Genomic DNA, 119,259 nt, shown 5'->3' on the forward strand with positions numbered 1-119,259 from the left:
TAGCAGCCTAAGTTTCCACCAATAAACAATAATTAATAATTACCAGTAACATAAAGAAAATAATATCAATTATTTAATATTCATGCAATGGATATAAAGAATTCATTAAAATAAATCAAAATCTATGAAGTAATGTATATACTGGTTGGCTGGTTTTTATCAGGATGAAATAGAGTTATCATACCAAATTGACAAAATTTTGAAAATAACTTATGGATCCTTATTCATCAATTTGAAGACCTGTGACTGGGAAATAATTCCTTCTGTCAACATGAATAAAGAGCAGAATTTTCGGTGGGCAGGGTAGAGTATATTCAAATGGCTTAGGGTGTTAAAAAAGATAGACATATTTTTGTTCTGATAATATTACTTCTAAGCCAGTACATCTGCATGTGTTTAATATTGCAAGGAATGAATTAAAACATAAAATTTCCTTCTCTGCTGAAATATTCTAGTCAGCATAAAAAAACACAATTTTTTTAAATATCCCAACTTCCACTATTTCACAATTCCTCCATATGCTCTGAGGGAGCAGGGTATTCAAATAAGGTAACAGAAGTGAAATGAAAACTAACAAATATTTTTTAGATAATTCTAGATCATTTTAAAGTAGTTTTAGGTAAATTTCCAAGTAATTCTGAGATATCTTTGGTTTCGAATAGGCTCTCTTGGATGGTTTGATTACTTTTATGTATAAATTAAACTGTCACACCTCTTCCAGGTTGTCCTCTCTTAAAGACAGCAGAGATGGTGTGTTTCTTTTTTCCCCACCTGTTCTTCCTTCTCTGAAAAAGAAAATCCTATTACAGGGCCCAGGAACTTGGGCAGCTGTATTATCATGATATAATCATCATTCCTTTTAATCATCATTCCTTTCAAATCCTTGGATATTTCAGATGTCTCAGGTCCATTAAGAGAGTGTCTATATCCACTGAATTACAGTAAAAGTGTGAGTTGATGTTTGGACAATAGGATGAAGATTTGGGGTGAATGGGCATATCTCAGCTTAGGAACAGAGAAATCTTAGTAAGACTCCTCCCACCATAACACATCTTATTTCCATTTTCTTCCCTTCATTTGTGCTCATAATACAATTAACTGACTACACAGACATGCCAAAGACGGTCAGTCAGGTGCCCTGCCTCCTAACAGTCCAAGACAACACGAGGCAAGAGGGGAGATGGTTATCTGTCAAAAATGCATTTCAAACTCAATTCTGGTTTATAATTGTCTATTTTAACTTTAAAAAACCATGCTCAACATTGCAAATAATTAGGCAAAAGATGTATATCTTAATAGAAACTAGGCAAGTGTATTTAAGTAGTCCATATAAAGTATAAGTTTTTGCCCACAAAATCCTCAAGGCCACATACTAAAACAGTTGCTGAATTTGGCCAGAATGTTTTACTACTGGAGGTGATTAAAAAAAAAAGGTATATTATTTTGGGTTAACAAATTTTTTACTAATAAGGGAGTGGTGATGGAGTTATATAATACATAGGGTGGTCAGCTGCAATCAGTCACTTAGGATAATATATTTTCCAGCAAATTCTCCCATCTCCACTATCAATTTGTCCTCCGGAATGCACTCCCAAGCTATTTTCTCAGAGATTTGTTACTTACCTTACTCTTATACCATTCCAGCTCCCGAGATGGTTAAGGTTGACACCCACCCCTAAAATAAAACATGAGGACAAGAATCAATATCTACTGTTTTAATGAAACCTCAAGATATCCAATCCAATTCCTTAAAAGGTGTTACTCCAACTTGGAGGATCTCTTTCTCTTGAGTTAAAAAAAACAAACCCACAAAACTTGCCATTATTTAAGTTTTTCAAAGTATTCTTTTTAAAAATATATATTTTATTGATTTTTTACAGAGAAGCAGGGTGAGAGATAGAGTGTTAGAAACATCGATGAGAGAGAAACATCGATCAGCTGTCTCCTGCAACTTCCCCTACTGGGGATGTGCCCGCAACCAAGGTACATGCCCTTGACTGGAATTGAACCTGGGACCCTTCAGTCCGCAGGCTGATGCTCTATCCACTGAGCCAAACCGGGTAGGGCCAAAGTATTCTTTAAGTCTAAATTTAGCGTGTGTTCCTGATATGTAAAATAAAAGCACCATCCCAAACCTAAAACCATTGAGTGAGTAACTATCTAAGATGACTCAATATTGATGACTGCTGACTGATCAGGGTGGTTGAAGGCTGGGTGGCTGTGACAATTTCTTAAAAGAAGACAACAGTGAATTCTGCTGTATTGATTGACCCTTCCTTTTAGGAATGATTTTTCTATGACACATGATGCTTTCTGATAGTATTTTACTCACAGTAAAACTTCTTTCAAACTTGGAGTCAATCCTTTCAAACCCTGCCACTACTTTTTCAACTAAGTTTATGTAATATTCTAAATCCTGTGTTATCATTTCAATATCTTTTTAGCATCTTCACCAGAATTAGTTCCATCTCAAGAAACCACTTTCTCCAACTCCTCATTCATTAAAGTTTTATCATGAGATTACAGCAATTCAGGCACATCTTCAGACTTTGCTTCCAATTCTAGTTCTCTTGCTATTTCCACCACATCTGCAGTTACTTCTTTCTTAAAGCCCTGAACCCCTCAAAGTCATCCATGAGAGTTGGAATCAACTTCTTCCAAAAGTCCAGAGAAGTGATTTTGCCTCATGTCAAACAGCTTTTCTGATCACCTCAACAATTTTAACCCCAATATGCATTCTGCTTCCCAAGATAAGATATATATCTGCTTTTTTTCCTGAGCTCTAAGGAATACATTCTATTGTGTAGGTCTCAAAAAAATCAGTATCAGAGATCTTGAAACTCTGCTCATTTTTCTATGACACGAAATCATCCTGGACAGTGGATACTGAGAAACTCAACTCTTCCCTCTGCTTCTGTAGGTGATCTGGGCAAGAAGCCAGTAGGATTAAATTCAGAAGAGGTTGAGTACAAGATGTTGTTTTAAAAAATATATTGATGCAACTAAATATTACTCAAGAGTATTAAAACAGCTAACCTTGGGTTTGGTCCATGATTCATTAAAAGCCACTTTTTTTCCCATAAGAACAACATCATTTACTAGATATAGTTAAATAGAACTAACCATGATGAATACATATGGGATTCTGAACCTAGTCTTCATTCCTCTAGCTGCACTGAGAATAGTTCCAGGAAATTTCTGGATTGTCTATTATGTCGTGCCTGTTAACTTATCCCATCTCGTTTGTGAGGAAATGTTTTTCTTGTTTTAGATCCTTTACTAATAGATTTTTTACTTCTTTAAATTGTGCATTTAATTATGTTTTTCTTTCTTCTACCCCATCATGCATAATACCTCCTTTCCTGTCTCCCTGCTCCCCTACCTAAGTAAACAATGTTAAAAACTATTATATATCCTTCTATACAAATTAAGCAGGATTGTTTCCTTGACAGTTGTTAGAATCTTTTTTACATTTGAGTCTATGTCACAGACAAATCAAACATTGGAAGATGAACACATTTGGGGGGAAAAAATAATCCTACCTGTGCTTCTCTGGCGTATGATATACCGAATTCCCCACCTCAGTGGGACACACTTTGTAGAGCCAATGAATGACATATCCTGACACTTGCAGTTTAGTATTACAAATCAGGTCACATTGAGCTGAGAGAAAGGACCCCTAAATCTGTTACTCATTTATTTTCTGTAGAAAGCAAACATGTATCTAGTTCTGTATGATGGTCAATATATTTTGACAAAGTGGTAAGTTAAGGTTTTGAACATTTCATACTGATCTTATAGTAGACACAGATTGTTTATGTACTTGGATTTTAGAAAGCAGAGAAATCAGAAGCCTTCGATAAAATCACTCTTTTTGGCCCGGACCACTGTGGTTCAGTTGGTAGGAGCATCGTCCTGTGCACCGAAAGGTTGCCTGGGCACATGGTCAGGGCACATGCCTAGGTTTTAGGTTTGATCTCCAGTGGGGGCATGCACAGAGTCAGTTGATCGGTGTTACTCTCATACAGCAATGTCTCTCTCTCGCTCGCTCTCACTCTCTCTAAAATCAGTAAAACATATCTTTAGATGAGGATTAAAAAAATTTAAAAATCACTCTTTCCCATGGATCTGACCAGTATTATAAGCAATTCCAAATGCCTTACTTGTAACAATGCCCCACCAAAAATTAAAAAATGCAAACGAGTGAGAGGAATGTTATGTTAGAATTAGCTGTTCCAAATTGTGTAGGAAGTAAATCATTTCAAAACTCTGATGCTTTAACTATTACTTGTAACAAATGGCTTGCCTTCAACAATAACACACCACTGTATTTCAATACCTGAGAGAATTGTTTTCTAGAAAATGGCCTTGAAACTTGAACTGAATAGGTTATTGAGTCCTTTTCAGTTCTTGTGAGTTTAAGTCCACCCCAGAGACAATTCTTTGCAGAAAGTTTGATAATTTTGTTTTTACAGTAAGTAATAATCACTAAAAGATAAATTTAATTTTTTCAGCAGCTTCGCTGAGATATGATTACATACCAAAAAGTTCTCATGTTTAATTGTACAATTAATTCAGTGCATTCTCGCATATTTATAGAATTGTGCAACCATCACTGAAATCCAAATTCAAAACATTTTCATCATTTCAATATCTACAAAAATCAATTTCAAGTATTCATTTCCAAGAAGTATTCTGACAACACGATGCCAAATATCATATTTAGATTGTCATTGGCATGGCTTTGTAATTTGAAGAAAGTTACCAAAATAATGTTGGTGTCAGTAAAGGTTAAAGATCCTCTTTAATTAAGAGTAAAGGAAAATAAATGAAGGGAAAGAATAAAAAATGGCAAAGGAGAAAGAAAACCAAGTTTTAAAACTAAATCCACTGAGGAAAAAGTGCTATTTAGAGGAAAGTGGACAATGAAGAAAATCTTCAACTGAACAGTTTCTTGCTTTGCTAATTTACTCTGGCTCTGTCAATAGCTAACCTTTAAGAGCTCAGAAGGAAACTAACACTGAACAGCAGTGACCTCTGGAGTACATGCTGGTCTCTCCCTAACCTTAATTAGCAAGGAGATCAATAACCTGTGCCAGGACTTTCTCTGTTACAGGCGTTGGTACTGAAACACTAGGTACACGTCTTTCAACAATGGTAGAGTCAACAAGGTATTGCTTTCATCACTTTGTGAATTTGGTGACTCCTAAAGAAATATACTTAAAATACCAGCATCATGAAGCTCCAAAAGAAATATTTCCATCTGTTGTGTTGTTTTCAAATCACCTAGGTAGGCTCACCTTTGTAGAAGAGCCACCACCTACCATATTGACATTGTGCCCATTTGCACACTAACAAGGCTCTATAATCTAAATTATGGATGCAAGAACCCACCCTTTGGACAACTGTACAGTTCCAGCAAATATAGCCTTTCTTCTAAAAGCAAGTATACCATAAGTTTAGTATTGCAGTAACCAGAATATACCTCTAAGTCTTTAACTGACTCTTTGTCAGTCAGTAGTCTCCAGACATCTTCTATTAACAGTTACTCAAAGCTACTTCTACAATGCAAATCTCCTAACTCCACTTCTCTTTCCACATCCCCTTAAATGTCTTTTAAATGCAAGAATTAAACACTGTGCTCAGTTTAAAGTCAATTACCAAATCTTTTTAAAATTGTTTTTACATTTCTCATGATATTATATTTTTAATTTAATTTAATTTTTTTCCATCACCATTTAGCCCCTCTATGCTCTCTTCCAGTTCCATCCACCTTCTTCCCCTCCACAGTCACCACACTGTTATCCATATCTATGAGTTCCCCCTCTTTTTAAAATATTTTTGCTCAAGTAATCTCAGATCTTTCATTTCAAAAACATAACTGATATCAGAACAAAGGAAATCTCAAAAAGAAGAAATGATCACTTTTTAATTGAAAAAATTCAGCACCTGCCTTACTTTTTTCAGAAACATAAATTGGACATTATTGACTATATTACAAAACTGGAAGTATTTTTCAATTTAGTAGGGTCCAAATAAATAAGATTTGATACACTATGATGAGGCATAATCTACAATATTTTCCTTCTTTAATAATTGTTTAATATACCTTTAATTACTAGAACACAGTGAAATCTTTTAAAATCAGGTAATAATTGTTGTAAGTCAATTTTTTTGTAAGTCAACTTTTTAAACATATTTCAATGTTATAACAACAATAAAATGGAGAAAAATGCCCATAGATTTCCATATATAAAAAAAAATGATTTCTTCAAGTTTAGAACCAATTAGACAACGTATGAATGGAGCATCACTAGGGAAGGCATTTATTTTTCTCCCAGCAGTAAAGGTAGATTTGCCCTGTTGTGGCCACACCCTCTCATGGGGTTGACTCTAGGACTTAGACCTGTTCAAAAGATCCTGAGTCCCAGCAAAGGACAAACTTAAGCAGCTCATGAAACAATTGAGCCCACACTCTTAGCTTCATTGGCAACAGGTTCTCATGAATCATCATCACTCCCAACTTAGCCATTACACACACACACACACACACACACACACACACACACACACACACACACACACACCTATCTACATACATATGTACATACTCATCATTTGTTCGTATCAACTTGCAAATTTTGTGAGAAGAATTTGAATCCTACATTGGCTTTCCCTTCAAGTAGCAGATGACCAAATTTCGACACATCTTTACAGGACTTCTATACACAGTTGTATAGTTTGCGCAATATACAAAAATGGATAATTCAGGGGAAGACTGGAAGCAGATATGGAGCCTAAGCTCTGTGCCAAATTTTCTGTCCCAGAGTAGAGCTGCATGCAGCCTGAGGGGAAGCCTTTTAGAATTGTCTGTGCCAGAGAAGTTGCCTTTTCCTAATTCTCACAAAAGCATTCTAGCATGGGTCCCTCACCATTTGCCCAGCCTCTGTGTCCTCAGGAAGTATAAAGGGATTTATATCCTCAGGAAATATAAGCTTATTTATATGCTACACAAGGTAAAAATAAAATGAAAGTAAACCATTGAATATTTTAAAATGTCATGTAGTGTATTCCAAAGGTACACACACATATAGTGTTGCATGCTTGTGATTCAAGAACAGGATTATTTTTTTGTCCAATTATAGTTGACATACAATATTATATTAGTTTCAGAGGTACAACATAGTGATTAGACATTTATATAACTTACAAAGTGATCACACCAATAAGTCTAGTACCCATCTGACATCTTACAAAGTTATTAAGATATTATTGACTATATTCCCCATGCTGTATGTTACAAAGGATAGAATTCTTACCTTCCATATAAGCCCAGTTTTCAGAATGTATAATTTAATAAAACAAATATATTCAAGAAGTCTTAAACCTATGGCACTGACTCTGCCACCATCCAATCGTATGATCCTAATGAATCCTGTGTCTCTTTCCTTGTACAGTGTACCCACGCTTACCACGTTGATAAACTGAGTTGACATCAACTAAGTTTGACATCAAGTTTATCAACAACAAAAAATTTAGAAATAAATAAAAGTATTGGACTGACTCAGTGAGAAAGTAGATAATTTTCTCCCATCTCAAATTCAAACAGAAAAGCTACTCCATTTTCTTCTGTTCATTATTGAACTTCCAAATAATACATTATTTAATGTGCTCCTCAACTTAAAAAAAAAAAAATTAAACCATTGAGTTGGATCATCTCTACTGCCTGCCCAGTGGTAACCATCTAGAGTTAATGAAACTGACTAAAATAGAATTTGTCCCTTCACTTTGGAACCATTTTCATATTCTTCATAACTCCAATGCTCCAGTATATAATGTAAACACATATATAAAATGTATGTGTGTGCATATCTATATATATAAAAGCCTAATATGCTAAGTGTCTGAGCAGTCACTATCATGTGCACTGACCACCAGGGGACAGATGCTCCAACCGGTAGGTTAGCTTGCTGCTGGGGTCTGGCCAATCGGGACTGGGCGAAACGGGGCCAGACACACCCTGGAGCCCTCCCGCAGTCTCTCCCAAGACACTGGCCCTGATCGAGACTGGGCCAGATGGCTCTGATCAACCCCAATTGCCGGCCAGGCGGAGGGACCCCACCTGTGCAGGTATTTCATGCACCAGGCCTCTAGTCCTATAATAAAAGCTTTGTGCAAATATTTTTGAACTTTCCATCTCTTAGAATCAAGAGTAACGTAGTAAGTGTGACAGAAATTAGTAACAACGATGTGCTAATTAGCAGAAAACCTCCTTCCATCTTATGTGGACATTTTTGCAGTTTGACCTTGACAGACCTGGATTCACATTCCAGCTCTGTCACTTACTAGCTAAGTAACTAAGCCTCCATTTCATCATCTATAAACCAGAGTTATTTACAAGGATTAAGTTAAATGATGTAGAAAAACTCAATCCAGTGCCAAATACACGTTAAGCACTAAATAGATTATTCTCCTATCTGTACTGTGTCAATATTCAAACAAGAATGGATGGTAGACAATTGTATTTAAAGTCCATCCAAACTATAGTACAATTATTTTTAAACTCATCTCTGCAGTTTCATTCATCAATTTTTCCATAAACAAGGCCCAATATAGATTCATAATTTGTATTGTGCTAAGGATGGGACATATCTATGCATCTCTAACTTTCACGAGCTACAGCCTAGATGTGGGTGCAGGCAATACAATCATTGTGTACCACATGAAGGGATAAGGACTAGAATAGAGAAATTCATTGGGCATGAATAAGGGGCAGTGAGAGCACAAGAAGGGAAAAGAAAGATGCTTGAATTATTTTAAGAATAAAATGGGAATTCGCCAGGTGTCTGGCTGGGGATAAGTGAGTATGTGGCAGAAGATAAGGCTCCAGAGGTGACTATGATGGACTTTAAATGCCATGTGAAAGGTCTGGATGCCATCCTGAGGATCATGAAAAGCTACAGATAAATTTCAAATGAGGTAGGGGAAGGGGAGAGTGTTAGAACCTAAGATTTAAATTTAAAAAAAAAAAAAGAATCCCTTGCAAGATTTTAAAAGGTTGATTGGAAAGAAACAAATATCAGATTCAATCTAGATCCTTTTTTCTACATCTCATAAGTGAACCATCAGCAAATCTTCCATGGTCTAAATTTAAAATATATCCAGACTCTGACCACTTATCACCACCTCCAATGCCCTTACATACAAAGCCCTGAATGATCTCTCCTCACCTGCTGACACCCTACTCCTGCCTTTCTCACTTTATCTCCCTCTGATGTATCCTCACCCCTAAGTTGCTCACTCCACTTCAGTCCAGGACCATTGCTTTGTGAGTCAAAATTCAGATACTGGCCCTAACTGGTTTGGCTCAGTGGATAGAGCATTGGCTTGCAGACTGAAGCGTCCCGGGTTTGATTCTGGCAAAAGGCACATGCCAGGGTTGCCAGCTCAATCTCCAGTAGGGGGCATGCAGGAGGCAGCCAACCATGATTCTCTCTCATCATAGATGTTTCTCTCTCTCTCTCTCTCTCTCTCTCTCTCTCTCTCTCTCTCTCTCTCTCTTTCTCTCTCTCCCTTCCTCTCTGAAATATATATATATATATTATAAATTCAGACAATGTTTGGAACACATTTTCTCTAATAGTTTACAAAGTAAATATTGTCCACAATTAAGTTTGTGCTGTCATAAGCTTTAAAGCCAGCCACTTACAAAGTGGGACAAATCACACTAAAAAAAGCAGACATTTCTTCAGCTATTTTGTATAGGGTGGAACATTCCATTCTTATGCAATTAACTATGGCTTCTGAGATTAAGATAATTTGAGCTCCACACCCTTCGTTTACTGAGTCATATGTCTCATGATGCTTTTCAGTCATTGAATTTAAGAAGTTTTCTATTAACTGAAGCAAAGTTGGCTCTACAGTCATTCCCATGGGAGGCTCATCCAAGCTAAAGCATATGCTGACTCCAGCCTTTATGTTTTTGCTTTCTGGGGTTTGGACCTCCAACTTAAACTTTGTTTTTCAGTACTTCTCTCTCCACATCCATAAATCTTGACATGTTCACCTCTGGAAATAGTTAATCCCTGGTTGAAGAGGATGTCCAATCGATTTGAAATTTATTTAGGTTTTTAGGTTTACCCTTGTCTCCAATGCTGTCTCCTTTTGGCTCTCCTACTGCTGGGCAGCCACTAATATTCACTGAACTCACAAATGCCAAACACCATGTGCATTGGTGATTGCTTGTCATTGGCACGACAACCTCATAAGGTAACAGGAGTAAATAGGATCAAAAGTCAACAAATATCAAAGTGCCAATTTTCTCCAACTTGTAAATTACCACTAGTGGTTCCTAAACATTGGACTCCAGACCAGTGTCAGTGAGCATCAGTTTCACTAGTAGAGCAAAATGAACAAATAGGATCAATGGAGTAAAAAGACATCCTAAAACTGAAGTCTAATTATTCATCATCTTTTTTTTTTATCATTCTGAGATTATGTCCTTCCTACTTTTACATATTTAAATGCCTTTTTACTAAATGATAATGTTTGAGCATGGTCAATTTTTTAAAATATATTTTTATTGGTTTCAAAGAGGAAGGGAGAGGGAGAGAGATAGAAACATCCATAATGAGAATCATTGATTAGCTGCCTCCTGCATGCCTCCTACTGGGGATTGAGCCCAAAACCCAGGCAGGTGCCCTGACTTGGAATCAAACCATGACCTCCTGATTCATCAGTTGATGCTCCACTGGGGAGCCACACTGGCCTGGCAGGCATGGTCAATTTTTAATGTGTTTAAAATTGAAAGTTGGAAATTCTATGTCCACCTCCAATAATCTGACATGTTACTAGTCCCAGAGCCATAACATATGATATGCAGGGGGTACATCGCAAAATGCCAGGAGGTTCCTTCCCATAAGTCTGTGAGTTGGGCAGAGCCCAGACACCACTAGGCAACCCTGCTGTGAAACCTAAATGTCTGGGAATATCTGACCTCAGAGGATTCCCTTCACATGTAGCCCAGAATGTTGGCAAAACAAATGGGAAAAAATGAAAATCAGACTAAATGTAACTGCTTTTCAGCTCAGTCAAGATCTTAAAATTTGAAACATGGCCAGGTATTAACACATACAGCAAATATAATAAATATTTATGAATCACTTATGTATGCCAGGCACACTACAAAAGTGTCAGAAACATCATCATGAATACCATCTTTACTTTCAAGGTGCTCACAGCCTGGTGAATAACCGATTTAACCACAAATATATAGTTTACAGCACCTAACATAACCTTCCTGATCTTAAAAACAGTCTTACGAGGCTGGTATGATTATTCCCATTTTTCAGGTAAAGGAAGTCTCAGATAAATAACAATATAATCACTAATCAAACAAGGGATAAAACAGGAATTCACACTCAGCTCTTCTGACGACCTCCCCAGTATGAGTGTGTATGCAGTAAGAGGGAGGCAGTGTAAAAGATAGTACCTGGGCTATATGCCTAATGCAATATCAGATACTACTGGATTACACTGCAGTTGACAAATTCATGAGAAAAGGGAATAAATCACACACATCCTCTGCTGGTGGTGCAGTTCTAATTCATTTCAGGAGCTTGCTCCTCTCCTGGACCTCAGCTCTCGGCCTCTGGCCACAGCCCATTTTTATAATAAGGATAATATTTCTGTGAAAAATGCTACTGTTCTGACTCCCTCCATCCTTGCCCCACTCAAAATGATCTCTTTCTGTACAATCCTGGGGCTGGTGCCCAGGTGAGGGAGATTACTATAGTAAGTGTTCCACATAGGGTCCTGGGAGAAGTTACAGCAAAACAGAGAACAATTTGGTTCTTGAGAATTTCATCAACTGGAAGAAGGAAAAACAACTGCAAACCATATTTCCTTATGCTTCTAGCAAACTACATGTCAACAATATGCTGAAAAATTTTTGAAAGAAAAACCATTAAGGAGAATGTTGTCCAGGTCAGGTTTATTTCCAGGACTAAATTCCCATCAAAAATCACTTAGTTTTCAGCCCAGCTGGCCTGGCTCACTAGTTGAGCATCAACCTATGAACCAGCAGGTCACGGTTCGACTCCCAGTTGGGGCAAGTGCCCGGGTTGCAGGCTTGATCCTCAGTGTGGGGCATGCAGGAGGCAGCCAACCAATGGTTCCCTCTCATCATTGATGTTTCTCTCTCTCTCTCCCTTCCTTTCTAAAATTAATTGTATATATATATATATGTATGTATATATATATATATATACATACATATATATATGTGTATATATATATATATATAGATAGATAGATACATACACACACACACACACACACACACACATATATATATATAATCACTTGTGCAAGCTAATAGGTTTAAGAAGACAGAATATGATCATGAGCACTAAAATAACAGCTTCTCTGCGTGAAATGAGCAGCCTGTGATGTTTTTCTCTTGTTCAAAGGCCAGCACGGGTGCCATCAACCTCAAGATTCCTGAATCCATATGTGGTGCTTTTTGTTGTTGTCGCAGTGGTGTTAATCCTGGCAGTGACGATAGGTCTACTGATTCACTTTTTAGCTTTTGGTAAGTATCAGAAGACTAAAAGTGCCACTTTTCAGTCTAAATAACTAAATATACTTTCAGATTTAAAATGTGGCTTTCCTTGAAATCTTACCATTTGCAACAAAATGGATGAACCTAGAGGGTATTATGCTAAGTGAAATAAATTAGATAAAGACAAGTACCATATGATTTCACTTATATGCGGAACCTAAAGAATGAAATAAATGAGCAAACCAAACAGAAACAGACTCAAAGAGAACAAACTGATAGTTACAAAATAGTCAAAGGGGATGTAAAGTTCAGCATCTTGAATATAGTCAACATATTGTAATAACTATGTGTGGTGTCAGGTGGGTACTTGAATTATCAGGGGGATCACTTTGTAAATTATATAAATGTCTAAATATTTTGCTGTACACCTGAAACTAATATTTTAAAATTTTTTGGCCTGCCTTAATTGCCACTTTTAGTTCCTAAGATAATTATATTTTTTTGCTTATAATCTCCTATGTATTTGTTTCTATATTTTTCCTCAATCTATATATTTTTCTCTTCTCTTTTGGTTTTTTTAGTCTAATAAACATTATTACCCAGGCAAAAGTATTCTAGCCAAAGGAAAAAAATTTCCTGGTACTTTTCTGATACTAGAATTTGCCTATTTTGTTTTTTCATTAATGCCATGATTTCTCTTTTCATTTAATAATCTGATAAAACTAGAGGCCCGATGCATGAAATTGATGCAAGGGCCTTGGCTCCAGCCCCCACCCTCCACCGCAGCTGGGGGCCTCTGCTGCCTCAGCCTCGGCCCCTGCCCACTGCGGCTTTGTCTGGAAGGAAGGATGTCCAAAAGGACGTCCTGTCTAATTAGCATATTATGCTTTTATTATTAAAGATTGTAAAAACGGAATGTTCTAAAGAAGTTTCAAAAATAGATACAGAGGTAAAGAAGCATCAAATAGACTGTCAAACTACAACGGGAAGGCAAGGGGAGGGTTGGGGGGGGGGGTGAGAGATCAACCAAAGGACTTATATGCATGCATATAAGCATAACCAATGGATGCAAGACACTGGGGTGAGGGACAGTGAGGGCATGTGTTGGTGGGTAGGGGAGGCCTGGGGAGGTCAATGGGAAAAAAAGGAGACATATGTACTACTATTTGTAATACTTTAAACAAAATAAAATAAAATAACCTTAAATTTCAATCCTAAAATTTGGATGTACCTAAGTATTTGTTAATTTATAATCTGTCTTCTGAAAACACAATCTTAGTAGCAGCTGTCCCTCCCTCCAGCCAGCCAGCCAGCCCCAATTGTCCCCAATCACCGGCCAGACTGAGTGACCCCACCTGTGCACAAATTCATGCACCTGGCCTCTAGTTTTATTATAAATACATTTATATTAAGTTTAAAGTATTCTTTCATTTAATAGAAGCAATTTTTTTAATTATGTAATATATCCTCCCATAGTCCTCAATAAAGTAAAGATTAAAGTACTTAGTAATGTGCTTTCTCTTTGTTTTACAGATAAAAAGTCTTATTTTTACTCTAGCAGCTTTGAAATCCCAAATGTTAAATATAATGATAAGTTAAATTCACCAGCTACACAAGAGTATAGAAATTTGACTGGAAGAATTGAATCTGCGGTAAGTTAATATTATCTCTTTTCTTTATTCCATCATAAAAAATATGATAATAAATCTATTACTTTGTAATACATTTGCAATTGCTAGGTGCTCTACATATTTTTCTCTCTTCAAAGGTAAAAGATGTGTTTCTGCTTTTTCTAAGTTAATCTGCTAGTATACTGATTATTCACATTTTCTTAAGTCATGAGTGAAAAGTGTTAGAAGGGTCTAATTAAATACATATTTATATGATTATGACTTCTTCAAAGAATGTAAGTCCATTATTTGTGCAAATTGAGCATTTATTATGCTCTCCTGAGACTGCCAGTTAAACCCATTTGCCTTATTCCTTTTTTTTTATCCAACTAAACACACACATAGGTAATAGGCGTTAAAAGACAAGTTTGCTTATCAAAAATAACATAGTTTGGTCAATATCACACTTTGGTTCAATGATAGACATAGAAACTATGCAAAGCAAACTTGGACTTTCAATTTAAGAGGCCCCAGGCTGCCTACCAGAAAACCTCACCTGTGAACCCAGAGCGTTTCTTTATTACCACAGACAGGGCCTGGCCTTCAACCCTGCAGAGTCAGAGTTGACCAGTCTCAGAGTTACTTACTTAACCCTTATCTTTCTGAAGAGTCCTAAGAATGTAAATTAATCCAATGGCTCTAAAACTTGATCATGTAACAAAATCACCTGGCAGGATTATTAAAACACAGATTTCTGGGCCCTAATGTCAGAGTTTCTGATTCAGTACATCTGGAGTGGGTCCAACAATTTGCATTTCTAACAAGTTCTCAGGTGATGCTGATGTTAGTGATCCAAGGACCACATTTTGGGAACCACTGAGTAAATCCACAATAAAAATTATCATGGCTGGGGGACTGAATCATCCGCTTGTTTAACACATTTTTCCCACAGAGGCAAACTTCACTGAGGGCCAAGTTATGAGACAACTTCTTGGTGAGCATGGAATTAGAGCAAGGGACATTAGGTATACTATTTCAATGTTTAATGAGATCAGAAAAAATATCAGAATTAGAATGATTTGGGAAGAGAATCTATTTCAGGAGGTAGATGTAGGATTAACATTGAGAACATCAGTTTATTATGTCAGGAATGGGAACCTCCTGTTCCTACAATAAACATTTATTAAAATCAATCCTGCCGCCAAAACCAGTTTGGCTCAGTGGATAGAGCATCGGCCTGCGGACTCAAGGGTCCCAGGTTCGATTCCGGTCAAGGGCATGTACCTTGGTTGCAGGCACATCCCCAGTAGAGGGTGTGCAAGAGGCAGCTGATCGATGTTTCTCTCTCATCGATGTTTCTAACTCTCTATCCCTCTCTCTTCCTCTCTGTAAAAAATCAATAAAATATATTTTTTTAAAAAATCAATCCTGCCAAATGTTGTGAACATACAAAAATGGATAGTGGACCCTGCCCTTGTGGAGCTAAGTCTAACATGGAAGATTAAACAAATCTAAAAATACTTATGATACAATGGGTACGTGACATGGGAGCAAGGCAAACATGAGTTTGTGGTGAGAGGATAAATTACATTCAGTCATGGAGATCAGAGGTGGCTTCTTATAAAGATGACTTCTCAGGTTGTCTGTAAAGATAAGTAAGTCGCACTACAGTCAAAACATAAGCCAAGGTATAGAGGGGAGAAGGTGCTTAGCTAACAACTTTGGACTTTATTTTGTAGGCAAAAATCTTCAGTTGGAGGTTGCAGGATGGAAACGGGATCCAACAGATTTGTGTTCAGAAATGTAAAAATTAGATTATGAAGAGAAGAGCCTGTATACTAAGACTATTTAGAAGGCCATAACAGTGGTCCAGAAAAGATCCAAAAGTCAGGAGCTTGAATTTGGGAATATTACAGAAAATATGGAAATGCAGATAAAACTTCTATCTCAGCAACTCTCCTCCCCAACTTATTACTTTCTCCTCCCAATCTGTATGAAAAAAGCAACAGAAATATTTAGCTGTATCATTTATATCATGAGATCCCATTATTTGGACTTCAAGCCAATGGACATTCCTAAATTTCTTGAAGATGCTATTATGGATATACATCTCAGAAGGCCAGTTACTCACAATGAAGTTTTCACATCCACACAAAGATCTTGAAATGCTTCAGCTGTGTACTTAGCTCAATGAAGGAAGCAAACTGCAAGGTGGGTTTTGAGTAGACTCCCAGCTTCATCATATGGAATGGAACCCTATTATTTGTCATTACAGTAAGATGCTAGAGGTCCTCAGCCCTCAGGAGGTCACTCAGTCCCTGACAGAGAGACCAGGTATGTTAGCTCAGCTCATCCTCAGTAGAGCATATGTAAAATTGCAAAAGGCTAATTTGAAGAGAAATGGCATAATAAAGCAAAACATATGTTCAATAATTTAAAAACTAGAAACTACATTAATTTCTTTTTAAAAGCCCTACCAGCACATTTGGAAGATATACAATAAGTCTTTAGAACCCATTCCCCAATGACAAAAAAAGTATATTAAATTAAACATTATTATTATAAAATTATTAAATATTTCCTAATTTAAGCTTGTTATTCTTATTCTCAAAAAATGTTTTTAAAGTAAATCATAATCTATACTAATAAAAGGGTAATATGCTAATTAGACTGGACATCTTCCAGACATCCTTCCGGACAAAGCCACGGTGGCAGGGCTGAGGCAGAGGTGGTTAGGGGCAATCAGGCTGGCAGGAGAGGGCAGTTAGGGCCGATCAGGCCAGCAGGGAAGGGCAGTTAGGGGGTGATCAGGCCTGCAGGCAGAGGTGGTTAGGGGTGATCAGGCTGGCAGGCAGGCGAGCAGTTAGGAGGCAGCATTCCCAGATTGTGAGAGGGATGTCAGACTGCTGGTTTAGGCCTGATCCTGCAGGCAGTCTGACATCCCCCGAAGGGTCCTGGATTGGAGAGGGTATAAGCCGGGCTGAAGGACCCCCACTCTGTGCACAAATTTCATGCACCAGGCCTCTAATATATATATATAGATATATATATATATATATATATATATATACCTTATTATCAAAATCAAAGTATTTTTAGTATTATCTCTTGTTATAAAGATAATGTACAAACATGTAGAAAATTCAGAGTATTCAAGAAATATAAAGAAATAAGAAACATGCATAAAATCTCCTACTCATATATATCTACTCTTAAGATATTGATGTTCCAGGCACCTTTCTATGCAAATTGCATATATCACACGTGCCCAGACACATAATTATCTGTCAGTGGAATCAGACTATACATGCTAATTTATCTTCTTTTTCTCTCAAAATTATGTTATAGAATTAAATATCAATAAATTTAGAAATGTACCATTTTAAATAACTAAGCAGTGTTATAGTGTGTAGATATATAATCTATAATAATAAAAGCATAATATGCTAATTAAATCGGACAGCCGAATGACTTTCTGGATGACCTTCCAGATGAAGCCAGGGCTGCGAGGGCCGAGGCAAGCCGCCACAAGTGTGAGAGCTGAATCCCTTGCATGGATTTCGTGCATTGGGCCTCTAGTATTTTATATAACCAGCCCTTTATTGACAGTTTTAAATTGTTCCCAGTTTTTCACTATTATATTCAATATCCTGATGACCACCCTTGTTCACACATCCTTACACATTTGCATGATTATATTTTGGGGATATAGTCCCAGACGTAGAGTTATCAGAGTATGGGATCTATGCATTTTAAACATTTTTTCTAGAGATTTTCAAATGTTTTCTTTGGTTTTACTGAAGATTTTATTGTAGAAGCATTTTAGATTTACAGAAAAGTTGTAAAGATAATATGTAGTTGTCTTATACATCACACCCAGCTTCCTCTATTATTACCACTGACATACAATAGTATATTTGTTACAATTAATGAACCAATGTTAATACATTGTTATTAACCAAGATCCTTATTTTATTCCATTTTCTTTGTTTGTACTTTTCTGTTCTGTTCCCAAATCCCATCGAGAATACTACTTAGGCTCTTGTAAACTAGGACAATTCCTCAGATTTTTCTTCCTTTTTATTACCTTGCCAGCTTTGAAAAGTACTGACCAGGTATTTTATAGAATGTCCCACAATTGAGGTTTTTCTGAGTTGTTTTTTTTTTCCTCATGATTAAACAAGGATTATGGGTTTGGGGGATGAAGACCACTGAGGAAAAGAGTCATTTTCATTACATCATATGATGGGAGTGCATATTAGCAACATGACTTTTCACTGTTGACCTTGATCACCTGGCTGAAGTAGTATTTGTCAGGTCTCTACACTAAAGTTACTCCCTCCTTTTCCACACTATACTCTTCAGAAGGAAAACATTATTTGCAGTCCACACACTAAGAATAAGGGAGTGGAGAGTCATGCTTTGAATATTTGAAGAATTAAAATTCTTCTATTGCCTTGTTTTCCCCATGTATTTGTTTATTCAAGCACCTTTTTATACCAATAGAGTGTAGTTTATGCATTTTAAACATTTATCTTAATTTCTAGATTGCACTCCAGAGGGCCCCAGTTTACATTCTCACCAGTGGTATATAAGTACACATAAGTGTGCTAATTTCCCTCCAGCATTAACACTAGGCATTGTAAATCTTTTTCATTGTTTCCAATAAGTAAAAAGAGATATGTCATTATTTTTATTTGCATTTCTTTGATGACCAGTATGATTTAATCTGCCTTCATATATTAATAAGTTATTTTTATTATTTTATTTTTTTTAATTTCCTGGTCATGAGCATGCCCATTTTATTATTAATGGAGCATTTGTCTTTTTTACATAATCTGGGGAGGGGTGATTTCCTTTATTAGAATATTAAAACTTATCTATAATTTATATTGCATATATTTTCCTGATATGGGATTTGACTTTCAACCTTGTTTATATGTGAGGTTTTTTTATGCCCAATAGATTCAGTATTTTTATGTAGCCAAAATTATCAATCCTTTTTATGATTTTTTACTTTTGTGCCAAGTTAAAAAATGTCTTTCTCCACTCCAAATATTCTAACATGTTCATTCACATTTCCTTTTTGTACTTTAATTATTTCAGTTTTGTAATTTTATCTTTGATTCATCTGGAATTTATTTTATAGTAAGATAGAAATACAGCTTTTTTTCCCAAGAAATAGCTAGGTGGTGGTACCAAAACTATATGTTAAATAGTGTAATTGATTTATTTGTCATGCTACCTTTATCATACACTAAATTCTTCCTTTTATTTTCTCTGTATTCTACTCCCTACCACTGATTAATCTTGCTTCACAGTACCAAACTACTTAGAGTACTATGGCTTTAGAATCTATTTAAACACCTGTCAAAGCAAGATCTCCTGTGAAATTCTTCTGATGTATGATTTTGGTAATCATATATTTATCCTTCTGTAAAAAGACATAAAACATAATATGAATAATACTTTAAAATAGTGCTTTATAGTTTACATAGCACTTTGACGTATATTATCTAACCTTCAACTCATAACAGCCATATGAATTAATAAATCATTTTTATAGGCTGGTAAGCAAAGGTTGTGAGATTAAGAAACATCAAAGGCCATTCAACTGGAAAGTTGTAGAACCAGAATTTAAACCAAGGTCTCCTGACCACAAATCCAAGAATCATATAATTTCCCATTGGTAACATCAGTACCCTCATTATCCTTATCCCATAGACAACATTGTTACATTAATGAGCAGTGAACTAGTCCTGGAACCTTCTGTTTGTTATATTAAGCAATTCACTTCGCTTTTTGGTTCTGTTTACTCATAAGTAAAAAAAATTTGTTGGGCTAGATGATTTTTATAGTACTTTCTAATTCAAAAAGTCTATGATTTTGTGATTTCCATGGAAGATATTTGTGCCACACGTTCACCTGTTTTTCTTATCCTACCTTTCTGGCCACTCCTCTATGTCCTCTACAGACTCATGCTCCTCTACAGGCCATTTAATGTTGACTTCCTCAAGGCTTTGGCCTATTCCCTCCTCTCTTCTCATACTGTTTTCTGTCTAGATGATCTCATCCATGAGCATGACTTCAACCAAAATGTATATTCTAGTGACTCACTCTATCTCCAGTCCAGACTTTTCTTTTGTACTTCAGACCTTTTCACCCATTTGCCAGCTTGATATCTCTACTTGACTTTTTTTTTTAAATACATATTTTATTGATTTTTCACATAGAGGAAGGGAGAGGGACAGAGAGCTAGAAACATCGATGAGAGAGAAACATTGATCAGCTGCCTCCTGCACACCCCCCACTGGGGATGTGCCTGCAACCAAGGCACATGCCCTTGACCAAAATCGAACCTGGGACCCCTGAGTCTGCAGGCCAACGCTCCATCCACTGAGCCAAATTGGGCAGGGCTCTACTTGACTTTTTAAAAAATATATCAAATATATTATGTCCCTAAACCAAATCTATTATCTTTTCACGCCATCCTAGCCTTCTTCTAATAATCCTATACCCATTAATGATAATGTCATTTATTCAGTTTTTCAAACCAAAAACTTAGAATTCATCCTTGACATACTGTTCTCTGTCATTCCAAATATCAAATTCATTACCAATTCTTGTAGGTTTTATCCCACATTATTTCCCTCAAATCCATTCATATCTCTCCTTCTGTGCTACCACCACACCCATCTAAGCCATCACCTCTACTCTAGAGTATTAAAATAGGACCATAACTAATTGGCATTATTTCTTCCCTAAAACTGATTATCCATATGCAGCCAGAGATACTGTTCTCAAATTGCAAGTCTGATTATATTTTCCTCTTACTTAAAAAAATGTCAGTGACTTCCCATTATTTAAGATAATGCTGCATGGTCTGGCCTTTCCTATCACCCTAGCCCCTTTGCTCTCTATGCTGCATGCTTACACTGGCCTTCTCTTCTTTAAACACAACCTATTTGTTCCCACTGCAGAACTTTGCATGTTCCATTCACTCCACCTGTGAGGTTTCCCATCCTCTTCAATCAGCTAATGGCTAGTCTCATTCTTAAAAATGTTCAAGGCCTCTCTAGAAAAAAAAGAAAATTATCATTTTGTCAAACAGCTGGTTGGTTTGATATCTGCCTATAGGAATGGATATTGAAAAAGTAAAATACAAGATGGTGGAAGAGATTGCATAAACTTTACACTTACAAGAATTGGCTTCAAAATCTGGCTTACTGTAGCATTCAGCATGCTACTTTATTTTCCTACCTTCATCTTTTCGTATCCAACTCAACCTTGGTGCAACCTCACAGTATAAAGGAATGGAATCCACTCTCAATTACAAAACCTTACTATATCTGACCTTGCAATTTGGGGGAACTGTTCCAGTCCTAGAACCACTCCTCATTCACTGTAAAGCGAAACTTCAAGAGGGCCATCCTTGCTGGGACTGAGCAATGATTCGGGGAGATACCTAAGGGCAGATGAGAAAATTACCAACTGATGCTAAAAACACCTCTGTTGCTTACGCATTAATCAGAAATATCAAGGAAAAGACCGCCCTTTGCTTCTTTCTCCCCTTCTCTTCAAGATCTCCATTGCTACCCATTTTAGTCTGGTTTTACCCTTTTAAAAACAGTTGTTAAAAGGATTACACAATGTAAGTTGTATCAGTGGACTTCCCTAATGTTGGCTTGGTTCCTGCCCTCCCCCCTCCCCCTAGGAAGAGCCACCAAATCACATAACACGGGCTCTCATTGAGTAAAGCATCCTAGTGTGTTTAGAATAGCTTCTGATGAAGACGCATCCTATTCACTATCATCTTTGTGCAATAAACAAAGAAATGGGCCTGCATCAAAAGTTTATGTAACCTGCCTAAATCAATCCCATGTGTTCTGAAATGGAATGGAACTAAACTGAGCTGAACTAGTTACTCAAGTCCCTATAACTCATTTTCCTAAGTCTCATGCTATGAGGTTGAGAGCAAGGACTAAGGAGAAGAACTGTAATTACAGAGGGTTTCCCCCCTTTATTTCTACAGATTACTACAACATTCAAAGAATCAGATTTAAGAAATCAATTCATCCGAGCTCATGTTGTCAAACTGAGGTGAGTGGAACAATATCAAAAAATATGGAAGCTTGGATGCAATTTAGCCCATTTGACTTTTATTCACAGCATAAATAATGAATGAAACTTTCACAGAATTCAGTGCAATATTATGAGAATAGTATCATAAGTAGTTTAAAAAACAATGCCAAAGCAAAAACAAAACATGTCAGATATGACCTATTTACCTACTAATATAAATAACTACATTTAATTTTGGGTAGGAAAAAGAGAAAGGGGTGGAGAGAGATTTGGGTGAAGGTACAGTAACAGGGCTATCCTACTGTATAAATTCAGTGGATACCCTTCACAATGCAGTCTATGTAAACAGGGGCCCCTGGAGTTATGCAGTGCTGTGGTCCTGGCCTTATACATCCAAGATCAGAACACTATAGCCACCATCAAAAGTGGCTCTGGGTTTTTGTTTGCCTGGAATGGTGTAATATAAAGATGCTGTGGCAAATGCAAGCATGTCTGTCATGAATTAATAATAGAGGGAGTAGCAGCATGCATGCTAGCTATTTGCCATTCCTGCCTTAATTGAATGTGTACCTATTTACATGATGTGATAAGACAAGCATTCACAACTAAAATAGTCACGCTTTATTAACCGTACCACAAATGCCTCAAATGTCCACATTGCTCAATCCTTCAAGTAATATGCAAAAGTTCTTTGAAAGAAAGAAGAATGACTCAGTTCTTTCTCAAATACTAATACCATAAGAAAATTAATTTTTCTTATTCTCTGTAGAGTCACCTAATAAGAAGCCATGGAAATAGAGCTCTGGACAGATAAATTTTATTGAGGGTTAGAGGAGTGGGCAGAATCCATGAAACAAGTATTTTCCAAAATGCACTTTAGTGCACATTCACCTTAGTACCTTCTTGTGAAAGTCTCTGTACTAGCCACCAGCTCTCCAAACATGTAGGACTGAATGAGCTATCTGTATGTCCTCTCCCTTTATTCACTTTCCCCTTAGCTGAAGCTATTTCCAAACCTGAACCTATCATCTCTCCTTCACCAAATGTTACTTTTCTAGTGTTGCATACCTCTATTAATGGCAAAAGTTTAACCCAGTTGCTCAAGAAAGACATATGAGTCATTTTTAATTTCTGTCTTTCCTTCAATCCACACTATGTGTGTATTTATACATGTGCATATGTGTATATATATCTCCTTGAGACATTTTATTTATATACTAGAGGCCCGGTGCACGAAATTCGTGCACGGAGGGGGGTTGTCCCTCAGCCCAGCCTGTACCCTCTCCAATCTGGGACCCCTCAAGGGATGTCCGACTGCCCGTTTAGGCCTAATCCCTGGGATCGGGCCTAAACAGGCAGTCGGACATCCCTCTCACAATCCAGGACTGCTGGCTCCCAACTGCTTGTCTGCCTGCCTTCCTCATTGCCTCTAACCGCTTCTGCCTGCCTCTCACAATCCAGAACTGCTGGCTCCCAACTGCTTGCCTGCCTGCCTTCCTGATTGCCCCTAACCGCTTCTGCCTGCCAGCCTGATCACCCCCTAACCACTCTGCTGCCAGCCTGTTTGCCCCCAACTTCCCTCCTCTGCCGGCCTGGTCACCCCTAACTGCCCTCTCCTGCAGGGTTGATCACCTCCAACCGCCCTCCCTTGCAGGCTTGGTCCCTCTCAACTGCCCTCCCTTGCAGGCCAGGTGCCTCCCAACTGCCCTCTCCTGCTGGCCATCTTGTGGTGGACATCTTGTGTCCACATGGGGGCAGGATCTTTGACCACATGGGGGCAGCTATATTGTGTGTTACAGTGATGATCAATCTGCATAGTACTCTTTTATTAGATAGGATAGAGGCCTGGTACAGGGGTGGGGGCCAGCTGGTTTGCCCTGAAGGGTGTCCCTGATCAGGGTGGGGTACCCTTGGGGCATGGGGCGGCCTGAGTGAGGGGCCTGTGGTGGTTTGCAGGCCGGCCACGCCCCCTGGCAATGCAAGCGGAGGCCCTGGTATCTGGAATTTATTTTCCTTCTACAATTGAAACTTTGTAGCCTGGAGCAGAGCCAAGCCTGGGGCTCCCTCCGAGACCCGAAGCCATTTGTGTTGGGGTTATAATTGAAACTTTGTTGCCTTAAGCAGGTGGGCCTGGCCAGGGTGTGTGGAAAGCTTTGCTTCCCCTGTTGCCGGCGGCAACCCTGGCCTGCTCTCTCAAGCTCCATTCTGCCGCCATTTGTTTGAATTTGTTTACCTTCTATAATTGAAACTTTGTAGCTTGAGTGGAGGCTTAGGCCTGCAACGGCTGGCAGAAAACTTGGCTTCCTCTGTTACCTAGGAAACCTTGCTCTCTGTGGCTGTAGCCATCTTGGTTTGGGTTAATTTGCATGCTCACTCTGATTGGATGGTGGGCGTGGTTTGTGGGCGTGGCTTGTGGGTGTGTCGGAGGTGTGGTCAATTTGCATATTTGTCTATTATTAGATTAGATGTATTAAAAAGTTTACTAAACCTTCCTTTATCTGACTTACCATCTTCATCTCTGAGCTTATCTTTTACTACTTTCCACCCTGTTCTTTACTCACCACTAGACTTCTTTCAGTTCTTCATTCTCCTTAACTCAAACCTTTATTCCTTCTGCCCGAAATACACACTTTTTTTCCTTTCCATTCTGTATTAAAATATAGTGTGTTAATGGAGAATTTGAGGTACAGAAAGCCAACACATCAAGAGATGATTACCCTTGAAAAGCCAGTTTTTATTCACAGTTCCCAAGAGGAAGTGACATGACTCTTTGATGGGGTTGTTATGAAGATCAAATAAGTTAGTAAGTATAAAACACTGTCCTGTGAGAGCATCTATTTACATGTTTATCTTTCACTAAGGATCCCTCTCCTTTGAATTGCATAGTTATATATTTTCTATTTTTTCTCTTGTTAGCCTTTTTCTTACTGATCTGTATAAGTTCTATATTTATAGTAGGTACCAATCACTTGTCACTTTCTGAGTTGCAAATATATTCTCCTTCTCTGTGGCAGAAAAATATCATAATTATCCATTTTTTAAATATCTTTATGGTTTTTAGGCAAAAAGGCAGTGCTGTGATGGCAGATACTGTTATGAAATTTAAATTCTCTAGAAATAACAAGGCAGCATCAATGAAAAGCAGAATTGAGTCTGTTTTACGTCAAATACTGAATAAGTTTGGAAACTTGGAAACAAACCCTTCGACTGATGTATCAGGCAAGTACCTTTTTTTACCATTTTATCCTACCTAATAAAAGAGTAATATGCAAATTGACTGCACCTTCGCTACTCCCATGCCACACCCACCAGCCAATCAGGGCAAGTATGCAAATTAACCCAACCAAGATGGCAGTTGATTTGCATACATGCCTGGGTCTGGGAACCTCTTTGGCACCCAGGTCACTCCCAGTCGGCCATCAGGCAGAGGCTTTAGGCTTGGGAAGGGGGCAAGCCTATGATCGGAGGTGTGTCGGGGGGACCCCTTCCCAAGCATAAAGCCTGGGGTGAAGGCTTTAGGCTTGGGGAAGTTCTGGGGGGAACCCCTTCCCCAAGCCTAAACCTGGGGAAGGGGCTTTAGGCTTGGGAAGGGGCCAAGCCTGCGATCAGAGGTGTCATGGGGAGAATCCCTTCCGAAGCCTAAAGCCTAGGGTGGAGGCTTTAGGCTTGGGGAGGTGCTGGGAGGATCCCCTTCCCAAGCCTAAAGCCTGGGGTGGAGGCTTTAGGCTTGGGAAGGGGCCAAGCCTATTATCGGAGGTGGGGGGGAACCCCTTCCCAAGCCTAAACCTGGGGTGGAGGCTTTAGGCTTGGGAAGGGGCCGAGCTTGCGATCGGAGGTGCAGGGGTGGGGAGGGGGGGACTCCTTCCCAAGCCTAAACCTGGGGTGGAGGCTTTAGGCTTGGGTAAGGGCTGAGCCTGTGATCAGAGGTTCTGGGTGGGGGAGAACCTCTTCCCAAGTCTAAAGCCTGGAGCAGAGGCTTTAAGCTTGGGGAGGTGCTGGGGGAACCCCTTCCCAAGCCTAAAGCCTGGGGTGGAGGCTTTAGGCTTAAGAAGGGGCAGAGCCTGAGATCGAAGATGTCGGCGTGGGGGGACCCCTTCCCAAGCCTAAACCTGGGATCAGAGGGAAGGGGAAAAAATCAATGGAAACATATCCTCAGGTGAGGATTAAAAGAAAATAAAGAAATGTCATATTCTATGAAAGACACATCTTGAAAATGCTTAAAGAAAGTTGTCATTTTTTCATGGTGAAGGGACGGGAGTCTCTGTTGATGAAAATACCTGGGCGGCTGCGGTGACTGGCAGTGGCTGCAGCAGAGGGGTGATGGGCGGGCGCCTTCCCCTGATCAGCCAGGTCGCCTCAAGCAAAGGGAAGACAGACTGCAGCTTAGGGCAGCTCCCAATGGAGAGTGGGCTTAAGCCATCCATAAGACATCCCCTGATGGCTCCCAGTATGTGACAGGGGGCAGGCTGGGCTGAGGGACCCCTCCCCAGTGCATGAATTTCATGCACCAGGCCCCTAGTTTCAATATATCCCTCAGTGTAACTAATCCATGTTTTAAATTAATGAGAAACTGGCCTTATTTCCCCTTGGAATTAAACTTTGTGAAAACAATCCTACCTAATAAAAGTGTAATATGCAAATTGACCCTAACTCTGCTACACCCACAAGCCACACCCACAAGCCACGCCCACCAGCCAATCAAGAGCAAATATGCAAATAAACCCAGCCAAGATGGCTACAGCCACAGAGAGCAGGATGGAGGCATGGGTTTCCCCAGTAACAAAGGAAGCCAAGCTTTCCACCTGCCGTTGCTGGCCTAAGCCTCCACTCAAGGCTACAAAGTTTCAATTATAGAAGGTAAACAAATCCAAACAGAAATGGCAGCAGCCACTGAGCTGGAAAGAGCAGGAGGCAAGGATTGCCCCTGGCAATGGAGGAAGAAAAGCTTCTGCAGCCCTGGCTGGCCTAGGCCTCCACTCTAGGCTACAAAGTTTCAATTATATAAGATACACAAACCCCAAAAGAAATGGCTGCCAGCCATGGAGCAAGCAGGAGGCTTGGCTCTGCTCCAGGATACAAAGTTTCAATTGTAGAAGAAACATAAATCCCAGATACCAGGACCTCTGCTTGGGTCACCAGGGGGCGTAGCCGGCCTGCAAACCACCACAGGCCCTTCACCCAGGCCGCCCCACACCCCAAGGGAACCCTCATCCTGATCCGGGATACCCTTCAGGGCAAACCAGCTGGCCCCCACCCATTCACCAGGCCTCTATCCTATCCAATAAAAGAGTAATATGCAGATTGACTATCACTCCAACACACAAGATGGCTGCCCTCATGTAGTCAAAGATCCTGCCCCCATGTGGACACAAGATGTCTGGCACAAGATGGCCAGCAGGGGAGGGCAGTTGGGAGGGACCAGGCCTGCAAGGGAGGGCAGTTGGGGGTGACCAGGCTGGCAGAGGAGGGAAGTTGGGGGTGACCGGGCCTGCAGGGAAGGGCAGTTGGGTGGGATCCAGGCCTGCAAGGGAGGGCAGTTGCGGGGGACCAGGCCTAAAGGGGAGGGCAGTTAGGGGTGATCAGGCCTAAAGGGGAAGGCAGTTAGGGGCAAACACGCTGGTAGGGGAGCAGTTAGGCATCAATCAGGCTGGCAGGGGAGTGGTTAGGGAGTGATCAGGCTGGCAGGCAGAAGCGGTAGGGGCAATCAGGAAGGCAGGCAGGCGAGCAGTTGGGAGCCAGCAGTCCTGGATTGTGAGAGGGATGTCCCAGATTGGAGAGGGTGCAGGCTAGCCTGAGGGACACCCCCCCCGCCCCCCCTTTCCCCCCACCCCATTCACGAATTTTGTGCACCGGGTCTCTAGTATGTTATAAAGCTAGGTACAATATGTAGCCCTCTAATATGAAACGTTCTAAAGTTTGAAGAATCTTTTAGAATTCATATAGTAAATTTCATTTACTAAAAAATCTTTATTAATTTTCCCTTTCAATACTCCTCATGAGGAATGTTGTCAGGTGTTCAATTGTATGTATATTACAGGAATGGTAAGTAGCTTCTCAAAGTCAGAGACCAATTTAATGATCCCCACCAATTTAGAGCATGCGACTGTAAGATTTCTAGTAAATACTTGTAGAATAAAGAAGAAAACTAGGAGATTTAGCAATATCCCTATATTCTCTCTGAAAATTATCTTTCTTGAATCTGTCTATTTTCTTCCATCCCAAATGCTACCTCTCTGATTCAAGCCAACATCATCTCTCATTTGAACTTCTGCACCAGCCTTCATACTGCTCTCCTTATATATTTTTCTTGGCCCCTTTCAATCTATTTCCACAAATTTATTAAGGCAATGTTTACAATACAAATATGATCTTGTTTACAAGCCTCCCACGGCTTCCCACAACACACACACACACACACACACACACACACACACACACACACACACACCTTTAAGTGGAATACCATATTTTCTGGTTTGCCCAGGACAGTCTCAGTTCATGCCAGCTGTCCCAAGAACCATGATAATTATTGCCCCCTAAGTGTCCTGGTTTGGACAATAAAGGATATTGCCACCTCATCTAAAGCACTGCATGATTTGGTTCATACTTACCCCTCCAGCCTCATACTATATCACTCTCATGCTCATTCTGGCCATACTTTCATTTTCCCCAACTGCCAAGATCCTCTCTTCCTGCTTGAGAGCCTTTGCACACATTGTTCCCATTCTTTATAACACTCCCTAGATCACCCCTGAGCATCTGTCAGTTCTTATCAGAATTATTACTTTCTAATGCAAGCCTTTTCTAACTTCCATTACTCAATTACCTATCCTTGTCACAGACTCTTTCGTTTACCTTCATAGCATTTATCTCAAAGAAAACTACAAAATTATTTATGTGATTTTTATACTGTTTGTCTTCATCCTCTTCTGTAAGCTTCCTACAGGCAAAAACCAGTCTGCTTTGTTGATCCTACTGTCCTTGTACTACTCAGTATCTAGTATAATAAATACTCCATTAAAATTTGTTGCATGACTAAAAGAAAGGAATTACTTAATATATGCATAAAATTTAAGGACACTCCTCCAACTTTGTCTTATAACACGTTTAGTAAACCATGATTCCCTCACAATAAACTCAAGATTAAAGGATTTTGCTGGCTCCCACACTGGACTGCTATTTAATCTCATTGTTAACCAACAGAGAAAAAAGCAATTTGAAATCTGTTGGCAAACAATCATTGCACCAGGACTACAAAGTTTTCTCCCCAGCCCCTCCAAGTCCTTCCAGTTCTACCCTGGACTCCCATCTCCTCTGCCAGCAAGTAAAGAGTTAATCCTTGGCACAGAACAGACCTCCAAGACACTGCTCCAGTTCCATGGCTGGTCATGTCCTTTCTAACTTGCTGACACTCAGACACTACAGTTTGTTTAATCCTCACAACAATCAGATCTTACACTTTAATTGTTAACTCTCAGAAAAGCTAGATAGTTGCCCAGGGTCAGTGAGTCAACATGTAGGGGAGTTAAGATTTGAAGTCAAGTCTCTCTTGTTCAAAAGAGGAAAAGCAATGGTCAGCTCTTTTTACTTCTTCCTCTAAAAGGATTTTTTAGCTCTTCTGACACTACACAGCAGATGTGATACCAAAGCCCTGTGAAACTTCTGGCAGCCAATAAATTTGCATAGATTGATTTTAGAAAGCATGATAACCCGTCTGAGTTTAGATTTAGGTTATAGGAAATACGAAGTTGATTTCAATCAGAGAAGGATATGACCTGATATACATTTTTAGAAAAATCAGCCTGGTAAAATGGAGATGGATGCATGCAAAGTGCAAAGGAACCCAATTTGAAGGTTATTTTAAGAGTATAGGTGTCAGATGATGTAATAGCATGAACTAATGTAATAGCCAAAAGGATGGAGAGAATGGGGCTAATTGAAAGAAAAATTAGAAGCTAGAAGGTACAAAATGTGGAAACCAGTAAGATGTGAAAATTACAAGAAAGAAATAGTTCAAAGGCCATTTCAGATGTCTAGCCATTGGTGGAAGTGATGTCATTACTAAATGAGGAGCCTAGGAATCTGGATTTTAGCAGCTGTCCAAGTGTTCCTTTTTTTTTAATATAATAAATTTTTATCAAGTATTTCTGATTATAGTTGTCTGAGGGCTATCCTTTAAGAAATTACAATAAAATTATATACAGTCCTTAATGTATTAATCTCAGTCTTTTTGTTTTTTGACTCCAGTTCTTGATGACCAAGAAGCAGTAAATATGTTCAATGAAGGTAACTTTTAAAATTATTTTGTAAATATGATTTACCAGAATGTACAGAGTAAGTGATCATTTGTGCCCTTTGCCAAGACAGTGTCTATTGAGGTGATATCTTTATTCTTAGTTCAGTTCACTCACGTGGGGTGTTGTTGAGATAAGACACTGCTGATTCCATTGGCGATTCAGGTTTTCCCCTCCTTGAGGAAAGAAGCGGTAGCAGTGGCATTCCTCCCAATCTGTAACAAGTGTGACCTTGTGAAAAATTTCTTGGCAGCTTTGGGTAGCTTTTCCTGCCCTGATCCTATGCTGACACTTCTGTAGAATTGTAAATTATGTTGGGTAATATCATTATGGCTTCTCCTAACTACCAGAATAGTGTGCTTTGTTGTGGAATTATGTTAATTATAATGTATAAATTTTTTAAAATTATAAAATGTGTTGCCAGTTTTATGTTGATAACCTAAAGAAAAAGACACTACCACTGTCATTCTGCATACTCTCTGGCTAGGATAGCTGAAATGTAATCACTAGAAAACAGCAGTTTTCTGATGATAAAATGTAATCAGAAAGTAGTTGAATATACCTCAATAACTGGCCTATTTCAGATACTTAAATGATGTTATAAGATAATGCTACTCTATGAGTGTTGTTTAACTTTATTATATACTTAATGCATGCTTCTTCATTTTTGTGAAAATGTACTTAAGTAAATTTTTAGAGGATTTGGTTGGTGGTACAACCAAGGAATGTATGTTTCATGTATATTCTTAATTAAAGTCTAGCCTTTTCTATCTGAGAAGTCTGTTACCAAAAAAAGCCTTTGGATGGTTGTCATATTGAAGCAGTATCACTGCCTTAGTGCTGGTCCAGTAATAGAAGTTTGTGGTGTTGATTTACCTCTAATTTCCTAGTAATAAACAAGAGGAAGTAAAGCATGGGAATGGAAATTGAGAGGAACTGAGTATCTGGCCAACCTCACCCCATTTCAGCTTTGGCCATTGCAGTGATCATGGGCTCTCTTAAGATTTTTATTTGTTTGTTTCATTCTTTTTTTAAATTTTTAATTTTTGTCAATTACAGTTCATATTCAATATTATTTTGTACTAGTTTCAGCTGAACGTGTTTAAATAAACCTTGTTTGTGTGTGTGTGGTGAGAATGTTTAAGATATACTCTCAGCAACTTTCAAGGAATTACTTGAAAAGAAACTTGAAAAGGAATTACTTTAGATCCACAAAATGTTCTTGAGAATGACAGGATCTTAAGCATTCTCACCACACACGTAGGAAAGAGTTAACTACTAATATGTGAGGTGAGGGATGTGTTATCTTGATCTTCTTTGTTATTCAATGATGTACGTGTATATTAGCTCATCACATTGTACGCTTTAAATACACAATTACAATGATCAGTTATTCCTCAACAAAGTAAGGGGGAAATGTAGTTTCTGATTTGTTCCCTAGTATGGGTCTGAGAGTCACTATTTCTTTTCCTTTTTCAGCTTTGAGGTATAATTAAGAAATAAAATTGCAAGCTGAAATATAAACTGGACAACATCAAGTTGTCCAGTTTATATATATAGTGCAGATTCCCCTATGTAGTTAATTAACACATCCATCACCTCATATATATACCCCTTCCCCACCATTTTGTGTGAAACATTTAAGATCTACTCTCTTAGAAAATTTCTGTTATACAATACAGTCTCATCAACTATAATCACTATGTGTTACATTAGATCCTCAGACTATATTCACCTTATAGCTAAACGTCTGTACCCTTTCACCAAACTTATCTCCCCCTCGCCCCAGCTCCTGCCCTGTCCCACCCAGTCCCCCTCAGCCCCTGACAACAACTTTCTGATACCATGCAGCAGTTGTTTTTCTCTGGCTCATTGCACTTAACACAACACATTCAAGGTTCATTAATGTTGTTGCAAATGACAGGATGTTTTTCTTTTTAAGGCTAAATATTATACAATTATTCCATTTCGTGTGCGCGTGTGCGCACGCGCTACATTTTCTTAATCCATTCATCCACTGACAAACACTTAGGTTGTTTCCATATAGCATTGACATTTTTAATAGCTCCCAGAGATACCCATACTGCAAGTCACAGACAATAGTCTGAGTAGTGAGGCTACAGAGAAGATAGAAATTTCCTAATGAACCCAACAGTGACCTATCATAACCAACCCCAGCTCATGAGGAATTCCAGAGAATTTTGAAGCTGTTCCAGAATTTTAAGCGACAACACCAATTAACTTCAGAAATGTTCTCTAAAATTCAATTTAGAAGCAACAGTAGTCACATAAGTACTCTAAAAATATAGCATATTGATCATGCTTTTAGAAAGGCTAGCATGTCCTGAGAAAGAATACATAAAAGACAGAATACATAAAAGTCATAAATGATGAACTCTTGCAACATCTCCCAAAAGTAAATGAATCATGATATTCCCAGAACACTAATGCCATTTTCTCATTAGAATGTGGGGCCCATCCGAACCTAATATCATTGTCTGAAGAGAGAGTCGTGGGAGGCACAAAGGCTGAGGAAGGAGACTGGCCATGGCAAGTCAGTCTACAGCTGAATGGCGTGCACCACTGTGGCGGCATCCTGATCAGTAACACATGGATCCTGACAGCAGCTCACTGCTTCAGAAGGTGAGGCCACAGCTACCTACCCATCTGGAACAACTAGGAGAGACATATACATGAGGACTCTACCCATACCTTAAGGACTGAACATGATTAGATTGAGTCAGAAATAATTCAATGCAAAAAAAATGAGTATTTTCTTCCTATTCGTGATAGCAAAAATATTTTTTCACCTTCAGCTAGCTGATTTATTCCTGTATTTCAGGTAACTGTATATCATCATGGTAAATAGCAAAAATTTATATGTCAGAACTAGAGGCCCGGTGCATGACATTCATGCACGGGTAGGGTCCCTAGGCCTGGCTGGCAATCAGGGCCGATCTGTGGGGTAACTGGTGGGGCAATCGGGGGCCCCCCCACTGGCACCTGCCTTGGCTGGCCTGGCATCGTCTGCTCGCTGCCCGCCCCCCACTGCTGCCTGTGGAGCAACTGAAAAGGTGATCAGGGCATGGGAGGCCCCCCGCTGGCACCCACCTTGGCTGGTCTGAGGCCTGTGGGCTGGGGGCAGCTCCTGCATTGAGTGTCTTCCCCCTGGTGGTCAGTGCGCATCATAGTGACCAGTTGTTCTGCCAATCGTTCCTCCATTCAGTTGCTTTGCATATTAGGCTTTTATTATATAGGATGTTTAATTTCAATCTTAGCTACAAAACTTAGGAAATTTGGGGACTGGCAACAGATAAACCAAGATGGTGGCATAGGTAAGTACCTAAACTGCTGCCTCGCACAACAATTTCAAAACTACAACTAAAAGACAGAACAGACATCATCCAGAACCACAGGAAAGCTGGCTGAGTGGAAATTCTACAACTAGAAGGAAAGAGAAAAGCTCATGGAGAATCAGAGGAGCTGCAAAGAGCTGAGGTACGAAGACACGAGTGAAGAGAAGAAGGGCGGCTGAGTGCCTGGCTGGCTTTCTCTGGGAGGAGGGAGAAGGAAGCTCCCGACTGCACTGAACCCCAGTTGTGGGCAAAACCCCGTGGACCCAGGCTCATATGGGGGGAGTCTGGACTGTCAGGTAGAGAGAAAGGCACACAGAGACTCGAAGATTCGGGGAAGCTGCAGCGGGCAGGGGTCTGGAGGCGCACACGCACGAGTGCGTACAGAGAAGTCTGACTGCAGAAGTTGCCTCTGGCTTTCCGTAGCGGAAGGGAGTCAAAAGCCCCTGACTGCACTGAACCCAAGTTCCAAATGCACTGAACCCCAGTTCTGGGTGAGCTCCTACCGACCCACGTTCTTACGGGGCGGGGGGGGAATCTGGACTGTCAAGTGGAAACTCAGGTGAGCCGCAAAAGGCAGAGGTCTGTAGGCACATGCACAAGTGCACACAGAGAGGACTGATTGCTGACTGTGCCACTGGCTGGAGGGAACCGGAAGCTCGCAACTGCTCTGAACTCCAGTGCTGGGCGAGAATCTGGGAATCCAGATTCATTGGGGGAGAAACTGGATTGTCTGGCAGTGGGCGAAACTCGAGGGCAGCTTTCTCTCAGAAGTGCTTGCAGCAATTACTGAGGGACACTGAGACCCAGGGCCTCGGGCAGGGCTGATGGGAAGCCAATACAGTCTGCTCAGCCCTGAGACTCCGCCCCATCCAAGCTGAGCACAGAGGCTTTTGCAATTTTGCAAATCTGGTCCCATAAGTCTGTTTCCAGCACAGAAGGTCTCCTGGCGTAGACACAGCTGATACTCACAACCAATTGGCCTGGAGGTCAATTCCTCCCAGTGATACCAACAACAATCAAGACTTAATTACAACAAGGCTGTATACACAGTCCACAAAGGGGTGCACCAAGAGTGTCCACCTCAGATAAATGGGGAGGCCGACCCACTGGGCATATAGAACACCTAGCACACAAAGCTACCCTACAACTCAGGGAAGCAGTGAAAATGCAGAGACAAAGAAACATCACAAATGAAAGAAATGGAGGAAAATGAATGACTGGATATAGAATTCAAAATGACGGTTATAAGGTTTTTCAAGAATTTCCTAGAAAAGGCCGATAAATTTAGTGAGACCCTTGAGGATATGTAAAAGGACCAACTAGAAATTAAACATACACTGACTGAAATAAAAAATATTATACAGAAGTCTCTAGAGGAGGAACCAAGATGGCGGCATAGTTAAACAACTAATCTGCTGCCTCACACAACAATTTCAAAAATACAACTAAAACACAAAAACGTCTACCACCCAGAACCACGGGAAAGCTGGCTGAGTGGAAGATTTACAACTAAGAAGAGAAAGGAGCACAATCACTGAAAAGCTGAGGTACGGAGGCACGCGAATCGGGAATCGGGCCGGCGACGGGCGGCTGGGTGTGCGGCTTTTCTTCAACCTGCAGGGAGACAAGCTCCCGATCACTCTGAAATCCAGTTTCTGGGGACACTCGGGGGACCCAGACACCTACGGGGAGAAGCTGGACTCTCGGCCATCGGGTCGGAAAGTGAGATTGACTTTTTTGCAGAGGTGCGCCCAGCAATCATTGTTTACTGCGCTGGAGCGCAGGGCGCAGGGACTTGGAAAAGTGGAAAGGCAGAGACGGCTGACGGCAGCCATCGCCGTTGGCCACGCCCCAGCCTAGTGACGCCCTGAGACCCCGCCCAGCCCTGAGACCCCGCCCCGCACATTCTACAAACCCGCCCAGGCTCCACACAGCAGCTTTTGCATATAAATGGCCTGTTCTGGGGCAGCTCAACCAAATTAACTGCAGCTCCAGTCAGACTGCTCCAAAACCGCCCAAGCAAAGGAGGAGAAAACTAGCCCTTGCTGTAGCTCCTGCTGGGGGACACACAGTACACAAGGGTACACCAAGAGTGTCCACCTCAAGTAACTGGGAGGCTGACCCATTGAACCAATAGGACACCTACTACACAAAACTACCCTACCAACTTAGGGAAGCAGAGAATATGAGAAGGCAAGGAAACAGATCACAAACCAAAGAAATGGAGGAGAACAAGCGACTGGACATAGAGTTCAAAACCACGGTTATAAGGTTTTTCAAGAATTTCATGGAAAAGGCCGATAAATTCAATGAGACCCTTGAGGATATGAAAAAGGACCAACTAGAAATTAAACATACACTGACTGAGATAAAAAATATTATACAGAGACCCAAAAGCAGACTAGAGGATTGCAAGAATCAACTCAAAGATTTGGAATACAAAGAGGCCAAGGACACTCCTCCAGAGAAGCATGAAGAGAAGAGAATTCAGAAAGTTGAAGATAGTGTAAGAAGCCTCTGGGACAACTTCAAGCGAACCAACATCAGAATTATGGGGGTACCAGAAGAAGAGAGAGAGCAAGATGCTGAAAACCTATTTGAAGAAATAATGAACGAAAACTTCCCCCACCTGATGAAAGAAATAGACTTACAAGTCCAGGAAGCGCACAGAACCCCAAACAAAAGGAATCCAAAGAGGACCACACCAAGACACATCATAATTAAAATGCCAAGAGCAAAAGACAAAGAGAGAATCTTACAAGCAGCAAGAGAAAAACAGTTAGTTACCTACAAGGGAGCTCCCATACGATTATCAGCTAATTTCTCAACAGAAACCATGCAGGCCAGACGGGAGTGGCAAGAAATATTCAAAGTGATGAATAGCAGGAACCTACAACCAAGACTACTCTACCCAGCAAAGTTATCATTCAGAATTGAAGGGCAGATAAAGAGCTTCACAGATAAGAAAAAGCTAAAGGAGTTCATCACCACCAAACCAGCATTATATGAAATGCTGAAAGGTATTCTTTAAAAAGAGGAAAAAGAAGAAGAAAGATAAAAATTATGAACAACAAATACATATCTATCAACAAGTGAATCTAAAAGTCAAGTGAATTAAAAATCTGAGGAACAGAATAAACTGGTGAACTTAATAGAATCAGAGGCATAGAATGGGAGTGGATTGATAATTCTCAGGGGGAAAGGGGTGTCTATGTGGGGAGTATGGGAAGAGACTGGACAAAAATCATACACCTATGGATAAGGACAGCAGGGCGGGGGGGAGGTAAGGGCAGAGGGGGGGTAGGAACTGGGTGGTGGGGAGATATGTGGGGAAAAAGGAGAAACAATTGTAATCTGAACAATAAAGATTCATTAAAAAAATATATATTATACAGAGATCCAACAGCAGACTAGAAGATCGCCAAGAATCAAGTTAAAGATTTGAAATACAAAGAAGCAAAAAAACACTCAACCAGAAAAGAAAAAAGAATCCAAAAAGTTGAAGATAGTGTAAGAAGCCTCTGGGGCAATTTCAAGTGTACCAACATCAGAATTATGGGGGTGTCAGAAAAAGAGAGAGAGCAAGATACTGAAAACCTATTTGAAGAAATTCCCTATTCAAATCCATGATTTCTTTCTTTCTTTCTTTTTTTTTTAGCTACTCTGATCCTCGTAGATGGACTGCCACCTTTGGTATTTCCACAGCATTTCCTGTAGTGAGAAAAGCAGTAAATACTATTTTGAGCCATAACAATTATAACGCTGTAACTCATGAAAATGATATTGCAGTTGTGAAACTTGTAGAAGGTGTCACCTTTACCAAAAATATCCATAGGGTATGTCTCCCAGAGGCTACCCAGAATATATTACCTGGTTCCACTGCTTATGTAACAGGATGGGGATCACGATCATATGATGGTAAGTATTTCAGGAAAAATAAAAAAAAAATTAAAAATCTCCTGGCACTTGCTATTATGTAATCTTTTTAAATTAGGGAACACCTGAAAGATAGATTCTATAAACATAACCATACTATATTCTGATCAGCCTAAACTGATTATTTCTGATTTCCCTCAGCAAAGCAAAACAATGCCCCTATCTACTATGGAGAATTCCCAAATGCACGGGAAAATGTAAAATAAGGTGATAAAGAAACATGAGTTCTTCATAGGGAAATACAAGATAAAGTGATGAAAATGCATTAATTTTTCAATGACGCAGAGACCCCATGTTATTCAACTAGATCCCTTAGAAGAAGAAAAATAAAATAACATTTTTAAAAAGAGAATTAGGCTAGATATTATCTAAGGGTTTTAACACGCTTTAAGATATTAATAGCCACTTAAGGTATTCTGGGATGAAATAAATCCTGCCTCAAGCAAGACACTCTATGTATACATAAACATTGCTCAGATTTATTTAGTGAATGAATAAAATGGAAATAAATATGAGGGCAATATGAGGAAGCAAATAGGTCCAAGGGGGAAATAAGAGTATCACCAGCTAGGGAGTGGAAAGTTAGCATTAACAATTTTCATGGGTTTTAAGCATGTTGTAGATGTCTCTCCAGAATAACACAAATATTTAATTGTCCAGGAAAATATTTTATTGTGTTCTGATGGTTCAATGTAATTTGGTGTAGTATATAAAAATTTCTGCGAATCACAAAATGGCATTGTTTTTTGAGAGAACATCAATATAAAATAAATTAGTTCTTTAGCCTTGAAAACAAACTAGTTTCTCTTTTGTTGCTAGATTAAAGGTTATTCAACATGTAATTTTCCAATTCAAAGTCAGTCAGAAGATAACTTAAATGCTACTCATCAGTTTTAAGATGGCAGATTTATTTTTTTGCTCTTAAATTCTAAGGGGCATTACAATGAGAATGAGAGAGAGAGAGAGAGAGAGAGAGAGAGAGAGAGAGAGAGAGAGAGAGAGACTGATCTGTGTAAAAAAAGGTTATCTTTCTCTACTCATGGGTATCTTTGCTGAGAAGAGACACCTAAGTACATCTAAATAGCCTTTTTTCTGAATAAGAGATAAGGTTTAGAGTAGTTATTCCTTCCCATATTCAACATAGAGTCTTCAATTTATTTTCTTATTTTGACTCCATTTTCTTTCTGATTTATAATTAACAGGCAACCCAGTTCCAGTACTAGAACAAGGACAGGTCTACATAATAAGTAATAATGTATGTAATGCACCAACTAGTTATGATGGAGCAGTCTTGTCTTCAATGCTATGTGCTGGACGGGCTCAAGGTGGAGTGGATGCATGCCGGGTAAGTTCAAGACAATGTTATCAATGACTTCACTCAAGTTTGTAAGTTCTTACTAGCATGTGATACCGTGATAGGCAAAGAGATAAATTGTAATACACAGTCCTGGTCCTCTAAAAATGTAAGATTTAGATTTTAGAGATAAATTTTATTTTATGAGGTTGATTTGTCATGAAATACTAATTTTGAGAAGCCAGATTGCAGAGTGGTTAATCCAAGCTCAAGAACCAGACAGTCCTGAGTTTGAATTCCTTAACCTCTATAACCAATTATTTTATCAATAAAATGAGAAGAAGAAGAAGAAGAATAGTAGTAATAGTATCTAATGTTTTTACATCCTACTAAAGAGTAGATGGAGATTAAATATGTAGGGTATATACTAAGCAACCAAGAAATACCAGCTATTTTTATTGTTATTAATCTAGATCATGATCACTGGCATTAATAACTGTAATCTCAACCATTTAACCACTATGAGGGTTTAAGTAAATTAATTACTCATCTAAGGGTCAAGGACAATAATTGATTTTAAGATTAAATAACACCTCAATATCAACACCTTGAAGATAGAAAATTTATTTTAAAAGCTTAATTACTTGAGTTAAATAGCTCTCAAATTGTAATACAGCACAAATGAGAGAAAAATTTAGAACTAGCCTATAATTTTAATCAAGTATAAAAATGCAAACAATAAATATGAAATTCTCCCTTTAAGATCATTAAAATAATATTTTAATACTAAAAATTTAATTAAGTTATCTAAACAATTGATGTGGTTATATCTTTTAATAAATTTTATCGGAAATCCAATTCCATATATTAATAGCAACAACTTCTCAATATCAGAAATTACATTCCTGGAATTAAGAAAAATCAATCTGTACTGTTTTCCTGGGAACTGTATGCAGAAAAACTAGGTTTATTCTTTCCTCAAACATTACTGAGTTTTATATTTAGTGCACATGTTTTTAAAAAGTGAATAAGAAGCACTTCTTACATAACTTTTATGAAGACCCCAACCCATACACATTTTCCCCAAAATGAAACATTTTTATTGATTGTAAGTTTTGTGTAGGTGAGGGGGGTTGTTGATTAATTTTCAAGATACTGTTAATTACTCATGGCCCTTTATTCCCAGTTTAAGTGGATATGACTTTGTGGTAGATACTACTTCTTATTCCCCTAGCAGCTTATTTTTTATTGCTAGCCCTGTTACCAACAAATTCTCAACTTTCATAGTTGTTTTCCAGATAATTCACTAATCTAATAAGCAGCACACTTCTGCACTGACAATTTCAGATCTAAGAGCATTAATACAAACTGACTTAGGGACACACATGAGTATAAAAAGGTGTTATCATGCTTTACTCATGATGCACTTTACCTCCAATATAAAAATTCAGCTCTTCCCCCAAACCTAGTTGAAGCCATAACTCATCTTGAAACTTTCCTGTGTCTTCTATTCCAGGCCTCATTAATTTTCAGCTGAAATACTATAATGCATACAGTTTGTGCCTCAAGAATAAATAGCACTTTACATAAGAGCTTATGATGTTTTATTCATTTCTGTTCATTCATTCATGCAAAGAAAATATATGAATTATTTTTTGTGCATTAGACACTTGCTAACACAACAATGAGTTCCTTGCACTCAGCAGAGCAATGTCTAGAAGAAAGAACACAAGATCAAATGTCTGCATAATCGGACAGTGAAGCTGGCTAGATACAGGGAAAAATGACATGTCCTTCTTAGTTTAGTATTTGCCTGTGCATTCTTGGTAAGACATTACACAGAAAATTTTCTTATAATAGGGAAATAGCAGCAAAAAGGCAATGGTGAAAAAAGTGCTGAGAACTGGTTAACTGAAGCACAGATGCATAATCTGAAAGAGGCAATGCCTCTGGTGATTCACACACTGACCCGTCCTCCCATCTAGACCAGTAATTAAGTAGGTATGGAAGCACTAGCTACCAAGAGCAGTCAAATGAATAGCAAACTATTCTAGAAGCACACTTGGTAATAATAGCTGATTTTTATTAGTACTGACTATATGCTAGGCAGTATGTATGTTAACCTCATTTAAACACTCAAAAACGTTTACAGATGAGGAAACCTGAGGCACAAGGAGCTATTAAATAGCTTCCCGAAGGTCATGTTGCTGATTAGTGGAGGATTCAAACGCTGGCTATCTAACTCCAGAACTCACAGATTTACCCCCATCATGCAACATGTAAGACCTACATTTGTCTAAATTTGTCTCCCCAACTGGAAAGCATATGCACATATTTGTTGGTTGGTTTGTTATTATAATTGGCTGGTCTTTCATGAGGAGCATTTTACTCATTGCCATATAAATATCTTTCTGCTTATTCATCAAAAATAAAAAATTATCTTTATTGTTGAAAGTATTACAGATTTCCCCTGTTTTTCCCCATGGACCCTCTCCAACCTACTCCCACCCCTCTCCAGGCCTTCACCACACTATTGTCTGTCTCCATGGGTTATGTATATATGCATATAAGTTCTTTGGTTAATCTCTTCCCTCTTCAACCCCTTTCCCCAGAGAATCATCAGTCTGTTGCATACTTCTATGTCCCTGGATCTATTTTGTCAGTTTCTTTTGTTCATTAGATTCCAAATCTAAGTGAGATCATATGGTATTTGTCTTTATCAGACTGGCTTATTTCACTTAACATAATACTTTCCAGGTCTTACCATGCTCTCTCAAAGGCTAAGAGATCCTTCCTTTTTACAACTCCATAGTATTCTATGTTATAAACTAGAGGCCTGGTGCACAAAATTTGAGCACTTGGCGGGGGGTGTCCCTCAGCCCGGCCTGCTCCCTCTTGCAGTCCGGGAGCCCTTGGGGGATATCTGACTGATGGCTTAGGCCTGCTGCCCAGGGGGAGTGGGCCTAAGCTGGCAGTTGGACATCCTTAGTGCTGCCGTGGAGGTGGGAGAGGCTCCCACCACCGCTGCTGAGCTTACCATAGGTGAGTCTGGCTTCTAGCTGAGCGGTGCGCCCCCTGTGGGAGCACACTGATCACCAGGAGGCTTCTCCTGCATTGAGCATCTACCCCTTGGTGGTCAGTGCACGTCATAGTGACCAGTTGTTCTGCCATTCTGTCAATTTGCATATTAGCCTTTTATTATATAGGATGTACCACAGCCTTTTTAACCACTCATCTGCTGATGGGTACTTGGGCTATTTCCAGATCTTAGCTATGGTAAGTAGCCTTGCTATGAACATGGGCATGCATATATTCTTTCTGATTGGTGATTCAGATTCCATAGGACATATTCCTAGAAGTGGGATCACTGGGTCAAATGGAAGTTCCAGTTTTAATTTTTGAGGAAACTCCATACTGTTTTTCATAGTGGCTACACCAATCTGCCTTCCCATTAACTGTGTACTAGGGTTTCCTTTTCTCCACACCCTCACAGGACTAGTCATTTGTTGATTTGTTGATGGTAGACATTTAGATAGCTGTGAGGTGATATCTTATTGTTTTAATTTAGATCTCTCAGATGATTAATGATGTTGAGCATTTTTTCATATGTCTCTTGGCCATCTGTATGTCCACTTTGGAGAAGTGTCTATTTAAGTCTTTGCCCATTTTTTAATTAGATTGTTTGTCTTCCTTTGATAAGTTGTATGAGTATATATATTTTGGAGATTAACCCCTTATCAGATGTATCATTGCTAAATATGTTCTCCCATATAGTGGAATCCCCCTTATTTTCTTTTCTTTTTTTTAAGTATTACATATGTCTCCTTTTTCCCCCATTGACCTCTCCCCAGCCACCCCCATCCCCCAGCACATGCCCTCCCCCCTCCCCCCAGTGTCTGTGTCCATTGGTTATGCTTATTTGCATGTATACAAGTCCTTTGATTGATCTCTTCCCCTCCCCACTGCCTCCCCTGCCTTCCCGCTGAAGTTCGATGGTCTGTTCAATGCTTCTATGTCTCTGGCTCTATTTTTGTTCATCAGTTATATTGTTCATTAAATTCCACAAATGAGTGAGATCATGTGATATTGATCTTTCTCTGACTGGCTTATTTCATTTTGCATAATGCTCTGTAGGTCCATCCATGTTGTTGCAAATGGTAAAAGTCTCTTCTTTTTTATAGTAGTGTAGTATTCCATTGTGTAGATGTACCACAGTTTTCTAATCCACTCATCTGCTGATGGGCACTTAGGTTGTTTCCAAATCTTAGCTATTGTAAGTTGTGCTGCTATGAACATAGAGGTGCATATATCCTTTCTGATTGGTGTTTCTGATTTCTTGGGATATATTCTAGAAGTGGGATTACTGGGTCAAATGGATGTTCCATTTTTTATTTTTTGAGGAAACTCCATACTGTTTCCCACAGTGGCTGCACCAGTCTGCATTCCCACCAGCAGTGCACAAGGGTTCCTTTTTCTCTGCATCCTCTCCAGCACTTGTTGTTTGTCAATTTGTTGATGATAGCCATTCTGACAGGTGTGAGATGGTATCTCATTGTCGTTTTGAATTGCATCTCTCAGATAATCAGTGACTTTGAGCTTATTTTCATATGTCTCTCAGCTTTCTGTATGTGCACTTTCGAAAAGTATCTATTTAAGTCCCTTGCCCATTTTTTATTGGATTGTTTAATATTCCTTTTGTTAAGATGTATGAGTTCCCTATAAATTTTGGAGACTAAGCCCTTATCAGATATAACATTGGCAAATATGTTCTCCCATTCCGTGGGCTTTCTTGTTGTTTTGTTTTGTTAATGGTTTCTTTTGCTGTGCAGAAGCTTTTTATTTTGATGTAGTCTCATTTGTTTATTTTCTCCTTAGTTTCTATTGCCCTAGGAGATGTATCAGTAAAGATATTGCTACAACATATGTCTGATAAAAAATAAAAAATTTTAATGACACCATGCAGGGAGAGTACTATGAATAGAAGGATAAGTGAGACTTCTAAAAACTCATTCAACAAATGTTTTCTTAGCATCTCCTATGGACTAGGAGCATAGGATACAGCAGTGCCTGGAATAGGTAGGCCCCTTCCCCTGATGGACTTTACAGAATGACCAGAAAAGCAGACACTGAACAAATATCATGAAAATGCAAGGAGGGTTGCAGAGATGTGCAGCTGCCACAATGAGAGAAACTGATCCAGTGCGAGTAAGTTCAAACAGGCACACGAATGTGCTGGTGTAAAATAATGATGAAGCGATAAAAAAAAAAAGATACACACAAGATATGGGAACACAGGCAGTGACAAACTAATCCAGACCAAAGGAGGGAGGGGTCGTAGAGGGGAGGGAAGGCACAGGTGGTCAGGAAGGTTTCCTCAGGAAGGTAAAGCTTGTGCTGAGCAGCAGTCAACCAGGCAACTGAAGGAACCTGGGAAATGTGCTCCTCATCTTCTCACACTTGCTGAAGGAGCAATGTGTGTGCTTGGAAAAGTTTGGTGGTTTTCACATGACTTGGTATAATATCTTACCAGGAAATGTCAGGCTAACTGTGTTGTCCTAATGGATACGATTTCTTCCACTGCCATAAAAAATGAACTCCTTAATGCTTTGGAGTTGTCTTCACACTGAAATAATTATTCTGTTTCTGTTCCTTCAGGGTGACTCTGGTGGCCCACTGGTACAACGGGACACTCGGCGGCTCTGGTTCCTTGTGGGGATAGTGAGCTGGGGGGAACAATGTGGTCTGGCAGATAAGCCAGGAGTGTACACGCGCGTGACAGCCTACCGTGACTGGATAACTGAGCAAACTGGGGTCTAGTGCAATAAATGCCTCTCTGTTGCCAAGTCTGTATGCAGGTGTGCCTGTCTAAAACTCTAAGACTCTACTTTTCAACTGCAAAATAAACTGCAAGGTCCCTATTTAACACCCTTTACATAAATATGGTTTCATCAGCAACTTAATCTTTCCGTATTGCTATGGATTTCCTATTTTCCTCAAGAAAACCATATGAACATTGCACAGTACTGTGGCAGCATGCCAGGCAGAGGTGACAGATGTATTACAGATGTGGTAACTGCTGGTAGTGAGGAAAATGGGTCTTCAGGAGGAGACACTGGAGGAACGCAGACACATCTGCAGCATCAGGGGCCTCGTCTCTAAGCAGTTTCACTGAAGCTGATACGTAGGCAGAGTATCAAAACGTGCGAAAAAAGAAGTGGTGGGATAGCATTCAAGACAGAAAGAACAACATGAGGCAAGAAAAGATACTATTTATTTGAAATTTCTGCTTACTCAATATTTTATGGGTGGTATTGAGTCCTAAAATTAAATATATATAAAGTCATCATACAGTCCTACAGCAATCTTAATTATCCTGTAAGAATGTGCTCCCATAAGAGCTTACTGATGAATTTTAGGCATTTAAGATCAAAGCTAAAATATTCACTTCTCAAGTAAGACCCGAAAAATTAAAAATAATTTTCAAGACAACTTTTATTAAAGATATTCTTGATCTATGTGAAAGAGAGATTTTATTTCCTCCATAGCTAAATTTAGGAAATACATCTATACATCTTGGGTAACTTACAACTACACAGAGCTTTCTTACAATTAAATAAGAGTAATTTTAAGAACTTAAGAACACTAGTGGCAGTTATTTTTTAGAGTTTAAGAATCCTCAAAACCTAAACCCAAATAATGAATTGGAAGTCATGAGGAAAAACAAATGTGAAGAATTGGTTTGCAAAGAGAAAGTTTAATTTCAATGAAATGATCTTAGAGAGACAAAGGAACTTTTCTCTCTCCCTCTTTCTTTCTTTCCCTCTCATACACACACAAACATAAATTAAATAAGATATATTAAAATGTAATGGCACAGCAATTTATATCATCTGAATCATGAATGTTACTGAATTTTTACGGGATCCTAGCATAGCTAAAGCGTGGTTATGCATAATCATCTATGTGTCAGGGCTTCCTCCTTCCAAAAGCTAACTTATGGGTACCAGAAAAACCACATGCGTTATGATGAAAACTTCTTAAAATTCCTCGCGTAAAATTGTGAGATCTACATTGAAGTCATTTACTTTTAAAGAAAAGAAGTTGAAAATTTAACCAACTCCTGGTGAAATGTATAAATAAACTGTTGGCTTACTTTATTTCAAATAAATCTTAAAAATCAGTTCCCTGCCTAAGTATTTATGGAAGTTATGATTTATGGAGGACAATCCAAAACAATTTATTTAATTGGTTCTCAGGTAAGAGAACTGCCAACTTGACTCTAAAAGCTTGGCACTTTCTGCTGCCTTATAATCAAGCTCTATAACTGAGGCAAGCGTCCAGCTTGACACTCCCTTGCTCCACCCTGTGAGGACAATATTAAACTGGTAATTTAGAGTATGCCCCAACGGGACTGGGTTTTCTACCTGTGTTGGTATGTTTGGAAGTGTGTGTGCTGTCACATAATCATAAATGCATTTTTGTTTATTCCTACATATTGAAAGCTATATAAAGGAAATTACTTATTTGAAAAAATATAAAGAAAACTCAATTATTTATTGAAATGCTAGCAGAAATTTTCTAGCACCCTAATTCAGTGCCAGAAAGACTTAGACATACCAAGGAGAATCCTGTTCAATGTATAGAAAATACACAGACAAACCAATAAGAAAACATGGCAAACAAACTGAACACTTCTGAGTTTAAGATAATGAACAGAACTAACAAAAGAGTCAGAATTATCCAAGAAAATTTAGAGCTAACAATTGACTTTTTCTTGCACTTGGAGGTCTTGATTATAGAGTGGTCGATCAATAGTTTAAAATATTTATTAAGCCCTTCTATGTTTCAGGTTTTCTACTACATACTGATGAAACAATGATAAGTAAGGTCTTAGTCCCTGCCCTTAAGACACTCAGAGAATGGTGGTGTTGACAAAACCATAACATAATGGATGCAACGATAAAGTGTATGATATTTATTACAGAATAACAAAAGAAGGAGAAGGTCCTAGAAGACTCAAGGAAAATATTTTATAATATCAAAAGAGAGTCTTCCAGAGCATCAATTTGCCATGAACCATGCTAATTACTCTGTGGTTAGAGAAAAAGGGATCTAAGAACTTAAATTATTCACCTGAAATGGCACAGGCTCTAACTTACACAATTCAATTACCACTTTCCAGTTTGCTAAACAATAAATGGTCTAAACAGATCCAAAATAGATTCTCTCTCTGTTTTTTATATGTGTACATAATCCAAATCTCAAAACCCAGCTCTTTCCATTTCTAATCAGTCAGTTTGATTAATCTCCAATGGGGAAAACAGGTCATTTCCCCCACATATTTCTAGTGACTTGTTTCTAAAACAACCAGTTGTTTTAAAGAAACTGGTCCTGCCCTAGCTGATCTGGCTCAGTGGATGGAGCGTTGGCCTGTGGACTGAAAGGTCTCAGTTCGATTCCGGTCAAGGGCATGTACCTTGGTTGCAGGCACATCCCCAGTGGGAGGTGTGTAGGAGGTGGCTGATCGAGGTTTCTCTCTCATCGATGTTTCTGACTCTCTATCCCTCTCCCTTCCTCTCTGTAAAAAAAATCAATAATATATATATTTTTTTAAAAAGAAACTGGTCCCTTATTATGGGAGCTATTTAATCAAAAGCTGGATTGTTTCCTCTAGAAATGTTTTAGAAGGTTTCTGAAATGGTTCAGCCTAATAGTAGATCATTCCTATGGTCCCTTTCCATCTAAGATTCGCACCATGATACACAAATAGTTCGGAGGAAGCATGAGACCTCTGTGAAGAAGTAAGTTCAGAGTATTGGAACACTTGTTTGTTTAATCTGGTGCACAACCATGAAACAAATCATCTAGAGTAAAGAAATCAAACCAATCAGAATTCAAATTAAATAGAAACTCATTTTGGAGAAAAAGGCACTGCATGAAATTGAAGAATTAATTTTGAAGCAAGCCAGAGCTCACAGGGCTTTCTCCAGGGCTAACTCTACATGTAACCTACCTCCAAACATCAAAATTAGACTGATATTACTAAAGCAATAAAAAATAAAACATTTGATACATTAATAAATGTTTTTCCTCTGAAAAAAATCATCCATCTAACCAGTCATTCATTTCTTTCATTCTTCCATTTGTTTGCCAATAGCTTTTGAGCATTTATAATGTACCAGGCAGTATTCCGGAGTAGTCAAACAAGTTCTAAAAAAGAGAAACCAGGCAGAGGAAGAAGCAAGGTCAAAAGTTCTGAGGTGATTACAAGTCTGAGGGTTTGAAGAACTGTACAAAGTTAATGTGACTGGGGCAAAACTAACTAAAGAGAGATGGGTTAGATGAGATTGAAGAAATAGGCTTAGGGGCTTTATGAAGAAGTTTGGATTTTATTCTAAACTAGTGGCCCGGTGCACAAAATTCATGCACATTAAAAGGGAATTAATTAAAGGAAATCCTATATAATGAAGAGGTAATATGCAAGTTGACTCTCACGCCCTCACACAAGATGGCCACCCCCATGTAGTCACAAGATGGCCACCACAAGATGGCCAGTAGGGGAGGGCAGTTGTGGGCGATCAGGCCAGCAGATGAGGACAGTTAGGGGCGACCAGGCCAGCAGGGGAGGGCAGTTGGGGGTGACCAGGCCTGCAGGGGAGGGCAGTTGGGGGTGACCAGGCCTGCAGGGGAGGGCAGTTGGGGCCAACCAGGTGGGCAGGGGAGGGCAGTTAGGGGTGACCAGGTCAGCAGGGGAGTAAGTTGGGGGTGACCAGGCTGGCAGGGGAGCAGTTAGGCATCGATCAGGCAGGCTGGCAAGGGAATGGTTAGGGGGTGATCAGGCTGGCAGGCAGAAGTGGTTAGGGGCAATCGGGCAGGCAGGCAGGTGAGTGGTTGGGAGCCAGCAGTCCCGGATTGTGGGAGGGATGTCCGACTGCCAATTTAAGCCTGATCCCACAGTCGGACATCCCATGAGGGGTCCCAGATTGGAGAGGGTGCAGGCTGGGCTGAGGGACAACCCCCACCCCCCAGTGCACGAATTTCATGCACTGGGCCTCTAGTGTTTTAATATTGCTATTTGCCCTTTCTCTATAATAGAAGTGTCAGAGATGAAAGAAAATTAGTAAAATGTATATGAAAATCTCCCTCCTGTCAGAGTCTGGGATGCGCTGTGGGACCCAGAGAGTCAAGTCCCCACCCACCCACACGTGCCTCGAAATTGCGCCAGATTGAGACCCAGCCAGCCCCACCATTATTGGGCGAGTCCCAGACCCAGCTGGCCCCACCCCTGTCAAGCCCCGCCAGGCAGGGGGCACAACATCAGGTCCCTCATCAAGCCCCGCTGGGTGGGGGCCAGAGCCTCAGGTCCCCCTTCAAGCCCCACTGGGTGGGGGTGCATGGCCTCAGGTCCCCTATCAAGCCCTACCAGGGTGGGGGCAAGGCCTGAGGTCCCCTGTCAAGCCCCACTGAGTGGGGGGCACAGCCTCAGGTCCCCCACCCCAGCCCGGTGCCACACAGCCTCAGGTCACTGCTGATCAGTCATTTCGGCATCACGGCTGACGACCATTTGCATATTAACCTTTTATTATTATGATTTGAGACAAGATTTTGTGATCAATTTTCCATTTTCTAAAGATTTATCTGGCTACTCTAAAAGGAAAGAACTACAAGAGGACAAAAGTAGAAGGCAAATGAGTCAGGAGACACAGTAATCCAGGAAAACAATGGGTCTGACTTGGATTGAGGCATGAGCAGTGAAGATGGTGAAAAATTGTTGAATTCAGGAAATATTTTTAGAAAGAAACCATAGGAATTTTTAATAGACTAAATTTAGGGGCTGAGAGAAATGGAGAGATCAAGGTTGACTCAACTTTTAAGCCTGAACAACTGAGAGGAAACTTTGGGAGGAAGAGCAAGTTTGGGGATGGATAATCAAGAGTCTCTTTCTGAGCCTATTACATTCGATATGTACAAGCCAGCAGGTCAAGCAAACAACTGTAAATATAGATCATGAGCTTGGGGGAGGGATTGAGATGTGACATAACCTCTTTGAAGACATTTACATTTTCAAGGAAGTAGGAGAAAAAAGTGATATTGAATGACTAGAAGAAAGAATGGGAAATGTAGCTTTTAGAACATAATACTAGAAAACATCTTTTTAATTTGCATCTCTCAGATGATCAGTGACTTCAAGCACTTTTTCATATGCCTTTTGGCCTTCTATATGTCTATTTTGGATAAGTGTCTATTGAGGTCCTTTGCCCATTTTTTAATTGGGTTATTTATCTTCCTTTTGTTAAGTAGTATGAGTTCCCTGTAGATTTTGGAGGTTAACACCTTATCGGATATATCATTGGCAAATATGTTCTTCCATACAGTGAGCACTCTTGTTATTTTATTGATGGTTGCTTTTGCTGTGCCTCACACCTGTAAGAATGGCTGTCATCAACAAATCAACAAACTACAAGTGTTGGCGAGGATGTGGAGAAAAAGGAACCCTCATGCACTGCTGGTGGGAATGCAGACTAGTGCAGCCTCTGTGGAAAACAGTATGGCATTTCCTCAAAAAACTAAAAATGAAACTCCCATTTGACCCAGTGATCCCACTTCTAGGAATATATCCCAAGAACTCAGAAACACCAATCAGGAAGAATATATGCACCCCTATGTTCATAGCAGCACAATTTACAATAGCTAAGATTTGGAAACAGCTTAAGTGCCCATCAGCAGGTGAATGGATTAAAAAACTGTGGGACATCTATACAATGGAATACTATGCAGCTATAAAAAAGAAGGAATTATTACCATTTGTAACAGCATGGATGGAACTGGAGACCATTATGTTAAGCAAAATAAGCCACTCAGAGAGAGATAATATCACATGATCTCACTCATATGTGGAATCTAATGACCAGCATAAACTGATGAACAAAAATAGACCCAGAGACATAGAAACATTGAACAGACTGTCAAATCTCAGAGGGAAGGCAGGGGAGGGTGGGGGGGGGGAAGAGAGAACAACCAATAAACTCATATGAGTATATGCATAACCCAAGGACTCAGACAGTGGGTAGTAAAGGCTTGGGGGTAGGGGAGAAGAGGGCAATGGGGGGAGGGGGAAGGGACATATATACTCCTTTCAACAATAAAGATTTATTAAAATATATACTAGTATATATATATATATGTATATATATATCCTACCTTATAATAGAGAAACATGCAAATTGACCGCACCTCCGCTATGCCCATGATTGGGCTGGTGAGAGGCTGGGGGGTGGGACTCTGGGTGGCCTATCCGGCCGTTGAGAAGATCAAGATGGCGGTGCCCAATCCTCTTAGTTCCGGGGGTCCCTGGGGAGATCGCCAACCTGGGGGGGGCATGGCCGGGCCCATCCAGCTGCTCCTGGGGGTCCCCGGGGCGATCGCCAACCTGGGGGGGCGTGGCCGGGCCCAGCCAGCTGCTCCCAGGGGTCCCTGGGGAGATCGGCACCCCGGGGAGGTGAGGCGGGACTTGCCCAGCTGTTCCCAGGGTCCCTGGGAACATTGCAGGCATGTGGTTGCTGAGACCCAGACCAGGCCTCTGGCCACAGATTCATAGCTTTGCGGAGACCTAGGGCAGGGATCTGCCTCATCTGCAGAGAGACAGAGGTTCTGCAGTGCCCCCAAGATGTGGGTGGGCCCAGCCAGGGATCAAGGGGCATGGAAGGACTCCTGGCAGAGGGGCAAGGACCCTCACCCCTGAGGCGGGGGTTGAGGGGTGGTGCCACCTCAGTGGAGGGGTGCTGCACTGCAGGGTACTGGACTGACTGATGTGATTCAGAGAAGCTCCCAGTGCTAATGGGCCTCGCTCAGGCGGCCTTCACACTTCAGAGGCAGTGACTCCTGCTCCTGCCTTCACCCAAAAGCAAGCTCGGGACACCCTGCCCCAAAGCAGAGCATGCCTAGGCAGTGAGTGGGAAGCCTTCCACCTGCTTCAGAGAAGGGGGGGCAGTAAAGAATGGGGGGAGAGGAAAGAATGTGGAGCATCCTCAATGAAGAGGTGCTTGAGAAAGAGGCTCAGAAGCCTGACTGGAAGGTTTGTTCTGTTTGCCGGGCCGCTGCCCCTTAGGAAACGCAAAGAGCATGGCTCTGAGGGCTTCCTGTGTGCTGAGTCAAGTTCCACAGCCAACTGGAATTGGCCTCAGTTTCCTGGTCTGTAAAATGGATGAAGCGTGTCCCAGTGCCTCAGTTTCCTGGTCTGTAAAATGGATTACACGTGTCCCAGTGCCTTCACTGAGCTTTGATGGCCAATTGAGATACTATATAAAGAAAATGAGGGAAGAAGTGAGAAAGAAAAGGAAGGACGAGCAACACAAAAGAAAGACTGAAAGGAACCTGTAAACCCATTGTCACATAAATAGGGAATATAGTCAATAGTGTTGTAATGATGGTATGATGCCAGGTGGGTACTAGAAATATCGGGGAACACTTTGTAAAGTATATGATTGTCTAACCACTATTCTGTAACTAATATAAAACCTGAAACCAATACAAAATAATGTTGAATGTAAAGAAATGAAAATTGGAGTGAAATTTTTATAAATTTCAAAGTTTAAATAAAAGCTGTAAAGGAAGGAAGGGGAGAATAAAAAGTGTTTTTCATTTGCCACTTCATTAAAAAGACAGTTGTCTTTATATGGTGCTTTTATACTTTTCTAAGTCATTATCTCATTTTAATTTCCGGGCAACTTAAAGACAAGATAAGTATCCCCTCCACTATTCAAAGAAAGGAAATCTTGGTGTCTGGTCCTAATGATTCAATCGTCAAGCCCTTATTGTAAAGCAGGGTTAGTAAAATTTTCTGTGCAGGGTCATATCTATACTAATAAAAGTCTTGGGGGTGATCAGGCCAGCAGGGGAGGGTATTTGGGGGCAATCAGGCCCGCAGAGGAGCAGTTAGGGGGCAATCAGGCCAGCAAGGAAGCAGTTAGGGGGCAATCAGGCAGGTAGGTGAGCAGTTAGGAGCCAGCGGTCCCGGATTGTGAGAGGGATGTCCAACTGCAGTGAGAGGGATGTCCAACTGCAGGATTAGGCCCGATTCCACAGGAATCGGGCCTAAACCTGCAGTTGGACATCCCCCTAGGGGTCCCATATTAGAGAGGGTGCAAGCTGGGCTGAGGGACACCCTCCCCAGTGCACGAATTTCGTGCACCGGGCCTCTAGTATATATATATATGTATATATGTATATGTGTGTGTGTGTGTGTGTGTGTGTGTGTGTATATATATATATATATATATATATATATATATATAGTATATGAGCTCAAGAAATATCTTGATATCTTAAAGAAGATGAAAACAAAATGTTTTTAGCATCACAGCAAAAAGGGACTTAAAAATAATGTTACATTTGATTTTATTAAAAGTAAGAATTTTTTGTTATTCAAAAGATTCCATTAAAGGATAAAAAGACCAAATGACTGAGTGAGATTATTACAATACACATAACTAACAACTATCTTATATCTAGAATTTATAGGAAGGACTACAAATCAATAAGGAAAAGACAGATAACTCGGTAGAAAATGGGCAAAAGGTTGAAACAGGTACATCAAAAATAGAAGAAATCCAAATTTCATTTAAATTTTATACACCTATAGGATTGCCTAGCAATGTTAACATTATGAATATACTTAAACATGTCTAATGTGCATGGTTCTATTCCAATAATAGATTCTATTTCTTCCACAACTAGTCATTTTCCTAAACTATGTTTTTGAGGGTAAAATAAAAAGATACATATAATCCCATTTTGTAACAAGATACAGGCTTAAATGATTCAGATAGATTGTTAAACAATTGTACTTGCAATAATAAAAGTGAAAATGTTTTAAATAAAAGCTGTGTGTGTGTGTGTGTGTGTGTGTGTTTAAATAGAATACTTATAAAGCCCTTAGAAAAATAGTTAGGGAATCAATGTTCCCAAATTTTCTTAGCTGGTAATTTTCTACATTTCCATTTGTATATTCTCTTTGTGAATGATATAAATTTAAGATTAGCATTTTACAGATTTTATAATTTTCAATGTTTTATAGAGAAAGTCTTGAAGTAAACATCTTTTAATATTCTAAACATTTCCACTTTCTATAACCATAGCAATTAAGTTTCCTGTTTTTGTACTACTAGTCAGGAAAAATGGCCAGGGTTTCCTACCAGCTGTTTCTTATTTATTTATGTATTTACTAGAGGCCTGGTGCACAAAAATTCATGCACTTCGGGGGGGGGGGGTCCCTCAGCCTGGCCTTCCCCCTCTCACTGTCCAGGAGTCCTCAGGGGATGCCCTACTGACAGCTTAGGCCCGCTCCCCATGGCTGATCAGGGGAAGGCACCACCCCCATTACCCCCTCACTGCTGCTGCCTCTGGCCTCCCTCCATGGGAGGCAACCCGTCAATCAGGGGAAGGTGACGCCCCCATCACGCCTCTGCTGCTGCCACTGCCAGCCATGCAGCTGCCTGAGCCTCAGCCCTCGCAGCCACCGTGGTTTGCCTGAGCTTCAGCCTGGCCCTCATTGCCTGAGCCTCAGGCTCTGGGTAGCAGCAGCCGCCATCTGTGGCTTGTCTGAGCCTCAGGCAGCCGCTGCAGCTTTGTCCAGAAGGACACAGCATCAAGTCCCCTCCCATCTGCACGCTCCTCGCCAAGCACGCAGCCCTGCCCACACGTGCGTGCCTGCCGCACAGGCAGCCTCCTGCTGATCGGTCTTTACGGCGTGATAGCGTACGGCCATTAGCATATTAGCTCTTTATTATATAGGATGTATTTATTTATGTATTTATTTATTGATTGATTTAATGTTTTTATTGATTTCAGAGAGAGGAAGGGAAAGGGAGAGATAGAAACATCAATGATGAGATAGAATCATCAATTGGCTGCCCCCTGCATGCCCTCTATTGGGGATCCAGCCCACAATGTGGTCATGTGCCATGACCAGGAATTGAATCATGACCTCCTGGTTAATGGATATACCTCAACCACTGAGAAACACCAGCTGGGCTGTCTCTTTATTTGATTTGCAACTGGAGGAAAAATTGTCAAATTTAGTAACCAACTCTATCACTTTGAGATACTAATAGATGTTCAGAAAAGAAGAATCAGTAAATCTCTTGAATATTATGAGATATTTATATGTTTCTACTAATAGCAGGAAAATGTCAGAATTTTACCTAAACTTTCTATTTCATCTAGTTTTCTGTAGTGTAATTGGCTCATAACTTTAAAATGTGGGTTTTATTATAAACATCCACACTGAAGAGAAACTTTAACCTTATCTCAGAGCCTTACTGATGAATTTTTAGATGGCAACAATATAAAGCTAAATTTCATGAACAGCAATGATGGCTGTTAGTGTAACTATCTATGTGGATAATACAGGGGTTGGCAAATGTAGGTTTACAGTTGTTAGTATGAGAAACACAGTTTCTTCCTGTTTATTTATTTATTATTGCATTATTTATTGTTATTATTAACCTACTTTGGCCCACCAGACATTTTTGCATATTGTTGTGTTTAGAAAAATAAGGAATAAGGAAATAAATTCAACTCATAATATGATCTAATGGTCACATTAGTCGAAGAGGTAGTATTTTCCTTAAAAGTTACTTAAACTCTATGCAAAAGGTCAGAGAAGTTAATTGATGTGACCAACTTCATCCACTAGAAAAAGGCAGAAGACAACTCAACTGCTGGTTATCTGATTCAGACCAAAGTTCTTCACCACTCCCCACCTCTCCCTACGATGTACCCTGCTCTTCCCCTCACATTGGTCTATTGAAGGACCATGGTGAGCCATGCCAGGGTTTCCGTTTCCTTTTCTGCAAAGCTTCAACAAGAATACTCCCTACTTCCTAGGGTTTTACTTCAGGTAAATGAGGAAGTGTGAGCATTTATATAAAATAGAAAATTTGGTTATTAAAAAAAAATTTTAATAGAATAACTGAGTCAACAACAAAAATTTTAAGTGGGAATTTTTACTCTGAAGATATACAATCAGGCAATTTATTTCACAACCAACTATAGAGTCTAAAAATGTATTTTATATTACTCTTTAATTTCAATGATAATAAGAGTGACATCTTTTATTGAAGATCTAAACCACTCAGAAAAGAAGTGCCACTCTTCAGCAGAAAGTACAAAATTGTCTCGAATTCGGAGGTTCCAGTGCTATTAGGTAAAGGATCTTGGTTACCTGCAGTCTGGCTGGGTAGTTTCAAGAAGGCTGTCTGTTTTTTTAATGATTCCATTCAGAATTCTTGCCAAACAAAACCTGATCAGGAAACATTAAAGTGTAAAAGCTTCAAAATTCATACTCTCTTGTTAGCAACAGTTACATTTTCTTGTTAAGTGAAGTTAACATTAAATCTTTCTTTTTACACAACAAAGTGCTTTCCCTAATTAGTGTGTTTGGGGAAGGGACAGAAGCTCTCATAAAATGCCTTCTCGATCTCTTTCTTTTATAAAAATGAAGCACAGCTACAATATTATAAAGTGAGCTTGTTTACATGATTACAAAACTCATTTGAGTAGAACTCATAAAACAGACAATTTCAATGAATTCTAACATTAATATAATGAAAGTGTGGTAGTTAATATTTTCATGCCTACCCTACTATTAAACCTATAAATTATATGAACTTCCTCTAGCCTATCTGTTAAAACTTGCTCCAGATAAAGTAGTTTATAAGGATATCTCTTTTTACTGGCAGTTTTGCTAGGATACTCCCACATAAGCTGATTTGCTGGGTTACCCAGTGTAAACTGCTCTCACTCGCTTCACCTGACCAATTCTGAAGTTATGCTTCAGCTGATAAAATTTATTTAGGTTAAATAATGTTAAGCCGAAACCGGTTTGGCTCAGTGGATAGAACGTCGGCCTGCGGACTCAAGGGTCCCGGGTTCGATTCCGGTCAAGGCATGTACCTTGGTTGCGGGCACATCCCCAGTAGGGGGTGTGCAAGAGGCAGCTGATCGATGTTTCTCTCTCATCGATGTTTCTGGCTCTCTATCCCTCTCTCTTCCTCTCTGTAAAAAATCAATAAAAAATAAATAAATAAATAATGTTAAATTCATTTTAACATTTCCTCACTAACTGTTCTACTTCATCAGGGGTATTTGTCTTTGATAAATAGGAACCATGAAAGCAAAAGTTGCCTTTCCCCCAGGATTTTTTAGAAAAATAATGTATGATGGTGGACCAAGCAAAGATGACTGATGATATTCTAATGTTGTTTATAATTGTAGCCTAACAATAGTCAAATATCTGGTCAAGTCAGTCAGGTGGCCTCCCACCATCAGGCAGCCCTGATATGACTTTTGCTCAGTAAAGAACAAATGACTATTCATTTCTAACCAAATGCTTTGCCAATGTCTTCACACACATGTAGACAGCTATATCTGTTTAATATTGCTTGACTATTTAACTCCTGAGATTGTTTTACAGAGTCATTATGAATAGCTGCCAATTCTCCCTAGAGAGGTCATTTGTTCAGGTGTCCAGCATACAATATATGTATCACATGTTAAGGAATAACGTACAAAACTATGAATAAAAATTCCCATTAACAGTAAGTAAAATAATAAACTAAAATTTCATACAAAAAATTGTTTTCTTATAGATCAAAAACCTAATCATTGAAATAATGACCTGCAATAATAAGAGTAGTGATAAGAATGATAGTTATAAATAGTTGATATTTGTGAAGCATTTGCTAACCACCTGGCCCCATGTAATAATGCCAGGACAGATATTATTACAACTATTTCTTTAATATGCTTTATTGATTTTTTTAAGAGGGAAAGAGATAGAGAGATAGAAACATCAATGAGAGAGAAATATTGATCATCTGCCTCCTGCACATCCCCTCTGAGAATGGAGCCTGCAACCCTGTAATGTGCCCTGACCAGAAATCCCACTGGTGACCTTTTGTTTCATGGGTTGATGCTCAACCACTGAGCCACGCCGGTTGGGCACAACTATTTTTAACAGGGAAAACCTAAGGTTTAGAGAAGTTAAGTAAATATCTAAGATCATAGAACTGGTAAATTGCATAGTTAGGATTTCCAGGCAGGTTTTCAGTTCTAAAGCCTGTGTACTTATTCTTTAGACACTAATTATTAGCATAATTTTAATTTTTTATATATAAATGTTATCTTTATTTTCCCAACCCTATCAGTTTTCAACTTAAGAATCAGACCCTGTAAATACAATTTCCTCTACATTATAATGGTATTCATGTTCTCATGAGTACCTTCCACATTATGGGAATCTCCATGTTCTGGTGATCTAGCTTTTCAAGGGTTATTATGCACTCGCATCCCTTATTATCAACAAATATGCACTGGCTGTCATTCAAATTGGAACCTACAGAATAATGACACTCAGATGGTTTAGTAATTTTCTTTTTGTTCTTCTCCGTGTCTTTATGGACAAATTCTCACTCATAGTGTGATCATATACAGCCTCCTTTTGAACCATGTTGCTTCTATCTGTAAGTACCACATAGAACCTGACCTATTTTCCCTTCTTTCCCAGTCTCAAACATGCCCATAGCCTGTGCCCATGAAGCCACTCATTCATATAAGCCTCACCACTGTAACCACCTATCTTCAACAGATGTTTCTTCTGGAGATTTCCTAAACTTCCAACCCCCAGGAATGATGGGGGTGTCTATGCAGGGGCAGAAAGACTGGCTTCTCTCAAAGTCTGTGCCACACCTTTTCAACAATCATTCAACAATAAACAATTCTGAGGGGTCTAAAGACTCAAAAAAATCTCTTGAATATTTCATTCATTAATCATGTCTTGCTTAAAATCTCACCAAACTCCTCATTTTAATAAAATGTTCTTCAGTTTAGGGCCTTGACTGCTCCAACTCTAAGAGCTGACAGTCCCAAGGACCCGATGCATCCCCTGCACTCCCTCTGGCCACCGCCACCAATGTAAAACTGACTCCTATGAAGGAAAGAAAACTAAAGCTTTCATATCAATGTGATGAAACAGATGCTGAGAGGGAACTTAGGATGAAGGTGTGAAGGATATTGATAAAGGCTTCTGCACTTTAACTAGTGTTCTACTGTAGTTTTTAAACTACTATAGCTTTTTCTACACACATGGTTAACTGAATCAAACACTATCTGCAATTCCTAAACTCCTTTCTAGTTCTAATGATGTCCTGAGTTAATACCACTCATAGTCATGCTCATCCTGGGCCACCTGAGAAATCCTTCCTATTGCTCCTCTTTGATGATTTATGCATCTCATCTGATAAATTCCCTGGCTTTTTTTTGGTCCTGAACAGGCTTAAGATACAAATTTATTTCTTTTCAATCTTAAATATTCCACTTTCTCCCTACTTTTGAGGGTTAGAGCATTTTAATGAGAAAGGTATAAATTTGAGTGAACTGTCAAAATCATGAGCAATAAAAATATGATTATAGAAAAACCAACAACAGCTCCAAAGATATGTTTAGACCACCTACTTGGACCAACTTTTTTAAAAACTTTAACATTATTCTTCAAATTTTATGTTCTATATAATTATATTATTCTGTGTTGTTGTTTTTTTAAATCCCTGTTCGGTTTGTAGCTCTTATCAGAACAAGGCAACAATTTTTCTAAAACTCTGAAGCTTTTTTTCAATCCCTTCTCTAAAACTTTTCTATTTAGGACACTTGTCAAACTTGTTTTATATAAACTGCCTATAACTTCATTTTTCTCCAAACCTGGCTCAGGAAACATCAATTGCAACATAAAATGCCCTTAATTTTATAGAAACACTTATCCATAATATGAGATCAAAATGCAGTTTCTTTTTCATCAATTCTAGATACCCAGAGGTAAGTACAACTTTTGTTTCTTTGTAATTTCATATAATCTGGGGGATAAATGCTAGTTTAAAAACATGTAATTTTAGGACTCTCTTCAATGGCAAACATTTAAAAAACTAGAAAATAAGAATAACTCTTTAATAAGGAAGACCTCTCTAGTTAGAGGGATTCTTAAAACCTGCTTCCCCCCAAAAAAAATGTTTTTAACTTTTAAAAGTAAATTTTTAAGAATTTTAAATAATAATTTAAAAGTGAACCAAATAAAAATGCTCTGTAAATGAGATAAAGAACCTAGAGAAATAAGAACTAAAGCACATAGCATTTGCCTCAAGCAGACTTGAAATTACCTATTAATTAAAAGAAAATATTTACTGAAAAGTGAATATATATTTTAAATTACAAACATATGGAAAAGTTCAATAAAAGCCTATATTTTGAAATCCTAGATTTTAATTATTCAGGTAAGTTTTTAACATTTAAGAATGCAAAGTCTATATATGTCTATTTACAGTTTATGTTTCTTATGGAACTCAACAATATTGAACAATATAATTATTGTTATTCAGAAGACAAAAATATATAGCCAATAACCTATGACCAGTTTTTCGATGAAATTTATACAATCACATCATATATGTGTACAAACTTTTCACAAAAATTTTCTGGGATTTAAGTTTTCAATAAATTAAAATATTATTGACTTTCATCTCAGAATTCCCACCATGATGCATAACAGATAACAGATATTCAATGAATACTGAATGTTTTAAAATCTTTAAAATAAATTAAAGTTTTAAAATCTTAATGGCATTAAAAGGCAAATTAATTTTTTTGTTCACCATAGATGAGATTATAGCCACAAAGATAATTTTATATTATATGCAGCAATTTTTTATTATGACTTCCAAAACCAAAATATACTTGGAAAAATCTAGAATGCATCTTTAAACATTACTAAACTTCTTTCAAATACTTTTTCGAGCATACAGCATTTATTAATGGGTCAGAAAGGTATATACAGAGACACACAGACACTCAGACACACAAGTATTTTCAAACACATACAATTTTGAAACTTAAAGGAATAATATATAAACATAAAAACAATCATACGCACATTAACCAAAACAACAACAACAAAAAAGTAGTCTCAGGTAAGAATAAGAATAATTAGAGAATTTAACCAATATTAGTTTTTGTTAGACAATTTTTACAAAAATAAAGTATGAGTTATTAACAATAAGTATATACATAGATATTCATTAACAAAATGTATAATACTATTTTTCAAAGTATAAATTTCATGTAAATTCATACTTTGAATTTCATGTAAATTCATACTTTGAATTTCAAGTTTAAACTAACTTGTTGGTATTTCAAATAAAAAAAATTTTTACATAGAACAATGTCCTCTAAAATAGCTTATTATATTTAAAAGCCAATAAAAAATTTTTCTTTGGCAAATACCTTTTTAAAAACTGAACTATCTTTATGTTTTACCCTTTGTGATTTTATAAAATTTCTCTTCAGTCAATGTTTTCTACTTTAAAAGTACATAACATATATTTTATACTTTTAAAAGAGATCTATTTTAAGTTTTCACATGAAATGTTAAAAGTAACTTTAACTGAATAAAAAACAAAGTTTCTTCATTTTAAAAGAATGAATTTTGCAGGCATATTGTAAGAATGGGAAGGAATTAAAAGCTTTTTAAAAAAATCAGTGACACTGCCAATAATCAACGACAATCAATTTTCACTTTCAGTTCACATCTAAATTTATATATAATTTTACTTGGTTTATAATCATAACTGTTGGTTCACAACTTGGCCCCTGTACACATAGGGCAAGGAGGGAGGAAAGACAGAAGCCACTCTAGATTGTAGGTGGCAGGTTTTAATAAGCAAGGGAACTTACTTATGAGGCTTGGCTTGAGCAACAGTGATATGAGATCTCCACACTCACCTGCCAGAATCATAAAAGTTTATCTCTTACCTGAGTTCAGTCACGTATTCAATCCAGTGGTGTCAACGCACATTGTTCTCTCAAGGTTGCGCCCTTGAAGACGGCTCCTACCATGGGAATGGTGAGCAGAACTTACATTCCAAGGACGGGGTGCGGGGGAGGGGGGGGGCGAGCGGGGGGTTGGGGAGCCTCTGATTGCTGGAGTCCAGCTCCTGAGTAAACCTGTGGCCCGTGGTCCTATCCTCTCAATAATCTCCTCCAACAATGTATAAAACAATTTTGTATTCTGCTTTATTCACTTTATATTTTAATGTCATTTTATACTGCTTCATGATAACTGTCAAAAAGCTTTAAGTTTAGCCTACATTTCAATGCATCAGTTAACATTCATTTAAAAATTCGTTTTTAAATTTTTTTTCACTTCAAGCCAGTGGTTCGTTGACTGAATTTTTTAGTGATAGCTTTTAAAGTGGACACTTGGCATTGTAATAAGGAAAAGAAGAACAGGGGAAAAAAAAGTAAAATATAGTTAAACCTTGAACAACATGGGTTTAACTGAATAGCCTGGCTTATATGCAAATTTTTTTTTTCAATACACTTGGCCCTTATATCCTCAGGTTTTGCATTTATAGATTCAACCAATCAAGAATCAAAAGCAGTATTTTCAAATGCTCACCCATAGATTCCTAACTGCAGATTGAAAATACAGTTGACCCTTGAACAGGTGGGAGTTAGGGGTGCCAGCTCCCGAGCAGTGGAAAATTCATGTATAACTTTTCACTCCCCAAAAACTTAACTACAGTCAGACTTTGCATCTGTGGATTTAATCAACCACAGTTGGGAAATTACAGTTGGAAATGGGAAAATATTGTTTTCTGTGTGTGGTTGGTTGAATCTATGGTCACCAAATCTGCAGATACAAAGGGCCAACTATATTTATCAAAAAAGGTCCATGTCTATTTGAAACTGCACAGTTCAAACCCTGTTGTTCAAGGGTCAACTATACTGTTTTCAAATCAAGGTTGGTTGAATCTGTGATGCAAAGGGCCAACAGTAAAGTTTGGGGGAGAGGAAAGTTATATGTGGATTTTTGGACAGGGTGAGGGGGGTTCAATGTTCCCACTGCTGTTCAAGGGTCAACTATACTTTTAGTTTTTTAAAGTATTGTAGTATACATTATCACAAATGTTAGACATAAAATATATCTAACTTTCAAACAGAAAAGTATGGAATTTAAAAGGAAACTTAGAGTTGTAACTTCCAGGTGGCTAAATATTAGAATGTGTCCTATCTAGTTTCCACACCAATATCTAAATTGGCTGCCAAGAAACACAATGCTCTCCAAACCTTTGAAAAACTAGCAGTTAAATCTTTTTTTTTTTTTTTTTTTTAGTAAAAACAACACCCTTTGGATTTCAGGGAATATAAAATTCTTTAATGGGCACTAGTATTAGGATCATTGTAAAAATTTCAGGAAGGAATTCATCAAAGGATGATATATGGGTTGAAAGAGTCAAGAGTGATATGAGTTGGAGAGCATTCAGATTCTAATGGAGGGTTAGAGCTTGGACAGCCATTGGCCTTCCACCAAAAAGCAATAACGAAACTGCCAAAAATTTTGGAAGTGGATTCAAAGGAGCAGAAAGAGCAGCTGCTTGCCTCCAGATTCACAAAAGGCAAAAACTGGGTGAGTAAAGGCTCTTTTCAAACCAGGGGACCCTATTGTTTTGGTCACTCACAGCAACTGAGTTTTAAATTTTGCCTTCACTTGGGTCATGTGATTATTTATTATTTATGGGGCAGCACCTATACAGCTCATGTTTTACTAATGTAAAATTAATTAGCAAATGTTCAGAAAGCACTTTGAAGATGAAAAGTTGTGTGTCTGCTAAGTATAATCATTATACTACTATCATAAAACACATAAAAGTCACAGAATCTCGTAAGCTAAATAGATGGAGAATGACTGTGCCGCGCAGCACTCGAGGAGAAGATGGCAAAGGAGCAACCTCGGCAGAGGAAGCAAGCATGGCTGCCCCTACAGAAAAGGTGAGCTTACGTGGGGAGGCGGTGGGTGCAGGTTGGCCTGCCTTTGCTCCTTGGGCCTACTTTCTGAAGGGACCAAATTAAAGTAGCTTCATGGGTATTTTAAAGATCTTTAAAAACAAGGTTACTCTCGCAACTTTTTATGGAAATAAGAGCAATGTAAATCACAAAGGAAAAACAAGAATGAATAAGATTGAAAAACTGTAATTATTCGAATCTGCCTGCTTGTGAATTATTGTGAAAAGTCTTTCCATCACAAGTAGGCCATTCCTGAAAAGTATATGGATAATTGCTGTAATTGCTGAAGTAAAATTGGGGGATTTTACTTTTAAAAAGATAATTTCACTTAGAAAATGTAAAGAATACAGGATAGTTACATCTCTCTATTTCTAATGCTGTATGTTGCTATAGAGGCAATATTTGTGTTCATAATATGCTATTTTACCTATAGGAAGTGGAAGACAAGGTTTAGGTCTTAATTTTTAATTACTGAAACATTGCAATGCTTCACTGCTATATAGTGTTAGCAGTATAATTTAACATTGTAGTTGGAAACAGGAACAGCAACAAGAAGAGAGGATTTTATTCCTTCCCATTAACAGGGCCATATGCCCAGATAGTTATTGGCCTGAAGGTCAAAGAAGTGTGTTGATGGTTAATAGCACACAAAGAAGTACAAATAATTTTTGTGATGATTCTTAATGTAATCAAACTCACAAATACAAATATTCACATACTCATTAGTCTTTCCTAGACTCCAGCAAAATGCATGCCTTGATAAACCCTTTGAGCCTAACCCATATTTTTAATAAAAACTTTAGATGACTTTTCTGATTTTTATATCTTGCCAACAACTAGCCTCTAGGTAAAGAGTATAATATTGAGCAGAATGTAATTTCCCAATAAACAGGTTGAATAATCAGTCATTTTATACATTAATATTTAGCTTCAGCAGCTATAAGAGAACCTCCAAAATTTTTCCATCAAAAGTAGTTAATCCTTTTATTTAATTAACAAAAAGGCTAGAAAAAATATTTAATCTTGGTTTCCAAGTAATATGTTCTATGCCCTTCATGCTCACTTGTTATGCTCCATAAACAATATATGAGAAATCAGACCCTGGCTTCATCCTTTGAAGGAATTAGTAATTTTTAAGTACAACTCACCACTGTTTCTGAAATCCCTATATCCTTAATATCCTCTTATCATTATTATATCTGATGACTTCAGGATATATTTGGTGAAAAAATACAACACTGTGGAAAATTAAAGCAAGTTGCTGAAATTAAAACAAGTTTTTCTATTCCTCAAATTAACTCCATCCCAAGACCCAATTTCGGTTGAATAATATTTCTCCACCAACATTCCACATCATAACACTTTGAGAAAAGTAGGATTTATGTCTGATGTTGTGTTTAGAGAACATTTTAAAGAAAATAATCTAAATGGTGACAAAGTTGAATTTTTCTTTTGAATTGCAAACACACACACACACACACACACACACACGAAAACTGCAGATTGATTAAACCCTTTGCAAATAGGAAGAATATCTATATTTTAGAAAACTCAGGTGACAATGACAGAAATACTTAGTTCACCTGCCTTTAAAATTAATTTTTACTTATTACCATAATTTTACATTTATGAATTCAGATATAAGTTACTGTGGTGATCTTTGATTTAGTCTGTAAGGTAAGTGAGAGTTGCAAGATAGAGTGGCCTATATGATTTAATTTTCCTTCTGGAGATCAGGAACTCTCACCCAAAACCTAAACATACTAATAATAACTATCCCCCCCGCTAGAATCCCTACCATATCTTCCCTAGATTTTAAATGGCTTAAACAGAAAATATTGTTTTACAATTACCCTTCTTTAAAATTAGGAAACCAGAGTGGTGATCTGCAAAGTTCCTTTCACTTCCAAGAAGCTATGCACATCCCATTCTAGGAACTATCCATTGGAGGGAGGTTTGAAATTAGTAAACAAATTCTGGTATACAAGAACCAGTGTTCCATCACCTTATAGACAAATAAGGAGGGACAATAAGTGAAGTTTATATGTGTGAAATATTGTGGTTTCCAATATTCGATTTTTAATATACAAACAGCATTTTTATATTATTTATTCTAGAAGCATATGGTTGAAAAGAATAAGAAAATATACTCCAAATATTTGCTACATCAAGTTTTACACTCCATTTATAACATTTTTTTAAGCTTATCCCATGGAAAACTATGTTAAGTAAAATATACAGACATATACCTGTGGGTATAGGAAAGGTTGCTTTAGGATAACATATTCATCTATAGGAAACTAAGTTACCAAGGTTTTACTATATTATTTAGTCATTTATCTTTCAAAAAAATTTAAACACTATTTTACATTCAGTAAGTGAGTTGATCAACTTGGGGAAAAGTGTTTTCCTCTAAATTTTTACAGAGTGAAATGTCTCTTAGGTTATTTTAAATTTTATTTTATTATAGATCCAAAAAGTTCCTGGGCATTGTGTTTCTACAGAAATATTAAGATATTCATTTATGTGCAGAGCATGTACAAACACAATTTAAGCAAAATATATTTAAATTGTCAAAGTTTTTTAAAGTAAAATGAAATTTCTAAAAAGATTTGGAGTTGGAAATTTCACCTGCATTGGAATCTAGTTAATATTATCTGTTCATGAAATAACACCTATTTGAGGAATACTTGTTAACTAACTAAAAAATAAATTTCCGAAAATATATTAAATTGTTTGCAAACAAAAATCAAATTAATATAGGTGTTTCAAATTGATCAATATTTAGTACTGTCATTGTAATGTATGTTGATTATATGCTTACATATATATATACATTAACATAACAATATATAAATCTGAAATATATATACAAACCTATGTGCAATATTGTATGTATGGTAGATGAAATATACAAAACAAAATATTAAGAATTTATATTATGTTAATATAAAATATATAGACCAAATATAAATATATATATATATATATTATGGGCTGAATTTTATTCTTCAAAATTCACATGGTGAAGCCCTAATCCCTCATCCCTCATATCTCAAAATCACTGTAGGATTTAGAGATAGGGTCCTGAAAGAGGGAATTAAGTTATGAGATTATTAGACTGAGCCCTAATCAAATATGACTGATGTCTTTATAAGAAGAGTAAATTAGGACGCAGATATGTAGAGGAATCTCCATGTAAAGATACAGGGAGACAACAGTCATCTGTGAACCCAGGAGAATGGCTTCAGAAGAAAACAATCCTGCCAACCCCTTGATCTCAGGCTTCTAGTTCCAAAATTGTGACAAAATAAATTTCCATTGTTGAAGTCTCTCAGTCTATTGTACTTCGTTATGGAAGCCCTTGCAAACTAGTACAATATTCACTATAGTATATAAAATAAAGTTATTTTTACAGTTTTCACATTTAACATCAGTAATCTTGCTCATCATTATAAATCCCTGGCCTAGTCCAATATCGTGCACATAGAAAATGTTCAATAAACATGAACACAATAAATTACTTAACTTCTAAAGAGAAATTTTCTGTTTATGCCAAAGAAAAACATTATTTAACATTGTAGAAATATGAATACATTGGAATTAGGTTGTTGCCCAATTAATCAATAATATGGTAATTTATTCTAAAAGTTTTTATTATTGCTATTTTCTTACTCTATTGCTTCCATTAATGCTTATTAAAACAACAACACCTATGAGTGTGTGAATAATGCTGAATAAGCCCCCAGAGCTTCTGAAAGCTGTTTTGATTAAGGCATTAAATAAGCTGACTTGAGCACTGTCTAGGGCAGCTCAGTTGATTGGGCATCTTCATTGCATCTGGGGGTTGCCAGTTGATTCCCGTCAGGGCACATGCTCAGGTTTCCAGCAGTAAAGGGTGTGCAAGAGGCAGCCAAAGGATATTATATTCATTCTCACATCAATGTTCCTCCCTCCCTCCCTCTCTAAAAGTCAATGTTTTTTAAAAAACAAGCCTGACTTGAGCTCTAAAATATTAAGAAAGGATGGGAAAAGACCAGTCATGCAGCATTATTCAAAGGAAAGCAGGACTGACTATATTAATATCAGAGAAAGAACTAGACTTCAGTGCAAAGAAAATTACCAGATAGAGAGGGAGATTGTATAATGATCAAAAAGTCAATTCACCAAGAAGCTATAGCAACTTTAGAAGTATATTTACCAAACAACAGCTCAGCACACTATGTGAAGTAAAAATCAAAAGAATTGAAAAAGGTTTAAAAATTCAAAATTACATTTGTAGACTTTAATGACCTCTTCAATAAGTGTTAAACAACTACAGAGTAAAACAACAGAGATAGAATAACTCGATAACACCGTCAAACACAATACCTAATCAACATGTATAGAAAGCCTCACCCAACAATAGTAGAACACATTCTTTTTTAAGGATCCATGGAACATAGCCATGCAAGGTCATATGCAGTGCCCTAAAAAAAAAAAAAAAATTTAATAATTTAAATCATATATAGTATATTTGTCACTTGCAATAGAATCAAACTAGAAGTCAAATTTTAAAATGTTAACAGGAATACCTCAAAACAATTGGAACCTACTAGTAAACAGATTTCTAAATAATCTATAGGTCAAAGAGGAATACTAATGGAAATATTAAAAATATATTAAACTACATAAAAATGAAAATAAAACATTAAATTTCTGAGACACAGCTAAAACAGTGCTGAGATGGAAAGTACAGCATTAAAAACATGCATTAGAAAAGAGGAAAAGTATCAAATAAATAATCTAAGTTCCCACTGCAAAAAACCAGAAAAAGAAGAGCAAAATAAACCCAAGCAAGCAGAAGAAAAGAAATAATGAAGAGTAGAAATTAATGAAATAAAAACAGAAAAACACTAGAAAAAAAAAAAAACACAATAAAACACAGCCATGTTCTCAGAAAGAAATCAATGAAATTGGCAACTCTCTAGGAAAACTAACAAAGTAAATAGATTAAAAATTACCAATATCAGAAATTGAGCAGAGTCTTTCTATAGATACCCACAGACATCAAAAGGATAAAAAGGGAATACTACCACCCTAACTGGTTTGGCTCAGTGGATAGAGTGTCGGCCTGCAGACTGAAGGGTCCCAGGTTCGATTCTGGTCAAGGGCATGCACCTTGGTTGCGGGCACATCCCCAGTAGGGGGTGTGCAGGAGGCAGCTGATCGCTGTTTCTCTCTCATCAATGTTTCTAACTCTATCCCTCTCCCTTCCTCTCTGTAAAAAATCAATAATATATATATGAAATACTACCAACTCTATATACATACATTTGACAACTTAGACAAAATGGACCAATTCCTTGAAAAAATTACATGAATTCCTATCAACACTATACTCAAAATGTTCCCAAACTTCAGCCTCTTTTAAGTTCCTCTTCCTCTCCCACCCTGGTTCAAGCCATCATTTTGTGCTTGGATTGTTGTAATCATTTCATATATTGTTGCTCTTCATCCACTAGTATTCTCTATAATTTACTCTCCACAAAGTAGTCAGAGGGATCCCAATAAGAAATTAGGCCAGATTGCCCTAACTGGTTTGGCTCAGTGGATAGAGCGTAGGCCTGCGGACTCAAGGGTCCCAGGTTCGATTCCGGTCAAGGGCATGTACCTTGGTTGCGGGCACATCCCCAGTGGGGGGGTGTGCAGGAGGCAGCTGATCGATGTTTCTTTCTCATCGATGTCTCTAACTCTCTATCCCTCTCTCTTCCTCTCTGTAAAAAATCAATAAAATATATTTTTTTAAAGAAATTAGGCCAGATCATCATAGTCTTCTCTCCAAAGACCTCCAATACTCCCATTTCACTAAGAGAAAAAGCCTATATAATTACAATGATTTATAAGGCCCTACATGATTTGAACCTTAGTAGTTTTCAGACTTAGTCTCTTACCACTCTTCCCCTCATTCACTGCTACAGCCAAACTGCTCTCCTAACATACCAGGCATGACCCTCCTAAAGACCATTTGTCAAGTTGTTCCCTCTGCATGGAACATTACAGAAATCTGTATGGCTAACCCCCTCACATGTTTCAAGTCTACTTAGATTTTACCTTTTCAGTAGGCCTAACCTAACTATTCTATTTAATATTGCATCCTGACACCAACACCATCTTATACATACTTCCACATTTCATATCTTCTTTACTTAGATATATGTTTTTTTCTACAGAGCTTAATATTGTTTTACCAGTTATGAATTTTATTAATTTCTAGAGGCCTGGTGCACAAAATTTATGCACACAGGGGGTGTCCCTCAGCCCGGCCTGCACCCTCTCCAATCTGGGACCCCTGTGGGATTGGGCCTAAACCGGCAGTCGGACATCCCTCTCACAATCCGTGACCACTGGCTCCTAACAGCTTGCCTGCCTGCCTGCCTGATCTCCCCTAACTGCCTCTGCCTGCCTGGTCGCCCCTAACTACCTCTGCCTGCCAGCCTGATTGCCCCCATCTGTCCTCCCCTGCCAGCCTGATCACCCCTAACTGCCTCTGCCTTGGCCTCCACCACTGTGGCTTTGTCTGGAAGGAAGTCAGACGTCCGGAAGATGTCTGGTTGACCCGGTCTAATTAGCATATTACCCTTTTATTAGTGTAGATGGTATTTGTTGTCTATCTTCCCTCAGTAAAATGTAAGCTCCATAAAAAAGAGGTCTTTTTTTCCTATAACTCTGCTTACTACATAATAGGATATCTAAAAATATTTGCTGAATGAAATCTGGTTTTAGTATTACCATTATTATTCATATGTGCTCAAAAGAAAGCAAGCCAAATATTATATTCACTAATTCTACACGATGTTTTCCAAACTCAGGAGTCTATTGAATCCATAGTTATTGAAAAATAATATACTTACCAGCAAATTCATAGTTATTTCTGATAGTTCTATATCTTACTCATATTAACACTTGCTTTCCTGTTCTTTTTGCTCAGAAGAACAGAGTCAAACACAAAAGTGAAACTCACAAAGTGTGGAAAGATTACCCTGGGTATCATAATTGTGATTGCTGTAGTAACCATTGGACTCATTATTCATTTCGTCACTCGTGGTAAGTACTCATGATATCTGGATTTCTAGCCACATGAATTTAATTTCCCATTATTGGTAAGTTAGGAACTTTGAGAATGGGAGAAGGAAAGGCATCAGATAAAACTATTTGGCAGAGATAATTTCTTATGGTTAATAACAGTTACTGCAGTCTTTGTTCTGAATCGACCTTTGGCTTAGGGCATTCTGAATCCAAAGATGTGGTATGATCTTTTTTTTTAATTCCTGCTAAAGATTTAGGTGCTCAGAGGACATTAATAAATAAATAAATCAATTAATTAATTCACTGTTGAATTAATAATTTTTGAAGAGATAATCAATGAGTTAAATAAATATAAAAGCCTACAACCTAGATTTGTAAGCTAGATTTCTTATTCCAAAACCTATAAATATTCTCTACATACAATGATTTCTTCACATAAAATTCTCTCTAAAAAAAGTATTTTCCATTAATGAGGGATGAAAAAAAGTAACAGTACAAATTTTTCTATATATTTTTTATAGAACTGTTTGACATTGAAATTGGGACTCAAAAGAACTGTTGGCCCAGAAAGAAACTCACTACAGACTGATTCATTTGCCTCTCAGCATAACCATTATGGCTTATCTCATTTTCGGTTCTCATAAGTGTATTTCGTGTATCACATGATCTCATGCATCTAGGGGAAATAATGAACAACATAAACTGATAAACAAAAACAGATCCCGAGACAGGGAAGCATCGATCAGACTGTCAAACCTCAGAGGGAAGGTAGGGAGGGAAGGGGTGAGATCAACCAAAGGACTTGTATGCATGCATATAAGCCTAACCAGTGGTCACGGATAACAGGGGGGTGGGGGCATACATGGGGAGGGGTTTGGAATAGGAATGCGGGGATGAGGACAATTATGTGATACCATAATCAATAAAGAAATTTAAAAAAAGAAATCAGAAAAAAAATCTGTATTGTTGAAAAGAGAAAAAAAAGAAAAAAAGTATGGGATCCTCAGATTTGATGTTTCTTTAAAATAGCTATTTGTAACAACTCCTCTGTGTCCTGTGCTTATTACTTTCTTTCATTCACTCTTTCCTAACCTTTTCAAGGATGAGGACTTCTTTATAAAAAAAAAATTTCCACAAGAAATTATCAAATTTATTGATTGGTATATACTGAACCATTCTTGCATCCCAGGAATAAATCCCACTTGATCAATGTGTATAATCCTTTTAATATATTGTTCAATTCAGCTAGCTAGTATTTTGTTGAGGATTTGAAAATATTTATTCGCAAAGACATATGCACCCTATGTTTATTGCAGCATTATTCAAGGTAGCCAAGACGTGGAAACAACCAGTGTCCTTCGATAGATGATTGGATAAAAATGTGGTACATACAGGGTGGGGTAAAAGTAGGTTTTCAGTTGTTCGTATGGAAAATAATACAATGATTAATAAATAATAATACACCTATGTTTTATGTACTCATAACTGTAAACCTACTTTAGCCTACCCTCTATACACAATGGGATACTATTCAGCCATAAGATGAAATACTGCCATTTGCAACAACATGTATGGACCTTGAGAATATCATGTCAAGAAAAACAAGTCAGACAGAAAAAGTTAAAAATCATATGATTTTACTCATATGTAGGATATTAAACTGAAAGCAACAAATGAACAAATAAGAAAAACAAACAAAAACTCATAGACACAGACAACAGTTTGGTGGTTACCAGAGGAAAGGGGGATGGGGTGTAGTAGAGGATAAAAGGGGTCAAATATACAGTGAAGGTGAAGGAAGATTCTTTGACTTTGGGTAGTGGGTAATAATGCAATATGAATATCATGTATCATAGAAATGTACACTTGAAACCTATATAATCTTATTAACCAACTAGTAGCCCATTTGCAGGAAAATCCTGCAAGCGGCTGTTGCGGCCGCGTGCGCTGCCACTGCCGCCGCCTTTGCGGCCACCGCGCCTGCACCCTCTCGCCACTGTCGCCCGCCCCCCTCCACCCCCCTTCCCCCCCCCCGCCCCCGCTCCAACCCGCCCGGGCTTTCCCTCTGACAGCCACCTTGCTTTCCGCTTTTCTTCCCTCTTCTTTCTAAGTTGTCTTCAGTCTTCACTCCTCCCTCTCTCAGTGTATGCAAATTAACCGCCATATTTGTTGGGTAATTTGCATACTCGCCCTGATTGGCTGGTGGGTATGGCTTTGGCTGGTGGGCGTGGCTTGGGCGTAGCGAAGGTGCGGTCAATTTGCATATTACTATTTTATTAGGTAGGATGTCACCCTAGTAAATTTAATAAAAAGAAAATAATTACTCTATAGTTTTGCAATAAATTGTTTTATTTTATTTTTTAATATATTTTTATTGATTTCAGAGAGGAAGGGAGAGGAAGAGAGAGGGATAGAAACATCAATGATGAGAGAGAATTATTGATTGGCTGCCTCCTGCACTCTCCACATTGGGGATCAAGCCCGCAATCTGGGCATATGCCCTGATCAGGAAACAAAACTAGTTCATAGGTTGATGTTCAACCACTGAGCCATGCCTGCCAGGTGCAATAAATTGTTTTATAACAAACTTTCTAAAAAAACAAATAAATAAAATAGTAGAGCTGACAGTCTAACCATCAGCTTTATGCTTTGCTTTACTTTCTGAAAGTTGTAAGTTTGATTTATTTGTTCTTTTTACTTAATTTGCAGTAACTTACAAGTCATGCCTCCTATTACTTTCCTCTTTATTCATTTTCATTTCTTAGGTACTTCATAAATGATTAAACCTGAGACTCCACTGATTTTCCAAAATGTAATCTGTGATGATCACAAAAACTAAAAATTATCTACACTTAATATAATTTCATTTAATAGTTATACATCTATCTTCAGATTGCCCAAACTTGAAAGCTGGCACAATAAAATTTTACATTAAAAATTCTGATAACATTCTTGGGTGAAGTTAGAATTTAATAAACATTCCTCTGTCAAAGTTATTTCAACAGTCACTAGGAATCAAGATTATTTAAATGTCAAGTTACCTGAAATTTTATCAGAGTATTATATTTCATATGATATTTCTTAAAAACAAAAGCAGTTAGACAATGAACTATGCTAAGTGAAATAGCCAATCATAGAAAGACAAGTACCATATGATTTCACTCATGTGGAATTTAATGAACAAACTACCAAGCAAAATAGAGACAGACTCATAGACAGGGAGCAGCCAGACAGCTCTAGTTAGAGAGGAGTTTTAGGAAGGGGAGGGGAGGAGGGATTGAGAATAAAAAGAGAGAGAGAACTCATGGACATGGGCAACAGTATGATGATTGTGGAAGGGGGGGAAGGTGGGAGAGGGCATAGAGAGGTTAAATGATGATGGAAAAAATAAAATAAAATAATTTTAAAAATAAATGTAGTTACACAATGATCAAAGTCAGAACTATTTTTTTCTTTTTTCTCCTCAGGAAAAACATTTTTCTATTATCACATCAGCTTTAAAGTCAATAACATTGACTATGACAGAAAGTTTGAAAAACCATATTCACAAGAATATGTGGACCTAAATAAAAAGATAGTGTCTTTGGTAAGTTAAAATGTTTTTTTCTGTGCATTGTCTTTTTATGGTAAATGTTGTGCTCCTAGAAATACCAGAATCCTAGTAATCACCTTCCAACTTGGAATTTAATAATTCATAAATTCACGCTGTTTCTTATCACTATTTTAGTTCTAGATTAGGATAGTCAGCCCTTTCAGAAAGTAAGTTTCTGTCTTGATTCAAAAGTTTTCCACAACCCATAAAAGAAGTGTATTCATTTTCCTAGAGAGTCTTTCTCCCTACTTTTCAGTTTTAATCTACATGGAAATAGTTTTAGTATAAGGTAGGGGGGGCAACTTTATTTTATTTTAGGTATAGATAGCTAGTTGAGCTGGCACTACTTATTAAATAATCCAGTCTATCCCAATGATTTAAAATGCCATTCTTGTTAAATCCTCAATCCCCATATATTCCAGGATCTATTTTTGGATTCTGTATTGGGCTACACATTAATTTATAGTATTTCTTTTCCATACCTTCATCTTGAACAGTATTTCATCCTTTTACTTAAAGTATGATGCTTCTAAATAATAGATAACTAGGTTTTGTTTTTTAATGCAACTTAATAGATTCTTTCATGACATTTTATCTATTCTCATTCATTATAACAAGTAATAACTGTTTTTATTTTTAAAAATATATATTTTATTGATTTCAGAGAGGGAGAGGAAGAGAAAAACATCAATGATGAGAGAGAATAATGAATCAGCTGCCTCCTGCACACCCCCTACTGGGGATCAGGCCCCAACCCAGGCATGTGCCCTTGACAGGAATCAAACCAGAGACCCTTCAGTCCACAAGATGACGCTCTATCCACTGAATCAAACCGGCTAGGCAATAGCTGTTTTTATTTCTCTATTTTGCTTTAAGTAAATATTTTTGCTTCCTTTTTTATTATTGCTGATTTAAATTGTTTTCCATTTCATTTTTTTCCTCCTGAAAATGTCAATACTGGTATACTTAGTTAATAGTTAACTTATCCTTCCTGGAACTAGAAATTACATAAATATTTTTCCACTATTATTTTAAAAATTGTTAGTCCCATCAAATGATTATTTTCCTTACTTAACCCTCAACCCAAGAAAAGGAGGCCTTTAACATACTTTCACTTCTATCTTCTCCTCCCTTTTCCATTTCCCATTCCTGATAATGAATCACTTTTTATCACTTTTATTTTCTCTCCCTCTTCTGCCCTCCTTTTCTCTTCCTAATAACTAGGTTTTGCTGAAATAGTAAACTTCAAGTTCAAAACTATTATTAGGATGTTTCTTAAAGTATGTTGCCTCCACTTTAAGCATTGAAATTATATGTTCACTAGAGGCTTGGTGCATGAAATTTGTGCACAGGAGGGGGAGGGTCCCCTCAGCCCAGCCTGCACCCTCTTTAATCCAGGACCCCTCAGGGGATGTCCGACTGCGGTTTAGGATCGGGCCTAAACCGGCAGTCAGACATCCCTCACACAATCCGGGACTGCTGGCTCCTAACCGCTCACCTGCCTGCCTGCCTGATTGCCCCTAACAGCCCTCCCTGCCAGCCTGATCACCCCTAACTGCCTCTGCCTGCTGGCCTGATCGCCCTTCACTGTCCGCCCCCCCGCCGGCATGGTCACCCCTAACTGCCCCCTTCTGCCAGCCTGGTTGCCCCTAACTTCCCCCCCTGCCAGCCTGGTCACCTCCAAATGCCCCCCCCCCATGCTGGCCTGGTCGCCCCATACAGCCTGCTGTTCAGTCTTTTGGTCGTCGGTCTCTAACCCCCCTGCTGGCCTGATCACCCCACGCAGTCATTTGGTCCTCCCTCACTAACCCCCCTGCCGGCCTAGTCACTCCACGCAGCCTGTTTGGTCATCTGTTCAGTTGTTTCAGTTGCGATGGTCACTTAGGCTTTTATATAGAGAGAGATTATATGTCATCCATCCCTCTTTTTTTCCTCTTTTTATACTCCTATTATTTATAGCCACTTCTGGAATCATATTCTAAGTGGGGGTTTTGCACCCATTATTTTATTTTGATGAGCATATAATCTGTTTTATTTCCTTTCTCTCCCTGCTAGGCTCCTTTATTTGCATTACCATTTTTCCTGTTGGCTTATTGGGGCCACTGTTTTGTTATTAGAGATGGTCCTACAAGTTGGGAAATTAGATTTTTTTTAAATCCTATAAGCTGAAGGTTGAGCAGCAGGCATTCTCCATACCAAAGCCCCAGAAGAAAGTCCTCCAGCTCCCCATTTTCTGCCCACCATACTAGCTTAGTCTCAGTCTCAGGAGCAAGGAATCTTCAGTTATGCAGTTTCTTCTTGGAGACAGTGGGTCTATGAAAACCCACTCACATGGTCCAGTGTCAGCTTAATCCCTGGGCATCCATACATCTCAGTTAGCCAATCTCTTCCCAGGGTCTGTTGTGATTCTATTTTTGTACAGGGTTCTCAGGTTGTTCTCTAGGTTCTTTCTAGCCCATGGAAAAGAAGGTTCCTCATCACCTCCCTGCTCCCAGGACTCCCACTAAGCCCAAACCCACTCAACACCAGAAAGGCAGGTATATTGAACTGGAAATAAAAGAGAAATATGACATAATTTAGCTATCATCTTGTCAAGATTCTTCCATTCACTATATTTTAAGAATTACATCCAAACCCCTTATCATGGCCAACAAGGTTCTCTATAATCTTGTCCCTACCTACGCAGACAACCTCAATTTATATACTCTCTCCCTTGCTCACTTTACTTGAGTCACAACTTTGCTTCTATCCCTCAGTTACACCAATCTCATTTTTCCCGGGGACCTGCGCTTCCCTCCATCTAGAATACTCTTCTTCCCTTGATTGGCAACTTTTCATCTTTCAGGTTTCACTCAAATGTCACCACTTCAAAGAGGCCTGTCTTGATCATTCCAAAGACTCCATTATTTACTTTAGTTTATATTTTTATATCACCTAATACTATCTCAGATTATCATATTTACATATTTATTCCTTGGTCTGCTTGTTATCTATGTTCTCTTTTGAATCTCTAAGAAACAATGGATCTATCCCATTAGTTCATAGTTTTATTTCAATAAATATTTATTAAATACATGAACACATTCCAATTGCTTTGGAGCAAGAGGAAAATGTAAATTAAATCCCTGGGTTCCAATATTGAGTCAGTTTTTGAAGGCCAGTCTTTGCAAAAGTAAAAGTCCTGGGCAGTGCAATTTGTTGTCTGGTGCTCTGTAAAGATCATACAGTGGGAAATCATCCATCAGGTTCAGATCAGGAGCACCTGAGAAAATGATTCATACAATTTCTCTAAGAGAATTCTACATATCCCACTTTGAACCCATCAGTAGCATGTTATTCAAACAGTTTGTTCATGACTGGACTGCAAACCATTTTGCCTAAAAATGGTTTGCAGTCCAGTCATGAACAAAGGCTGCCATTGTTTTTAAAAAAAAATGAATGAAACATCTCCTTCTGGGGACATTTCTGTCAAGTTTTATGACATTGGTACTCAATAAAAGGCTGAACATGGAAGATAAAATCTATTAGTTGGTCTTTTGAATTCACCTCTCCAAAATGAATATTCTGATGTATCTTGCTACTGTTAGGAACAAATATTTTTATCCAACTGTGCCACATAATTTTTTTTTTATTTAAAGACATTTGTGAATGAACTGAGCCATTATGAAGATAATTTTCAAAAAGGTGTATATTTAACACATTGCATCTTTTTCCTAAATGAGTCATGATCTGGGAAAATTTTAATACTATGTATTTGATATTAAAGAATTAGTTAATTCCTGAGATGTAGGTAGTAGTACAATGAAACTGGTTTGGCCATCCTATATAATAAAAGCCTAGTGACCAAATGGTGGAATGACCAGTAGGCCAGTCACTATGATGTGCACTAACCACCAGGGAGCAGACACTCAATGCAGGAACTATCCCTGGTGGTCAGTGCACTCCCACAGTGGGAGCGTCACTTGGCTGACTGGGATGAGCTGCACTCCCACAGTGGGCAATCCCCGCAGGCCACATTCCCCATCAATGCATGAATCCTGTGCACCAGGCCTCTAGTTTATTAACTGATAAAGCTGAATGATGGGTACATGGGTTTTTCACACTACTCTATCTGCTTTCATGTATGTTTGAAGTTCTCCACAATGAAAACATAAAATAAAAAATAATCATTATGGATTTTACTTTTTTAACAGATAAATGAAACATTTCATGGATCAAAACTGAGAAGACAGTATGTCAAATCCCATGTTGTCCAAGTAAGGTATATAAAATAGCCTGAGAGGCACCGAGAAAAAAAGTTCTGTCCTCTTTCTTATCTCATACTCAACAGAATATCTTTCCCTGGTATACAATTAAAAGGTTGAAACAAATTTGAATTTGGGGCTTCAAAACAACTAGCATCTTCAAATGTGGAAAATAAAAGGTATTCAAGGTCTATTGAGAAATTATTAAACCATAATCAAGAATTCCAGATTACTGTGAGTATGAAGTAAAGATTAAATGGGTGTGGTTTTTTAAAATCTAAAGCACAAAATAAAATTAAAAAATTTAAAATCAGGAGATGATTTCAAGCTAAGGAAAGAATGGGTAAGATAAGAGAGCCATGCACAGAATGTCTGACCCAGGAATGGCAAACTAGTAGCTGATGGGGTAAATCCTAAATGTAAAAGTTAAAAAATTCCGCATAAAAAAAGAATTTTTAGAACGTTAAAAAATCAAAATATCTAACAACACAGCCCACATTCCCACATGGTAATAGTACACCGAAACTGAGGCTGCACGGTTTGCCATGATGTATGCACATGTATTTATACCCAACAAGCTTCATTCTTTTACCTTACCCTCCTGCCCCTCTAAAAATCCAAGTCTGCAGCAGTTTTCTAGCAGTGAGGATATTTTATCCAAACATTGGGAAGGAACAGATAACCTGCAAAAGCTAGCAAAAGAATAACTACAAACAAAAATAGAAATGTTAATATGCTTTGGAATCTACCTCTCCTTAAAACCAGCACACTTAACAAGTACCCCCACCCCCATGAGAACTTTTTTATATATTAACCTGATAATAACCCTGTATGGTTTTATGTATCAGTTTCCCATTATACAGATGAGGAAACTGAAGTAAAGGAAGGTTAAGTAACTTGCCAAGGACACATATTTAATAAATGCTAGAGCTGTAGGTTGAACCCAAGCAGGTATATCTAGATTATTGCATCAACTTCTCTAATCTTCAGTTTTCACTCTTGCTCCACTACAATCAATTCCCCACACTGCAGTCAAAATGAATTGGAAGAGCCTATAATCCCCTACTTAATATCATTTGATCATTTCCTACAATTTCCAAACTCCTAATATAGTCCACATGACCCTACCTGACCTGGCCCTGCCTCTCTCTGACCTCATCTCATACCCTTGACTTCACCCATAACTTTATATTCACACTACTGACCTGCTATTATTCTTCCAATAAACATGCAAAATTGCACCATTGACTTTGCCCAAAGAAAACCAAACTAATGTCTTCGTGACAGGAAGTGGTTTTACAACTTGGAATAGGTGCCCACGAAGGTTACATGTTCACCTTCCCACTGAAACTGAGAGATAGAAAGGCTACCATCTTTGATGGTCACTAGACCTGAGATGGCTTTCAGGTCCCTGAGAAAATACATTTCTGGGTTAAACTGCAAGAGCCTCTTGAAAAATTTACTTATAACTCAAAGAGCAGAGAAAGAATTTACATGTATAAGTTTTCTAGAGTAAGTGATCTAAAAACAGGCTTACTGGGGGCCTAGAGTCAAAAAGAAGTCTGTCAGACATTTAATAAAACCGAGGGGAATGTTAAGGCTATTTTGTTCAAGGTTTTTACAGTTGATGTTCCTTCTTTCTGGAATATTCCTCCTTCAGACCTTAGCATGACTCACTCCTTGTTACGAGGCTCTTACTTCAAAGAGGCTTTATATAATGTTCCCACATCGACCCTTCAAGTCATTGCTCTATTTTCTTCATAGAATTTACCATAAAGATTATTTATTTCTTTGTTTTCTTGTTTATCTGTCTCTCTTACTAGCATGAGAGCAGGCATCTTATGATCTTATATGAGCTGATATAGCTCTGGTACCTAGAACTATGTAGGATATATTGCCTGAACTAAATTAATACATGTCTGTTAAATGAATGAATGTATGAATGAATGAATGAGTAAATGAATAGAAAGTTCAGGAATGTAAAAGAAAACAAGCATTTGTCATATAAAATTAAAGAGTATTTTATAAGTCAAGAAAAGGTAAAATTAAAATAAATTTTATTTCATTTTTCATTAGAAAAGAGGATCATTTTACCCTAATGATGTCAGATTAATAATCCATATGTCTATATTTAGTTTAATTTTAGATTGTTATTTGACACAGAATGAAGAGTCAAAGTGACATCTATGGTTTGAAAAAAATCTTTAAAATAAACAAAGTAATACAATATGTCCTTGTCTATTGCATAAGAAATAAAGGGTTTGTCCCTATAGAACAGACTAGAAAAAACTAGCATTGCACCTGCATAAAAGAATCTATACATATAAAAGCCTAAGCGACCGTTAAGACTGGTCAACCAGTCACTATGACGCTCACTGACCACCAAGGGGCAGACGCTCAATGAAGGAGCCGCCCCCTGGTGGTCAGTGCGCTCCCACAGCCAACCTCCCTCAGTCCCTCCCCCTGGCTGGCAAACCTCCCGTAGTTCCTCCCCCCGTCCAGCAGGCCCCGGCAGGCCTGGCCCCCATCAGGACTGGACATGATGGCCCTGATTGCCGGCCAGGCCTAGGGACCCCACCTGTGCATGAATTTTGTGCACCGGGCCTCTAGTACTTAATAAATTGGCAAGTAATAACTAATGCTTAATACTGTATAAAGGAAATAAAAATAATTCACATATAGCACTCAAAGTAAGAGCATATGTATACATACTCTAAAACATAAATAAGGAGTGATATAAAAATAAGCTAATCCTTTAATTTAGAATTATCTTGGAAAAAATGTTAAAATAATAGGCTTTATAACCATTTTAATCATGGATACTGGCCATGATTTCTGTTTTTGTTCACGAGTATTATGAAGGTTTGGAAGTGGATGTTTTCAGGATCTTTTTTATTTTTTAATATATTTTTATTGATTTCAGAGAGGAAGGGAGAGGGAGAAAGAGATAAAGACATCAATGATGAACGAGAATCATTGATCAGCTGCCTCCTGCATGCCCCCTACTGGGGATCAAGTCCACAACCTGGGCATATGCCCTTGACCAGAATCAAACTTGGGATCCCTCAGTCCTCAGGCCAACTCTCTATCTTTTGAGCTAAACCGACTAGGGCCAGGATCTTTCTTGAGTCTCATAAACCTTTGGGGTGGTTGTAGGTTTTCAAAAGCACATATTCAGAGAAATACCTAGAGAGGTGAGGAGACACAGAAACAGAGAACAGAGTGTAAGACACATTCCCTAGAGTCACTAGTAGTTACTCCTTTTTAAATTTCTGGTTTATTTTTACTTCGTTTATTTTATGTATTTGCATCTTCAAGTCAGAATTACAAATTTAATAAATCTAGTCTAAATTTTTTGCTCAGTCATGATTTCTAACAGGTGAGAATTGGCCCACCCTGGAAAATTCTGCCCTCACTTTAAAAAAAAAAAAAGATAATTAATGATTCTCTCATCTTATCTGTTACATTCACTTTGTTACTAGCTATTGGTCCTTTATACAGAGTCCATACTGGATTTATAATACATAGATGCATTTATATTAATAAGTAATCCTATATAATAAAAAGCTAATATGCAAATCGATCGAATGGTGAAACAACTGGTAGCAATGATGCATGCAGCGTCTGTGGTGGGAGCCTCTCCCACCTCCGCCGCAGCACTAAGGATGTCTGACTAACGGCTTAGGTCCACTTCCCATGGGGACTGGGCCTAAGCTGTCAGTTGGACATCCCCCAAGGGCTCCCAGACTACGAGAGGGTGCAGGTCTGGCTGAGGGACGCCCCCCCCCCCACAAGTGCACGAATTTCGTGCACCAGGCCTCTAGTTTTTACACAATAAAATTTTCAAAATACCCCCGAAACCAGTTTGGCTCAGTGGATAGAGCGTCGGCCTGCGGACTCAAGGGTCCCAGGTTCGATTCCGGTCAAGGGCATGTACCTTGGTTGCGGGCACATCCCCAGTAGGGGGTGTGCAAGAGGCAGCTGATAGATGTTTCTCTCTCATCGATGTTTCTAACTCTCTATCCCTCTCTCTTCCTCTCTGTAAAAAATCAATAAAATATTTTAAAAAAAAATTTTCAAAATACCTTCATAGACATTATCTTATATGGTGTTTACAATAACCCAGTAAATAATATTCCATCCCTATTATAGATATGAGGAAATTTAAGTACAGAGAATGCCAACAGCTTGCTATAATCAAGAAAGTGGAAAATGGTAAATCTAGAATACAAATTCAGTTCCCCTGAGTCTAAATCACATTGTCTTTACTGTTCATCATGTCCAGACAGTGCCATTTCCATGCCCTTGGGAGAAACTGAAATAGCTGCTAGGAGCTCTGCTTAACAAAGTGTGCAATGACTCTGCTAAGAATGATAGAGGCTCAGTAAAAAGCTGAATTTATTTGTCTGCTTCTGTTCTGCAGCAGAGCCAAAGGGAAAGTGGTAATACATTCTGTGCTGAAGTTTATATTCTGCTGTAAAAATAAGGCAGCAAAATTTCGGGATAAGATCGAAACCATTTTATATCAGAAGTTAAATGGTGAAACTGGGTGTTTACATATAGATTCTTCTTCATTGAGAGTCTCAGGTAAGCATTTTTCTGTATGATATAGAGTGATTTTCAACTTTTAATTTGAATATGGTATTTTGTTATGCAAATTAAAACACTTCTCTCTTTAAATATCATTTTATATACAATAATTACCTTTAATCACTGTTTAAGTATTCATGGTTCATTTTAATCAATTTATTGATATAATATCATCTTTCATTATTGGAATTAAAGCTTATTAGATTATAGTTTGTTTTGTTTTTTCAAAGTAATCAGGTTCCCAAGTAACGTTTCTTTGCAACGCAGGCAACCTTTAACTCAAACTATTATGACTTGTTCTGTGGCTCATGATTTCTTCCTCCATTCCTTTGGATGTCACAGACTCCTAAATTCCAGAATTGAGTTTGAATTTCTTTAACATCAAACTTCTTTATAGGCCTGTAATGGACTTTGTCTCTCACTCTTCCGCACAATCTTATTCTTATTCTCAGTCACCTAACACTATTGTAAAAGGCAGCTTCTAAAAGGTAGGGACAAATGTCCCACCATTCTCTGGTCTTGATAAAAGTACAGCTAACATTTGGCACAGCTAAGCTAGGCTAACAGGTCTCTGGTACAACAAATTTGACCAAGGACAGAATTGTATCTCTATCCCTAAAGGAAGGACTTAATGCTTGTGAAGGTTGTGGGGGGAGAGGAGAAGAATCTAGACCAAGGGTTCACTTGCATGGAACATCAAAAGGCTTAAAACGCAAAACCTGAACATGCTTCTCCTGGATATGAAGCCACCATGTATTTGAAATATGACTTTCCTCCAATTATTTGATACTTTCTTTTATAACCTTTCTTATCATACAGCTTATCCTATGTGCCATGACCTCAAAAGAATACAGATAAATAAAACATCTCTCCAATTTATAAAGAGGTTGACAACAAAGATATATTTTGGGAAACTCATTTGCTAAAACCATGAACTCACAAGTTAAGAAATAACATTTATTCCCAGTATTTTTCCAAACTGTAAGACCATTATGTAGGACACCAGGAAAACAGACTTTATGGATGTCTTTTCCAGATTTATGATTTTTCTCATTATTACATATTACAATGCCATGCTACAGTTTTATGAAAATGAGTGACTGTTAAGTATAATATACTTAAGTATGGACTGCACTTTGATATTTTCTTAGTCTCTATCTGTTGCTTAGAAACTCCATCTCCCTCCTTTCTCCCCTCTCAACAGAAGGTTTTTGTCAACATGTCTAAAGCCCTATGTTTTAAGTCCACTGGCCTCTACACCCTTGTCACCACGTTTGGCCAACAATTCCAGTAGGAGTTATATTCCTTTGAAAGAGCTCTCAGAGAAGCCCATTCTTTTCCTTCAGAGCACTTTCTCAGATTTTAATTGTATATTCACAAGTGATTATTTGATTATGGACTGTCTCTCCCATCAGATCATAATCTCCTTGAGAGCAGAGTCCATGTCTATTTTTGCTCACCATTATATTTTCAGAGACTGGCACAGGGGCTGGCATATAGCAGTTAATAGCTGTTGGGTAAATTAATGACTTCCATAATATCAAAATTGCAACTGAAAACCAGAAAAGTACAGTGTATATATATATATATATACACACACCCCCAGGGATCGGGCCTAAACTGGCAGTCAGACATCCCTTTCACAATCAGGGACCCCTGGCTCCTTACTGCTCACCTGCTTGCCTGTATGATTGCCCCTAACTTCCCCCCACACACACCAGCCTGGTTGCCCCCAACTGTCCCCTCTCTGCCAGCCTGGTCACCTCTAACTGCCCTCCCACTGGCCTGGTTGCCCTTACTGCTCCCCCTGCCAGCCTGGTCGCCCCTCACTGCCCCCCTGCCAGCCTGGTCACCCCACACAGCCTGCTGTTCAGTCATCCATCTGGTCGTGTAGGTCGTGACGGCCCCTGGCCTTTTATATATTAGGATATATAAATATATAAATATAAATATAAATAGTCTTTTCTGTAGAGTATAGGAGATATCTACACTAATAAAAGAGAAAAATGCTAATTGACCGTACCTTCGCTACACCCACAGCCAATCAGAGCGAGTATGCAAATTAACCCAACAAAGATGGCGGTTAATTTGCATACGCAGCCGCTGATTGGCCTGAGTCCCGGGAACATCCTCTGGACCCAGGCTGCTCCTAGCCTGTAGGCCCATAGGCCCTGAGCGGCAGGGGTCCCAGAACGCCCCCTGGTCACTCTGAGCCTATGAGTGCAGGTGCCAAGCGGCTGGGGGTGGGGTGGGAACATCCCTGTGTCACCATAGTGACACGGGGACATTCCCGCCCCTCCTGCAGCCACTTGGATATGCTCTAGCACCAAGCGGCAGTTTGAGTCCACACCCCCAGCCTGGGGTCTTGGGCTGGTGGCGACGCATGCACCCACGTGGCGATTGGGCCCCGCCCCCAGCCTGGGGTCTCAGCCACTGAGTCACACCAGCCAGGCAGATATGGAGGAATCTTAAAGGTTTCTTTTTTTATATATATTTTATTGATGTTTTACAGAGAGGAAAGGAAAGGGATAGAGAGCTAGGAACATCTATGAGAGAGAAATATCGATCAGCTGCCTTCTGCACAGTCCCCACTGAGTATATGCCCCCAACCAAGGTACATGGCCTTGACTGGAATTGAACCTGGGTCCCTTGAGTCTGCAGGCCATTGGTCCATCCACTGAGCCAAACCAGTTAGGGCTGTCCAATATGTTAAAGAAAAAACCCTATCTAATAAAGAGGAAATATGCAGGGGAGGGCATTTGGGGGTGACCGGGGTGTCAGGAGAGGGCAGTTGGGGACGATCAGGCCGGCAGGAGAGCAGTTAGGCGTTGATCAGGCTGGCAGGGGAGTGGTTAGGGGCTGATCATGCTGGCAGGCAGAAGCGGTTAGGGGCAATCAGGCAGGCAGGCGAGCAGTTGGGAGCCAGCAGTCCAGGATTGTGAGAGGGATGTCCGACTGCCTATTTAGGCCCGGCAGTCGAACATCCCCCGAGGGGTCCCAGATTGGAGAGGGTGCAGGTTGGGCTGAGGGACACACACCCCTGTGCATGAATTTCATGCACCAGGCCTCTAGTATACATATATTTGTCAACTGGGGTTCCATAAAAAGAATTAATCCCTAAAGAAAATGGTATGTGTGATTGTTTTCAGTTCTTCCAAGGAAAATAGATAGTTAGTACTATTCCAGATGCATAAAAGAGTTCATTCATTTCATAAAAATAAAATTCCCCTAAAGCTTTAGAGATTAATTCTCTTCCAGAATCCCAATTGAGGAAGGATGATGGCAAGGTTGCAACATGTATGTTACTAGTAGACATTGTTACTCCAGATTTAGGATGTAAAGAGTACTTCACTTATTAAGACCCATGAACATAATGTGTCATTAAATTTTCTACTCACTCCTGAATTCCATGAAAAATGACAAAGATACTATGTTCCAAGTTACTAACAATCAGTGAGAGAGCAATGTTTTCTCCATTCATCCTAAACTCACTAGTTCAGAAGATTTTCAAATTGCCTAGTTAGCATAAACCTAGAAAAACTATTGATGGTATAGTTTTTCCTGCCCATGAAAGAAGTGTTTCCTGAAAAATCTCTCAAAAAGAGAATTTCTCAACCTAATACCATTGATGCCAATGGGGAAACTTTTTATGCATTTCCAAACTCCCCAATTTATATTCATGTATGCTTAAAACATATCACATTTCTTTAAAACAGAGATATTAATGTCAATAATTAAAATTAGTTAGCATAGTTTTTCTTTATTTTATAATGTGACTGCTGTACATGATCTTGTTATTTTATAGCTTAAGAATCAAACCAAAACATACAAGTGTTTGTTTATGTAATTCAAACTTCAATCCAAAAATAAATAAATAAAAGAAGGAAGGAAATGACAAGTTAAACAATTCAAGCGATATCTCACCAAACAAGTTGACCTCACAGCATGATGCTCTTGACTATCACTGCCATAAACCCTCAAGCCAAAAGCTAAGAAGAAAATGTAACACTAAACTAGATGTACCAAATACACAACTACAAAGATGACCACATGGTGGCTCTCTTCAGGGAGCTCTGGAATGAAAAATCCAAGTAATTCCTTATAAAGTAAAGAAATATCTCACAAGCTAAAGTGAGGGTTTTAAATCAAATGCCTTATAAAGTTGAATGTTCATAACTTTAATGGGCATATTTAAGGGTAAGCCTGTAATTTGCTTTAAATAATAATCATTTCCTTAAAAATGCCTGCGTATACTGGTACACTTAACCATCTATTGAATAGGATGAAAAATATTTTAAAAACTTATGCTAAATCATAATTAGTTAAAGTAAAAACTCAAATTATGTTGAATTAATAGAAAGAATAATAACATAGAACTTCATACAGATCACTGTCCTGACCCACTATTAACAGTTTTACAGGAAGAATAAAGCTCTGGCCTAGCACTCATTTGTGAGCAGCTGGCCAACACTGACAAATGGATGATTAGTAGAACTCACCTTTTTCATGTGGCTTGATCCTGAGACAATGCATGGCTGCATTTGCACCATGATTTAACCAGTTGACTAACCAATTATTCTTTGATAAATCCCAGAGGACATTTTCTTAAAGCTTATTATTGCCCACAGTGTCCTTTCTTAACCAAGAACCAATCTTCAGTTCTTATAAGCCTGTTTTATTAACAAAATGTTTTTTAAAATATTCTAAGTAATATAATACCTTGACAAAAGACAATTCATTGTAAATAACTCTTTCTAAATAGGCAAATTTTCTGAATAGTTTATATTTTATCTGTTTAATAAAATATAAAAATTCTCTTTAAATTATATTTTTACAAAAATCTTTCTCAAACTTACCACCTACTTTTCTAGTATGAACATTAGGACATCCATCAATATAGAGTGGATATTCTAGTGCCCTCAGGGCATGTAGGGAAATATTAGGTTATTGGTGCCTTTGCCAAATAACCCCAGTGTTTGGGGTTTTGAGCTCTAATATTTGTTCTTTATATTTTATTTATTTCCCATACTTCAATGTCAAGCAGAGTTCTCTTTTTTCTTTTTTTTAATTCTTTATTGTTTAAAGTATTACATAAATCTCCTTTTTCCCCCATTGACCTCTCCCTGGCCTCCCCCAACCCCCAGCACATGCCCTCACCCCCCTAGTATCTGTGACCATTTTGATTATGCTCATATGCATGCATACAAGTCCTTTGGTTGATCTCTTACCCCCACACCTCCTACCTTCCCTCATAGGTTGGACAGTCTATTCAATGCTTCTATGACTCTGGTTCTGTTTTTGTTCATCAGTTTATATTGTTCATTATGTTCCACAAATCAGTGATATCATGTGATATTTATCTTTCTCCTACTGGCTTATTTCACTTAGCATAATGCTCACCAGTTCCATCCATGCTGTTGCAAATGGTAAGAATTCCTTCTTTTTTTCCAATAGTGTAGTATTCCATTGTGTATATGTACCACAGTTTTCTAATCCACTCATCTGCTGATGGGCACTTAGGCTGTTTCCAAATCTTAGCTATTGTAAATTGTGCTGCTATGAACATAGGGGTGCATATGTCCTTTCTGATTGGGGTTTCTGATTTCTTAGGATATATTCCTAGAAGTGGGATTACTGGGTCAAATAGGAGTTCCATTTTTAAATTTTTGAGGAAATGCCATACTGTTTTCCACAGTGGCTGCACCAGTCTGGATTCCCACCAGCAGTGCACGAGGGTTCCTTTTTCTCTGCATCCTCTCCAGCACTTGTAGTTTGTTGATTTGTTGATGATAGCCATTCTAACATGTGTGAGATGGTACCTCATTGTTGTTTTGACTTGCATCTCTCAGATGATTAGTGACTTTGAGCATGATTTCATATGTCTCTTGGCCTTCTGCATGTCCTCTTTCAAAAAATGTCTATTTAGGTCCTTTGCCCATATTTTGATTGGGTTATCTTTCTTTTGTTAAGTTATATGAGTTCCCTATAAATTTTGGAGATTAAACCCTTATCGGAGATAACATCGGCAAATATGTTCTCCCATGCAATGAGCTTTCTTGTTGTTTTGTTGAGGGTTTCTTTCACTGTGCAGAAGTTTTTTTAAAATATATTTTATTGATTTTTTACAGAGAGGAAGGGAGAGGGGTAGAGAGTTAGAAACATCGATGAGAGAGAAACATCTATCAGCTGCCTCCTGCACACCCCCTACTGGGGATGTGCCCACAACCAAGGTACATGCCCTTGACCGGAATCAATCCTGGGACCCTTCAGTCTGTAGGCCGATGCTCTATCCACTGAGCCAAACCGGTTAGGGCTGCAGAAGCTTTTTATTTTGCTGTAGTCCCATTTGTTTATTTTTTCCTTAGTTTTCATTGCCCTAGGAGAGTGGTCGGCAAACTCATTAGTTAACAGAGCCAAATATCAACAGTACAACGATTGAAATTTCTTTTGAGAGCCAAATTTTTAAAACTTAAATTTCTTCTAACGCCACTTCTTCCAAATAGACTCGCCCAGGCCATGGTATTTTGTGGAAGAGCCACACTCAAGAGCCAAAGAGCCGCATGTGGCTCGCGAGCCGCGGTTTGCCGACCACTGCCCTAGGAGGTGTATTGGTAAAGATATTGCTATGACAAATGTCTGCTATTTTGCTGCCTATAGCTTCTTCTAAGATTTTATGGTTTCCCGTCTTACATTTAAGTCTTTTATCCATTTTGAGTTTATTTTTGTGTATGGTGTAATTTAGTGGTCTAGTTTCATTTTTTTTGCATGTGTATGTCCAATTTTCCCAACACGATTTATTGAAGAGACTGTCTTGACACCATTGTATATTCTTGCCTCTTTGTCAAATATTAATTGAGCATAATGGCTTGGGTTGACTTCTGGGTTCTTTGTTCTGTTTCATTCGTCTATTTGTCTGTTCTTGTACCAATAACAAGCAGTTTTGCAAACAGTGGCTTTGTAGTATAGCTTGATATCTGGTACACTGATCCCTCCAACTGTGTTCTTCTTTCTCAAGATTGCTGCAGCTATTCGGGGTCTTTTTTTACTCCAGATGAATCTTTGGAGAGTTTGTTCTAGGTCTTTGAAATATGCCATTGGCATTTTAATGGGGATTGCATTGAATCTATAGATTTCTTTGGGTAGTATGGACATTTTAATGATGTTGATTCTACCAATCCATGAACACGGTGTATTCTTCCATTTGTTTGTCTTCCTCTATCTCATTTTTCAGCATCCTGTAATTTTCTGAGTACAGGTCCTTTACCTCCTTGGTTAAATTTATTCCAAGGTATCTTAATTTTTTGTTGCAATGGTAAATGGGAATTTTTTTATTTATTTTTATTTTTATTTTTTTTTTTTTTTAGTTTCTCATTCTGTGAGTTCATTATTGGTGTATAAAAAAGCCATAGATTTCTGGGTGTTAAGTTTGTATCCTGCTACATTGCCGAATTCATTTATTAATTCTAGTAGTTTTTTTGATGGAGTCTTTAGGGTTTTCTAAGTTCAATATCATGTCATCTGTGAATAATGACAATTTTACTTCTTCTTTTCCAATTTGGATGCCTTTTATTTCTTCTTCTTGTTTGATATCTATGGCTAGCACTTCCAGTACTATGTCAAACAGGAGTAGTGAATGTGGGCATCCCTATCTTGTTCCTGTTTTTAGGGGAAATGGTTTTAGTTTTTATCCATTGAGTATGATGTTGGCTGTAGGTTTGTCATGTAAGGCTTTTATTATGTTGAGGTCTGATACCTCTATTCCCACATTTCTGAGAGTTTTTATCAGGAAAGGGTGTTGGATTTTGTCAAACGCCTTTTCTTAATCATTTGATATGACTATGTGATTTTTGTCTCTCAATTTGTTTATGTGATGTATCACGTTTATCGATTTGTGGATATTATACCAGCCTTGCATCCCTGGAATAAATCCCACTTGGTCGTGGTATATGATTGTCCTAATGTAATGCTAGATCTGATTTGCTAGAATTTTGTTGAGAATTTTAGCATCTATGTTGATGAGGGATATTGGCTTGTAATTCTCTTTCTTTGTGGTGTCTTTATCTGATTTTGGGATTAGGGTAATGTTGGCTTCATAGAAAGAGCTTGGAAGTATGCCTTCTTCTTGAATTTTTTGGAATAATCTGAGAAGGATAGGTTTTAGTTCTTCTTTGAATGTTTGGTAAAACTCCCCTGTGAAGTCATCTGGTCCAGGGCTTTTGTTTGCTAGAAGTTTTTTGATTATTGTTTCAATTTCATCAGTAGTTATCAGCCTATTCAGGTTTTTTTTATTCTTCCTGATTGATTTTTGGAAGCTTGTATTTTTCTAGGAATACATTTATTTCATCAAGGTTGTCCAGTTTGTTGGAGAAGAGTTGTTCATAGTACATTTTACAATCCTTTGTATGTCTGTGGGGTCATTTGTTACTTCACCTCTTTCATTTCTCATTTTGTTTGTTTGGGTCCTCTCTCTTTGCTTCTTGGTGAGTCTGGCTAGAGGTTCATCAATCATGTTTATCCTTTCAAAGAAGCAGCTCTTGGTTTTATTGATCTTTTATTTTGTGTGTGGGGTTTTTTTATTGTTGTTGTTTTTTGGTCTCTATGTCATTTATTTACACTCTGATCTTTATTATTTCCTTCCTTCTGCTTACTCTGGGATTTTCCTGTTACTCTCTTTCTAATTCTTTAAGTTGTACAGTTAGATAATTTATTAACATTTTTTCTTGTTTTTTTGAGGTAGGCTTGTAGAGCTATGAACTTCCTTTTCAAGACTGCTTTCACTGTGACCCATAGATTTTAGATTGTTGTGCTTTCATTGTCATTTATTTCCAGGATGTTTTTAATTTCTTCTTTGATCTCTTTGGTAACCCAATCATTGTTAAATAGCATGCTATTCAGCTTCCAAGTGTTTGAATTCTTTTGATTGTTTTTACTTTAGTTGATTTCTAATATTATGCCATTGTGATCTGAGAAGATGCTTGATATGATTTCAATCTTTTTGAATTTGGAGAGACTTTGCTTGTGACCCAATATACCAGTGGTTCTCAACCTTTCTAATGCCACAACCCTTTAATACAGTTCCTCATGTTGTGGTGACCCCCAACCATAAAATTATTTTTGTTTCTACTTCATAACTGTAATTTTGCTACTGTTAATGAATCATAATGTAAATATCTGTGTTTTCCGATGGTCTTAGGCTCTACAGCAGCGGTTCTCAACCTGAGGTCGTGACCCACAGGTTGAGAACCGCTAGCAGGGAGAACCACTGCTGTAGAGCCTAAGACCATCGGAAAACACAGATATTTACATTATGATTCATTAACAGTAGCAAAATTACAGTTATGAAGTAGAAACAAAAATAATTTTATGGTTGGGGGTCACCACAACATGAGGAACTGTATTAAAGGGTTGTGGCATTAGAAAGGTTGAGAGCTGAAACCGGTTTGGCTCAGTGGATAGAGCATCGACCTGCAGACTGAAGGGTCCCAGGTTCAATTCTGGTCAAGGGCATGTACCGTGGTTGTGGGCACATCCTCAGTAGGGGGCGTGCACGAGGCAGCTGATGGATGTTTCTCTCTCATTGATGTTCTAACTCTCTACCCCTCTCCCTTCCTCTCTGTGAAAAATCAATAAAATATATTTTTTTAAAAAAAGAAAGAAAGAAAGGTTGAAAACCACTGCAATATATGGTCTATCTTTAAAAATGTCCCATGTGCACTTGAGCAGAATGTATATTCCGTAGCTTTGGGGTGAAGTGTTCTGAAGATGTCAATTAAGTCCATCTGATCTAGTGAGTCATTTAGGATTGCTGTTTCTTTGCTGATTTTTTGTCCAGAGGATTTATCCAGTGATGTCAGGGGGTGTTAAAGTCCTCTAGTATGATTATATGGTTGTCGATCTCTCCCTTGATTTCTTCCAGAAGTTTTTTTTTTATGTATTTGGGTATCCCTGTATTGGGTGCATATATGTTTACCATAGTTATATCTTCTTGATGTATTGATCCCTTTAGTATTATGAATTGGCTTTCCTCATCTCTTGTTATGGCCTTCACTTTGAGGTCTATTTTGTCCAATATAAGTATTGCTACCCCAGCTTCCTTTTTTCATTTCCATTTGCCTGAAAGATATTTTTCCATCCATTCACTCTCAGTCTGTGTGTATCCCTTGTTTTGAGGTGGGTCTCCTGTAGATAGCATATATATGGGTCATGTTTTCTTATCCATTCAGTCACTCAATGTCTTTTGATTGGAGCATTCAGTCCATTTACCTTCAAGGTTATTATTGATAGGTACTTGTTTATAGCCATTTTTATTTTTTTGTGCCTGTGTTCCTTCTTCCCTTTTTATTTCTTCTTTTTACAACACTATCTTTAGCATTTCTTCCATTGCTGGCTTGGTAGTGATAAACTCCCTTAGGCTTTTTTTTTTTTTTTGTCTGTGTATCTTCTGATTTCCCCTTCAATTTTGAATGATAGCCTTGCTGGATAGAGTATGCTTGGACTCAGTCCCCTGCCCTGCATCACTTTGTATACTTCCTTCCATTCCTTTCAAGCCTGATATGTTTCTGTTGAGAAATCATTTGATAACCTAATGGGAGAAACCTTGTAGGTAACTCTCTGTCTCTCTCTTGCAGCCTTTTAAGATTCTCTCTTTGTCATTAATGTTTGCCATCATAATTACAATGTGTCTTGGTGTGGATCTTTTGGGGTTCATCTTGTTTTAGAATCTCTGTGCTTGTGTGACTTTCTTCTTCCCCAAATCAGGAAAGTTTCCTGACATTATTTCTTCATGTAGGTTTTCTAACCCTTGCTCTTCTTCTTGTAATTCTTTCATCCCTATTATATGTATGTTGCTTCATTTCATGTTGTCCCAAAGCTCTCTTAGGCTCTCCTCCTGCCTTTTAATTTTTTTTCTCCAATTGCAGTTCAGATTGGATGTGTTTTGTTGACCTGTCTTCTAATTCACTAATTTGCTTCTTCTAGTCTACTGTTGAAACCTTTCATAGTTTTTTTTTTTATTGTAGCTATATCAATCTTTATTTCCTCTTGATTCTTATATAAGTTGTTGATTTTCTCATCCATCCGGTTTATGAACTGTATGACCTTTATTTTTAATTCTTTTTCTGACAAATTGCATGCTTCCGTTTCATTTAGCTCCTTTTCTGGCGATTCCTCCTTTTCTTTCCTTCAGGTGTTGTTTCATTCTCTCCTCATTTTTGCTCTCACCAAAGAATCTAGGTGTCAAGTTGCACTGTGACTGTGACTGCAGTGTCGGGCTTGATGGCAGGTCGCACAATCACCAGGCGCGGGGTTGATGCGTTGGGCTTGGCAGTGATTTGCGTAGTTGCAGCACCCAAGATTGCTGCATGAGGCACCTGGGGTTGCTGTGTAGGGCTTGGCAGCACATGCTCGGTTGCAGTGCCCAGGGTTGCTGCGTCGGGCTTGCCGGTGTCTAGTGCACTCGTGGCATCTGGTGTTACTGTGTAAGGCATGGCTGTTCACATGCGGATGAGGCACCCAGGGTTGCTATGTAAGGCTTGGCTCCCAGGGTTGCTGCGTAAGGCTTGGCTGTTCACTCGTGCAAGCAGAGTTCTTACTGCCACTTCTATTTTCTCTATCTCCTTCTATCTTTTCCAATTAAATTCATTCTAAATATCCTATAGTAAATATAAAAAATTAGAAAAGCAAATAGCTTTTAAATGATCATGTGATGGGCCTTCTTATTTAATTATATGAGTAGATATTTTTATATATCTTTTGGCATCTTAGGTATTCTTATTTCCTGATTCTTTAGTTCAGAGAAAATGTTGCCCAGTATCCTTAGAAATGTAAACCACTATTGTCTACGGCCATACCACCCTGAATGCGCCCGATCTCGTCTGATCTCGGAAGCTAAGCAGGGTTGGGCCTGGTTAGTACTTGGATGGGAGAAATGTAAACCACTATTACTGTTGGAATTTTAAAACATCTTTCAGTAAGCTTGGAATTTATTTAAAAATAGAGGCTTGGTGCAGAAATTCATGCACGGGGAGCGGCGGGGGGAGGGAGTACCTCACCCGGGCCTGCAACTTTTTGCAATCTGGGACCCCTCGGGGGATGTCTGACTGCCAGGCCTAAACCGGCAGTCAGACATTACCTCTCACAATCCAGGACTGCTGGCTAACCGCTGGCCTGCTTGCCTGCCTGATCACCCCTAACCACTCTACATGCCTGCCTCATCACCCCTAACTACTCACCTGCCTGATCTCCCCTAACCACTCTCTCTGCCTGCCTGATGCCCCTAACTGCCTCTGCCTGCCTGCCTGATCACCCCTAACGGCCTCTGCCTTGGCCCCCAACAACACAGCTTTGTCTGGAAGGTAGTCCAGAAGGTCATTCAGCTGTCCAGTCTAATTAGCATATTATGCTTTTATTATTATAGATGATATTTCTTTAAGTATTTTTCAAATACAATCTTGAGTTAGAGTTTGAATTATAAAATATTGTACCATACAACTATGGTTTTAGACACTGTTCAGATACTTTAAGAGAATTTAATATTAATAGGTAGTCACTATCAATAGGGTACATGAGACATAGCCACAAAAATATCTGTGAACTAAGATGGTCTTTCATTGTAATCATTTTAATTTTTTAACCTGCATGAGAGGAAAAACCATTATAATTTTATAATAGTTATTTTAATAATCAGGCATTAATTTTAAATTATTAACACTAAAACACTCTCCATAGTGGTCCAATGCAGTTAATTGCCTGAGCTACTTAGACCCATCTGGAGTGACTAAGTTCTAAACACACAAAAAGTCTGAGACTCTTACCAAAATAGGCAGGCTATTAATAGACCAGACACCAACAGACTTTACTCAGTGAAGTTCTAAATTGATCTTACCAATTTAAACCCAGTATACCTAGGATGAGTCCTGAACTTCTGTCATCTGCTCTCTGCATCATATCCATTCCTTGACACTTCTTTTAAAATATATATGTGTGTATTTTTATTGATTTTCAAGAGAGGAAAGGAGAGGGAAGAGAGATAGAAACATCAATGATGAGAGAGAATTATTGATCAGCTACCTCTTGCATGCCCCCTACTGGGGATTGAGCCCCAAACCTGGGCATGTGCCCTGATGGGGAATTGAACCAGGACTTCCTAGTTCATGGGTCAATGCTCAACCACTGAGACACACTGACTGGACTGGGCTGGGCTTCTTGACACTTCTTGACTGAATTCCCAATCTTGTTCTTCATTATAGATATTGTTGTACAACTATCTTTATTTTATCTATTTGTGGTTGTGCATTTGCATTTTTTGCTAACACTGAAGTTCTCAGAAACTTAGCTCTCAGGGCTAGAGTCTTAATAGCTAGGCTAGCTAGCTCTTGCCACCTCTCCACAAAATGCTTGGAGTCTTGTACTCCTGGGATTGAATGCCTGGATCCCAAATACTATGTCCTGATTGATATTCAGTATCATCCATCTGAGGTTCAGATACACCTGTGTGATGATTAATTTTATGTATCAATTTGACTGGGCCACAGGGTTGCTGGGTGGGTCCATGAGGATGTTTCCAGAAAACATTTGCATTTGAATTGAAGTGAGTAATAAAAAGAACTTAGATGAATCTCTAGAAAGCTACACTGAGTGAAAGAAGCCAGTCTAGAAAGTTACATACTAAATTATTTTATTTATATGAACATATTACATTCTTAAAATAAATAAAAAATTATAGAATGGGAGAAGAGACTAGGGGTTGTCAGTGATTAAGGAGGGAATATGATGGGAGGAAGCAGATGTGGCTATAGAAGGGCAACTTGACAGGTCCTTGTTGTGATGGAAACGTTCTGTGTTTTAACAGCATCAGTGTTGATATCCTAATTATGATACTCTACTATAGTTTTGAAGACGATACCTTTACAACATCTTTGCAAGGTATTACCTTTGGGGAAAATTAGGTAAAGGGTACATAAAAATTATTTATTACAACTGCATCTGAATCTACTATCTCATACTAATTGTTGAAATTTTTAATTGCATTACAAAAAAACATATACACACAAAATTTGGGGATTAGATCTTTGATGTCCTGATGGGTTTGGCTCCTTATCTCTCATGTCTTTACATCTCTGGATCTCTGGTTACTGTCCTAACAACTATGATTTAAATGAATCACAGTGTGAGGTTGTTTTTTTAATGGCTTTGAGAAATTTGAAAATCTTTTGATGATTCTGAAATATAGCATTATGGAGTTACTCCTACTAAAGCATAACAGTGATATCTCATCTTCCATTTCAGCAGCCTGAAATCTTTTGACACTCATCAACACTTTAGATAAGATTGTGAGGGTACTAAAGCTATTAGGAAAAAACACTGTTCCTTTTTCATATGATTATTTCTTTCCTGCTTCTCTTAATGCAATACATGTTAAATAGTATCATGTAATAAATGTCAATTTTAATTTTTCCTCTTAAAGTGATTTATTTTTCTGATAATGTACACACCCAAGACCTTGTATTAAGGCTCATAAAAGTCAATAAGGACAGAAAAGACATTCACAATATTAATAGCTCTGTGTTAAAGAGAAATAAAAAGTTTTACCAAGTCTGTCAAGTCAGGCCAGATAGAAATTTAAACTTAAAGAATTTAGACATTTCTTCCAAAACAGATTTTCTAATCTTTGCACCTTCTACATTGTGTCTCTTATGAAAAATTTCTGAAGAAACACAAAAGAATTTTTTGTGTTCTGAGTAAGAAAGGAATAGCTGGGTTTGTGGTTAATGACAGCTTACTTGTGCAACTTCAAAAACCATGTAATTGTCATTAATTTACTCACAAGTATTGCATAAAATAAGTCTATAAATTTTGTTAAGTTGAAATTGGGTCTATTAACCATTGCCTAAATATTTTTATTTTTATGCAGTTTTTTAAATAGTTCCCCAGAAAAAAATACTTTCTTAACTATAGAAAAGATACGTTTAAAACAAACATCTTGAAATAAGTTCCAGAGGAGAAAAAAATTAATTTGTTCAGATTGAACAAGTGACTATTACCAGGTGATGGTTATTTTGCATCAAAAACTACTAAATGCAAATTGGAAAGGAAACATGAAGCTGAGGTATTTACTAAGAAAATGGGGGGGTTAGAAGGAAAACTTCTTGGAGAAGCTACCTCTTAAGATGGATCTTTAAAAAAAAGCAATGGGCGTGACCTAAAAAGAATCACAAAGTATTCTTTGCTGAATGAAATACCAGAGCTGTGCCATCAAAATACAGACTTTCACAAGGTACCCAGGAGTGCCAAGCTAGAAACTTCCCAAACTGAAAGTGTTAATTCTAAATATTAACTTCCTGTCCAACATGTGTTCTCAAAAGGGCCCCTTAGAAGCATATAAGCATTTCAAAAGCTTAAGACAGGTTATCACTTACATTGTCCACTGCTCATTACATCAAAGAGCTGTCTAAATATTCTCCTCAGTACATGTCTGTCCTCTCTTCATTGCAGTAGTCTTTTCTACTGCTGCCAAAGCTTAAGATCAATTATGGCTAAGTGATAGGAAAGGCATATACCGTATATTACCAAATAAAAAGAAACATTTCTGTTTTTTCGTGTTTCTTAAAATTGCATAAAGGTAAAAAAAAAAAACTGTTGAAGCACAGTTCTACCTCAAAATCTACTACCTGCATACACAACTGGTTATTTAAGTTTAACCAAAGATTTAAAATTTAATTAATTAAATATTAAATCTTTTTAAAATTTTTAATCTTCAAAGTTAAAATGATGAACATAGTGAAATATTTACATCACTCTGAGGAATGATATATGATATTTAATATCAAACCATAGATTCAGTCTAATTAGAAGCTTAAAGAAAACCATTTATTGTTCAATATTAGTCATCAGGCTGATGCAGGTGACTAATCAGCCTGCAGTGAGTGAAGGATTCAGATTTTATCAACCACAATCCAGGTCCACACTCTATTCCTTTGCCTTTTAATGCAGACCAGTCATATTAATGCTCTAGAGTAGCTTCCTTTTTTTTTTTAAGTGAAAACCTTATGAATGAATTTCCATGATGAAAATTATCATTTCTGTGTCATGAAACAATTTTATAATATTTACCTTGCTTAGTAAATCCATGTACATTTATAGTTTTAAAGTTTTCAGAAGTCTACCAGATGATCATTTAAAAAAATCTCATAAAATACATTTCATAAGAGGATTCATCTAATGTCTGAATTTTTAATGTCAGAATCCTAGGAAAACTATATGAAAATTAGAAATAATAAACTAATTTGGCATTTGTACTCATTAAAAGTAATAAATTCACCCGAATTAAACCCACAGTATATGTAAAATTTATATAATAAATGTAGCTACTGCTACTGTAAAACTCTTCCTTATACTCTAACATCACACAGCTTAGTTTATTATGTTTCAGACTTCTTTTTACAAGGAATAAAATACTCACTGGGTATCAGACTTTTAGGGAGTTCTCATTCTTTCCAGTCCACCAAAGTTGTATTTCTTGCTTCCTAACCCCAGGAGACACCAAATATGAAACAACTACAGAACCAAAAGCCCATTTAAAGAGCATTAAAGCATCATTTTAAATCTAATCTTTAACAGCGAGTGAATTATACTTATTTTTCTCCCAGTAAAAGTAATTTCCTGATTAATTTTGTCATCAGCTGTTCCCATTCCCCTTTCACCTCTCTATGCTAAGTGACTTTTCTTGGTGCTCTAATGTTTTCTGTCATAACACTTATCACATAATATCAAATTGTCTACTTAGTTGTATATCTCTTCCACTACATTCCAGGTTCATTGCGGGCAGGGCCTTGTCTATTCTTCTTTGATTTCTGGTCCATGGAAGAAACCAATGCACATTGGCTGGGCTGTTTTTAAAACTGCTTTGTCTTATCCATTAATGGAATCTCATTTTTAGCAGGGGCAGTGTTATGGGGGTGGGAGGTCACTTCCTTTATACTCTATAAACAGAGTATCTTCGGTTACAGCATTGACTCCTTGATTCAGAGGTAAATCCGTAAGAGTTCCAGCCTTTGAGTGTGAGCCAAGGGACCTAAAAGGAAGGAAACACTGTGACTCAGACCAAAGGAGTGACAGTTAATGTCATTTCCCCATTCATTGTACATGTCTGTCTTCCACCAACCCAAGTGATAGTTATCCTATTAGGTTCTGGGATAATACAACTACTAAAAGTAAATCACAAGTCAGAAACATTTCTTTCCTTTAGCAAGTCATGCATCAATAAGGAAATCCTCAAAGAAAGAAGGAAGTTCTACAATCATAGAAGGGTTCCTAAATAATCTGTTCTTAAATTATTCATAGAAGGTTTCCTAAATAATTTGTTCTTAAACTATAGGAATTAACATTTTTAGTCAAGTTAAATGATTTTATTTCCCAAAATCTTAATGTGGTTTGATATATTGTACCAACCACAAAAAGCTCAAAATTAAAGGTACCATGCTGAACAAAACTTAGCTTCTGGAAGGCAGTTATGAAGGATTAGATGGAAATATGCTACCTTCCTGGTTTAGTAGGTGTGGTGCATGTCTACTCATAGTCCATCTGACTGCTGAATTGCTCCTGACTTTTTGTTCAGACAGGTTGACTCTCTGGTAAAGGATTCTTTTGTCTCCCTGGTTTGTTGTGCAACCTAATGTAAGAGTGTGTAACTATAATTGGCATATGGAACTGGATACTCCCTCCTGGATTTATAGAAACCCAAGAGCATAATAAAATAAACCTACATTGACACTTATGGTATTTAATTTATAGATCAACTAGAGGTGTTGTTTTGTGTTTTTTAAATTGATTTCAGAGAGGAAGGGAGAGGGAAGAGAGAGATAGAAACATCAATGATGAGAGAGAATTATTGATTGGCTGCCTCCTGCATGCCCCCCACTGGGAATTGAGCCCAAAACCCACGCATGTTCCCTGACTAGGAATGGAATCATGACATCCTGTTTCATAGGTTGACACTCAACCACTGAGCCACATCAGTCAGGCTAGAGATTCTTTTTGGAAGAGAAACACTTAAAGAGAAGTGTCTAGTGGACTTACAGTTTTCAGCATCTGAAATTTGGACGTTGTCATTATTCAGTTGTTCACCCTCTCCTTGCACATCTCCCTTATAAATCAAACAGGTTTACAATTTTGCAGGAATGTGAAATTTTGCAGACAATTTTTCAGAATTTTCTGGAGTAAATCTCATCCTGTAATGTTCCCTAGATGCTAGAAATGATTAGATGTTGTTAAAGTCTGCCTTATTACTAAAGTAAAAAATAAAAAATTGTTATCCAAAATGAATGGCAAACAAATAGCATATTTAATTAAATGTTCTGAATAATTGAAATATTACACAAAGAGTATTAATTTTAAAAATATCAAACTATATCAAAATTACTTATTTTAGAAAACTTGAGAAATTTTAGACAGAAAAATGAATACTAATATTTTAATACTCTTTATGCTAATCTATAAATACAGAAACTATATAATGAAGATTGAATAAATAATTATTTCTACATAAAATCCTATTCCCCATGGAAAAATAATTAATGTTAATTATTATTAAAAATAATATGTTTATAAATATTTCCATTTTCTTTTCCCTTGACTTTTAGAAATGGAAATGTCGACAGCAGAAAATCTTCTTAATACCTGTAAGTTCATCAACAAAGACTTATTTTCTAGTGAATCTTAATTTCTGGGATGGCAAAAAGACCTCCTCTGGAGAGTCAATGTGGTATTCATAAAGGTGTAATGGGAAGCCTGCTTTTAGAAACTTGTGTGAAGGTGACTGAAGTTGGCCTTAAAATAACTGATATATGTATTTAAAATGAGGAACACATTACCACACGCCATAATGGCACTTTAGATAGTGTGTAAAGAGGGGATCTAGGGATAATTAAGCACTTAAAATCTAAAACCAGCTACATATCAGTTTTGAGTCCCAGATCTGCTATTTACCACTGGGTAAATTTATATAGGTTATGTAACCTTAAAGCCTTTAGTTCCAAGTTGTTGTGAAGAGAAAAGAATAAAGCACAAGTAAAGTACTTACAAGAATTAAAATACTCCTCCATTTTCCAATTGCATATCTGTGTGAAACCAGATTTTCTTCATATAGTTTGACCAAAACAATATATCACAGTAGATTGAAGTAACAAGAAGCAACTATAAGAAATTCAGCCATCTTTTATTAAGACAGACTTGTAAAATGTAAAACAATGCTACTCTCTTTCCCTAAATTATATTGTTTTGAAAATATACTTTTTAAAATAAAAATATCTAATTTATGCTTTTAAAAAGAGAGTACATGGCTCATAATAAGCACTTAATAGATGTCAGCTGTTAAATTTTCTATTAGGCCTATGAAAACTTCAGGTTTAGGAACTCACTATGCAATTCTGACCCTACAAGCCAAGCTTAGTCTGCTAAGAAGTAAAGTGCCGTCAGTGCAAGGAGCTTCCTTGCTGGCCAAGGCGTTCTGCTTCCACGATCCTAATAGCTGCCCTGATAAAGGTGATCTCTGGTTGCTACAACCTGGCTGTCAGCAGAAGCACTGCTCTTATCTGGGGAGTGAGACCAATTGGGGTAGCTGGATTAGAGGAATCTCCCTCCACAGCCAGGTGACACTGACCCTGGGTGGCTCTTATTATCCTTCAGTCACAGCATAATTATTTCTGAGCAACTTGGGCAAAACTTAAACACAAAGCTGTATTACTTTTCTCTCTGATATATTTTGGCTGAACAATCCTCAAGCAACTTAATAAGACATCTTAAATCACTTATTTCAATTAAAACTTTAGTACTGATGCGATCAAAATCTATAACTAGGAATTTGTCAGGTTAGTAGAGAAGTAGTCAAGACACAAATAAAAGCAGTGGTAAGGAAGAGATCTGCCAATTTATCTATTCCCCAGCTAGCCATCTAGATCAGTAATCTGAATTTGACTTGGCCTCTTCTGAGATTTTGATTGTACCTTAAATAAAAGGGGAGAAAGAAGAGGTTGGCAAGCAAAATCAAACAAGTTAAAGAAAAAATAAAGTTTTAGAACATGATATCAAATATTTAAAATGCAGGAATAGGTGATGAAATAAATTTAGAAGGGTATGGTGGCTGTAAGAACTTGGTAAGTTCTCTGATGTTTCTGAAAGTATCAGCCAGAGAATCATTATATTCTAAAATCTTTGAAATTTACCTTCTGACCTCTTGTAACACAACAAAAGCAAGGTGCCCTGTAAGATCTCAGCAAGGTAATAACAAGGTAATACTGAAGAGGTAGCAACTGAAAGCTTAACAGAGAGCTCAGAATGGCAGTTTATGAATAATTATGAATTAGATTAAAATTCTGAGTAAGAGCAGAAACAGGGAAGTTAGTCACCCAGGGGAGTTTCTCCTAGCTCACAGAGAAGCATCTTTGTTTTTATATTCCTCTCAAGGAAGTTGAATAAAAGCCGATTTCCTGTAGGAGTTGTCCCAACAAAAGGGAGGATAGGGAGGAGCCATTATACCTTTGGGTTCTGGATTGTTTGCTTTATCCTCTGTAGGGACCATGATTAAGGAGTAGAAAGAAAGAGGAAAAGGCAAGGGAGTTACATTCAGTGAGTTCAATGTAAGAGCTCTCCCATCAAAAATAGCAATCACAAAGGCTCTGTTTCAGCTAAGTGGTTTTTATGAAGAGGATGCCTTAACAAATGAAGTTTGGGTTGCATCAAAGAGAACAATCTGGAATCGGAAGCAATATACAAACTTGAGGACTTCAGAGGACTAGTGAAGGCCCTTTAAAAAGTCTACATGTCCCTCCCCTGTGCTTCTAATTCCTTTCCACCTTCAGGAAAAAATATCTCATGACACATCTTGTCACGTATAATTAACAACATTCCTGTAAAGCAATTGACCATCTAACCTTTCCGATTAATTTAAATCTCATTCTTGATATAAACTCCTTTCTCTAACTCAGAGTTTATCAACTTTAACACTATTGCCATTGTGGGCCTGATAATTCTTTGTTTCAGGGACAGTCCTGTATATCATAGAATTTTAGCAACATCCCTGGCCTCTACCCACTAAATTACCAATACCCCTCCCCGCCCCCAATTATTACGACCAAAAATGTCTCCAGATATTGCCAAGTTTCTCCTGGGGATGGAAGGTGGTGTGTAAAGTGTCTCTGATTAAGCGCTACCACTTTAATCTATGCCCACTGTATTGATTATGGCAACCTTTCAGCATTCTGTAAATGCTTAGGAACATTACACGTTATAGAAAAGGGTTTTGCTGTCAAATATCATGTTTATTCCAAGATGTCTCATGGATTAGTAGACTATACAGACTTCATTTCTACAAACATTTGTTGAGCACCTTGTATGTAGTAGATTCTTTGAGATAGCTTATGGAGATACATTTTTTTAAAGATACAGTTTCTGCCCTCTAAAAAAATATTTATTAGTGAGACTGACAATATTTAAAAGATACCATAAACTGTTAAGGTATAAGCTCGGTGCTTCATTTGGAGTAACATGAGATAGTCAAAAGAATCAGAGAAGGAGAGTCAGACAGATAAAATAACAGTGAAGTCGTTCTATTACTGCAGATTTGCTTTAAAGGCTTAAGAATCTATGCTAAGGAAATAAGCCAGTCAGAGAAAGACAAATACCATATGATCTCACTTATATGTGGGATCTAATGAACAAAATAAAACTGACAAACAAAATAGAAGCAGAGGTATGGATACATGGAACATACCGACAGCTGTCAGAAGGGTCGGGAGAGGGGACTAGATGAAAGAAGGTGAAGGGATTAGCCGAATAACATATATGCATAACCCATACACTCAGACAACAGTGTGGTGATGACCAAAGGAAAGAGGAATTGGGGGATGGGTAGGGGCTAGCAAAGGTGGAGGAATGGGGATATCTGTAAAAATGTCAACAATAAAGTTAAATAAATAAATTATTTAAAAAAAATTTTTTAAAAGAGTCTAGCAGTTTCTCTGGATCTAAATTGACATGAAAGTGTTCTTGATTCAGAGAAGCATATAACTTTGAGAATATCCTTATGTGTTCTTCCTTTTATCCAGATATTGTGTATTGTAACTTGAGTATGAACTCATTTTTGCCTACTCTTTCTCTCATATCTCATTCATATTCACATTCATTCACTCTTTATTATGAATGTTTCATAGCAATCATTACTCTAAACAACTGCTCATGAAATTAAAAGGTACACATTTCCCTATGCAACTTCATAACTGGTTATACAATTATTATCTTCCAATTTCAAGCATTTAATTTCACTTAGCTCTTACAACAGGCAAGGCCACACAGACACAGAGAGAGTGTATGTGAGTGATGAGGATGGGGAAGGAAGATGTCAATTTATTTTGAATGCTCAGGAAATCTCATGTCATCAGTAAGTTAGTCCTAACTTTTCCAAGACTGTCTGTTGAGTTTTTCCCTAATTAATAGTTAACAGTGAAATGTATTATGGGGAATTTGTTTACTAGAGCAATGTATGCAAATGCAATATGAATATCATTAGATGCTAATGAGCTCTATTTTGAGCAGGTTGTGGACAACGCACAATAACTTTCTCTGGCAACAGGATAGCAGGGGGCACGGATGCCGAGGAAGGGGAATGGCCCTGGCAAGCTAGCCTTCAACAGAACAGTGTCCACCGATGTGGAGCCACTCTGATTAGTAACAATTGGCTTGTCACTGCTGCTCACTGTTTCATAAGGTAAGCTCTGGACCACATAAAGGCTTCAAAGCACTCAAGTACCTAAAAGTTTGATACATATCTTTCAAGAATATGGCCATACAACAGCAGCTCCAACTGTTCAATATTGTATAGTCTTAAAATTACTTATCGAATTATTAATTAAAAAATAGATATATTCAGGCTAATGCAGATTTGTCAGCAGTGGCTGATGGACATTTTAAATCAAAATAATTCTTTATATGTCATTGTTGTTGTTTTTGTTGTTATTTGGGGAGGGGGGCTACCTGTGATTTCAAAGATATTTAGCAGTATTCCTGTCCTCTACCCACCAAATGCCAATAGCATTCCCTCAGGATTGACAAGCAAAAAATGTCTCCAGATAATACCAAATGTGTCCTGGAGGATAAAATAGCCCTCAGTTGCAATTCACTAAACTAGATTCACTTAATTCAAATTTATAAAGAAACTCTAAATCCCAAATTGAACGTAAGTCTTCTATTTCTCATCATTATTACATTTGGTCTTATTTAATAAGTATTTGAATTCATCCTGTATCCTCCCATATACTATATTATAGCCCCATTTTAAATAATTATTTCTTTAAAGGATATATATTATTACACCAAAGTTTGCCTTTTTTCTAAAAGCTTTTTTATCTCTTTGTTTGATGGTTCATTTCAATAATTTCTATTGGCTTTATGTAGCATTTATAGATTTTAAATCTATAAATCCTTCTCAAATTTGAGAGTTTAAAAATGTCCCAGAGCTCTAATTTTCAATGCTTAATATACAAACCTTTGATTAACAAGTAATGGTATCTTGCTTGATTAACACATAAAATATCTTCCTATTTATAGTTATAACTAGAGGCCCAGTGCACAGATTCGTGCACTGGTGAGGTCCATCGGCCTGGCCTGAGGGGATCGGGCCAAAACTGGCTCTCCAACATCCCCTGAGGGGGTCCCGGATTGTGAGAGGGCACAGGCCAAGCCAAGGGACCCCATAGGTGCACGATCGGGGCCCAGGAGGGACAATGGGAGGACTCCAGGGCGTGTCCAGCCTGTCTCACCCAATCCCGATTGGCAGAACCCCAGCAGCAAGCTAACCTACCGGTTGGAGCGTCTGCCCCCTGGTCAGTGTGCATCATAGCAACTGGTTAAACAGTCGAATGAACAGTCAGACACTTAGCATATTAGGCTTTTATTATATAGGATGATGATTATATAAGAGGATTTAAATACTTCATTGATTTCTATGTTCACTCTTTCTCATAGGCTTGCCCACTTTTTATTTAATCTTTTTACCTTGTGTTGTCATAGTGATCTATTTAAATCACTTTTAAGTCTTTTCTGGACAAAACAAGAATAAAATGTAGTTTTTTATGGATTATCTTTTTAAATATAGCTTATTAAGTTATTCAAAATCTTACCATGTTATTATCTTTAATTTTTCTCATATATATAGCCTTATTTTGTATGCTTATATGTACTATAGAAATTCAAAACATTTATAATTGTTTTTAAGAGCATAAAATATTAATAAATAAATTTATTTTCTTTAGGAATAATGATCCCAAAACATGGAATGTTAGTTTTGGGCTTCTTTTAAGTGATCCAAAAACACAACGAAATATCAAGAATATTATAATTCATGAAGACTACCATTACCCTGCACATGAGAATGACATTGCTATTGTGAATCTTTCTTCACCAGTATTATATACAAGCAACATTCGAAGAGCATGTCTTCCAGAAGCTAATTATACATTCCCACCCAATTCAGATGTGGTGGTCACTGGATGGGGAACATCAAAGACTGATGGTGAGTCCCTAACCTTCCTCCATTACATGATTTGATTTTTAGGAGTTAAAAAACAATACCCACTAAAACAAACTAAACCTAAGAAAGACTTTCTCTGGATCATTTTTAAAAAGAATAATGTGCAATAGATTGAAAATTATCCTCAACAACTTTCATACAAAACTACAATTTCATAGAGCTATTTACTATAATTTCCCTTAACAATGGCAGTTTTTATAGAAATATATTACTTGAATAAGTAATTCATTTTCCTCCATTTCATTCATTCATTAATTCATTCATTCAATAAACATTTATATTAATTATCAGCTTTGTTTCAGGTGGATTGGAGATATTAATAAATTAAATAAGCAAATATCCTTGCCCTCATAAAGCTTACATCCTTAGCAAATAAAAATAGATAATAATCATAAAATATAATCAATAAGTAGATTACACAGCATGTTTTGTGAAGGTGAGGACCATAGAAAAAATAAGGACTACAGAGGACTGGGCATTTTTGATGGAGTGAAATTAGTAGCCCTCTGTGATATGGTAATACCTGAGCAAAGACCATTTAAACATGAGCATCCTGATGACCCTTATAATGTAAATATTTAGTGGCTAGTTATATTCATGAATGTATTTGAAAGCAGATGAAAATAAACCTAAAATTATTTCTAAGATTCAGAATTATGGTAACACAGAAAATCTTTAAAAAGATCATAAAATGTATGTTTCTGCAATATGAATTTTTCATTTTGTTTTATAAGGCATACAGATAATAAAAATAAAATTCCAAAATAACTCTAAAGGAAAAATCCCATCACATATGGATGGACACACTATTTCAAAATATGATCATTTTTTACAGTAGCTTGCTGTGTTGTTAACATTTCTTACTAGGAATGGAGACAAATAAAATGTATGTTTTACATTTATTTGAAAATTGCATACAGTGTTAGACACTAATAATCTAACCAGAGAAACTAATTAATATTGACTTTAGCAAAAATTATAAAATCTCTTCTTCCTTTAGGAACAATTCCTAATATACTCCAAAAAGCAACTGTGAAGATTATAGATAATAAGACCTGCAATAAGGAAGAGATATATAGTGGTGTGATCACACCTGGAATGCTGTGTGCTGGGTTTCTGAAGGGAAAGGTGGATGCCTGCCAGGTAAGTCTGCCTATTCCATTTTCAAGAAGACTTTTTTTCTTGTAGTTTTTAATTTCCAATTAACCAGTTCCATTTTCTCAAAAGATTGACAACAAATTAAAGCTTAAGTATGTTTTATAGACAAAGTGGCTAATTAAAATTATATTGCTTTTTAATAAGTCCCATTAAAGTACTAAAGTCCTAAGCCACCCTTACTATTATAAGAAGCTGAGTGGGAATGGAGAAGAGACTCAATTTGGAGTAACAGTAGAGACTAAATGAAATATATTGGTGACTTTAGTTCAATTGTCCTCTTTCACCGAGAAACATTCAACTGAGTTCAACATCAAATCATAGAACTTTCTTAATCTAGGGTAGCTCCAACACCCTAAATATTTTCTTTATTTAACAATACTTATATAGCATCTCCATGTGCCAAACGCTGTTTTAAGATTTTTTAAAATATTAATTTATTCAAGTTATTACAGTTCTGTGATGGATGTTTGTACTATTATAAACCTTATTTCTCAGATAGAGACTGAGACAGAGCAAGTAATTTGTCTAAAGTCGCACAGGATTAAATGGCAGAACTGAGATTTAAACCCAGGAAATTGGGCTCTATAGCTTATGCTCCGAATGCCACACTAAGCTGCCTTTCCTTATGCTTTATATGCTTCAAACACTCCTGATGCTATTTATAAACAATCATATAGAGCTAAAAAAAAAAAATACTACTGTAGTTATTTAGACAGGCAGAATTGGTGATAAATCCAGGAAGACTCTTATTTTATTAACTCATTCTTTCATGCAATTTACTCACTACTAACTATGTGCTAGGTGCAGGGAAGTGAAAAGTGAATAGAGTATTATTCCTAACCTCTGGAGCGAGAAGACATGCAAACAAGTACTTGCAATACATAATTATCATCTCTAATTACAGATTCCCAGCTTTCCAACTGTCCCACTAAACCTATTCTTCCAAGTCATGACAAGCTTAAATCCTTGTTTCTCTCCTTTTTCTCTCAGCCTATGACTCTCTTCTAACCTTATGCATTCTAGAACGTATGTTTTATTATTTCAACCACTCTCATGACACCACCCTCAATGACTTCACCATCTTCTATTTCCCCCACACCCATCCTAATAATCTCTAACCACTGAGAAATCTATCTACTGTATTTGCTTTTATATGTGAGCTCCTTAGCACAGCTAGAAAACATCTTATAGCCTTGTAAATCGGTGCCACATAATCACAGCCGGGTCTTTAACACACTGTAGAATTCTTTAATTCATGTATCTTGGTGCTGTGTCAAATTTTCATTACTTTTTTTAATGTATCACACTAATGTAAACTACTACTTTAAATCACAGTCTCATAATCCTTGACTTACGATATTTCCTCCTATTAACTAGATAAAATGAAAGCAATCACATGAAAACTCCTTTAATATTTTTTTACCTGATAGATTTATAGTTGCACTTATCTTCACCTACTAAGCTCACAAAAACAAGTTTATCCTACTATTCGAAGCTAATCTCTTACCTGTGTTCTTCATCCACTACCTTTCCATCTATACAGATATTTGAACTTTCTATTAATTTGAACTTTCTTCCATATTCTCCAAACTGTCCCACTCTAATGTACTCTTCCACATATTCTGCAAACATTATTAGGTCTTTCCCTCAATATATCGTACTCAATCTTTCTTTTCCCCTTCTTGGTCAAATCTCTAAAGAGTAGTTCACCATCATTGTTCCACATTCTCAATTTACTCACTTTCTGACCCACTGCTTGCAGACCTTTACCCTACCAGTCCACTAGTCAAGATTACTAATGATTGTCTACTTGCCAAATCCAATATATGCAGAGTGTAAGACAGACTGAAAGCAAGTGAGTTAGAGTAATGTGATCTATAAAAATATTTTGTCTGAGACCTGGGTTGTTTGGCTCACTGGATAGAGTGTCAGCCTGAAGAGTGAAGGGTCCTGAGTTTGATTCCAGTCAGGGGCACATGCCTGGGTTGCGGCTCAATCCCCAGTGAGGGGCATGCAGGAGGCAGCTGATCAATGATTCTCTCTCATCATTAATCTCTCTCTCTCTCTCTCTCTCTCTCTCTCTCTCTCTCTCTCTCTCTTTCTCTCTCTCTCTCTCTCTCTCTCTCTCTCTCTCTCTCTCTCTCTCTCTTTCTCTCTCTACCCCTTCCTCTCTGAAATCAATTAAATATATATACATACATATATATATTAGAGGCCCAGTGCATGATTATATCATGCACGTGTAGCTGTCTGTCCGCTGGTCGGGACCCAGTGTGGCCGGCAGCTCCAAAGTCCCTGGGCCCTTAGGGCGAGGCGGAGTGGGGGCGTGGTCCTCTGGCGGCCGGAGCCCAGGCCAAGGTCTTGCCTTCGCCTCCCGCCCAGGAAGGCTGGGGCCGCCGCCGCCTCCTCTGCCTTCTGGCTCCCTCATGAGCCCTCCCTCGGCCAGCCCAGGCTGCGTGGAAACCTGCGTCCTCTGCAGACACCGCCACACGCTCCTGTGGCCCAACTGCCGCCAGACTCCTCCCCGGGGAGCCGCGCCGCCTCGTCAGCCGGGGCCTCCAAATGCCCAGCTCACTGCCCCGGAGGCCCCTTCTGTGCCACAGCACAGCCATGGCGCAGATGCTGAGCTCGCGCCGCCGCTGGCGACACAAGCTCAGTGTCCTGCCGGCCCAATCACCACCCCGGCCACCCCGAGTCCCGCCCCCTGTGCCTCCTGCTGGCCCAATCGTGGGTGTAGCGGAGTGATGGTAATTTACATATTACCTTTTTATTATGTAGGATATATAGTCTGAGAAAGGCAATGAAGGCTCCAACTAAGACACAGTAGGAATGAAGAGACAATAACAGTTGTGTAGACAAGACGGTGAGATGGATTATATGTGAGGAAGAAAAAAAAGGAGCAATATAATGTTAACTCCCATATTTCTCCCTGAGTAACTGGAGAAAGGGTGTAAAGGAGAAAGAACAGGTTTGAGGAGAGTGAAAGTTCAGTCTGGGGTATGCTAAATTTGAGGTGCCTGTGGGATATCCAGGCAGATATGTCCATTATACTATCCTATATAATAAAAGACTAATATGCAAATTGACCAAACAGTGGAAAGACTGGTTGTTATGAAGTTCACTGACCACCAGGGGGCAGATGCTCAATGCAGGAGCTGCCCCATGGTGGTCAGTGCGTTCCCACAGGGGTAGTGCTGCTCAGCCAGAAGCCAGACTCACAGCTGGTGAGCACAGCAGTGGTGGAGGGAGCCTCTCCCGCCACACGGCAGCACTAAGGATGTCCAACTGCCAGCTTTAGACATCCCCCGAGGGCTCCTGGACTTCAAGAGGACACAGGTTGGGCTGAGGGACCCCCCACCCCAGTGCACAATTTTCATGCACCAGGCCTCTAGTTGAAAATCAAAACCTTGAAATCAGGAAAGACTTCTGGCTAGAAATACATATGAAAAGCCATTTCCTTCTGGGTGGTAGTTAAATTTGTGAGCATAAATACAATTCTGCAGATAAAGTGTGTAAAATAAGAAGCACCTAAATTACAGAATTCAGTTATACATGTTTTAATGGGTAACAGTAAGAGATCATAAAGATCAGGAAAATTTGGTGTCACAAGAGTCTCAGAATCAGAAAAGGGGAATAATTTATAGTGACACATGCCATAGAAAAGTCAAATAAGAAGCCCATCAAATTCTACAATTTTGTAAATAAAGTTTGGAAAGATGCATTGGTGGAGAAGAAAAGCCATTTCGAAGTTAAGAATGAGATAAGAATATGAAAACCTCAATGTAAACTACTACTTAAATCACTTAGTTATGAAAGGATGATAAGGCCATAGAGGAGGTCTTAAGATCAAGAAAGCCCTACCTGGTTTGGTTCAATGGATATAGCCTCTGCCTGTGGACTCAAGGGGCATGGGCTCAATTCTGGTCAAAGGCACATGCCCGGGTTGTGGGTTCAATCCCAAGTAGGGGGTGTGCAGGAGGCAGCCGATCAATTATTTTCTCTCTTCGTTGGTGTTTCTATCTCTCCTCCTTTCTTCTCTGAAATATATATATATACTGTATATCCTATCTAATAAAGAGGGAATATGCAAATTGACCATCACTCCAACAGACAAGATGGCCACGCCCATGTGGTCAAAGATGGCTGCCCCCATGTGGACACAAGATGGCTGCCACAAGATGGCCAACAGGGGAGGACAGTTGGGAGGGACCAGGCCTGCAAGGGAGGGCAGTTGGGGACAATCAAGCCTGCAGGGGAGGGCAGTTAGGGGTGACCAGGCCAGCAGGGGAGGTCAGTTAGGGGCAATCAGGTCAGCAGGGGAGGCCAGTTAGGGGTGACCAGGCTGGCAAGGAAAGGAAGTTAGGGGTGAGCAGACCTGCAGGGGAGAGCAGTTGGGGGCAACCTGGCCTGCAGGGGAGGGCAGTTGAGGGCGACCAGACCTTCAGGGGAGGACAGTTGGGGATGACCAGGCCTGCAGGGAGGGCAGTTAGGGTGACCAGGCTGGCAGAAGAGGGCAGTTAGGGGCAATTGGGCTGGCAGTGGAGCAATTAGGCATTGATCAGGCTGGCAGGGGAGTTTTTAGGGGGTGATCAGGCTGGCAGGCAGAAGCGACTAGGCAATCAGGCAGGCAGACAGGCGAGCAGTTGGGAGCCAGCAGTCCTAGATTGTGAGAGGGATGTCCAGATTGGAGATGGTGCAGGCTGGGCTGAGGTACACACACACATACACACACACACACACACACACACATCTCCGTACACTAATTTCGTGCACCAGGCCTCTCTAGTGTGTGTGTGTGTGTGTGTGTGTGTGTGTGTGTGTGTATGTCATTTTTCAGGTAGGCAAAACAAAACAAGACAAAAGACTATTTATAGAACAAGGTCCTTGATCCAAAGAACAGATTAGTCTTGGAAACAACTAAATACATATATTACTCTAAAGAGGAGAGTAGATACAGATGTAGGGCTGATGTAGGTGAGTTGGGAAGTCAGTATGGACAAAGAAAAAAAAAAAAACATGGAAAGATTCCTATCTGTTACTCTCCACTTATTCTATGAATTTGATACTAAGACATCAGATTCAGAGTCAGGAAATCAGATTTTTAAAAATTGTTAAATGAGTTTTGTGCACTCCTGGTAGAAATGTAAAATGGCACAACCTCTATGGAAAGCAACAGGGTGGTTCCTCAAAAAAATTAAAAATAATTATCATACAATCCAAAAATTCCATTTCTGGGAATATCCCCCCAAAAAAATTGAAAGCAGGGACACAACTAGATATTTGTACATCCATGTTCATAGGAACATTATTCATAATAGCCAAAAGATGGAAACAACCCAAATGTCCATTGATGAATAAAAGCATAAACAAAGCATCATATGTACACACACATATACCACACACACACGCACACACATGTATATACCATGGTTTATCTATATTAAAAAAAAAAACCAGTGGTTGTAAAACCATAACGACCAAAGACTGGTCACTAGGAGTTGCATGAAGCACCTCTTGATCCCACAGGCTTCGATTGCAGGGTAGCAGGTGGGTGGGGCCACGTGGTGAAGAGGGCGCGGGGGATGGGAGCTGTGCAGATGGGGGCAGGGAGTGCAGCACGGGTCCCCAGATGGTGAGTGGAGGTGCTCCCACCATGGGGGGAGTGGTGGGGGTGCATGTGGCTGGTGGCCAGGGGAGGCGGAGTGTGGGGGAAGGGTGCGAGCTGGAAGAAGAATTGAGGCAAAAGGTAAAAGCTGTTACTAAGGGAAAGAGCCGAATGGTTCGAAGCAGCCAACGGCTCAGACACTCAACACTGGGGAGAGTGGAATCGGTACCAGCCAGGCACAAATGAGCTCATGAGGCCCGCAGCGCAGCAGCAGGTCTGAGATCCCACCACCCTCTCCCCTTCCCACCTTAAGGTGCTGGCAACATCGGCAGAGTGTCGCGGGGTGCCAGCAGTATCCACAGAGAGTCATGGGGCACTGGCAGTGTCCACGGAGAGTCACGGAGTGCTGGCAGCGTCCACAGAGCGTGCAAGGCGTCATGGGGCAGCGAACATGCCCCTGATGGCAGGCTAGGCCTAGGGGACCCTACATGCGCACAATTCAATCATGCACTGGGCCTCTATATACATATAATGGAATGTTATTTAGCCTTTAAAAGGGAAGGAAAGTCTGACACATGTTACAACATGAATGAACCTTGAAGACATTATGCTAAGTGAAATAAGCCAGTCACAAAAGGACAAATACTCCACTCAGATGAGGTTCTTGGAGTAGTCAAATTCATAGATACAGAAAGTAGAATGGTAGTTGCCAGGAGCTAGGGAAAGGGAACAAGGGAGAGTTATACAGCTTAATGGGCATTGAATTTCAGTTTTGCAAGATGAAGAAAGCTCTAGAGATGGATGGTGGTGATGATCACACAACATCAACGTACTTAATGCCATAGAACTATATACTCAAAAATGGTTAGAATGGTAACTTTTATGTTATGTATATTTTACACAGTTAAAAAAGAAATAATGATTTTTTTCTAAATTGTGAAATGAGAAAAGTTTGGATTGGTTGCTCTTAAAAAATGAGAAAATAATATGGCTGGAGACAACTATTGAGGAGAAGTGTTGGTGTAAGGGTGTCAATTTGTAATGTAGTATTTTTTCACAGAATATGGTTTGGCCTGGATTATGATGGGAAGGTAAGAAACTGAGAATCCTTTTGAAAGAGCAGTGGTTTGGGTAAATTATGGAATATAGTCACATGAAGAAAAATGGAAAGTAAGAAGTTAATACACTAGGAGAAAAGGGAGGAGTCAAGAATTGGCATTCTTAATGAGGCTGAAGAGCAGGTATAGAGTGAAAAGTGGTGGAATGAGAGCACTGAAGGGATAGGTACATGAGATCATAATACTGAAAAATGGCATTTAAAAGGTAGAGCAGTTCCAGGTGATGAAAAGTTTACCTTTTACCCTTTTGCAGCCCTGTCCAGAAGTGACAGGGAACTGTTTAATAAGTATGTCCAGAAGTAAGGAAACCAAGAGACTGTGGTTTCATGCAATACCTATTGAATTATCCACGATGATGTGAAGGATTAGAGCAAAGGAAAATCCAAATGCCAATGTGTTCAATCATTCTGGAAAAATGACCTAAATATCAGTAGATAAAAACCATAAGGAGTGTAGAGGGTAGTTTAGCCAAATTATACAATTCTGAAAATTGGAGAGATGTTTACACAAGAATGAAAGAGCAGGAGTCCAATGCTGGTGGTAAGTAAATAAAAACCTTCCTTTTTCCAGCTTCTGCCTGAAAAAAATAGAGTTTTGGGAGATACTCAGATAATTCTTCATCATACTGATGATTACATAAGCAATAATACCTGCAATACCTTTTAGGTAATAGTTGAGTTGAAGTTTTTCATACTTGTTTTCCATTATTGTATTTTATATCCAAAGACATAAACTGATACCTTTTATTTAAATAAATGATTAGAGAACACAAAAATATTCAACACTAGAATCCTTTTAATGTCTAAATACTTTTTTCCCCTTTTTCTGTCCCTCCCTATCTTTATTACAGAAGAAAAAAATGTAGTATTCATCTTTAAATTATAGTAATTGTACATATTCTTTTTCTTTCTAGGGTGACTCTGGTGGACCTCTGGTTAAAACAGATCATAAAGGCATTTGGTTCCTTGTTGGCATTGTAAGCTGGGGAGATGAATGTGCTCTTCCAAACAAGCCTGGTGTCTACACTCGAGTAGCCTACTATCGAGACTGGATCATGGCCAAAACTGGTCTCTAGTGCAGAAGTTCTTTGTAGGTTAAAGCTTGATGATCATATGCTTGTTAAATGTTTGTAATTCCCAAACTACATTTAGCTAGGAATCACTTTATGTATTAATGTTGCAAATTTTAAAATATTCAATTTTAGAATTATGAAAGCTTCTTGTGTATTAGATTTTGACAAATATTTAGTGAAAATAATGGTACAGACATACAACTTTCTCTTTTACCCCTTTCCAGACTGAAGACAATTATATGAGTAAATATGGATTATAGCTAAGCAGGTCTTCACTGCTGTTTTGTAGATCCTTGAGAAATTATAGAGTTGGTGTTCACAATAAACTTTCTCCTGAGTATATAAATAATGCCCTGCTGACAAGCATGTGGATTCCACAAGATCAGCATATTGATAGGTTGTAGCCTAGTGAGTTGTAGTAATACTACCTATAAAAATTTCCCAGGAAAGTCTGTCTACCTGTTGTTTATTTTCTATTCTGTGCCAATGCTAACCCCCTTTCTATTTTTGGCTTCTTCACCTTGAGTGACACAAAAGAGCATGATAATCCCATGGGGTGCATTGAACGGATCTTGGTGACTATTGATTTGTTCCTATTTTTCTTTCATATGAAAGCAAGGCCAGAAGATGGTTCTCACATATACACACATAATAGTAAAATTATCCTCAGACCCTACATAGTTTTGAATAGACTGTGCAAATAATGCCAAATTCTTCAATAACAAAAATTATCAACCAGAATAAATAATATAGAAATTTGGTTCTACTTTGCTTTCCCAACCAGAAACATCCTAACCAACTGCTGCGTCAATACCATTTTATTCAAAATTATATTACTTTACAATAAACAAAGACATCATACTTTTGTGTGTAAATTGTCTTAATTAGAGATTTTGCATAAAGCAATGCCATACTATGTATAATGTGGTATCTTGCCTGCAAAGCATGATGGACTAATGATTTAAGCCACAACTGCTCTTCCTTATCTAATTTTTGTATAGAAAATGTATAAAATTCCTATGGGAAGAAGTACAAACACTTATTTATTTTTAAAATATATATATATTTTATTGATTTTTTACAGAGAGGAAGGGAGAGAGATAGAGAATCAGAAACATCTATGAGAGAGGAAACATCTATCAGCTGCCTCCTGCACACCTCCTACCGGGGATGTGCCCACAACCAAGGTACATGCCCTTGACCAGAATCGAACCTGGGACCCTTCAGTACGCAGGCCAATGCTCCATCCACTGAGCCAAACTGGTTAGGGCATTAACTTTTATTTTTGAAAATAATCTGACATGAAGATAGACATGGTAGGTAAGCACATTAATGAAGTATGCCACTTCCAAATAGGGATGGTTTAAGTGAACCAACTTGCATAATGATATATTAGATGATGATAGACTTCTTTTTCCTCCCTATAGAGAGAAAAGAAAAAAAAAAAAAAGTAATGTCAGTTATAATGGTGCCTTCTGCCCTGGGCAACAGTGTCATAACTACTGGGTATCTTCAGATTCAGGAATTTCTGCTATAATTATTAATGGCAAGATTTCATGATAAGAACTTTTAAATAATAGTGAAAATTCAATACATTAAATATAAATAAGTTATTACCAAGTTTATCAAATAGGTAAGTTAAATATTATACAAGCTAGAGGCCCAGTGCATGATTGAATCATGCACGGGTAGGGTCCCCTACACGCTTTCGCTTTTCGCGGTGGAGCTGGGTGCCTGTCCGCTGGTGCACCAGGCCTTTCAGAAGCCTCCTGCTCAGCGGAGGCTTCTCAAAGGCCTGGTGCTGGAGCAGACAGGCACCCAGCTCCCACGCTTTTGATGGTCCGCGGCCGCTGAGGGGGGCTACCCTGCTGTTGAGAGGAGCTGCCGCGGACACCTGGCTACCCTGCCGTTGAGAGGCGCAGCTGGGTGTCCGCGGCAGGCCTCCTCAGAGGCCACAGATCTGGCCATTGAGAGGCGCCTCTCAACAGCAGGGTAGCCCCCCTCAATGGCAGCGGATCCGTGCCTCTCAATGGCCAGATAGGCCAGCCCGAGTCCCGCCCCCCAGCCTCCTGCCGCCCAATCATGGGCATAGCGGAGTGATGGTAATTTACATGTTACTCTATTATTAGATAGGATAACACTACAACCTCAGAAAGTTTTTTATTAAATAAATGAACATAAACCAGAAAAATACAAATAAATGAACC

General features: G+C 38.3%; 2 protein-coding genes across 2 annotated transcripts; both read left to right on the forward strand.

Moving 5' to 3' along the window:
- Positions 1–12,468: 12,468 nt before the first annotated feature.
- Positions 12,469–44,951, forward strand: LOC103301739 (transmembrane serine protease 11D; the record flags this gene model as incomplete). The annotated part of the gene is made up of 9 exons (XM_028135489.2): positions 12,469–12,592; positions 14,096–14,214; positions 22,205–22,272; positions 25,316–25,473; positions 30,502–30,540; positions 33,014–33,191; positions 37,563–37,822; positions 39,043–39,185; positions 44,790–44,951. Coding segments are annotated over 9 exons (1,251 nt in total), but the record flags the coding sequence as incomplete, so codon positions are not given.
- Positions 44,952–63,954: 19,003 nt separating this feature from the next.
- Positions 63,955–117,055, forward strand: LOC103301729 (transmembrane protease serine 11C-like). The gene is made up of 10 exons (XM_008158733.2): positions 63,955–64,010; positions 70,999–71,111; positions 74,561–74,679; positions 78,879–78,946; positions 83,353–83,516; positions 102,158–102,196; positions 106,107–106,278; positions 107,822–108,081; positions 109,100–109,242; positions 116,894–117,055. The coding sequence occupies exons 1-10, from the start codon at positions 63,955–63,957 to the stop codon at positions 117,053–117,055; spliced, it is 1,296 nt and encodes a 431-aa protein (XP_008156955.2).
- Positions 117,056–119,259: the final 2,204 nt, after the last annotated feature.

Source organism: Eptesicus fuscus, chromosome 2, assembly GCF_027574615.1.
Source record: "Eptesicus fuscus isolate TK198812 chromosome 2, DD_ASM_mEF_20220401, whole genome shotgun sequence".
In the NCBI taxonomy this organism is placed as follows: domain Eukaryota; kingdom Metazoa; phylum Chordata; class Mammalia; order Chiroptera; family Vespertilionidae; genus Eptesicus; species Eptesicus fuscus.

Coding starts and splice junctions, on each gene's coding strand:
- LOC103301729 (XM_008158733.2), top strand. CDS start 63,955: ATGGCAAAGGAGCAACCTCGGCAGAGGAAGCAAGCATGGCTGCCCCTA. Junction 71,112..74,560: donor TATTCATTTCGTCACTCGTG/GTAAGTACTCAT, acceptor TTTTCTCCTCAG/GAAAAACATTTTTCTATTAT. Junction 78,947..83,352: donor TCCCATGTTGTCCAAGTAAG/GTATATAAAATA, acceptor TCTGTTCTGCAG/CAGAGCCAAAGGGAAAGTGG.